General features: G+C 51.9%; 1 protein-coding gene across 2 annotated transcripts; it reads right to left on the bottom strand.

Annotated features, from left to right (window-relative positions):
• Window positions 1–21977: 21977 nt before the first annotated feature.
• Window positions 21978–86926, bottom strand: MGAT5B (alpha-1,6-mannosylglycoprotein 6-beta-N-acetylglucosaminyltransferase B). Of its 2 annotated transcripts, XM_027654560.1 has the most exons (18): window positions 86709–86926; window positions 80237–80349; window positions 62759–62903; window positions 51378–51490; window positions 50314–50387; window positions 48663–48833; window positions 47674–47838; window positions 46846–47015; window positions 37640–37771; window positions 36619–36752; window positions 35788–35918; window positions 35162–35167; window positions 33394–33549; window positions 32606–32752; window positions 30944–31060; window positions 24476–24550; window positions 23758–24032; window positions 21978–22600 (listed from the first exon to the last, which is right to left on the bottom strand). In XM_027654560.1, the coding sequence occupies exons 1-18, from the start codon at window positions 86774–86776 to the stop codon at window positions 22402–22404; spliced, it is 2391 nt and encodes a 796-aa protein (XP_027510361.1). In that variant the 5' UTR covers window positions 86777–86926; the 3' UTR covers window positions 21978–22401. The 2 variants fall into 2 exon arrangements, with proteins under 2 accessions (XP_027510361.1, XP_027510362.1); XM_027654561.1 differs by lacking the exon at window positions 35162–35167.
• Window positions 86927–105887: the final 18961 nt, after the last annotated feature.

Here is a 105887-nt window from a genome sequence, read left to right as displayed (position 1 = left end):
ACGTTCAATCCCTAGCCGGGGCGCTGTGGGTCTGTACTCGCTACTCCATTATCTTTATTAAGGTGGCCCTGCCTCTCTTTGTGTTCAACACACCGAATTCTTTTCTATGAGATAATATAACCCACCAGACCTGGTGTGCAGAAAACTGCTGATAACAACACGAGGCCATTTATTTTGTGTGGGATTGTTAAAGTGAAAACCCCAGCCAGGCAGTGGTGGGCAATTACTGTCGGCTCTGACCTGCAAATGGGGAAAAATTCCCCTTCCTGGGAAGGAGAAAGAGAAATTATGGACTGGACTCTGTGCTGTGGGAAGGCAAATAATAGTAATAATTTCTGTGTCTAGAAAGATTAGGGGCTGAAGTGCTCCCTGCCTGCTCTGCTACCTTGGGTTTCCACCTTTATTTTTGGAGTGTTTCTAGTTTTAGAGCAATTTCTCTTTACCTTAAGCACACTTCTTTATTAAAAATCAAGTTTATTGTTGAGATGTAACCTACAGTAATTTTAGTAGCTTGTATAAAAACACGAAGCAGCACATGGTTACTGTCAGCTCTATAAAGAAGCTCTAAAATCACTGAAGTTTTAGTGGATCAAGGCATGGATTCAGCACCAACCAGCATTATCACCCTCTGAAACTGCAGGCAAAATAAAAGCCTCTCTGCAAAATAAATACCTTCTGCATCAACATTTCCCACTAATTTAGTCATTGCAAAGCCAAGGAACTTGGGATGAGGAAAAATGGAAAAGCTCATTTGCCCTTTCCTGCCTGTGAATAAAACCAAAGTAATATATTAATTTTCAGCCCATAAAGAATATGAAAATTGGGACCAAAGCACTCAGCTCCCTCCTAGTGCTTATCTTTTTAGGAAATCAGTTTTAAATGCGTGCTCAGATAAGCTAATTTTTTCATCTGTAGCTAGCACATTTTAAATAGTTCTATTTAACTAATAAAACCCATGCTTGATGCTGTTTTTGGGCATCTTAAATTGAAAACCAATTTCCATCCAAATAGACCATGGCACACATTGTGAGTCCAAAATTAATAATCATCTCATAAAAAAGAAATGCATCATTCCCTATATTATAACATAATAAAATGCAAACACAAAGAATTGCTATAAATGTGCATTAAGCTACATAATTGCCAGAGTAACCTCACACACATAAAGTGTTTTCTTCTGTTTAGCAAAATAGAAGAGCTGTGGAAGAATAAAACCTGCAGGTTGCAGGTTACTGACAAAGAAGAATCAAGTTAAGAAGGTAAATAAAACCTACAAATGAGAAACAAGATTAAAGTGGATCATTCAAACCAAGCTTTCTGCTCTGCTAATTTAAATTATCATTGAAATAAGTGGCTGAAATAAGTCATCTCTGAAGTCTTCAGCTTTAAACTCCTTCCCTCCCTTGGGAAGGGTCGGGGAAGCGTGGGAGGCAGCTCTGGCACTCCAAGGGATGCAGTGGGAAGTGGTGGGACATGGTGGGACAGTGGCAGGGGACCTGCCAGGTCTTACCCACCCTGTGGCTCTCAGGATGGTGCTGAGCTCCCATGGATTAAAAACCCTAATTACAAGTGCCAAGAGTGGGCTAAAAAAATCTAAGTTACAAGTGCCAAGAGCTGCCCAGGATCATTCAATCCTTCCCAGTCCTGACTCCATCCAATGCCACATGCTTGGAAAGAGACTTATCCCAGAGTTGTTCCTGAGTGTACACATCAAAGAAAGAAAACTGGGATTTGAGGAGAGTCAGGGGTACTAGGAAAGAAGCAGGGTGATGGTTGATGCTCCATTTTGATGCACAACCCACAATGTTCAGGAAACGATGGATGACGCAGAGCCACAGAGTGGAGACATGGGATCCTGACTCCCTGCAGCCAGCAAATCCGTCCCTTCCCAAGGTTTTTATGGGTAGGACATGCAAGTTTCATAGGAACCCACCACCTGTGGGTTTCCCACCGCTGTGGAGCAGCGAGGGCTCCACACTCCTCCATGACAGGCTCCCATGGTCCTTCCCCGCTGCTCTCGGGGAAGCGTCGTCCTTTTGGAGCAGACGGAGAGATGTCTGAAGAGAGGCTTTGGGATTTTAGCAGGACCTGGGGCAGCCCAGAGGGCATGCAGGGACATGGTGGGACACCTTCCCACTGGCTATGGCAGCATTCTGGGAAGACACTGAGGAAAAAATCCAATTCCTTCCTGGTATGTCTGGCTTTGACTCTCTTCCAAAGCACACCCCCACTCCCGAGCAAGCCAGAGCATCTTTCTTTCATATGAAAGAGAGAAACTCAGCAAGATGTAGCAATAATCTGTTTTTTTCTATTCCAGTGCTCAGCAAGGAGCCTCTGGGGATTGCAGGGAGGGAAAGGGACCTCAAAATAGCGTCAGACACTCTGCAGTTGGAGAAGCTTTCCGGAACAAAGCATAACCTGAAATAGAGCAAACATTCCCCTTCCCTAATCCCATTCCAAGGAAAGGACTCGGGTGTGAGCAGCATGACATGCCCTGTGTTTTGGCTTCGTTGGGAATAGCTACCAGCATCTGCTTGGAAGAGGCAGGAGGCTTCAGAGGGGCATCTACAACCATCAGCCAGCGGTGAGACCCCAGGGCTGGGCCTCCCTGGTCACATCTGCCTCAGAAGCTGGGGTCCCTTCAGCTCCCCTACCCATATCTTACCCATCCTTGTGTCTTGGCATCAATTGCTCCACTCAAGAAGTGCACTGGCAGAGTGAGCTTGTCACCCAGGGCTCCCTCTGAGCCCTCCCAGAGAAAGAGATGCTAAATATGCCACTGCCTCCTCTGGGAGAAGTACCCACATGCCAACAGCCATGCTGGCTCCAGGAGCTGAGCATCTGCTGGTTTAACACTTGGACTCAATGATCTTAGAGGTCTTTTCCAACCCTTCTCCCCATCATCCTCCTGCCCCCAGAAAAGAGAGGAGATGCCTCAAGCCAGCACAGGGAAAGGTGCCCTGTGGCCAGGGCTGTGGATGGGACTACAGAAGGACAGGGAAAGTCTAATCCCTTCCACTGGAACACACAAGAGGAAATCTGGTTTCTGGGAGTGGTGAGAACCTTGGAAAGGGCTCAGTCCCAGGAGGGAGCAGCCCCCACCCCACAGCTGCTTCCCTGCTCAAGAAGGTGGCAGCAGGGAAGAGCTGCTGCAGATTTTGGTGCCTGCCTGGCTTGAGCTCTGGCCACGTCCCAGCTCAGCAATTTCTCAGCTCTTACCATTGCCTTGTTAAACCAAACTGGGCAGCAGCTGAAAGCAAAAACAAAAACACCAGCACCAGATATCCCAGTTTGCAGTACCTTGTTTGCAGTACGAAGCACAAGCTCAAGTCTTCCTTTGTCTTGCCAAAAAAGAAGTGCTAAGGTAAAGCACAGGCCTTGTGGTGCCAGGAGGTATAAATTGGCACCTGTTAGCCATCCTCACAATAACCTGAACTTGTTTGACATAACAAGGTGATTAAATCAGCATGAGAAATTCTGCTTCTTGAAGCCAAGAGGACACTGTGAGATAAAATGCATTTCAAATCTCAATTAGGGGAAGGATGGAGAAAGGTTTGAGGAGGGGGATGCCTGCTTGGGCTTCATGGAGCTTGCTGTGCCATGCCAGCAGTGTGGGGCTGGGGGAGAACAGAGGGGTGCATCACCCAACAGCCTCCTTCCTTAGTGCTCTGAGGGCCAGGAAAACACAGAGGTTGCCTAATACACCTGATTCCTCCCATTTTTCAGCCCCCTCCCTCATCCTCATTGGAGTGTGCCAGGACACTGCTGCTCTGGGTGCCAACTCTAGTCAGTGACCTGCCACCATCTCCCACACCAACTTCCCACGTGTTTTCCTGCTGCCACACTCTTGCTGTAGGAGCTGGATGTGTTAAAGCTGGTGTGAGCACTGAGGGGATGGGCTCTGTTAGCAAAGAGAGACTTGGCAAAGAGTTTGCTTTTGCTTCACCAGGTAGGGGAAAACAAGCAAGAAAGATGCTGCATAGCACATAGGTCTGGCAGGAAGCGGAGGAAGTGTGCCAGGGTGGTGGGGAGCACCCAAGCAGCATCCCAGGTTGGAGCAGGAGAGCATCTCCACCCCACAATGCACAGGAGGATCAGCCAAGTATGAACACGTGGGTGAGAGCTCCAGTAATCGACATTCTGCCAACACCAGCTGACCCAGGAGCTCCCCAAGATCCTGGGGGACCTCCCAGACCCCCCAGCCCCGTGCTGCTTTGGGAGACCTTCAGGGACCTGTAGAGTTCCACTGAGCCATCCACCTCCATGGCCCGTGCAGACATTTCCAGCAGATGCTCAATGACCTTCAGAGGGCTGGCTCTGCTTGGCCAGCTCTCGTCTCCGATGATTTGGTGCCTCTCCAGTTCCTGTCATGCAAATGGAGAGATGGCAAATCTTTGGCCAGCAGTAATTCACAGCCAGGCAGCGCAGGGACTGAAGATAATGAAGGTTTTTTGAGATCCAACAGTCCCTAAACACTTTCAGGTGCTGCCTTTGCCTTTCTGTCTCCAGGCTTCGGGGACAAATAATTCCTTACAATCTGTGTTCCCGGACCCTTTTGCCTGAACTCTGGAGAAGGATTTCAGTTAGGTCAGGCACAGCGTATGGCCATTTGTCATAAAATTATTTTCATTCATTTATCTCCATTCTGCCTTTTCAAGTCCTTTCCTTGCGTGCTACTTCGGCCAAATTCCCAATTCCCTGAATTTATTATCACTATAAAATGGTTGCCTGCTCCCCAGCATGACCTAGACACGCACCCCACTGCGATGCTTTAGAGGCCTTTGTCTGTTGCTATGGCAACTGGAAAAGGAGGCAAGCACTGCAGCCAGCACTGGGATGGATCCTGCATGGATGCTGACATCCCTTCCTGGCAGCAAGGAGGCCAAAAGAACGTGGGGGGATACGCAATGCTGGAATGAGCAGGGCAGGAACATGTTTTCCTGGTGTTTTCTGTCCTCTGGTTACCTCACAGCAGCTCTGTGCTTGGTCCATGCATGGCCAGGAGAATGTGACTCCAATGGGATGCTGGATGGGACTTTGTTTGTCCAGAGGGCACAGCTTGAAGCTGGGGTGGGATGGGGACAACAGGCACAGGAAACTAGTCCCCCACAGTGACATCCAGCTGGGTGGCACAAAATCCTGTGCCCTGCTGGGCTGGTCACTCTGGTTTCAGCTCTGTTTTTCTTCCAAGTGAAACACCTCACACAAACCCACTCTCCAAACCAGCCAGCTTAGCCCCAAAAATCTTCTGCAAAACTTCCTGCCTTTAACCTGTTGATAGACACTCATGCCTTCCCTTTCATTTACTGATGTTATTCTCTTCTAATTCTTTATTAATCAATTCCCACATCAGCCACTCCATCAGTTTGCCCGGGATCGAAGTGGAGCTGACAAGCCTGTAATTATCCAGGTCGTCTCATTTATCCTTTTTAAACACTGGCAGGGATCTCACCTGGGAAATCAGTGGAGCAGATTCAGCTCTTGCTTTTGACACAGACACGATTTTGTTTTTCTTCCTGTGATGTGTCCCAGCCCTCAAGCTGGGGATCCTGTGGGAGCTGCCTAACCAGCACTTTGCACAGAGCCATGGGCACCATCACTGCCTCCTGTACCATCCCAGCTTTCATTTAAAACTGAGAGAACAGCAGGGAAGAGCCCCCCATCCTCTCTGCAGCGCAGGGACTGGTCCCATTGCTGCTCACAGAGCAAGAGCTGAGCTCCAGGAATGGAAGCCCTCAGTTGTCACACATTATACAGTGTATTTCCTGAGCATTCCCTGCTCTGTGGTCCATTAGCTGCCCCCTCACACAGCAGGATGCTTTCCCCCATTTCCCAGTTGGAACAAAAACTGTTCAAAACTAAAGCAAATAGAAAAAAAAAACCAGGGGGGAAATTGGATTATTTCCTTCTGGAAATAAGCAAAGGGGGATACAGATTCCCCCAGCCTGGATGTTCCTGGCCTGATGTGGCTCAGGGTGGCAGTGCACATGAGAATTCCCACAGCTGGGAATGGTTGTGGGGCTCAGCCCTGAGGGGAAGGGGATGGGCAGGACCCCCCTGTGCCCCCTTCCCTTCCCTTCCCTTCCCTTCCCTTCCCTTCCCTTCCCTTCCCCAGAAAGGCTCATGGCTGCTCTTTGGCCAAGGCTGAGCTTTCCTTGGTCGATCAAAATACCGTGGAGCTACAACAGCCTCAGAAAAAAATGAGCAAAAGAGCATTTGCAGGCAGCAAACATCCATGTTGGGGCTCCTCCAGCATGTAACTTACAGCCACCTATAAAAGCTACGTGCAGCATGTCTTCTGAGGCCAAAAGACACTGGAAAAAAGCAAAGGGAGATGGGGAAAAGAAGCAATACTGTGGAGATCCACCCCAGCTGCATGCAGGGAAGGCAGCAAGTTCAAAGGCAGCCGTCGCCTCTGATCCAGCTCCCCTTGCTTCCAGTTTTACACTTAGGAAGGATGCTGCTCATTCAGGCAGTGCCTTGAGCCCCGTGGGCTCCTGCTGCAGATGGTGCAAAGCACTGGAGAGATGGTTGGGAAGCAGCTTCTCCTCTGTCGGCGGTGGCGTGGCCATGACACGCCGGCAGGAGGGACGGGCAGAGAAGCCTTTGCTCGCTGCCATCTGGCAGCAGGAGCCCAGGGAGCCGGGGCAGGAGGTGAAGAGGAAAGCAGTTTTCCTGTTTACTCGCCTGTAGGAAGGAGGATGAGGTTAAATTGGGACCACGTGCTGGTTTGTCAGCCTGGCAGGGGGCACAGAACCACGCTGGTGACCTCTGCTCACCGTTACCAGAGCTGCTCCCTGAGGGCAGGTGAAAATACAGGGTTCTTTGGTGCTGGGATGCACAGGGAACTAGAGCAGACATCACCAGACTTCATCCAATGTTTATTAAAACCCCTCTGGGAAGCAGCTTTATACCAAAGGATTTGTGTGGGATTGCTGCTCAGCAGCAGAAAGGTTTGTTATGAGCTGAGGCGCTGCGGGGGGATAGCAGGGGATGAAAAACCATGGCATTTTAATGCCCAAGGCTGGCCAGGGCTCCCTGGCATTTCCCTCTCACTGCTGCTTTGTAATCCTGGTTTGTGCTTCCCACCCTCCCAGAGGGTCCCAAGAGCACAGAGCCAAAGGGCAGCTGGCTGTGTGGAGGAGGTGATCCCTCTGTTCTACAGGGACTGCTCAGCACCACTGCAAGGAGAAAGCAACAACAAACCCCACAGCAGCGTGTTCCAGCTGGGAAAGCTTGCAAAAAGGCAACAGCCTCCAAGCAAGTGTTTGCGTGTGAGTGCAGAGCAAGTGTCTGCACAGCCCTCGCAGAGGAAGCTCAGCAGTGCTCCAAAGAGGCTGAAATTTGGGTCAAGGAGGGGATCAAGACAACTGCCTGCCTTCACTCCACCTGAAAACGTGTTTGCAGGGTCCTTGGGCACGGGGAGGGACCCTTGCTCCAGGGCAGCTTGGGGGACATCACGGAGACTGCTCCCACCCAGCACATGGAGCTCTGGATGCACAGACCCAGGGATCCCACCCTGAGCTGGCAGGTGAGTGGCACTGTTCCAGCACTGTCAGCAACACAGAGCAACAGGACATTCCCCAGCAACACTTCTGAACACAACTTTTCTGCCCATGCTCAGGCTACCTCATTTTCACCTCTCCCGGTCACGAGCTCCTCTGCTCCTTTCCAGCTGACCCTATTTGCTGCCTGTCCCATCCTGTGGTGGCAGAGCAGTGGGATACATCTCTCTTCAGGAGCACAAGGGGATGTCCGGAGGCAGTGTGGACACCAGAGAGGAAGGAATCCCACTGGGACCCTCCTGCCTCCATGGCCATGGCAGAGCCCTCAGCAGGGGAGGCAGTGCAGGACCACGGGCTGTATGGCCTGAGCCAGGAGCCACGATCCAACCTCACACCTCAGTTTGGAGAACCCCCACCCACACACCAAACACTCTCTGAGCATGGCAGCCAGCACTTCCACGTATCCCTATTTTGGGCATGACAAACCCCATGACATTACACAGGGGGTGCCCGCTGCTGCCTGGAAAGCTTTTAAAAAGCTTTGTTCAATACACATGTGGTTGTTAAAAAGCCTGGCATCGATTCTCCTCGCACATCCCCACCAGCCCATCCCTGCCTGACCTCCCAAACCTGCTGCTTCTCCAGTGCCTGGATCCCTTTGTGTGGCAGCAGTTTATGTAATGCACTCAACACAATGAAGTTGTGCAGAAGGACTCGCAGAAACGCCTTCTGAGCACACCTAAAGCTGCTTGTTCACCACACAAGAGGTGCAGAGCACAAACTGCTCCCGGGGATGTTACAGCTGCGTGTGCTGTGTGTGCACAGGCCCCAGCAAACTTCTCAGGAATTCAGTAGTGCCCAGGATTTAATAGCTGAGGGGATGAAGCCGTGAAAAATAAATGGGCTTTGTTTGGGAGCTTCCCGCCACTTGTGGAAAACAAAGTGGTTTCAAGCACTGCAGCTTTGAAGCTGGGTATTTTTAAAATGAAAAAGCGAAGGAGATTTCCAACTGACATCTGAGTGGCGAGATGAGCTTGTTTGGGAATTGTTGGGGAAGGAGCCAGAGGCTTTAGAAATGATTGTCCCTTCTTCTCTGCCATTGTGACAAACTGAAAGAGCCTTTATCCTCATGGGGTCTGCCTCTCACACCCCTGCACTGGGCTTGGGTGGGACATGACCTCCATAAACCTCACCTCTCCGAGGTGATGAGGGGACATTTTGTGCAGGAGCAGAGATGTGTGTGTGTGCTGTGGGGTGAGCATCACCCTGCTCACCTCACACCAAGTTTTGGGGCAGGATGAAGAGCCTCGACCCACAGCAGGCAGCTGCTCACCTCTGGAAATACAGCCCAGCAGCTGGAGGAAGCATTTCCCTTATTTACAGCAACTTCCCAGGACCTCAGGTCTGAAATGAAAGTGGTCGCTTTTTGAGAAGCTATTTAGTCCTCCGCAGAGAAACAACACTGTTTCCATAAATTCCAGCCATGTCAAAGGCAGCAGGATCAGGGAATATGCCTTGACCATGAATCCATCAATCTCTTCAGGAAAAAATCAATTTTTATGTGCTCGTAGCTGTGGGGATTATTGTTGACCTTGTGCGGTCATAAATAGAAGGCACTTTCAGCAAAGTCCCTGCTTTCATCTGGCTTATTTTTCCCTTTCTCTCTCCTCACCTCCCCATTTTTGGAAGGTAACTGCCCACTTTGCACCTGCCTACAGCAGCCTCCTTTGGAAATATCCATGCATCTTCATTTGCTGAAGGCAGAATCATATCATAGAATCACAGAATGGTTTGGGTTGGAAGGGACCTTAGAGATCATCTTGTTCCCTGCCATGGGCAGGGACACCCTTCACTATCCCACATTGCTCCAAGCCCCATCCAGCCTGGCCTTGAACACTTCCAGGGATGGGGCAGCCACAGCTTCTCTGGGCAACCTGTGCCAGTAGCTCATCCTCCTCACCGAGAATTTGTTCCTAATATTCCATCTAACCCTGTGCTCTGTTAGTGTGAAGCCATCACCTTTTGTCCTGCCACTCCATGCTCTTGTCAGAAGTCCCCTTGGTGCTTCTGGGCTCCATCTCCTGCCAAGAAACTCAGATTCTCATGAGCAGGGCATGGAAGGTGGATGAGCAACACACAGAGCCCTGGCAGCCTGGGGTGCACCCAAGGCCATCACCACCCTTCTCTAACATGTTCCTACAGCTGTGCTTTTTTTCCCCATGCACCTGCAGACTTCCTGTCTCCAAGTCAAGCTGGGCTGTTTAGTTGGGAGCTGGAGAAATTGCTCCAATAGCTCTCCCCACCTCCATCCAGCCTGTGCAGCTGTAGGACTCTGGGATGAGCAGCCAAATTAATTCACAATCATCATTAACTCTTGAAAAGAGGGACAACTGTGGTGAGCCAAGCAAGTGGCCAGCACAGGTCCATCAGCTGGGAGCACAGTGCCAGCCAGCCCTCCTTGTTCTCTGGAAACACAGCACAGGGTTGCCTTTTCCTTCTTCTCTAGAACCCAACTAATTAACTAAATAAACAAGGAAGCAGCAATTAACCTGGCACTGGCCTCTCCATCACCCTGCTAACAATCCTCTCTTAAATGAAAGCTTACAGCTCTCGCTGCCACTCCAGGCAGCTCCAGGGCACAAGATCACCAATGATTTTTCACCCTCTACTCCCTTCCACCTGCACCCCACATCAGCCTGAGCTTCCCAAAAAAAGGACAGGCTGTTCTGCAAGGTGGCTGGGACAGGGTGCTGCGGTCAGACCTGGGGTATTCCATACTTCATTCACATGAGGACACACTGCAGCCTCTCCTCAGAGTATCTCACTTCATTCCTGGGAGCATCACAGCAGCTTTACAGCTCTGGGATGAGCTGTGAGGCTGGATCCTGTTTTCCCACAAAGCATCACGCCCATACAGATCCCACAGGAATGAGGCAAGGCACAGGTTCTGTGAAACTACTAAGGGGAAAAAAATAATATATATTTTACAGACCCATCTCCTGCACCGACAGGCAGCTCTTTGAAAGCCTCAGTGCCTTGTAAAATCTGCGTTAGTTTTGTGAGATTATTTTGAAGGAGTGGAAAATCATTTTGACAACATCAAACTACTCTGTTTTGGCCTTTTTTTTTTCCCCCTCTGAGTAAAGTGCCTTGGAATGACTTTTTGTCTTTATAATCTACTGGAGTTAAATCAAAGTTAGACCTAAATAAAACGCCCCAGATGATTGGTGACAGAGCTGTGAACTCCCTCTGTGGAGCCGGCGGGTCTCTCACCCAGACCAACCCTGCCACAACTTATTAACTGAGGCAGTTAAATCACCCCTTCCCTCACCAATGCCCCTTTAAGCCAAATTCCCTTCTATTCCCAGTCCAGCAGACATCACCCTGAGAAACAGAGACCAGGGAGTTGTGTTCCTATCAATGAACCACTGATGCCCTATTTATGGGATGGGAATGAGAAAAGATTTGCATTACAGAAGAGGAGCACCCCCAGCATGGGGCTGAAACTGGTTTATACCCTGCCCTTAGCACAGGCTGGGGGCACTGCCCTGTGCCCCAAGGGATGTTTCTGCTGCCCCACCACAGGCAGAAGTCCCCCACATTACCAGCACATGCAGGGGAGACCCATTTGGGGACTTAAGTCTGTGTGACAGCAACGTCACAGCAGAAATGCCCTGGGCATCACCACGCCAGGATTCACCTGCTTCAGCAGAAATCTCATCTTGTTCAGCATCATCTCCTCCCCTTATCCCACCACTCCTATTCCAGGGGTGACTGACCACCATTCCCTGCTGTGACCTTCCCCAAATACAGCCTGAACAGAGCAAGATGAGACTCTGATGAGAGTGGTGGCAAAGGAGATAAGAAGCCCATCCCATGGGCAGCAGATCACCCCAGACCTCTCAAGGGCTACAGCAGCCCCTTCTGCATGAGGACCTGCTCCCACACCAGGGTGCTCAGGGGCTCCCAGGGCCACCCACCCCGGCCCCCTCCCTGTACAGCTCATCAGGCTCCGTGGTGCGAGGACAGCAGATGATAATTTCATTTCCCTTGCAAATGACTCCACGTTCCTTCCCCACCCCCAGCACCTCATCAGCAGAGCCATCATCCCCACCTTACTCCCCCCACCAGCCCTCACCTCCTCCACTCACTTCAGCTCATTCCCCCAGCCCTGACAAACAACCATTTCACTTCCATCTCGCCAGGAGCCCTCACTCTCACTGTGTTCTTACCATCCCACAGGTTTATTTACTGATGAAGCTATGACAGTTGACTATTAACATTAACAAGAATGACCTGGTTTTCTAGAAAACATGGTTCTCTGAGACCTCATCTGATGCCAGCCCCTGAAGTCCATCACCATAGGGATACGCTGCTCAGGACAGGATGAGGGGACAGGCTGGTGCCTATGAGAAGGGGCTTTGTGGATGTGGGAAAAGAACTTAGGTCTCAGATGTGGGTGGAGAACCCCAACAGGGTCCATCTAAACATGACAGTCCACTGAGCCCCCATGCCCTTGCTCTCCTCCATCAAGGCTTTCCCAACCCCATTGCTACCCTGTGCAGGGAGGGGGTCCAACATCAGCCAGCCCAAATCCACAAGCTTTTCCAACACACCAACAGTTTTGCTCTATTTAAACAGCCCTGGGAGCTCCCTGGGTCTCAACAGACCATACTCCAGCAAAGGTGCTTTATAACTACACTGTGCCTGAGCAGAGTAATTAAAAGCCTGAAACCTTCCCAGGGAACACAGTTCAGGCTGCAGAGAACTGCAGAAAACACAGACTTGGAGCTCTAGAGTCCCCTCTCAGCCAGGGGATGGGTGCAGGTGCTGGGTGGGGGGCACAAGGGGGCAATCACAGGGTCATACCACCTCCTGGGTTACCTCCTGTCTCAGCTTCCCCACTGTGGTTAATGCACAGACTCCAGTGGCATCACTCAGACCCCAGCAGTCACTGACCTTCCAGAGAGCTCTCCCACAGCTGGGATCCTGCACTGTCCAGGCTGGAAATCCTGCAGGGATTAGAGAAAATGCCATTTAGGGGGGGCAGTCCTTCTGCACCCCAGACCTCTCCTCTCCCTGACCCAGCCCAGTTTATTGGTGTCCCCCCCACACACACACCTCTGCCCTGGCTTCTAAAGTGCCCAGTCATCCCTGGATAGCCCTGAGGCACCAATGATGGGCTTCATCCTACCCCCAGCCTTCCTCCCTGCAAAGCAGCTGGGTACCAGCCCTGCTAGGAAAAGCCAAGACAGCCAGCAGGATCCAGCCCCACTTCCATTAATTTCTGTTGAATAATTAAACCCCATGAAGTTAATACTTTCTGCTTAAAAAACACCAATTCCAGTGTTTGTAATTACTGTTTTATTGAAGCATTAAAAATTAAAGGGCATCCTGAGGTTGCAGTTAGCATGAGAGCTGAGTTTGGCCCCAGCAAGGGGAAACTGAGCTCTTGGGCACCAGCCCAGCACTTGGGGAGGAGGGGGGGGGCACAACCCTTCAATCTACAGAAGGAACTACCCCCCAAACCTTTTGGTCCTGGCCACAAGCCCTGCCCAGCTCAGCCTGGCCCCTGAGACCCAGGAGACCCCTGAGAGCCCCCAAACCATCACCCGTGTTGCTGCCAACACCACCCCACCCCTCCCCACAGGGCACAGGGGTGGGGATATCAACTCACCGAGGAGCCTCAGGGCCCCCAACAGTCCCTCCTCCTGCAGCCAAGCTCCAGGACATCCCAGATAACCCCCCCACCTGCAGCAGCACAGCCCAAATCTAACCTCTAACAACCCTTCGTAGGCTTCAAGTGCTCCCACCCTCCCTGTTCCATGGGGTTGGCTCACTAGAGACCAGGTTGGCCCCAGACTACTGTGTCCAGACTGCTGGGAATAGGGAACAAGGGCAGAAAATGCTTTTAGGACCACAGCTGTGAGGAACCTTCATCTTCTCTCCCAGGTCTCAGGTGCTCCCATCCCTTTGCCATGATTGATCCCATCGCAGGTGGAGGTAGTCAGTGTTGGAATTCACTGCCAGAGCATTCTCTGGCCCAGCAGAGCATGTCTGGGGTGGGAGGATGTCCTACTTTGGGGCAGCTTTTCATTCCCTGGAGTAAGGGGACACAGCCAGTGTCACATCTGACCTGGCTTCAGCAGCCCTGGCAGCTTCAGAGCAGAAAATAATGACTGGAAATGTCTGTGAGTGTTTTTGTGCTCATAAAATAGGCAGGTGGGCGGTTGGAGAATTACCAGCTCGTTCGAGGTGCTCATCACCTGCACATGGAGGATCCCTCTGCCAGCTGCTGGTGGGGAGATGCTGCTGAATGTGGGGGAAAGGTGTGGAGGGGACACAGAGTTGCTGCTTCCGTGCTGTGGGTGTTGGGCAGGTGACCCTCAGACCCTGCCAGCCACCTATGCCAGTCAGGCCCGTGCCAAAGGTGGAAGGGCCAGAAGCATCCTGGGGTGTTTAAAACTGCTGTGAGGCACAGTGAACATGGCCCATGGGAAGGGTGACAAAAGCCACCTCGGTCCCCACTGGGGACACCTCCTTCTTGCAAAGGAGAGGCTCAGCCCAGAGGTGATGAGGCCTCTCCCATTTTCCCAAAGTTGTGATTTAGGAAGCAAAACAAACACAAAACCCAAACAAGATGCTTTACTGGGTGGGGAGGAAGAATTGATCAGTGCTATTCACATCACCTCACTGCTGTCAAGCCAAGAGCATTCCCCATCCCTCCTGCTGCTCCTGCTGGCCCCTCATCCCAGTCCTGTTTTTCCCTGTCTACCTCTGTATAACTTCTCTTGGGAAATGTGTCTCGTGCTGCAATTCCACCCTCAGCTGCTTTAGTGTTCGTGTTTCTGCTCAGTTCACAGCCCTGAGTGTTGGCAGGTTGTGTGGCCGAGAGCCAGAAACACCCATCAGCTCTTCCCCCACCTGCCCACACTATTCCAGCTTGGGCTGCTCGGTTTGGGGATGTGTTACTCCAGTTTGGCCCTTGATAGCCCATTTGGGGGATGAGGTGGGGCTCAACCCTGCTCTGGAGCATCCAGCTGTCCCAGCCATCCCATGCCACACGGATCACCAACCCCACAACCTGGGTACCAGCCTGGTGGGATGCCCCCATAGACTCCCAAACTGGTTTCTATGGCAGCCAGTTTCCAACTCTCTCATCAGTCTCCATGGCAATGTCTTCTCCCTCCCCATCCGGGGTGGTGGGGTGCTGCTCAGGGGTTCCACAGCAGCTCCCCCCTGTTTGAGGGCATCCCCCCAGTCCCCAGCAGCTTGCCCAGTTTCCCCAAGCAGTTCTGCCAGCAAACCAGTACAACCAGTGCAGCTCGCTCCCCCTGCACAGACAGCACCCGTGGGTGAGCAGCCAGATGAGGCACCAGCTCTCTGCAAACTCAACCAGAATCCCACTTTCTTCCCTCTGCCCACCCTCACCCCACCCCTGCTGGTTTCCCACTGCTGTACTGGGGCTGCCTGGCAGGTACTTGGCGCTCTCCCAAACCGAGGGTTGTTAAACCATCCCCCGGTAGCAGAGGGAGACGAGCTTTGTAAAAAAAAATGACGCAGGGCAGATGCAGATTAATTTTAATTTGCCGTCCTGCTGACGGTTCTGAGCTCGTCACCGATACGGGACTAAAAATACCACCGGGGGCCTGGGGTTTTTTATTTCTCGTGTTCGACAACACTCATAACAAAAACACCCAACGGAAATAGCAGCCACAAAGCCCATGGGGCCCCTCGTGGGAGGTGGAGAAGCGGGAGATGGGCAGGTGTGAAGGCACCGGCTGTGCCGGGGCGGCCCGGAGGAGGAGGATGCCAACAGCCTCGCCCTCCCTCTGCAGCAGAACAGGCTTTCATGGAAGATAACCCCGGGATCTGCGGAGCACAACTTCTCTGTGGCTTTGGATAATGCTGAGCCAAATGTAAGAAGCATAATCCCGTATTTTCTGCGCTGCTAAATATTGGCAGTGGTGATTTTGCCAGGGAGTTTGTCCTCTCTGGGGTGTTTAATAGAGCTTTGCCCGACTGCTTTGATGCATCCTGGACACTGGGAATCCAATATTCCCTCTGGGGCCATGCTGGGAGCCAGCTCTTGGGGCGAAGCCTGTCCAAGAGTTCATCTTTCAGCCCCCTGGCCAGTCCTCAGTAGGGCAGGAAAGGCCCCACAGCCAAACTGGCACTGGCAGCACCTTTCCCAGTGCCCAGGTGGGGGGGTCACAGCTTCTGGGCGTGATTCTCATCCCATGGTTCCAGAAGCAAATTCCCCAAGGTAACAGCCCCGATGGAAGCTTCCAGGAGCAGAAGAGGGTGCAGGAAAGAGGTGTTGGGGCTCTGCTGGGTGGGCTTTAGGGAGCAGGAGAGGAAGCAGGGACAATTTGGAGCCAGGGCTGGACATAGTCCTGAGCTGCCACTGGAACCATGGGGTTCAGAGCCCAGTGGCACCAGTAGGACAACAAATGTGATCAAGAGTGGAGCAGGAGGAAAGGGCTGCTCCATATTCCTGCTGACACCAACCTGTCACGGGAGGACGCTGCTTAGTTAATGTGCTCAGGAAAAGAAGAACAAGCAGATGTTTTCAGGCTCTTTTTAGCATAAAACAGCAGTGGAGAAGTCCACGAAATTTCCCTGCAGTTTAGTTTTCTGGTAGGAGACCCCTCAAACAGGAGCACCAGCAGCCAAATTCGCAGTGTTCTTGGAAAAGTGGTGATGATGCCATCCAGGCACAGGGGGTCACTGGGTCACACAGTGGTGTCCCCTCACCTGTCCCCCATCCTGGGGAGCAGCATGCTGGGGGGACCAGACTCACTCCAACCCCCCCCAGCCTGTGTCCAGGTGGCAGCTCCAGTGTCAGGGACACATCACTCCACGTCCTCCCCTTCTATAACACAGTTAAGACAGATAGTGCAGTTATGGCTTGGAGGGAAAGATGATTAACTATTATAATCCCAATTACAGCTTCTAATTGGGATTAATTTGTTGAGTTAATTAAGTGTGGAAATCTGTTGCCTCCCACATTTCTTTTATGAACTTCTTGCTCCCAAGCCCAGTTCCTGCCTGGCCACACCTGGGCACAGCTGGAAGGGCAGAGGACTGTCACTGCTGTGTGATGACACACAGATTGCAGTGGCACTGCCAGTGCCAGTGCCAGCCAGCTGGGCTCCACTTCAGCACCCAGTCACCACTCCTGGTTTGACCCAGATGCAGAGATGGCAAAGTGTGGGGACAGGAACCAAGGGGGCTTAGACCTCACGGCCAAACGTGAATGAGTCTTTGCAAGAGGGACAGAAATGTTGCAAGAGCTTGGGGACAGCCAAAGAACATCTTCCTCGCAGCTGCACTGGAGCTGATGCACCAAGGGGCTGGTGATGGAGAGAAGCTGTGGCTGCCCCATCCCTAGAAACATTCAAGGCCAGGTTGGACAGAGCTTGGAGCAACCTGGTCTGGTGGAAGGTGTCCCTGCCCAAGACTAGATGAGCTTTAAGGATCCCTTCCAACGCAAACCACTCCATGATTCTCTGATTCACAATTGCCTCAGCATTGCATGGCCAGGCTCGCTGTGTTCCCCTGAGCCACACGGATGGATCATACCCCTGCTCCCACTGCTGCACAGCCAGGCAGCTGGCAGAGCTGCTGGTACTTCCTATTATTTTTCTCAACACTCTCCTGAAAATTAATTAATTCAATTAATTGATTAAATAAACACTCCTCCACGCTCGGCGGCGCTGAGCCAGCTGTGCATGATGTCAGGCTGCAAGAACATCACCCATTCCCAGGTTGACTTTCCAGGTCCTGGTCTCAGTGACAGGAAATTGGGGGACTTTGGGAAGGAATTGGGGCTGGTGAGTGAGGGGTTGCAATGCAACCTTCAGCAAAAAGCTGCACACAAACCTCTGAAGTGGCTGCATTTCCATGCAGGTTGCGAAGCTTTCCCTTGTTTCTTAGTGATGCTGTGAGATGCTTTGAATCCTTAGATAAAAGGAACTAAATTAGGACAGATCATTATTTCCTGTTTTCTGGTTTATATTTAGAGGAAAAGCTGATACCTCTGGCAGCTCGTTCTAACACTGAAATCAAACCTCTGTCCTGCTTCTAACTGGTCTCTCTACAAGGATCCGAGTTCCAGAGGGTGAGAAGTGGTGGGAGCCCTCTGAGAGATGGTGAGGAGGTGGGCTGAACACCCCACCAGCCCCTTTCCTCCAGCATTCCATAGCCAGCACCCAGGTGTCGGGAATGGGCACTTTATTAATCTGTTTTTGCCCTCCTGAGGTCCTTTGCAAGTGGCATCTGTGCCAAGGGGTTCTGGGTAGAGGCCAAGCCCCATAGAGGCACCTAATCCCCCCAGAACACTGTACCCTCTCCCCATCCTCCCAAGCTTTAATTTCCCCCCCTTTCCAGAAGACCTGGATGCTGAGGGCTGGATCCTGGTTCAGCTTCCACACTCCCTGGCCTGGGGGATGTCCCATCCTGTCCCCCCGCCCCAGGCACTGGTGGGAGAAGCTGCACCCTCAGCAGTTCAGCTCTGGTTTGTGGATGGCTCATTGGTATTTCCCTGCCTGCCTGAGGAATAATATTGAATGGGCCTTATCTCTCCCGAGAAAATATCGATCCAGAGTTTTAATGGTTTTCCACTAACGAGCCACAATGAGTGTCACTGGGCACCACTGATAAAAAAGGGAATGCTCAGCCCCACAGCTCTGAAAGGGAGTTTCACCCCCAATCCAAGACTCTGCTACCAGACAAAACAACAACAACAAAAAAAAAAGAAGTGAAAAGAAAAAAAAAGGCAAAAGATTTTACTGCTCTTTTCACTCTGTCTGAGGACAGATTTTCAATTCTGGCTTCACCAAAGGGAGGAAGAGATGAGGGAAAGGGACAGGAGATTAAAGGCATTAGTTTATTTTGGGAAGTCTTTCTAAAGGGGGAAAAATAATATTAAAAAAAAAAAAAAAAAGGAAAAAAGTGTGACACCAGAGAGACAGGACTCAATTAAAGCAAGACCTTGAAATACATGAGCCAGCAGTCCCGACCACGGGTCCATCAGACTTTCCTGTCAGGCAGCAGGCTTTGGCTCCGGGAGGCTGTGTGGCAGCTAGATCCATCACCTGGGGAAATAACCGCCGGTGCTTACATCTTCAGCAGCTCCTTGATCTACCGATAAACCCGTTAGGGGAAATAAATGGGTTTCTCCTGCCTGGACTGTCCACACCGGGGATGCGATTCGCCATTTCACCCGGCTGCTGATAAGCAGAGGATCAGGAGGGAAAAGCCACTTTAACGATTTCCTAATAAAGCCCCAGATAAGAGCCGAGCAGCGCTATTACCTCCCCCGGCTGTGATTTACAGCCCAGATTGCTGCTCCGGGCTGACTCCGCAGGGGGAGGATGCCGGTGGAGGGAGAGGGGCTCAACTGGCAGCAGCTGTGAAGGGACACCCACCCTCCCACCAGACCTCCCTGCTCCACTGGCAAGGGAAGGGTTTGATGCCATCAACATTAAAAACAGGAGAAAAAAACCCCAAAACAACCAACTCCAGAAAGAAAGTTCTGAGTGGAATTACTAAGAAGAGCGAGGCTCAGAAACAAAAATTGCCCCTGGCTCCATTTCTAGGTAAGGAAAATGGATTTCCAGAACAATATCATTCTTTTGACACGCCTGTCCTGGTTTCACAGCTGCCAGAAAACAGGTTAGGAAAAAAAACCCTGCAAATCTTTAGGAGGGTCTGCTGCCTGGATGCCACCAGAGATGCTATCAAAAGGTCCAACCCACACCCCAAGGAGACCCCAGGGGCTCCCCACGCACTGGCTGTTCAACAAACTGTCCCATCCACCAGCACTGGAGGGTGCAGCCCTCATTTGATTTTTAATTGTTTGGGTTTATTTGTAGCTTTGACACTTATTTCCCCCTTTTTCCTCCCCTCCCAGCTGGGGATTTATTCCTTGCAATTAGATGTGGGAATTAGAATTGCTTTCAAATAGCAGTTACTCTGCTTCCCTTTAAGTTTCTTTCATGCTCCTACTTAATAAATTGTGAATTTAATGTTTGTATCCTCAGGTCTCCCTTCCAAATGGAAATGTGTCCTGGCCACAGAGACCAGGGCAAGTGCTGGAGACCTCCTTGGGCAAGAGCTTGGGAAGGCAGTGGGATGCTCCAGTGATTGCTCAGGCACAGCCAGGGCCAGAAACAGGAGGAGAAAAGTATTTCCAGGGGACAAACTCCCTGGAAATTACCCAATAATGCCCCAGAGCCCTGACACACCTACCCCCACATAACATTTGGTGGCAATTCTGGACCCAAAGCTGATGTTATCACCCAGCACTGGCATTCCCAAAACAGCCCAGCCTCCACCTTGCCCCTACATGGGATTTTACAGACCAAGGCTCCCAGGTGGGGCTCCACGTGGGATGAGGCAGGAGGGGCTGCCCCCAGCACCCACACTCCAGTCCCTGTGACATCCAGAATCCATGAGCCATCACTGACAGACCAACAAGAGAGGCTTTTCCCCAGGAGAAGGTGCCCAGGACTCGGTGCCCACTGATGGGGCAGAGACACGACAAGCAATCCCAAAGCTTTACTGAGCCCCATCACCCAAATTTACAGGCTGACTTGAGATCCAACAAGGTTCCAGACAGATCATTATTTCCCATGGCAGCGGCGAAGGTGAACCAGCCGCCTTTTACTTCAGCTTGGAGAAAAATGCTCCTGCCAGGGGATAATTGGGACTCTCTGCGGTGGGAGGCAGTGCTGGGCTGCCGAAAGGTGAAGGCTATTTTAAAGGCAGCTGAGCAGAAACGGTGGAAAAATCTACCAGAGGAGCTCATGTGTAACAGGCGCTGCCTCCAGAGGCATCCCGAGCCTCTTGGTCTTTAAAACTTGCTTAGATCCCCTATAAAACCAGGTTTTATTTGGTCTTTACAACCCTGGGAGGCGAATTGCTGGTGGCTCCTGCTGGCAAAGCCCCCCAGGCTGGCTCCTGCCCACCCAGCACTCGCAGCAGGAGGGGTGGGTGCTGCAGGACTCTGCCAGGGGATGCTTTGAGGCTGAGATGAAAGGTGCCTGGAAAGGTGCTGTTGCTCAGCTCTGCTAAGAGAGGTTTGCGCTGCTTTTATTTAGACACACTCTGGCTGCAAGACACAGAAATTACTTAATCAATCCTTCCCCCTGGCTGGCGTCACAGGCAGGATGGAGGCTGCCCACGCAGTTTGGAGCTGAGGATGATAAACTGCTCTGGGATAATGGCAGTGTCTCCACCTCCTGCCTCACCCAGCACAGGATTTGGGCCAGGCTTGCAGGCTCAGATGGTGGGATGCCCAGAGGACACGAGCACTCTGTGGTGTCACCCTTCCCCGAGGACAGAGCAGAGAGATGGTGAGGGGAGTGGGGCTCTGCCTGATGCTGTAGCACAGCTGAAGGAATGGGATTTTCTCCCAAAACCTGCCACGGAGAGGACAGGCTGGAGGTGCCAGGGCTGCCTGGCCCAGCTCTAGCGAGCAGCTGGGTCACACGGGAAGACCTTGTGCACTCATCCGTACCACTGCTCTCCATCAGCCACCATGAGCCACGGGGGACAATCCTGCCAGGGCCTGGGACCCTGCAGTGACAGTGCCAGGACACGGTGCCACCCCACCAGCCTCTCTCCCCAGCTGGGCCAGGAGCTCTCCCATGCAGGGAAGGGATGGGAGGGAGTTTCCAGCCCATAACTTTCGTGCCACTTGTTTTACAGGATGCAGAAGTCTCACCATGGAACACTTCCACATAACAGGAGGGCTGAGCAGCAACCTTAACAGCGACACCCCGCTCTGTTAAGCAACCCTACAAAAACAAACCAGGTCACCCCAGGCAGCACCAACCTAGGCAGGGGATGTGCTGGGAGGGGAAATGTTGGCAGCAGGGAAACCCCCCCCAAAGTGAGATGAATGGCAGTAAGGAAAGCTGAAGAAGTGAAGACAACGCATGGAAGATGATCACTTGGAGTTTCCTGTGGTGGCAACATCTGGAGCACACAGTCATGATGTTGCTTTTGCAGCTGCTGAGCTGCTCCCTCTCCCCTTGGTTGCTGCCCACTGGTAATTCCTTTTGGCTGCTGCAGAACATCCTCCTCCCTGCCTGCTCATTCAAACCTCAAGCAGCCCCTATGCCCCCTCCACCACCTCCAGTCATCCCTGGAGGGGTGTACAGCATTGTGCATGGGTGAAGAGCAGCCTGAGGGGCTGGGGGACTCACTTTGGGCACCTCTGCCCCACTGGGAACACTATCCCAGGAATCAGCATCCTTCCCAGGAGCCCATCCCACCCCTCGCTCCCCAGGGACAGCCTGGGAGCCACCCAGAGCCCCCTGGTTCCTCCTGGGGACACCATGTCCATCCAACCCATCTGCTCTCCTCGGGCTTTGTCCTTCCCCAGCTCCACATCCACGAGGCACCAGCAACCCTCCCGTGCCCCCCCAACCCAGCTCTGCCCAAGAACTCCCACAGAAGGGCTGGGTGTTGCTTCCCCTTTAATTTACCACTTGTCAGGGGGAGGGTTAAAAAAAAAAAATCAATAAATAAAACAATTCAGGATGCTTGAAGAGGATGAAAACCCTGAAACTGCAGTCTGCTGGTGGCTTGTCCCATTGCCAGAGGGAGGGGGAGGATGTCCCCAGCCCCTCTCTCTCCCCACCACCCCATCCCAGCGCCACCAGGTCCAGGTGGGTTCGGATGCGGTCGGACGATGCTCCTCGGGAAGAAAAATGAAACCGAAGTTCAGGACATGGTCATTCACAGTTGGCTGGTGGATGAAACAACCCCCAGAGTCAGACAGCCCCGGGAGGGACCCGTCCCACCTCCTCAGCCGCCGCAGAGCTTCGAGAAAAAGCCACTCGGTGCACGTCACGCGTCACAAACGCGGTGGGGTCACCCCCCATCACAAGCAGTCCCTGCACAGAGCCACTTGTCCTTGCTGGAAGTCACGGCAGGGGCAGAGGCGCCGGTACTTGGTGTTGTAGCCGGCGCAGCTGAAGAGCAGAGGCTCCTTCTGGAGGTAGCACTCGTGGACGTTCTCGGCCACCGCGGGGTACAGATGGTTCATCTCGTACTCGGTGCTGTCGCAGGTGATGCTGAGCCTGGGAGCGAGGACAAAGGAGGGTCAGTTCAGTGAGGAGCCTGCCTGGGGGTTCACTGAAGGGGTTTTGTCCTTCCCAGGGACGTTCCTTGGCAAAGCGTGGGGGCAGATCTTTGCTGATCTATGCTTGGCACACCCCTTGGCTAAACTGAGTGCTTGTCACCAGCCCAACACACTCCGCAGGAAGGGATGAGCCTTGCAGCTCAACCCTGCAGCCCAGACATCACCCCAACCCTTGCGTGGGCAATGGGTGGCTCAGGATCACCCATAAAAACCCACAGAAATCTTAGGAGTTGGACTCACTGATCTTTGTGGTTCCCTTCCAACTCAGGATATTCTACGATTCTTTTATAGCCCCTCGCTGACCAACAGGTCAGTCCACTCTCCATGGACACCTCCTACAGCAGCTAACATTCCCTGGAATGGACATGAACTCAATGGATGCCCACATGTGCCCTGCTAGCTGGGATTAGCCAGAAAACTGGGCTGGGCATCAGCAAATGCCCCGTGGAGCAGCAAAAATGCCCAGTGCAGACCTCAACATCCCCCCACTCCCAGATGCAGATGGAGCAGCAGCGCTGGCATCGCCCTCCCACCAACCCCTCTCAACTGATCAGTCCCTGAGCCAGCTCATTTTAAGTTCTGGAGGAGGACAAGGAGGGGAGAGAGTGAAACCCAAGCCCCAGCTCTAATTTATCATATAAAACTGTCAGTGGGACGCGCAGCGCCTGCCTGACCAGTGTGACAGCACCAGCAAGGCTCGCATTTTAATTGCCCACAGAGCAGCACGGAGCCCGGTGGCAGATTTATACTCTATTAAAACTTTACCGCTGTGTGTTCAAAATGCAGTTTTACAGAGAGACACATTAAAAATGAGAGAAGGGCACAGAGCACGGCAGAGAGCACAGAGGAGGGGGACAGGAACAGGGTGGGAGAGAGGCAGAACTGTGCCTGGAAAGGCTGTCCCTGGAAAGGCGGTCGTTGCATGAAGCTGGACTGGCAATTCCCTGCCTGCATTGCCTTGGGCACGAAGGCACCTCAATGGGATTTCATTAGGGGGCACATGAGGAAAATGGGTGGTGGGGACGGAGGGAGCAAAGGGAACGCTGTCTGGCTGTTGGCCCCTTCCCCAAATTCACTGAGAAGGTCACAACTCACTGGAGAAACACCTCCTCCTTGTTGAGGAACCTGAAGAAGGTGGGCTCGCAGACCAGCCCGTGCCGCCGGCACGTCTCGGTGCACGTGTGCCGGGACTCTGACACCCACACCTGCAGGGAGCCCACGGGGGGCCAGGCCTTGGGGTCCTGGCTGGCCCTGGGCGACCACACCAGGTGAGTGGCGTTGGGGGACAGCACCAGCGGGCTCGGAGGGCTTTGCATAGCAGGACTCTTGGTCTTGGGAGGCAGAGGAGGAGACGACGTGGTGCAGAAATCCTAGCGGGAGAGAAGACAATGGGTCAGCGAGCTGAGGGACAGGGAGAGATGTTAAGGAAGGGGAAGGGAGCCTGCTGGCAAGACAGGAGGACACTTGGGATGATGAGTTTGCTCATCAGGTTGAGGTCACCTGCGTGCATAGATGGCATCTCCTGCTGTGGAGGACAAACACATCAATCACCTCTTCTCCCAGTGCTGCCTTATTCTCTGCAGCAGAAAGGCCTTGACCCAGGCCCAGCACCACCAGGGATCCTCCACCAACCCCCAGCATCTTTGGTTCACAACAAACCTCCCCCAGCCCCATCTCCTGGGTGCTTTCTGCAATTAGGGCACTGGCTGCACAATGCCCATGGGAGGGCAGGGATGTTCCCCAGGGAGAAGAGGGAAGGTTGGCCATGAGAACAGAGATGGTTCCCCAGCAAGGACAGGGATTCTCCCCCAACCTGGTGCTGAATGTAGGCGTGGATCCGCTCCAGCATCCCCTCGCAGGTGTACTCGTAAGGCAGGTAAGGGTCCACCTGTGAAGGGGAAGAGCAGAGCACAGGCAGCAAGCAGGGACAGCCTTGCCCTGCCCCTGAGCCCAGTGGCCCAGCATAGCAGTGCCCTGGGCATGGCTCTCCCACCCACTGAAGCCCACGGCTCATGTCTGTCCACCAAAGCGAGCAGGGAAGAATCCTAGGGCTGGAAAAACCTCACAAGCCACAAAGCACAAGAGAAAGAGGGAGAAGGAGTACTTTGGGTTCAGCCTGTGTAGTGGTGAAAATGAAATCACTCTGTTCCGTTTTAGTCTCCCTTTTCTCCACTTTAGGTAGGTTATAAAATCATATCAAATCAAATCAGTTTCCATGCTATAGGTCACGTTGAACTTAAGTATGAACTGTTTCAGCCCAAGAAACACTCAGCACTGGGGGGCAAGGGGGAAGGAATTTTAAAATACTGGGGAGTAGGTAGGACTGGTAAAGATGCCAAGTTAATCCAGAGCAACAGTGATCCCCGTGATGCCTCAGGTCTGTTTTAGCATCCTCTGTTCCTCTGACCTCAACAGGGCTCAGCCTGCTCAGAGAGAAAAGCCCTGGTGCTCCAACCCACAAAATGGCCAGGGAAAAGCCCAGGGCTGGGACTGGCTGTGAACAACACCTGGAAAAACATCTCTCTTTTCCTACTGCCACGCTGCTGAGGGTTTGCTGCCCAGCACTGGTGGCTGTCATGGGGTGGAAGCCGGATCTCTGTCAGTCCCTGCTGGCACAGGCTGGGATGGGGCAGGGAGGCAGCAGCCGGCTGCACACTGGGATGGAGCAAACATTGATGCCCACGTGGATGTCGGTGCTGTCACTGCACCTCCACGTTGATAAATGCTATTTACAGAGTCAGCAGTGCTTAAACCACGGAGTATTTTTAGTGTGGGTTACGAAACGCTGCTGGTCTTCAGGAGACTCTGCCCGCACGCACTTCCCAACATCTCCCTGTCCTGAGAGTCACCCTTGGATCCTGGCATGGCAAATGCCCTTCTCATCCCCCAAACGAGCATGTCCCTGGCACTGCAGTGGCACAGGCTCCAGGAGGAGCAGGCAGGGGCAGGCAGCCGTGCTCACTGCCCTCAGCAGGGCTGATACATGGCCATTGTCCCAAGGTCCAGAGTGATTTTCCCCCCGGGAAGAGCATTGCCACAAGGGCTGTGTCACTGATGCCCTGCTTCCCTCTGGAACAAATTAATTTTTAAGAAATTTTCTGCCCTGGGAAGACGTATTTTGCCACACTCCCTTATTTTTCCAGAGATGTTACATGAGCCGGAGGATGTTGGGGCATGGAAGGAGCTGGTCCTGTGACCCCCTTTCCTCTGCTATCTCTGCAAAAGGATTCATGCAAAAGGATTATAAGCAAAACCAGCCCAAAGATAATTAATCCAGAAAACACTGCTGCTTCTATTTTCTGAGCTCTGCACCTCCAAAATAGCTATTTCCTTTTGAAGTACCTGTCAAACCCAAGCTCAAAGGCTCAGTCTGCTGAGAACCCTCTAAGCATCTCCCTGCCATAAATATCCCACCTGAGATCTCAGCCATGCTGGAAATCACAGCTGCTCTGCCTAATTACAGATGTGCATGCTAATCAGAGCTGACACAGTGACAGGCACCAATCCTGCCTCCGAATTCCTGATGGGCTCTCAGTTAACTGGGGCAGAGTCTTCAAAAAAAAAAGAAACAGCCAAAGCAGAACTGCCCATCTCAGTTGCACAGAACCAGGCTGGGGGCTCGATGCTGCCTGGCACAAATTTGGGGGAGACAAACCACCCCTTGCTCAGCATCACCAGTGCTCAGTCTCATCCCTGCACTGCCTTCATGGCTGCAGTACTGGGGGGCTTTTCCCAGGACCCCGTTTTGCCAAGCATAGAGCTGATAAAACTCCAAAAATCAGCCTAATTCCCCCAAAACACCACTGTGGTACCCAGTGGGATGCAGAACATGACTGCAGGATGGAGGCAGAAAACCTCCTTGCGCCTGCAGAGGTGATGCTCCACGTGCAATCACATCTGCCCACAGACTCCCATGGCCCTGTGGGGTACAAGGACATCAGGAGGCTGTGGGCAGAGCCCTCTGCAGCCCCTGCTCCTCCAACCTCTCTCCCCCTCAGGGGGTCCCCCAAAGCCTCTCACTCCCCCCTACTCCCCTCTCCCAGTCTTGTTAGGATTCAGCTCGTGCATCCAGGGCTGATAGAAAATGCCAATTTTGAGAAGATAATTGTTTAATTAAAATCTGACGGGCTTGGCCTCCTCTTGACAGCCACATCCTTAATGGCATTCCCTGTGTTGCGAGCTCAGGATGTCCCCAGAGCCCTGGGAAGAGAGGGATTCAGAGGTGGAGACCACTGCCTGGCAGAGCAATGCACAGGATGCCATGGGAGAGAGTGGAGGGGTTGGTGAAGATGGACTTTGCCACCCTTTCCCCCAGGTGAGGAACACAGAGTCAGAACTTTCCAGCCCCAGCACTCTCCATCAGCCAAACAGGGAGTTACTGGTGTCCCGGGGGGATACCACCACGAGAGCCCCGGTTTTCTAGCCCCCAGCAGGAAGAGAGCAGTAAGTCTGTCTCACTCAAAAGGAAAAGGGGGAAAAAAAAATCCAAACGTCATCAGACAAATAAGTAGAAAAATAATGCAATTCTCTGCTGGCACGTAACAGCAGGCTGGAACATTTTAACCAGCTATTTTCACTGTGATGTTTAATGCACTGCTCTTTCAGGCATAGTCTGAAATGTATAATTTTCCATTATAGTCCTGTATGTTTGACTTTAATATAATGAAGCCTTCTCCCTTCACTACACCAGAATATTGGGTCTATTAAATTGCTTGTGCGAGGACTGTTTTTGACAATGGAAAAAGCTGAAGGCCCAGAAAATGGTGGTGCTTGCAAACCTCTCTCCTTCTCCAGCCTGCAACCCCTGGATAATGGCCATGATCCATCACTGGAACAACCTCCCAGCATCACCTTTCCCAGGGGGACACAACTTGTCTCTTTGCCCCATGTCACTGTGCCAGGATTTGATCTCTGACACAGAGGGGTTTGGTGCTTCCACAGTTTCAATTTTCCTTATAAATAGATCAGGGATGCGAGCCACCAGGGAAACCTAGAACTGCTCCAAGTGGGATGAAAGGCAGAGGCACAGCTTGCCAAAAGCCTTCCCCAGCAGTTGCAGGGTGACCCTGAACGGGTGCCACCTCCGAAAGGACAAGAGAGGGGAGTACAAGGGCTTTTCTGGGGGGAAAAAAACCACATATTGCAAACCCAAGCCACGTCCAAGCCGTGATTCAGCTCCCTCTCCAGAAGGAAGAAGTTTTTTTCAGGCAAAACTAGGTTGGTGAAGGATTCCAGCTGCATCCTAACTGCTCTGTTTGCACAAACACACCACGGGAAGCTCTGCCAGCCTGGCAGGAGCTGGGGCAGGGATGGAGCTGTGGGATGGCACATCCCACCCCGAGCTGCAGCCCTGGGTGTCAGCAGTATAAAGTGGGGTGCTGTACAGCCCTGCCAGCAGTGACCTGGCTGCAGAGCCACAGGCAGCCTGGGGCAGCCTCAGGTAACACCAAAATATTGCTGAGCATCAGCAAATCCCCCCCCAGAACCAAGCCAAGAGCTTGTTGTCAGCTTGACTGTATCAGAATTACCGCCAGGTTCATGAAATCAGCTCCCAAAGCGGTTCCCAGCACTCAGCATCCTGGTTCCCACTCCCTGGCACTCTGGTTCCCAGCACCCAACACAAATACCACCAGGAAAAGCTGATGGAAGAGCATCTCACAGTTTCCCACAACATCCCATACCCCCAAAAATGTTTTCCTGAGTTTTGGCTTGGAAGATGCAAAACCACAGCTGTGGGATAAGTGATTTTTTCAGACATGCAACAACAAAAAAATACTAAATAAAATCAATTTCAGGTCAGTTTTCAGTTTCCAGTGTTTCCACCCATCAAGGAGGGGAAAAAAATGTTGTGTTTCAGGTTCAATCTGTCTGAGTTGGTGAAGCAAAGGGAAATGCATCATTTTGGATACGAGCATTCCTTTCAATAAATTGGCAGGGTATTTCCAAACAAAGGCAGGTAGATGGGAAACAAAACCATAGTATTTCATTCCAGTAATTTTGAAATGAAATGTTTTGACAGAAAAAAAAATAAATTGATGGTGGTTATTCTGAAACACAGACAAATTTGTTAGATATAGTCCAATAACAAAACCCCAGAGGAACAAAACCTTCAGGGGGGGGAATAAGGAATCAGTAAAATAATTTCTCCAAGTTCCAGTACCTGGTTGGGAACAACAACACTAAACTGTCCAGGCACCAGCTTTCTGCTATTCCTCCTGCTAATGCCCTTGTTTTCAATTCCTGCTGTAACAAACAGCATTTTAAAAACAAGATACCCAGGGATTCCTGGAGCCAAAGCCTATAACAAGGCTTTTAAACCTGTAAGGTAGGTCAATTTTAAAGCTTAATTGCCTTGACAGCATCTCTAATAAAGCAGACCTTCCTATTTAAGAGATAAAAAGGGGGGGGAGGGGGGGAGAAAAGGTTGCTGTAAGTTATTCACACTCACTCCCTGCTCTGCTTTGGGAGGATTTATAAAATGTCTTTAGAAACCCCAGAGAGGTGAGTTGTGGGATTAACTTCTTGGAGGGAAGGAATCACTCCCCTCCACAGTGACTGTGTGTCACAATGCAAGGGGGATGTCAGCAACTGGATTTATTCGTTTGAGGTAAATTTAGGACTTCAACCTTCAGCTGTTGATGGTAATTCCAGGATCTGGGATGCTTTGTGGGAAGGGACTGAGAGGTGGGGCTCCTTGGTCCAAGAGTGGGAATGGGGAGAAGAGCTGGGACAGGAGCTTGTCTTTGGGCTAAAGAGGGATGGGCATGGCATGTTCTGGCGAGGGCCTGGTGATGGACACAGTGGGTCCCCACACCAGCTCTTCCCATCACACCACCAAATTTCTAGTTCCTTTATTTTTTAACCAGACATTATCATTAGGCACCTAAATGACCTGGCGCGCATCCAGCCGACATCGCAGCGCAGCTGCTCAGGAGCCAGCACAGCCCTTTTCCCCCCCTCTCCCTAATTCTCCAGTCATTCTTTAATTATTTTAATAGCATGGCAGCACCAGGCTTCACTATTTTCTTTCTTCTTTTCTGGAAAGGCTGAAAATCTCCTTCCCTCTCCCCAAAACAGCTCTCGGCCGCCCGCTCACAGCGCTGCCTTTGCTTCGGGGCCGTCTCCAGCCCAGATGGTGGAGGGTCAAGCACTGACAGCTGGCCCAGCAGCACAGCAGCAGGGATGTAATTATTTTTAATTTAATTCTAATCGAGATACGGGGATGAATGCGCAAAACAACAACTGTTTTCTTAAGTTAGGTTTGTTCTGTCTTTGCAAATCCACAGAGAAAACGAGCGCGAGGTGAAGAGCTGCAGCAACCGCCTGTGATGAGGTGAGAGGCCATCAGGCTGATGGCATGGCCACAGCAGCTGAATGTAGCCCCCAAACTGTCACAGACACCCACCTCTGCAGCCTCCAATGCAGGGAAAAGTTTGGATGTCACCTCTCTGACCAGCATCGCCCCTGTCCCCCCCCCAGCCCACCCAGCACTGTGAATCCTGAGCCCCCACAGCCCCACGCAGAGCCCTGGTTTCACAGCACATAATGTCCTCACGAGGGGAGGGCTCATCCCAGGAGAAGCAAATTGCAAGCAAAATGGCTATCAGCACTTTTCTCCCCTGCAGGAAAATTGACTTTAATAATTTGGACAACTTGAAAGGCTCCTGCCACAGGCCAGGAGGTAAATATTCATGAGGGAGCGTTTCCAGAGCGGGCGCAGCGGGAGTGCTGCCTTCCCCGAGGGTCCTCATGTCCCCCCCTTCCCTACATCCCTTCATCCTTCACAGAGGCAACTCATGAAGTTATTCCTACTGATTTGCTCCATCTGAACGCTAATGATCAACAGTGAAATGGGGGACTGGCAGGCACAGGGGTCTGCAGCTCTCTGGATACTTGCAGGGAGATGCTTTCTGGGTTTTTCTTTGAATCACACCAGATCCCAGCACCACTGCATATCTCCAGTAATCCCAGCCTCCTGCTCCCAAACCTCATCTGCCTTATTTCAGCTTCCCCTTGCTCCAGCTCTGCCCAGAGGGTCCCTCAAAGGCACAGCTCTGCCCCAGGGAATTGCCAACGATACTCGGTACCAAAGCAAAGTGGGAGTACGTGTCCCTCTGAGGCTGCAGGAGAGGAGGATTTCTGCCTTGCACGTGCAAATAATTCCAAAGGAGAAGCAAGGAAGAAAAAGTAATTAATGCCTGAGAGGGAGAGCCAGGCAGCAGCAACTGCTGTCCAAACCCAGCAGCAGGGAGATCACCCCAACACCCACCCTGAGCCGTACCTGGGTCCTCATGATGGTTTTGACAGCAGCTTCAAACTCCTCAGAGTTATTGTAGTCAACAGTCCACACATGTGGCTTCCCAATGAAGTCTTCAGCATATGGGTGTTGGGAGGACACCTAAAACACAGCAGTGTCAGCAGGATTTTGCAATCCCTACTGGAACAGCTGCTCTGTCCCATTCACAGCCGTGATGGCAGAGGAGCAGCAGGCTCAGGCATGGACACAACAAGTTTTAATTCCTTGTACACAGGGAGGTGCTGGAAAAAGGTTTCCTTTGAACCTAGCTGCCCCCTGTCCTCAGGCTGATGTGCTAAAATTCCCCACAACACTGAAATCCCTCCACAGCCCTGAATATCTCCATAATACAAGCACAATTTAACTCTGACCTGAGCCATATGTGGGTCTGGATGGCAAAAACAGACCAAAGCAGGAAAGGTGTGTGAAGGCACCATGTCTCCCAGGTTTGCCAGCTCCAGAAACAAGGCAGAGGGAAAATCCATCGCCACTGAAGGCTGGGAAAGTCTAGCACTGGGAGAAAGCAGTGCTGGAAGCTGCATTGCCCTGATGCCACAGGCAGCCCCCACACTGGTAACCCCACAGCCACCCACACAGGTGACTTTTGGGGATCTACCTCTTTTGTTTCAGCCCCACGTGGCTGTGAGGCAGCCAGAGCCCTGATCTCCTCTGGGAAGGGAAGAGAGAGGTTGCTGATCAGAGGAGGTATTTTGGGGGCACCATGAAATATGGCAGAGGGGCCTGAACCCCTGGCAGCTGGAGGAGGAGAGCAGGGCATACTCTGTGTTTTATTCTCCAGCTTTCTGTCCTTTCTTATTTCATTCCCAACAGATTGATCTCCTCCTTCCCCTCTGGCACACAAACACCCTGAGGCATTTCACAGCCCTCACCCCCGCCTGCCATCCCAGCTCCAGGCTGAAGCACAACCACAGCACCCACTGGGATGGGTGATAACACCAGCAGCTAATTCAGGGGGTTCACAGGGCAGACATGGGGGGCCAGGACAGCCCAATGCCCCCCACCCCATGATGGTGCTGCCAAGCAGGGCTGTGGCAGGGCTGAGGTGCCTGGTCCCCCAGCTCATTCCCTGAGCACTGCACTGCTTTATCCACTTTATTAATAATAAAAGAGGCAATTTTCTCAAGCTTTTAACTTTTAAAGAGTTCCTGCTCTACTTAAATTGAATTCTCAGGGATGAGCAAGCCTGGGAGGGATTTCATACCCCTGCAAAAACATGGAGGTCTTGCTGTCCCTCCATGTGGACAAAGGGATGAACAGGGGAGCATTGCCCTGGTTTGGGAGCAGGGTGTAGGGTGTGCGTGGATCTGCACTGGTGGGGAAGGAGCTGGGGTTTGTGGTCTGCAGAAGGCTCCTGCACCACCTTCTCCTTGGAAACCCCAAAACCACAGCAGAGCCCCTTGCATCCAAGAGCTCTAGATGGAGATGATGCAATGACAGGAGAGGGCACCCAACCTGCAAGGTATCCACACGTGTGCGTGTGGAGGAAATCTCTCCCAAAAAAAACAAAACAAAAAAGAATCTCAGTTTAGCAACTGCTCTTCCCCAGGCTGGCCCAAACCCTGGTGCAAACGGGGTGGGCTCCATCCATCCATCCCATCCCATCCACTCTCCCGCTGCCACACTTGCCTCTCTGGACGTCGGCTTCCCGCGGAAGAACTCGTGGTTGAGGGAGCTGTGCGGGGGGTTGAACCGCGCCTGCAGGAAAACGCAGCCGTTGGCGATGGCCTCCAGCGGGGCAGGACCCTCGTAGGGGAACCCAAAGCCAATGAAGAGCTGCAAGGGAGAAAAACCACGTGCTGGTGAGTGCATGTGCCCAGCCCCATAGGGAAGTCTCCCAAGTAACCCACCAGCATCCCTCTCTGCTGCCCTGCTCCTGCACACCAAGCCTCTACGGGAGTTCAACACCCCACAGATCAAATGTGCTCAAAACTCCCCCTGCTCTACAGCTTAGCTGTACACGGGCCATGGGGTGTCCAGGAGCTGCAAGTTCCCCCATGGTGGTCACAACCACCACACTGCCTCTGCATGGAGCAATATTCCTTTGCCAAAGCTGTTTGGGCTGGTGAATCAAGAATATTTCCCCCAGGCACCAGCTGAAGGCGACCGGGATGTGCCCACACCCACACATTCCTTCTGAGAATCCCATTTATTTTTATCACAGCTATATGGTGGGGGGAAAAAAAAACAAACCCAACACCCCATTTAGCAATAAATGAATTAATCGGGAAACTTTGTGCTCCACCCGCGGACAGTCTGCAAGGAGAAGCCCATCAGACACATCTTGATCTGGAAGGATACGTTCTGCTCGGTTCCTGGCTAATTATCCTGGCTGAGAGGCTCACAGCTAATTATCCCAGCTACAAGGCTGGAAGGCAGGTAATGAGGGGCAGGGTCCTGGGATGACTCTCCCCCACCTTGGCCTTCCTCAGCAGCTGCTGGAACTCGTGCTGTGGGAGCAGCCCGTGGTTCTTCACAAACGCCGGGACCTCGGGCGGCCGCTGTGTCTCGTAATAAACGGTGCCATGGATCTCCATGTACTTGTTGAGAATGGCCAGGAACTTCTCCTTGCCCTGGGGAGGAAGGCAGAGGTGTGAACTGCACCAGAAGATGGGCCTGACCTATTCCACCAGGGTTGTGGGGGGAGATTTAGCTCTCACACTGTTGTTCCAGAGCACCTGCAATGCTTCAGGTAAACCCACAGCACTGCAAAATCCATACCCTCCCCTCCTCATTCCTTGTAAACACATGCTGGCCCCCCCCACACTCCCAGAGAGCCAGGACGACTGTAGGATCCATCACCCTGAACATCAGCACCTCGAGCTCCTGCCTTCCCTGCTGCCTCCAAGGGCAACTTCCACTCTGGAGCTGCTGAATTAAAGACTTCAGCAGATTCAGAGGGAAGTTTGCAAAGACCAGACCTTGCTAATAGCCTCTTATTCCAAGTAACGAGTCCCCAGGATTTTCTTGCTCAGGTTTAATCCTGTTTCACTACCTGGAAAATGAAGGGGGTCATCAATTCTCTTTTTTTGGAGGCTTTCCTGCTTTTGCTCTGCAAAGCAACCTTTCCCTTTAGCAATTTCTCTACTGCAGAACTTTTTCTGGTTGAAAAAAACCACAAAGGGACCAACCACCCTTTGGACACTGCCTTTTCAGCTTGTTCCAGTGCTGCAATGGGCCCCGAAAGAGCAGAGACTGGGAGGGAATAAGGAGTTATAAATGGGGAATTTGGGAAAACTGGGTATATTGCTTTAAAGCCTCCCTGAACACCGTATTTCTGCCCTCAGCCAGGTATCCCTGGACTTCTCCAAGGCTAAAACCAAGCCTTTCTCACCTTATTAAAACTTCAGCTCCTATTGCAAGCCGGAGGCGAGAAGTTCAGAGGGGTAGGAAATGAGAAATATAGGAAAGGCAGGTTTACTGTAATGTTTCTAAATGTCAAAAACATCCTGCTCTGCAAGACAGCGTTTGGTCCAAGGCTGGTAAATGACTCCAGAAGATGGAGGTGTTCTTTGCCTTCCTAGACCACAAAATCACTCAAAATAAGGAAAAATCCCTCCATCCCCTTTTTTTATTCCATGGGGCAGCACAAGATGTGAAGCAAAGCCCAGGCAGCCTGGCCTCAAGGAACAGCCACCAGCAAGGACCAGCCTCAGCCCCTTCACAGAGTAATAAATGACTCCAAATATGCAGTTTTGTGGAAACTGATGTTGTTTGTGAATTCTGACTAAAAGGAGCAAATGCTTGCAGCACCCAGGGTGGAGGGAAATGTCCATTCTGAGGTTTTAACTCTCTTTAGTGCCTTCCTAAATTAACCTAACTGAGCTCAAATGCGACTTCTGGATAGGAAAATGCGGGGGAATGGCAGAAAAATAAGATAAGATATTACAGTTTCCCTAAAATGAGATTTAGTGGGTTTCAGCAGGTCTTTTAGGGAGACAGCAAAGAGGAGACGGTGTGGCTGGATCCTGGCCCACCGCAGGCTTCCCTGCTAATTAGCGGCTGCTAATCAGGGAAGATGGGGAAAGGGAGGAGATACAGCCCCCACTGCATCAACCCACATCAATCCTGGCACCTCCAGAGGACCAAGCCCACGTCAAGGCAAAGTCGACTCTGGCAAAACCTTTTCTCTCCCGAGAAGACACTCAGAGGTAAAGCCCAGCAGCAGCTGGTGAGGTACAGTACCTGCAACTGCAGCAGCCCCAGGTGGTGCATGAAGGGGAAAAATAGAAATAAATCAAGAGACAGTGAGAATTAGCTCCTTTTTAAAGCCTTAGAAGGAAAAGAAGCTTGCTAGCTCTGGGTAAGACGGGGGGAGCACACACAGCCCCTGTAGGAGATGCAGGGGGGATGTTTTGGGGGTGCTGTGGGTGCTGTCCCCATACAGTCACCCGCCCTCTCCCCCAGGTGTTGCAGACACAGGCACACGGAGGGAGCACAATCCCTTTTCACAGGGTACTTGAAAGCAGAGACAAACCATCCCCATCATAGCACAGCAATCATTGCAATTAATTAACGGCAATCATTGTAATTAATTACATAAAATCATTGATTTGAAATCCTCAGCCTCAGCAGCCTGCTGGGAGCAAGCATCACCCCGAGCAGAGAGCAGGGAATGGTGTCTCACCAGCCTCTCCCTGTTTGCTCAGAGGCACTGGATGTGTCACATCACTCCTGTAGGAATGGGACAAGGATGGTCCTCTACAAACACACTGAGAAAAGCCAGAGGCTGCTGCTGTTGCTGCCTCCGAGCTGTTCCTACAGCTACCCCTGCCTGCCTGGGCTCTCCCCACCACCCCAAGGACACCCACCTTCCAGATGCTGGCCTCCTTCCCGTACACCACTGCCATGCTGCTCACTTTGTTGGACTTGATGAGCTGCCTCTCTGTCTGGTTGAGCTCCTCTGACACGAAGCCCATGAAGGAGTTGTCGGGGGTGTGAGCTGTGGGCACCAAGGGGAGAAGACACGCGGCTGGACAGATGCTCTTTGGCACCTCCCGGGGTTGAGGATGCAGCCACACTGCAGCACGGGAATGGGATGAGCCCGGCTCCAGAGCCTTGCTGGAGCTTGGAGGAAAAATGGCATGAATCCCCATCCAAGCAGCTCATGAAATCCAGGCTTCAGAAGCCACTCAAGTGGCTCTTTACAAAGTGAGGCATTTCTAAGGCTGCCAAAGGGGCTTTATCCAGCCAGAAAAAAGCAACACTTGATTAATCCAGCAGCCAGCAGGTCACTGGGCTCCTTTCAGACAAGCACATCTCCTGACTATGCCACAGGCAAATCCAGACCACTGAGCTGTCTCTCACCTTTAGCATCCCAGCTGAAATCAAACCAGGCTTTGCAACCAAAACCACCCCACGCTTCCCTTCCCTGGAGCTGGAAGCTGCTGGCTGTGCCCTGACTGTGCTGGAGCCAGCAACCCATCATGGTGGAAGGAGCCTGGTCTCTCTCCTCGAATCATTTCTGTAGCCCAAGAGGTGGCCAAGCAGACCTGGGAGCTCCTTGCAGACACGAGGAAGCAGGAGCAGAGCCAGGGGGGACAGCACTGCCCGTGCATCACCAGCTGGAGGAGGTCAGACCTGCCTCTGTGGTACCTGTGAGACCCCCAAACCACCCCGCCATGCCCCTGTGCCCCACTCACGGAACATGGTCATGAACTGGGTGGGCTGGAGGTTCCAGTAGCCCCAGTTGGTGCGGTAGCCGCGCAGCGTCGCGTACTCCTCGTGGTTGTACGCCGGCTCCGTCCCAAAGGTGTCGATGACCCGGACGCGGCACCTGGGAGAGCAAACGGGACCCCGGGACCTCACCGTGAGAGAGTCCCAACTTCCAGGGATACCTGGTGTCCCCAGGCAGCTCGTCCCTTGTCTGCACCCCAGAGCATCACCAACAGCCCTCCCCAACCCACTGCTCCTTCCTGCGAGGAGCAATTTCGCCTGGCAGGACTCTCCACTCCCCGGCAGTTGTGAGAACGATGAATCTCCTGAAGACTTATTAATGCTTTTCCCAATATCCTGGGAATGCTGAGGCAGGCATTACCAGCACAAGACTGAGGAGAGAAGGGGAACAACAAGCAAGGGAAGAGCAAAACAAGCTGAATGCGAGAGCAAATGCATTTATAATAAAAGCAATAACGCAGCTTGTCATTTTTCTCTCTAATAAAATTGTGTAGGATAGTGGAAGAGATGGGAAAAAAACATAATAAATAGCAGGACTATCAGCACTAAATTAAATCGCATATTTTCCTGGCTGGTGATGTACCAGGGGACGATGACATTTGTCTTGATGCTGAAGGAGGAATGGACAGGGGTCCTTACAAATCCACAAGGCTTACACTTCCCTCCGAGGTGTGCCCACCCCTGGCTGCAGGCACGGAACTGGAAGCACACACACCCCCCAGGCACATGCAGGAGCTGGTCTCTTCCCAGTTCAGTCTCTTTTAATGAGGTTTTATCTTAAACACGTGAGGCTCTGGAGTGAGCAGAATGCCTCGTGCCACGGCAGCAGGGGACACAGCAAGGCACCAGCCAGGCAAAAATCAAAGGTAAAATCAAAGGGTCTGGGGTTCCTTGGATGGGAAGGGCTATCCCTCGAGGTCATTACCATTAGTCTTTGCTTGCTAATTAATGAAATGGAGAATAAGAACAGGCAGAGGCCTTGCTTACCTGTATTTCTTAAAGGAGAGCCCCATGTGCTGCTTCATCTGTTGAAGTCCATGGTAGTCAGTGTAAATCAGGTCGAAAGGCAAAGGACTGGTCAAGGGGCAGTTTCCCCGTCCTGGAGGCACCCCTAAGTGACTGGGGAGAAGCAGGAGGGATCAGGGCCCAGCACCATGAAAGCCCCGAAACACAAACGCTCATTTTCCTGCCAAGCATTGAACAGGAGCCACCAACCAGCTCCCTCTTTGATGGAGGGGGATGCAGATGGTTCTCCTCTCCCCAGTTTTCATTATCTGGGCCAAAGACCTGGGGAGTCCTGGTCCCTCCCCATCTTTGCACCTGCTCCAGCTGAGTTCCTGCTCTTCCCACACAGACTGTGAGGCTTCTGCACAGCAATCCCAGACAGGGCTCATCACCATCTCAGTCACCACACATACTCCCTTGGATGTCTCTTGTTGAAGACACCAGATTTCATTTGGTTTCATTGCAACCACATCAGTGACAGACTTGTAAAACCACATCTTTCCTCTCCTCTCTGCCTGTGAGGCTCCCAGCTTAGCCTAAAATTCCCTAACAGTTCCTTACAACAGCCATACTCAGCCCCTCTTCCCTCCTCCAGTGGATGAAAACCCAGATAAACTCGACTGCAAGCTCTTTATCAAGACCATCAGTTACCTCGCTGCCAGGGTGAGATGTGATTAATCCAGCAAGATACAAGGCTGGTAAACCTGTGGTGTGTCTCCTTCCATTTTCAATTACCTCTCTGAACCGATGAATCCCTCTCTCCAAAGCTGTTCCACTAAGTCTACCACTGATGTCAGACTGGCAGCCCATCTGCTTGTCTGGACCACGTTTCCTCCTTCTCAGAAAAAAACCTGTGACACCTTCCAGCTTCAGCAGGTTTCTCAAAAACCCTAGTTACATGTACTTGTGATTTCCAAGTGCCAGTTTGCTCAGAAATACAAATGCTTCGCTCCTCAGTTTTAAAGCTCTATAATTTTTTTCCTCCTAAAGACAATAATTCCTCACCCTCATAACCCCACAAACACCCAAAAAGCAACAGCAACACCCTCATGGAAAACCAAACCACTGAGCTGGTCTGGTCCACTCAGGCTGTCTCACTCTCACCACGCAGTTGTCCCATTTCGTTCTCAGTCCTTCCAGCAGGGCTGAGGAATTCCTGTTTTATTTTGCAAGTCTGAGCTCAGACACTGTGAAATCTCACCCTTCACTCCTGCCTGCCAAGACGTCTGTCTTTGTTTTCTTCTGGGCTCTTCATTTACTCCTAGCACCTATTTGGAGATGGGAATTTATCCCAGCCATGCCTGTACGTATTTTTACTTCTTTTAGGAATAAAAGTTCTGGCTAGGTCTTAAACTCCCAGGCTTTGAATCTTTCCCTCTTATGTGAGCTCTCTTACTTAAGTTTCTTGTAATTTCTCTGCATTTTCCCTTCTGAACATGAGAATCCTCTTTCCAGCCCTACCTGGGTTTTATTTGTTGCTCAGCTGAAGCTCAAATGAACCCACAGCCCAAGGGTCCATCCTCTGATGAGCACTTCCATAAAGTCCTCATCCCTTCCCTAGCCCTTCAGCATTTAATCTATCAAGTCCATGGCTGCTTCCAGAGGAAATCAATGGCTCTTCCACCTGGGGAACAGCCAAGGCATACAGTTATCACAAGCATTTGCTCTCCAGTCTCTCACACTCTTCACCAATATCAGAAGGCGTCACAGGGAGCCAGAAGTGGGTTGGCCAGAAGAGATACTAACGAAGGGCTCTTGGTCTGCTCCTGGCTGTATCTCCCTCTTCTTCTGAACCTGATCTAGTGGAAGATGCCTCTGTTCATTGCAGAGTATTGGACCAGAAGACCTTTAAAAAGTCCCTTCCAATTCAAACTACTCCATGATTCTACATGGCTTGCAAGCCCTTGAGCGCTGAGCACCAAGATCCTTCTTCCAGCCCCATCCCAACCTCAGATCGGTGAAGGGTCATCCCAAACTTCTGACCATGACACCCAGAAAGTGTGTAAATGTGGAATAACAAAGCCAGGAAAAACCCAGCATTTCAATTTGAGGTGAAGAGCTGCTTTTGCAGCTGCTTCATTGCTCTTGTCACAAGGAATATCAGCGTCAGCTCAGGGCAGCCCAGCCAGGGCGGCCGCAGGGGGAACAAGTCACAGTTTTGTCACTTTTATGCACAATTTTACACGACAGGACTGATTGGGAAGATGGCAGGAATAGAAAGGCTCTCACCTCCCACAGCCACCTCGCTACGATAAATAGGGCAATGAGGAGACAACCCTCCTGGGGAGGCTGAAGGGGAATTTTTAAGCCAGTAAAAAAACCCCAAGATTTTATAGAGGTGCAATTCTAAACATTAGATTTGCTCACGCACATGCTGCTTTTTCCTCAGTCATCAGCCAAACAATGATTTACACCAACATGGCAACTGAGGCAAAGCAACTCAGCCAATCTCTAAATCTCGTATTTAAGTGAAAATCCCTAAACCATCACATTTTCCTTGCAGCATACCCCATCCTCCAGCTGGTACATGTCACACAAGCCACTGCATTACAAAATAATCTCTAATTTAAGAAAGCCCTAACCAAGCTTCATGAGGGGCTGTGGGAGACAGCAATTAGCATAATTAATTCTGAAGCCTCCAAAAAACTTTCCACCAATTAGGTGGAGCAGGTCTGGCTCCCCCAGCTCCTTTCCTCACTGCAATCTGCCACACATCCCCTCCTCTCCAGGTGCTCGGGACTTGCCACATCCATCTATACTCCCAGTGCCTTGACTGCATGGTAGGAATAGCTCTAAAAGCAGGACCAGTGTCTTTGAGCAGAGTATCTCTCCATTTACCCCCCTTATCCTCCCTAAACACTTTATAACCACTGATTTTAATATTCCAGTCATGCAAATCCAGGCTGCACCTCTGAGATGGCGGAGGGGGGATTTTTTTTTTCCTTCCTCCTTATTTAAACATTTTTTATTCAAGCTTTCATCATTTGCCAGTTAAGTCAACTAATTTTCTACTAAACCCAATTTCACTCATGGTTGGAGTGCAATTTCCCTGATTTTTCCTCGTGCCATGTACTATTAATGGCGCTTGAAATTACGCAAATAAAATTGATGAGCGCAAATGCCGCTTCCTCAGCCGGCGCAGCCCAGAGACCTGTTTTTGGAAGTCACTTGATCCCAGCTCCTGGAGAAACCTCCCCTCCCAGACCAGCCAAGGGTAGTGACCAGCCCATGCCCGTGTTCAGCACCTCCAGAGCCCCAGATGGTGATCCAGTGGCTTGTCCCATCCCGACATCCCGAATTAGTGCATCGCTCCTCTTTGGGAGGGCGCAGCCGAAGCAGCTTCAATCCAGTGGATGCAAGAGCCAAGCTCGCCTCTCTGCCAGCTGCCTCCACCAGCTGTGCCTACTCCAGAATAAATCTACAGCAGCTTCTTGTCCTGCTATTTTCCTCTTATAGGTGCTTTAATCAAACCAGGGGACCGTTCCCTCCCCGGGTGCGGTGCAGGCGCTCAGAAATCAGATGACTGCGGGTTTATCTTTACATCCCATTGACCTATTTTCAAATTAACCCAACATTTCTTTCACGCTTTATCACTCCTGGTGCTGCAAAGTCCAGCACTAAATGGATCTCATGGGCATCTCCTGGCAGCCTGGGCCAATATCCTGTATTATATTTAATTGCATCTCCTCTGCCCACATCTGCTGCCATCAGCAAGACAGAGGGGGGAATGGAGGAGAGCTCCTGTCCTCACTGCTCACTCACCTTCTCCATGTCTGCAAAAGCCCAGCAGGCACAGGGCTGTTATCCAGGGGTGAAAGGTGCCAGAGCTGAGCCTGTGCAGCTCATGGGGGTCTGTGACAATCCCATCACAACCAATTTAAAGCGCAAACCTAAGCCCACAAGATGAACATCCTACTGCCTGCCCTCTGCTCCCAGCTCTTCCCCCTGCTAGAATGAACACTTGCTAGAAGCAAGGACTTTGAAGCTATTTCAGCATGATTTTTAAGGCACCTGCAATGGTTTCACTTTTGCAAGGTGTGTCTGGACTGTTTCTCTGGCCCATCATTGATCTTGTATGACACAGCCCTACCCATCCCAGGGGGTTAGTTCAGCAATCCATTGCTTTATTTCCAAGGCCTGGAGATGCACAGGAAGGTGCCAGAGCAAACTTTTTTTTTTCTGGTCAGAGATTGAGCAAATAATGAAGTAACTTCCCAGGAAAGGAGAAATAAATACTTGGGCTCCTTCAGAGAACAGCAGAAACCGAACACAGATGCTCGTGGTGCCTGGGCAGATCCTGTGACAGACAGGCTGTCTCCTGCTGTCCCAGCTGCTCCAGAGCTAAAAAAAAGCAAGAAATTCTTCCCTGTGAGGGTGGTGAGGCACTGGCACAAGTTTCCCAGAGAAGCTGTGGCTGGCCAGTTCCTGGAAGTGTCAAGGACAGGTTGGATTGGGCTGGGGGCAACCTGGTCTAGAGGAAGGTGTCCCTGCCCATGGCAGGAGGGTGGAACAAGTTGAGCTTCAAGGTCCCTTCCAGCCCACCAGATATATCTGCTGGAAACATGTCCTGATTAAATTACAGACTGGAGAAGCCAAGGAAGCTCAAACACACACAGTGTTGTGTCCACCGCCCGTGTAACCTCTCGGTTCAGTCTTCATCATCTCTGTCTTTGCAAGGGGTTGCAGCTGTCGAGCACTCACAATCGTGAGCATCATTTCAGCTCCCCCTGAGCCCTGTAACCAAAAATCCAGCCTCTCCAAAGCCCACAACAGCCCTTATACAGCCATGTCCCAGCAAGGACATCAATGCCTGGTCAGGAAAAGAACGACCCAGTAGCCCCATCGGCTTCCAGAAACACTCGCTCTCAAGTACCAGGAGCTAAAGGCTGAAGGTTCCTGCCCACTGGTGCAGAGCTGATGAATCCCACAGCCATGCCATGCAGCTCCATCAGGATCACATGCAACTGGTCACTTCTGGCTGTTTTCACAAGCAATTCATGTCTCTCCCACACAATGGCAGGACTGTGTTTGCCAGCTGGCGAGGGGAGGTGAGGCCGGGAGCCCGGCCACAGTACAGGTTTTCATGTGAACAGATGCAAGACAGAAAGATGGCTTTTATCTGCCAGGAAATAATTAGAAATGTATTTGTCTGGACATCGTGTTTCCATCTGAATGGCTCTTTCCGCAGCGTGAACACACCTCGGTGAATGTGGAGAGCACAGGAAAATGGGAGCTCTAACTGTGGGCTGGGTGGAGTGGTGGCAGCAGGAGCTGAGCCTTGTACCACCATGGTACCAGTCCTAATGCAGCCCACACACACCACCCCACCACAGGGAGGGTGTGTGGCTTGTCATCCAAGCCACACACTGACCACAGCTACTGCTGGGCAGGGAAAAGGCTGCCAGCACAGGATACAAGCACATGCTGAAAACCAAGTGTCTTGCCAGGGAAGGTATTAGTAGTTCAGAACTAGAGACAGGAGCAATTAAGCTCCGGGAACACTTTGTAAAGCCCTGACCCCACGAGGCATCAAATCCCATTTTCTTCGACTTTCTGTCCTGCCGTATGAGCAGTTAATTTCAAGGGGACCATCGCAAAAAGCACCTTTCAGCGTCATTGAGATCAGCACTCCTGTAGTTCCAGCAGTACCACAGCCCCAAGCCTCTCCTTCAGCCCTGCAAAAGCAGCTGGAGATGCCAAGATGTCCATTGCCATGACCTGAGGATGGGGGTAGGAGTTGGAGGTCCCAGCACCGCCTGTAGTGCTCCCTCTCCTGGGGGCAAAGGCTGAGCACATCCTTCATGCCTGACCCCATGGCACGGGTGCTCCAGAGGAAAAGCCTCAGCTTATTGCAGTTTTTGTGCCGGCACAGCCATTGCTCCAAAGTGCTGCTTGTAATTTTCCAACATCTACTCATGAGCTGCCTCATTATCAACCCAGCTCAGGGCTTTCAGGCACTTCCCACTCCTCCCCTACCAAGCAGCACACACGAACACCGGCCTGGATTCTCACCTCCCTGAAAGCACTTCTGAGCTACCAACACAAGACAAGGTGTCTTCAGAAAGAATAAAGTGTCTGCATTCAGATTTTGGATGTTTCTTCCTGCCCTGCTTCAAGACAGGGCTCAAAATGCTGCTGGCTCCCAACCCAGCACAAATCTCAGATGGAAAACAGCTCCTGGCTCCCTGTTCCAGCTCAACGGTTTGCTTTCCTCCCAGGGAGCTGCACGTGGAGTCACAGAATGGTTTGGGTTGGAAGGGACCAGATAAACCTGTGCTTCACCCCTTGCCTCTCAAGACACACCAGAAGCACCTCATAAATTCACTGAGAAATGCAAAAGAGGACAAATGCCTGAACTTAGTTCAACTACAGGAGAAAAATTGGCCCCTGGTAGGACATAGCAGCAGAATTCACAGATCTTTAAGGTCCAGTCACACTCACAGCCTGTTTTCATCCCCAGTCCTCCATCACCAGCTTTTTTGACCAGGGCCTTATTTCTCCTCCTCGTTTGCCCAATCCTGAGCATTCCAGACCCAATCCTGACCACCCCCTCCAGGCACTGCTGCATTGCAATCAATACAGATGCTAATAATGAACAGCTCTCAGATAACCACTGAAGTGTATGCAGGCAAAACCTTCCAGCGATCCCTTGCCAATGATCAATACTCACAGAAAAATCAGCTCAGAAATTTGAACAGACGAAAAAACAAACCAGCAGAGAGGTTAATCCATGCTGAATAATTTATGAGTGCCAGTGAAGGCTGTGCTGGGCCAGAGCAGCTACAGCTCCCAGGCATGAAAGGAGCAGGAGTTGCCAAAGAAAAAATACACAGAAAGTGGATTCAACACTGCACATTTCTGGAGCAAAATATCCCTGAACCCATCCCAACACTGGTGCCTGTGCTGCTACAAGCTCAGCAAGAGACACTTGGGATGGGAGAGGACAAATTCAGCCCCAGTCTACAGCAAGGTAAAACTCCAGCCACGAGCATCAAACAACCCCTGCCAAAAGCTGTGGCTACAGGTAAAGTCCCCTCCAGGTTTTAACAAAGAGCCCAAGATTAACTATTAGCATGACTCAGGATTAATTACACTTGTTCTACTAAGCCTCCCACTCGATCCTGGTCAGGCAAAAGCTTTTCCCAACACTCCTTAGAGCCACCAGCCCGAGAGCAGGGACATTGCTGAGAGATCTGCAGGCACTGAGCAGGATTGCTGGCACCACTCAGTCCCCCCTTGGGCAGAACTTGTGCCCCCCTTCTGACACCCATCTCTTGGTGGGCTGCAGGAGGGTCCCAGTGAGTGCTGGGCCCAGTCTGGGACAGAGGGGACCTGGCTACAGCCCCAGATCCTGCCTCCACTGGCCCCAGCCCCCCAAATGCTTGACATGGGTGTCCAGCATTTAAAATGTCATCAAAGCCAGGCACAGGACACACTCTTGGGGAGGTGGGGACAGCATCTATCACTGGGACACAGAGAAGGACAAAATGCGCAGTCCCGGCCCAGCTCCCTCACTTCCCATCTCAGCTACAAAGGGGAAGAGACAGAGTTGCCGCTCCCAGGCATCCCAGGGGACACATCCAAATCCACGTCAGAAGAGATCTCACCACTGCCAACTGACGTTGAAGCTCCCACGCTTCTGAGAAAGGCAAAATACTACAGGCAGCAACGCAGCTCTCCAGTCACTCACAGAGGGAAACGGACGCTGCAAAACCCCCTGTAAGACTCACCAGCTCCTTCCCCTCCTTCAACAACAACCATGAGGCTCTTCATTAAAAAACGCAAGCAAGAACCACACAGCAACAACACAACCCTCCCAGCCATTCACTTCTTTCATCCCTGAGTGCACGGGTGTTATTTAGCACATCAGCTGAGCTCAGCACACCTCGCGGATCGCTGTGACACGTGCACGCCTCTTTGAGGAGCTGCTGCCTCTTGCATCAGGACCAGGATTATTTTTTGAGTTAATTAGTCGGGAGCTAATTCCGTTCATTAATTCTGAATGCCACAGGGGCTGGGTTGGGGGGTTTTTTTGTGCTGTTTTTTCTCCAGGATTGTTGGGTTTTTTCACTCCCTTTTCAGCACGGCTCATTATGTGGCCAATGCTGGCTTAGCATGTCCCAGAGCCTGGCCAGTCCCTGAGGCAGCTTCAGGCTCTTCTTGATTTATAACCCATCTAATTTGTATTTCCTCTGGCACTCGCCCTCCACTCAGGATGGCAAGGAAACCTTGTGAGGCTACAAGAGGCAGTAGTGTCAGCCTGGTAATAACAAAACTGCATCAGCAGAGAGGAACGTGGCACGTGGTTAGCTTCGCCCTCTTACTTTTTCCATCTAATATTGGTCCCTCTTGGAGACTCTCACCCTGCATCGCCCCATATCCCACATCACAAAAAGCCCATCCCTCTCTGGGAAGTGCCTCCAGAAGCAGCAAATTCCCCTGCAGGTACCCAAACCACCCCCAGCACCTTCTGAGGAGGGACTCCCCAGGGCTGCCACCCACCTGCAAGGGATGCAGGTTCTATTTGGCAGCCACACCAGCTGCTTGCCTTGTGGCAGAGCAGGAAGGGAGGGAGGGGAAAAAAAGAAAGAAAGGAAGGAAGGAAGGAAGAGAGCACAGTCACTGCTCTAACAACACCAGCAAAGCCATGGGGGTTGAGTGCAGCCACGTACAGTGGGAAGAGCCAGCAACTGCAGGACACCTGCACCCTGCAGCCACAGGGCCACCAGCCCCACAGAGAGTATCCCTGGGGAATGATAGGCGACAGGGAGCCTTTCCCATGCCCAGCTCCAGGCAGGTGTCAGGGGACAGGATGCCAGGAAGGCAGCACACAGGATGCTGCGTGCTGGCAGCAGGGGATCATTCCACTCAGATCCAGTGCCAGGACCACAGTGCCTGCCCGAGGCATGTCCACAGCAGCCCCATGCAAAGCATCACTTTACACCAGTCCTTCCCACTTTCCTGAGATGCAGAAAGGATGGGATCAATTCCATGATGCTGGTGGTCTGCACCCACCCAACACCTGCACCAGTACAGCACCAGCCTGGCCTGAGATGCAGGTCAGGGAAAAGCCACATGCAACCTGTTCTGACCTTGTGCTTTCACATCAGACCTTGAAGCAACCCACACACATGCAGGGGGCAGACCCTCTTAGGGGGGCCCAAGCACCCACAGAACCCAGCACCCACCTCTGCAGCTCCTTCAGGGAGACTGTGACTCTCAGGTTGTGTCCCAGGAGGAAGAGGGCAGCCAGGATGTCAGCCCACTGCACCATCTCGCCCAGCGGGCCCCCCTTTAGCACCCGTGGGCTGAAAACATCCCCCGACTCCTCCGTCAGGAAGCCAATATGGATCAAGATCTGGAGAGACAAGGAGAGGGGTCAGCACTGGGGAAAGGGACAATTTGGGTTTTCCAATCCAAAACAACTTATGGTCCCTGAGTCCCTCCAGGTCCTTCACACACTGTAATTACACAGTGAAATCAGAGAGGAATGAAGGCAAGTGAAATGTGTCCAATTAGCAAAGACCAAATGGTCAGAGTTTGCCAGCTCGCCCTGTCTGGTGCTCTGTGTCCTGGGACCACACTCACACTCCTGATTACATCACAGGCTGAACCACAGACTGGAGGGAGATCTCCCAACACAGAGGGACCGAAGGGAAGGGCACCACAGATACACCAACGGCAGGGCCAGCAACCTCAGCATGTCCTCAGAGGAGACGTGCCAGACTCCTGCCCCCTGCTGATGGCTGGCTGCCAGCTGGACATTTTCTCCCATCCACCAGGACCCAACTCCAAAATCCACCCCATTGTTCAGCAACACCAGTCCTGCCACATCCTGAATTCATGTGGAGCCACATCCACGGGCAACAGACCGACCCCGCAGGCCCACGTGCTTCCATAAATGAATTTTCCTTCCAGCTCATTCACAGCCCAGCTGTCTCCACTTCTCCGTGCTCCCAAGGGCCCAGCTTTCCCATCTCCACACCACGAGCCCCCGCTGTGCCATTTGCTCGTACGTGTTTCTGGTCCCTTTGCCGCCCCTTCAGCTTCTGCTCGAGGCGCCGGGCCGCCCGCAGCCACTGCTGGGCCAAGTGCCGGATCCTCTTCTTCATGAAGCTCAGGGACTCCTTGCCCGTGCCAATCAGCTCCAGGAGGTGAGCCAGGTCACTCCGGAAAGCTGCCTAGGAAAGGAACACGCTCTGCACTGTGAGTGTAGGGAAAGCGGCCACGAGAGGAGCCCCCGGGCTGCCCCAGGGGCTGCGGGAGGTCTGTCCATCGCAGCTCAGGTGCTGTGGGTCCTTCCTGCATGGACAGCACTCCCCAGAGCCACCACAGCTCCTCCACTTCATGCAGCAAAACCCAGAGGTCTCACTGCACCCAGAGCATCTCATAATATCCCAGATTCCTCAGTAAAGGCATGGACATGTTGGGGTGGGTGTAGAGGACAAAAAATTATCAGAGGGATGAAGCATCTCTGCTATGAGGACAAGCTGAGAGAGTTGGGGTTGTTCAGTCTAGAGAAGAGAAGGGTCCAGGAAGACCTTCTTGAGCCTTTTCAATACTTAAAGGGGGCTTATAAGAAAGATGGGGACAGACTTTTTAGCAGGGCCTATTGTGACAGGACAAGGGGTGGTGGCTTTAAACTAAATGAGGGTCAATTCAGACCAAATTTAAGGAAGAAATTTTTTACAATGAAGGTGATAAAACACTGGCACGAGTTTCCCAGAGAGGTGGTACATGTCCCATCCCTGGAAACATTCAAGGCCAAGTTGGATGGGGCTTGGAGCAACCTGGCCTAGTGGAAAGTGTCCCTGCCCATGGCAGGGGGTTGGACTAGACGACCTTTAAAGGTCCCATCCAACCCAAACCATCCCATCATCCTGTGAAAATCCACAAGAGGTATCACGGCCCTGCTGACACTGCTGCTCTGGGAACATCTATTTCCAGCTGATGACTCCCCCCAGACCCTCCCAGAGTGGTAGAACACAGGCTGTCCCCACCTTACCTGCACCGGGGGCTGCGGTGGGGGTGAAGGTGCAGCCGCCGTCCTGTTTCTCCAGGGCAGGGGAGGGCAGAACCACTCGACCTCGCTGAGGTAGATGAGGAACGAGCACTCGGTGCCGTCCACGCCAAAAAACGCATAGCAGGGGTCAGAGGTCCACCTGGCCCTCATCCACTGCAAGGGAGCAAAGAAACACATGGGGCTCGTGCTCTGGCCAGGAGGGGATGTGGCAGCCCTGCCAGCTGCCCCTGCTATGGGAAACCTCTGTTCTCCATCCCCTTTACCTGGGAGATGGAAATGAAGGGCAGAGGGTGGACAAAGGGCTGCAAACCCAGCACCTGTGTCTCAGTGTCAGTGTTGACCCCCCCGGTGCCTCCAAGGCACACAGGGCAGAGGAACAGCCAGAAAGGTTTCCTGGGAGCTCCGTGGATTTCTAGCACTGATTCCAGCACCAACACACTCCTTCCCTGGGGGCACAGCCATTAAACCCCAGGAAATGATACACCACAGGGATTTCTTCCCGCTAGCTTGGCTGGGGAGCAAGGGGAGCTGCTGATTTCATTGCCCTGGGCACAGCGGGGCACGGAGACAGATCTGCTGCAGTCCCCAAGGATGATTTCACATGGAGGAGAAGAACCAGAGACCAGAGCAGCGATTTATCATCCCCCACAACAGCTCTTGCCAGCCCTTTCCTAATTCAACTACAAAAACAAATCTACTCAGAGACAGGTCGCTGCGCCCAATATGTAAAGCACAGCAATCACCAGGAGAGGAGATGGGATTACAGCCTTCCACAATTACATTACATTCTGAATTTACTGAAATTGTGGAAGGAGAGGATGCCTAGCACCAGGGGAAGAGAAAAATACAGCCCCCTCCCATATAATTTTCATATACCCTTCAACACCTTTTCAGGAAGACTCAGCCCTGCAGAAGGCTGAGCTTGAAGTAGGAGGTTGGGAAGGGGAGGGAAAAGGGAGATGCTTTTAATTAGTTCATGTAAATATGCTCTCTGACAAAGCCATCATGGTCTGGGCCAAATGCCAGGCTGCATTCAGGTGTAAAGAGTAGGTTGGGTCAGGCAGGACATCCTACTTGAGATGGAGGTCCCGGCCACCTGAATGAGATGCTGCTCTGTGCAGTGCTGAGGTTATTCTCCAGACACCAGGGAACGCTCCAGGTATTTAGAGACAATGTGACAGTGCTTCCTCCTCGCTGTGCTTCTGGCCTCAAACACAGAAACTCCAGGCAGGGAGGGCTGCAGGTAAAGGTGGTCTCACAGAGATGATTCTGCTGCTGCCTGAACACCTCTGGGTACTGTGGCCTCAGTGGTTTGTATGACTCAAACTAAAGGAACAAGCCTTATTATTAGGGGAAAATAGTTACATTTCTGTATCAAAAGCTCCCAGAGAAGATTGGACACCTTCCTTGTGTCTTCTCCTTTATACCACAGCCCTGCTTTGCTTTCCACATCTTTGGTTCTGCTCCTCCTCCTGCACCTTTCCCATACTAAAGCAACCAGTTTTATTCTGGAAACCCTAACCCCTTCCCACTGTCCTTCCCAGTGTAACCCCAGGGGTTGTTGCTTTGTGCCCCTCCCAGCAGTTTCCATCACAGGTCAAGACCCTCTCCCAGACACAGATCCTCAACTCACCTCCACCTTCCCAGCACAGTCAGGGTACTTGGGGTCCCTGGGCACCTCACACTGGTCCCTCCTGCCTTCCATCACTGCAGAGAGAAAAACTGGGCATGGGGAGAGCCGGGATGTGCCGGGGGGCAGACAGAAATGCTGTGAGGGGAGGGGAGGGAATGGGATGGGTCTGGCAGCCCCCAAGCATGTTAATCAGCACCACAGCTGCCAGCCCCATCCCACTGAGTGGAGCAGGACACCAAGATATAGGGAGGAAACAGAGGAAATTCACCCTGCTTCCATGCTGAGAGGGTGTCCCCCTTTCCTAAATCTCAGCAGGTCCATTTACAGCACCTCCCTGCTGCCCTCAGCCTGGCCCAGACCCCAGGTCCCACCTATCCTGTAAGCAGGATCTAAGGATGCATTCAACAGCCTTTATGCTGTAAACTTGCAACAAAAATTGTTGCAACAAAAATTCTTTCCTGCTGAGCTGTTGAAAGAAGACTCAGATCCCAGAATCAGCTCTAGAAAAAGGCAGAAAGTGGCTAAAAAGGTAATAGGATCTTTCCTCCCTCTGTGGTTGGGTTAATAAAAGCCCCCACCCCTCCTACAAGCCCCTCCTTTGCCCATAACTGAAAAGGCTTGAGGTGGAAGAAGCAATGGAAAGATCTTCCACCTAAACCCCAGGAACCATGCAGCCACGTGGAGAAACATCTGGAGAACCCAGCTGCCCTCCCAGCAGTGCCAGAGTGGGATGGGAATGTCTCTTCTGGTGCCGAGTCCCATCAGTCCCTGGGAGTTTTGATCCAAACCACCACATTTTTCTGCCCAGGTGTTTGTGCTGGCACCGCTCCTCATCTTTAATTTTGCATTTAATTCCCTGGCATTTCTACCTGACAGCCATTCAGATTTGTCACCACTCCTCCCCCCTGCAGGCACGAGTTTCCCAAGGAAGGTAAACCTCAGATATCCACATCCATTCCTGGCATTTCTACCAAATTTTTCATGATAGGCTTGGCTGGATCTTCTTGTTGCAGCAGCAAAACACATAAGAGGTTTGGAGCATGGGGAGCCCCAGGGACACTCACCTTTCCCGTTGAGGAGGCTGTTCCGGAGAATCTGATCGACTTTTATTGCGATGTCCGAGACGTTCTGAGCTATAGCCTGGATCCTCTCCATCAACCCTGCTGCTGGCTGGAACCTGGGGAGGAAACCAAACTGACCCTGAAAACTTAAGGTCTCACAGCGGTGACACTCAGAGCAAAATTCAAGCCCTTGGAAGCTGCCAGCAGGTTGAACTTAGCTCCAGGATGCAACATGGGAACTGCTGGTCCAGCATATAACAGGCAAAGAAGTCACTCTGCCTTCCAAGAGGTTTGATTTAAAATGTATGCAAATCAGCATTTATATATAATTGTGCCATTCTTCACAGCGTGCTGATAAACACGGATGTGCCCGTGCATTTTATGTGGGGAAATATTAAACAGACTGGGATAAAAAAAAAAATTGTTTTTCATATTTCAGATGCGCTGTGTTTGAAAACCCTCTGCTGAGATTATTGGCTTTGCAGTGCACGTAGGAAGCTGTGCTGGGAAAAAAAGAAAGGAGAAAAAGAATGAAAGTACAGAGAAGAGAAGGTAAAACCGAGGAGGGCTGAGGAAGCTCGTGGGCCTGGACCAGACTGATGCAAAACACAGGGTTTTTTGCATGGATGTCCTGGGTCAGCCCATCCACCAAAGGTGGGGGTCAGTTTTTTCTCCCAGGTAACAAGAACTAGGACAGGAGGAAGCAGCCTCAAGTTGCACCAGGGGAGATTTAGAATGGATATCAGGAAAAATCTCTTCACTGGAAGCGTGGTCAGGCATTGGAACAGGCTGCTGAGGAAGTGGTGGAATCACCATCCATGGAAGTGTCCCAAAAACATGCAGATGTTCTTAGGGACATAGTTTAATAGTGAGCTTGGTAGTGCTGGATTAATGGTTGAACTTGATAGTATTAGAGGTCTTTTCCAACCTTAATGATTCCATGATTCAGGTGAGTGGATTTCCAGGAGCCCATCACGGAGCAATGGCAAGGGCAGGGACAGGGTGCCAGGGCAGCACTGCAGGAGCTGGGGCTGAGCTGAGGATCACAGCCCAAGCAAATCCCACAGACACCTTCCCACCAAGGCTTGTGATCAGATTCCACCAGTCTGAACAGCTGCACATGCCTCTATGGAATTAAACCTGGCAGTCAATACTGTCCTGGGTAAACAGCCCCATTAAACTCATCCACATAACACACCGTGTAGACTGAACTGACAGAGCTCTGTAAAGAGGCTGGGTGTCAATTAAAACCTGGTGCAACATGTAAAAGGGCAAAGAGAACTCAATCCATCAGCAGTGGTGTCCTGCCAGGTTTGACAAGGAGTGAGCTCTCCTGCCACTTCCATCACAAACAGCCACCACGTCTCAACAAGCGTGGTTATCACAGTAAATAATTTCCCCTCCTGCAGCATTTGGGTCGTAAGTTTTCCCTCCTGCTGCCGCCGAGATCATTATAATACAAGGAAATGTCATATGCAGTGAGCAAAAACCAAAAGGGCTACCTTGAATGCTCGTGGCACAAAAAAATATGTGCTGATGTCAGGTCCTCCGTGGTGGAGTTTTATGTTTGTTCTCCAGCAGATCAGTGAACCCGAAGGCTGGGATTTAAAGTACCTCTGTCCTCAAGGCTAAAAAAATCCTGGTTTTATGAACCGACACTGCTTCGGTTGTTGATTTAAAGTCCATTTGCCAGCAGTGAGCAGCCCACATTTTTCCTTCTGGCGTGGTTTACGACCATCAATATTCAGGCTGCACAACTCCACTGGGAGCCACCCATCTCGGGCTTTTAAGAAATAATAATTAAATGCAGAGGACACCATTGCCCCCGAGTCACTTCCAACCTTTGCAGAGAATAAACCCCAGGTATCCGGCTGTAACCACTGCAGCAGGGAGGTTGCTCCTGAGGCCCTGGGAAAAAATGGGCACAAAAATAACCTGTGATAAGCTGTGCTTGTCAGCACAGCTCTGAGGAGACAAAATTATCCGGCTCTGAGAGCAGTGTGGTACAGGTAGGCCTGAAAGCTTGCAAAACCCCCATTTCTGCAACCCTTTTCCCACCAGCAAACTGCTGTCAGACCCTGCAAGTGATGCAAAGGCACTTGGTAAACAGCTGGGAAGGGCAATTTAGGAGCAAACGTTGCATGGATGCAGTGAATTTAGAGCCAGTGAGCCCAAACTCCTGCTTCCAACAGGAGAGGGATGTTGGCTTGGTGAAGAAGATGCTCCCCAGGTTTCTCCAACACTCACAGCAACAAGAGGGTATGACCATGGGCACAGCAGCACTGCTCCCACACTTCAGAGCACCCAGATTAGCCCACAATCCAGCTTCTGCCTCTTCACAGAAGCTATCCCAATTCTAACTTGTGTCCAAACCTGCTCCCCAACACCCAAGTAATTAGGTGAATCTCAAAAGCCAATAGCAACCTTGGTCTTTACCTCCTCTCTGATGACCTCCAGCACCCACAAACATGCTCAAACAAAAATCAGGATCATTATCCTAAATAAAAGGCTTCCTTCCAGGCTCAGCCTCACAGCCAGACAGTTCTGGTGCTGGTTTCCAGCGGGTGATGGATCTGGCCCAGCAGCTATGACAGCTTGCCCAGCTCTTGTAAAGCTACAGCTGCTGCCCAAACACAAAGATTTCACCTCAGAGCCCTTAGATGTAAAATGTATGTCTGAGCATCACAGTTGGCACCTCCAGTTCTCCCAAACAAGATGGTTGCTTTGCATGGGCTCTGCAGGGCTTTCCCCAAAAAACACAGAGGGTTGCTGCACAGTGAGTCTAAAAAAGTCCACCATGGCTCCTGGCATGTAATTAAAGAAGATGGAAAAAGGCATAAGGTAGAAAATGTCCCTTCAAAATCTCCCAGCACTTGCACGCTCATCACCCTTACTTGCCAAACTTGCTTTCTCCAAATCCCTTTGACTTTGAGAGAGGGATTTCGTGGTTGGGGTGAAGAGCTCCCACGTCAGGAGCACTGACAGGCCTCGTGTTTGTACCTGCTGGGTAACAAGGCCATCACTCGAGCAACAAATTTCGTGTAACGTAGTAAGGAGGTGACAAGCAGGTTAAGCATAAGTTACATCACCCATGAGCACAGGGATCTGTCACAAGGACAAGGAAATGAGACATTTAAAGCAAAATCTCAAACGTAAAAGGGTTTTCCTGTGCCTCGTAGGAATCTGATGCCATGTTCTTAGTAACTGGAGACACTGGAAAGGACAAGAAAAGTAGTTTATTCTTCTCAGTCAGAGCTAAGCAGAGGGGGAATATCCCAGCAGGTGCTTCCATCCAACAATGGCCAGCGGAAAGAACTCCTCACTTCCAGCACCACCACTGCCCAGGGAGCAGATTTTTTTGCTTTTTTCCCCCCCTCCTGCTCTTTAAATTTTTCCACAGCGACACTTTAAATGCCACCGAAACGCGCTGGCGCTGTGCCAGCTGCTGAAACTACACTAAATTACCACGGCTTTTCTAGAACAATTTTTAACCTGGGACCTTAAAACCGTTTACCACAGCAAATACAGTACTTTTACTCCTAACCATCAATATTGATTTCGTCTTTATTATTTTCAGATTTATATTTCCCCGCGTTGATTAAGATTCAGATCACGCTGTGCCTTATAATGCTCTGTATACAGTATTCATCTCGTTTCAAAAACTGCTATTAAGATGTATCTTTCCCCAATGGCAGATCATTTGCCATATAATATAGCCGGAGGTTGAGTTTTCCTCCACTTTTTTATGCATTAATTTGGTTGCCTTCACTTTGTCTCTTGTCCCCAACCCTACAGCACCAGCTCAGATTGAGCCTGTTTATCCCCTTACAAGCCACTGTATTTTTATTGCCTTTTATAAAAGTGGCATTATGAAAAGATGAATCTCTTTCTATTTGTGTGTTGTCTTCATAATACAAGCCCTAAACATATTTGCTTGCTCATCCGATATTTCTTGCTATTAACTGGTGAAAACCACGGCTTTGGGAAGACCAATACAGATGGAGAAAAGCAGATGTTCTGAAGATAATACGTCGACAAATTCAACATTCACACAGAGCAGTTTACCAAAGGATTTCAACTTGCTCATTACAAGGCCTGAACTGCCATTTGCCTCCCTAAATGTGTTAAAGTTTTTTGCCCAAAGCAGAGCAGAAAGTGGCAGGGGAGGGTGCCCAGGGCTGGTGCTGAGCTCTCACTGCTTCCCTGGCTCTGAGGACACAAATCACCCACTGATATCCAACCCCACTGTTCAGGACAGGGAGCTGAAATCCCTGAGGCAGCTCTGATGGAAAACCCCTCCCAGCTGTGGAAAAAGGGCCTTTCCCATCTTCCTGGCTCCTTTAGCTTTTGAGGCATTGCTCGTTAAAACAGCTGGGATACCTCCCAGAGAAATGAACCCCAAGGGCATCTCCAGCCCTGAGGGCTCAGGCTCCTCTGCCCATCCATTCATCCATCCAGATGGGATGAGCTCAGACTCATCCAACAGCCTGTGGGGGACAAGCCAAGGAAAGGTCACAGGGGAGTGGGGAAAAGCCCTCACACAAGTGCTGGATAACTAGAAGAAGTAATTTAAATCTCCAAGAAGATGGAGAAATTAGGAGCTTTGTTCCCCTGAACTAAAAGAATCCAAGTAAATCTCATCAATGCAGGAAGCAAAACTTTTTGGGTAGATCCATGCCCTTGTGTACATCTCCACATCTTCTCTGAGGTGGTTTGCATCCTAAAGCCCAGGGGCCAGGGCTGCCCATGTTGGAGAGAGCAGGACACAGACACGGGGGGTTACTGGGTGGCTGATGCCTGAAAATTTGGGTCACAGTCCCCTGATACCAATGACCCAAGGAAGGGTGTGGCGAGAGAGGCAGCAGTGGCTGGGCAGGTGCCCTGCTCAGGAGGCTCTGCTGTGTGGTCTGTGTCTTTTGGACTTGTAATCCTGGTTTTAATCCTCATCACTCCGGTCCTGGAGCTATTTCCCTAAGTTTGGATAAACAGCCCTGCCTTGGTTTGAGCTGGTGGTCCACATGGGGAGGGCAGCACCTGCTTCCCTACTCCGCTTGGGAAAGGCTCAGACCCCCAGGGAGCAGAGCAAAAGCCCAAAGCCATGGTTGCCATCAGCCTGGTAGAAATTTATAGTAATGTTAGGGGAAGAAAAGTGGTGGGGCTGAGGCACAGGACTCACTGCTTTCCCCCTCACTGGAGTGGGCTCTGCCAGGTTGCTCAGATCCTCGGTGCCTTTCCTGACATCAAATGAGGACAGGGATGCAGCCCCTGGCTTTGCAACCTCCCCAAGAGCCACATATCTGTATCACTGAGAACTGGGTTTAGTCTTCACAGGCAGCTCCAGCCAGTCAACTGGATGAAAAATTAAAAGTGAAATTAAAATATTTGTAAAAAGTCAGAGAACAGAGTTTGCTTCCAGTGTAATTTCTGGGGTCTCTGTATAATGCAATGTTTTCCAGCTCAAGGTTGAGTTAAACAGCTCAATTTCCCCTCTACAAACACCTGAAAAAGGACCTGAGTTCACTCTGGCCATGTTTGTGCTCACAGGGAAAATATCCCAGAGAACGTGATTTGGGATGGGAGCGTTCCTTGGAAACTTATTTAAAGCGAATACCAGATGATGCATAGGCAGAGCCCTGCCTGAACTGCTCCAATACCAAGTTCCATAATAAATCACTTAATAAATACCAGAGCGTTTAACTCACTGAAGTACTTCCATTTATTTTCATTTCAGTTGATTGTGGTGGGTGATGTTTCTCACACAAATACTTCCATAGAGAACCAGACCAGAGCTAACCTAAAGCCCACAGCTGCACACCCCAGGGGAGGACACTGACATTTTAGTGAGCTGGCAATAAATTCCATGAAAAAAAATGATGAAAACCAACTTTCCAAGCAAACCCTGCAGCTCACCAACACAGGGAGAAATTGCCAGCAAAGTATAACCAACATAATTAGCTAAAATATTTTATGAATGTCACAAAGTGATCACAGATCCTTCCCAAGCAGAACACGAAGCTGAAGCCACAAGCCCAAATCTTCATTTTCCTCCTGACTCCCAGAGCAGAACCAAACTGAGCCACATGCCTGGACAGCAGCAGGTTTATTGATGGGAATACAAGGGATCATGAAAAGGAGGGTTATGGGATTGTCACTTTGTTGGGACATAAATAAGACGTATTTATCTACAGGCTTGAGTAGCCTGATGTAGGCTGTGAGAAACTACCTCCAGTGAGCTGGGAAGGCATTGCCAGCCTCACAGCCTTGACTAAAAGGGACCTGCCCGAAAGTTAGACCAAACCCACCAGTTTTGATCACTATCCCTGGGGCAGGAGATCCCCTGGGCAAGACACAGCCCTCAGCCTCACATCTCCTTTGCCAGCTTCTTCATGGTCACGCTCTGTTTAATTTTAGCAGGGTTATTTTGGCAGGCTGTGTTTCCACTGTCAGCACTGCAGCCTCCCCAGACACCCCTCTCCATCATGTCCATGCCCCCTAGCTGGGACACCCCCAAGCCCATCCCTCTGGAGAGGGCTGCTTGCTCCCAGCTGCTCTGAAATCAGGGGCACCTGGTGGAGGGTTAACGGGATCTGGTTTTCCTTGTAGGGTAAAGCAGACACAGCCTGGGAAAAGGCACATTGGTGCCACACTCCTCCCCACCCCACATCACCAGACCCTCAGCACTATCCTGATGGGACTGGGGCCCAGGGCTGTCCCTGTACAAGCCACCTGAGACACCACAACCAACTGCTCTTTGCCTCCAGGTGTTAATGCATCAAGAAGCCTCATTTGCAAGCCCTGTGATAAAGCAGCCCCTGGTGTGTCAATGCTTTGGCATGGAAAGACACAACAAGCAAAGCCTATCACAGAATTAGGATCAGCAAATCGAGCTGGAAGTGCTGGTGGAGGCACAATCCTGGGAGCAGGAAGGGTGTGAGTGACCTGGGCACCTATTCCCTCACTGTGCTGGTGATGCCCATCACCCTCTGGCTGTGGGGCTTTTCCATGAGGCCACAGCCCCTCGGGAAAGGTGGGAGCACATGGATGAACCCTGATTCCCATGCTAATGGCACACAGCCACCTCTCCCCTCTGCCTTAGAGAGAAAAGCAATTTATCTCAGCTGCCCAGGCATGAATTTCCCCACGTATGTCCTCTCCTGATTCTGATGGGTACCCCAGACCCTAAGCAACCCCCAGAGCTGCTCCCACCTCCTCCAAGCTAACACTGAAACCATCCAGGACCAGGCTGGAGTCTCCCTCAGGAGTTGGAAAGAACAACTCACATGCTCTGTCAGGATGAAATAGGTTGTGGAACCTGTGAGGAAAGCAAGTGCCAGGGAGGATAGTTCCTGTCTCTTGAGGCACCCCTGATGCTGCCCCTGTAGCTAAGCTCTGCTCAGCAGAACAAATACCCAGCAAAGCTGGACTTTCATCACAGGACAGGTCTTACTTCTCCCATAGGCTGCTCCAAACAGCTTTCACACTCTGTAGCACCACCTCCCCTTGCCAATGCCCTCACTGAGCCCCACAGTGTGCTGAAAAGATGGGGAGAAGATGCACAGAGAGGTCTCAGATCACCCCAGGCTCACCTGGGTAGGCAGGGATCATGGCATTTGGCAGTGATTTCACTCCAGCCAGCTTACCAATGGCAACAATTCAGGAATTAATAGAGCCAAGCTGGCAGGATGTAGGAACATCATCCATTTAGTGTCATATTGCAAGACTTTTAATTACTGGGGGAATATGGAGTCATGTAATGATTACAAGAACAAATACTTAAAGTGTGTGGAAATTAACTGAGCCTTGGCAGTAATTAAGCTTGAAGATTAATCAGTCGTTAGCAAATAACACCCTTTGCAGGCTAACCAGTACATGGGGAAGAGAGATGACCAGGGATGGCAACGCTGCAGATCTCAGCCTCTCCCTCTGCCACATCCTTGTGGGATGAGGTGGGCAGGCACAGCCCAACTCTTGGAAAAGGGCTTCTCTGAGCCCCAAAACTGTCAGGTTATGGTTCCAGCTTGGCTCAGCCGCTTCAGACCCCCTGCTCACCTTCCTCCCTCCCAAACACCTTCCATCGAGAGATCAACACTTCCACTGCAAACTAATATCTCCCTTGCCCAGTAAACAGCTCTCCAGGAGGCTTCCATAAGTACTCCTAATTTCCTTCCCCTCTGATGATTTACGACTGTTGTATTCAATTAACAGCAGTATTGATTTTTCTGCAGCTGACTGGCAGGCTGCTCACCCTCGTTAGGGAATCCATCGCTTCCCTTCCCAGCACGGGCAGGGTGCAGGCAGGATGCAGGCAGCAGGAAGCACAGGCAGGGCTGGAGAAGGGATCCAGCCAACACCTGGGGTTCACAGGTGCAGCCCGTGTCCTTATCCCAGTGTGACATCCCACAGAACCCCAGAGCAGCTCTTCTAAGGAGGATGTTGGACATTTGGGTTTTCCAAGAGTTTTATCTGAAGCATTTCAAGAGGCTGACAGGCACCTGTGTGGTACTCAGTCAGACAGTCCCCACGGAGCAAAAAAACTCTTGGAGAGACATTCAGCCACATGAAGCTGCCTGCCCTGGCAGCTGGCAGGCTTTCCAAGGCAGGTCATTAATTCCACCCTGTATATTTAAATTCCTCCTGGCTCTTTCCAAGAGGTAAAGCCACCCCAGTGGGGACTGGAGTGGCACAGCACTCACAGACTACTCCACAAAGCCCACCAAAGCCTTCACCTCCTTCCTCTCAGCCAGGGCTCTGCAAAACCAAGCCCTTCTGCTTTTGTTGGAGATCCAGCACTAAGCAGGAGAGCGGTTTGTAGAAACAAGAATTAATCCACTTTTGGGCAAGTGGAACCACAAAGCCCCCGCTGGCGGCTTTGCTGAGAGGGAAGGACACCAAGGCGGCCCCCACACAAACCAGAGACGCTTTGAAGACTAAAATCCCTTTGAAATTAGCACCCTTTAATTGTATTATCTTCTGCTGACAGCTTCAAGTAGCTCACTGGTGATCAAAGAGACAGAGAGAGGGAGGGAGGGAGAGAAACCCTGGGTGGAATCCTGGGGTCCCAATGAGGAACAGCACCCGGGCACCCCCGCGGGGCTGAGCTGGGCCCAGGAGGCACTGCTCAGTCCCAGGGTGGTTGGAGGTGCCCATTCCTCCTCAGCACAGGGGGTCTCCAGGTTACCCCCAAAGGAACAGGGACCTCAGCACCACCATTCCACAGGGTCTCAGCCCAGGTTTTGCACAAGATGTTATTTGATTCCCCCTGGGATGCTCCACTCAGCTCTGGAGAGCATCCAGCAGGGTCAGCATGGAGCCAGGCTCTGCTCAGAGCAGGGTGGCAGACAGGGTGTATTGCCTCTACACCCTTTCAGCTGCCTCATGTACCCTGCAAAGGGAAGCAGGAACTGGGACAAGCCAAGAAAGGACACTAAGGATGAGGGAGCACGAGCAGCAGCAGAGATGGAACCGCTCAAACCCAGCAAAGCTGCAACACTTCCAACACATCTCCTCTGAGCACAGACCAACCCAGGGCTGCAGGGAAGGAGGGGAGCGCTTGGGAAAGGCTTCACAGGTGTTTGCAAACGCTGCCAGTGCTTTACAGACTGTCACAGCAAGAACCCACCCACAAGGAACCCCACCTCAGTTGTTGCTTCACCTGGAGATGCTCTGCCCCATGACCAGAACCTGATCCTCAAGAGGCCACGGGAGAAAAAGGAGAGGTGACAGATCTGTTTGGATGCAGGATCAAGTGAAGGGATTTGAATTCAATTGATTTATAAGAAGCAAAAGGTGATTTATAAAGAGCAAAAGGTGATAAACTGATTTCTGATTTTTTATTCCTGAAAACTAAGACGTGCTAATCTCTACTGCTCAGGCCAATCTGACCACACACACAAAACTCAAGGCTGTTTTGATGTGGGTCCATAAGCTCCCACCCTCTCTAGTCTCCCCAAGTGATAGCCTTGGAGTCCCCAGCCACATGGCAGATCTGAAACACCAAATCCCCATTGCCAGCAACTGTTGCCAGTCCACAGAAACACTTTCAAGTTTATCTTTTGGCTGCTGATGTACAGAAATTACCACCACCTGAAGTTACTGCTTCTTTTAACACAAGATCGGCCAAGAAAAACATTAAATGTTAGCAGGCACCTCGCAGTGGCTGGCTGTAATAGCCCTGGCCATTCCTCTCCAGGATTACTGGTGATCTTGTACACTTGGGTACCAGCCAGACTCGTAACAACAAAATCCCCAGCGCCTGCCATTACCAAGGTAAATCATGTTTTTTTCGGTGGCTGAAATGACGCTACATAAAAGGCAAGACCAGGCTCTCCACGGCTGCCTGTGCAGCTCTAACTCAGGTGTGCAGGCAGTATGGCAGAGCTCAGCCCCTAATCACAGGCTCACTTACTCTATTTTCCACTACAGGCGCAAAAGAGACTCGTTAGGAAAGCGAGGGAGAGAAACGGAGATGGTGATGGGGAAAGGGAGGCACGGGAAGCCCCGCGGACTGTGGAGCACGGAGATGGCAGGAGTGGAGGTGGGAATGCCAGGTGGGAGCCATCGGGATGCACCACAGCTCCTGCACTGGTGGCAAGTAACAGGGGGCAGCAGTGACCATTGCATGTCACACCCCTGCCATCCACGCCCCATGTGCCACCCGTGACTTTGCCTGAACAAAACCCACGCTGGCGCCTTTTCCACACTGCAGTTTGTCCCACCTCAGTTTTTTCATTTCTGCTCCACCGCCCTTCCAGTCACCATCTTTGCAGGTCTCGGTATGACACTCAAATTAGTATCAATAAATGTTTAAAGGCCCCCAAAGCGCAGGGAAGTGACTCTTTAGCAAACCAGCATGTCACGACGGGAAGGTCTGATGGCATCTCTCAAGCTGCCGGCCGAGGTGTGCATCATGGGGAGCCAGAGCACCATTATATGCCCTTTTGCACATTTTAAGCCTGGCTCAACTCCAAGGCTAAACATCTCAGCCCTGGATTTCAAGTAACAATCAGTTCCACAGCTGCCTGAGGAGTACGGGCACAAAGAAAGTGTCCCAAGCTCGCTCTGGATTTAATGACAGAGGGAACACAGCCCATGTACCAGCTGCTGCTCCAGCCCTCAGCGAGTCCCACCTTCAGCTCCACCACAGCACAGCACCCTCCCACGCTGCAACACCAGCAGTCAGGACAGATGCTTCAAGAAACCTCAAAAAAATTCACAGTAAATTCAGAAATCCCAAAGGAAAAGGGTTCCAGAAGTGGCAAACAACAAGACTACACAAGATCTGTCCAAGCCCCTTGTCCTGGCGGGCTCTACCCTCCCCACACAACAGCTCAGCACACCAGGGTGTTTTGCTCCACAGGGTCTGCATGGGGCATCAGCCAACTGACCTGTCCAGAGGGAATCGTGCTTCATCCCCTTTGTGGAAGTCAGTGCTGTTCTCCAGCCTGGCCAGGATGTCCATCCTCTTCATCAGCATCTCCAGCATGTCGCTCATCCTCCGCAGCACCCCCCGGGACTCCAGCGCACCCATCACTGCAGGCACACAAAGAGCAAGTGAGGCACAGTCACGACTCAGCTCTGCTGTGTCCCACCCAGAAAATCCCCCTCCCCACGGCTTCAGCCCCAGAGCTGCCCGTGGTCTTGTGCTCCCCAGCTCGGTGGTGTATGAACCACACCAGTGCTCTGCTGTCCCCAGTATCCCCTCCCCAGCTCTGCCAACAGATGCATAGTCCATCATCCTGCCCAAGCAGGGTGAATCCCTGTCTGTGCCCAAATCCAGCTGGGCTGCTCCAGCTCCTGAGAGCCAGCAGTTATACCAGCCCCAGATCCAGCCTCCTCACCTGCCTCTCCGGGTATGAACTCCTGAATTATACAGACTGTCCCGAGGGGTTATGAGAAAGTAACTTTATTCCCAAGCACTAACCAAACAGCCCTTAATTTTTCACTTCTACTTTTCACTCTCCAAGACCCACCTAGCCCAACATCCTGCCTTTGACAGCAGCCTGCAGGGGATGCTTAAGGAAAAACATGGGAAGCTGAGCAAATAGGTGGTCATCCCCCAACACATCCTCACAGCAGCACCGGATTTTCCTGTTACAGAGAAGAATTTATTTCCTACCCAAATCTGCTGTGGGGTGGGTGGTCCAGCACTGGAAATAGCTCTGTCTCCAATGCTGCATCTCAGCAAACCCCCCCCCAAGCAGGGCAGGCCCCCAATTCCCAGCCCTATTTCACACTCTGGGTCCTATGGGTTTGTACAGCACTGACCTGCTGCTGCACTGAAAGCACTGGGGATGCACAGGAGCCCCTGGCTCCCAGTTTGATTTTGCCATCTAGTGACAGGCAGCCTGAGCCTGGAGCTAGGGAACAGAAAATAAAGCTCCTGTTTCATCTCAGAGCGGCTCATTTCACGTTGGTAATAACTTAATCAGTGCATAATCCCCTGAACCTCTCCCGTTCAGCTTATCTCCACCGTGCCACTCACGTGTGCTTTTCAAGAGGCAGCACATATTTAATTTAGGGAGCAGCAGGAGCCGGGCGGGCGGCGCTGGGAAGGTGAGCGCCTGCTGGACACCCTGGGTGGCTATCGGGTGACTACCAGCACTTAGGAACACCTCCTGCATCCCCAAACAGAGGCACAACCAGCCCTGCAAAGGCAGAGTGTGGCTGTGCCTGGCGCATCCCCGGGATCCCCCACCCTGGCACAGCCCCCTGCACCCAGCTCAGGTGGTGGGATGGGCATCCCAGTGGCATTGTGTGCCCTGGCACGGGTTTCTCCTCACCACAGGAGCTGACTCAAGCTGCTGAGAACGTCAAATAGCACAAAGGCTTGAATGCAAGGCCTGGATGGTTTGGGTTTGGGACGAGAGCAGTGTATGGCTGTTTTGGGATGGAGCTGCTGCAGAGCCACAGCCCCGGCTCCATCCCCACTCTCCCAGTAATTCTCCCACTGACTCCAGCTCCAGATGCTGTGGTGCTGGAGGCAGGGGTTGGTTTCCAGCTCTGATGGAAGAAGGCTGCACTGGCACTGCAGCTGAACCGGGGGCTCCAGCACCCGCACAGCCCGGCTCTCACCCCGGCAGGCGCCGGGAAAGCGTCCGATCACCGGATCACCGCAGCTGTGCCGCTGTCCGAGCATGGCACATGAACACAGGGTTAGGAGCCAACCCTTAACCCCTCCAAGAAGCTGACACCGGGCCAGCCAGACCTCGCCAAGGGCTGTCTCCCACGCTTGGCTGAGATTATCAGCGACACATTATTTTTCCTGACGCTATCTAACAAAATGGAAGAAACATTGAGAGCAAAAGCAATCCCTCAAAAAAGAAAAAAAAAACAAAAAAACACCACTACTATTCATGGAGACCAAAACAGGCTCTTCCCCAAACATCCCTGCAGTCCTGTGGCTTCTACTTGAACTGGTGGGTGCCCAGACCTCCCTGGGGGGTTCTGGGAATGCAGGAGCCACTCTGGTTCATCCCACCAGGAAGGTCTCCCAGTCCCCTGGGTGAGATACAAGTCACAGCCTGTCCCACTGAACAGCAGCAGCAGTAATGAACTTGCAATTAAAAGATGCTATGGGGGGGAAAATGTGGAAACTTGGAGACCTTGGAGCTCCATTTTGACAGAAGCCACCCCAAACATAGCTGAGCAAATCAGGCAAAGGCACAGCCAAGGAAAATAGAAAAACTCCAAGATGGGCTCAGGTCAGAAAATCCACATTATTTATTTGCCCATAGACTGAACCTACTCCAGTGACATTCCTCCCACAGCCAGGCTCTGTTCAGAACCCTCTGCCCATCCAAGGACTGACTACCCCCCAAATGGGGATTTCCACTCGGAATTTGCTCCTGCTCTGACATGCCAGCATGGCCAGCATGCCAGAGCTGAGACCCTGAACTCAGTTTTTGAGTAAGATGGAGATTGCTCATCCTTCTTGGATTCTCCTGTGCCAGTGGGTGAAGCTGGAGGTCAGGAAAGGGACCTGACACAGCCCCTACAGCTGGCCAGAAAGGCTGAAACCATGACATCAGGTTTCCATGGACAGAGCAGTACCCCTGGCACAAGGATTTGGATCCCAGCTTGTTTGGGGGGGTCAGGCTGTGATGGTTTGCTGGAGGACACAAGGATCATACCTGGGAAGGCAACGGAGATGACCAAGAGCTGCTTCTGTAGCTCACACTGAGCTGTCACCCCAATCCATAGCCAGGCTGCATTTTGTGAATTACAGAGGCTTGTTTAGTGGTGCAGCTCATTTGAATTTTAAATGGTACTCTAAAAGCCTGGGCAGAGCTGGTCCCTGCAGGAAGAGACCTGGGGGGTCCAGAGGGGTTTGGGACGGGTCCCAGGAGCCTCTCCAGCCCTGCCAAGGGAGCCCAATGCTGACCTGGGCAGGGGGACAGGGAAACTGAGGCACAGAGCTCATGTTTCTAGCAGGCAGCAGTGAACTGATGTCTCTGCCAGGCACCCCAGGGTGCTCAGTGCCAAGTTCCCACTGCCCAGACTAAGCTCCCCAGGGATCACCAGGGGATGGAGATTTCCTTCTGCTCAGGCCACATCCACACTCTCCAGGCAATCCAGGCAAGGATGCCTGCTCCGAGTCCTCACCACAGAAGCACAGCTAAGAAGACAGTTCTGCTCCCAAATCACTAATGAGGAAGAAGGATATTCCCACTGGGGAAGAAAACCATTTCCCCTCGGATCCCAGAGAAGCCAGCAGCAAGTGGAGCCGCAAGCTCCAGCCCCACAGCTGAGCCCCTGCCACCAGCCTCGCCCCCCCCAGCGCTCCCACTGCCTTCCCTGAGATTTCCCTGAGATTTCCCCTCATGTCACTGCCACCATCCAGTTTCCCAGCTGGTTTCCAGCGATTCCAGGATGCTTCTCAACAGCAAAGCTCTGAGCTTTGCTGTCAACACTGAGACGAGATATTCCTTCTCCAATAAAGAAATAATAAAAAAAAAAAAACACAAAAAAACTAAGTAAAAATATTAATTAAAAAAAAAAAAATTCCCAGCCTTCCCTGCGTTATCTTTCAGGGCACCCTGCCAGAAAAGCAGAGCTGTGACAGGGCACAGCTCCCCCCAGCCCTCCCCCGGCACTCAGAGGTGAAGTCGAAGCTTTCCCTCATCAACACCTCTCTCTTTCTGTTCCTGGTTTTTGTTGTTGTTGTTGTTGTTCCAGCAGCTTAAGGAGGCTAACAACGACCTGACATTTTTGGCAATGATTATTACATCTCTTGGAAAGTGTGTCTCATTAAAAGCTAAAGAAAGGAAGAAAAGTGCTGAAGCGACCCTTTTAAAAATGCAAGAGCCAGGATTAATTTGTTAACCTGAAGCAGAGAGCCAGACATCTGCCAAAGGGCTGCTCAGCTGCCTGAGCCATCGATGGGGATTCAGAGGATGGAAGCAAGCCCAGCCAGGACCCCCAGCTTCTCCCTGAAGCCAGTGATGAAAATGCCCAAAAGAGAGTTACAAACAGCACTGCAGGCAGCCAGGATAAACCCAAACCTGACTCAACAGCATGAAACCCCGGTAAAATAGTCCTGCAAACCACTTCCTTCAACCAAGCTGCTAATTACTAAGGAAAAAATATTCTAATTTCCCTTGATAATCAGCAGTGATGGGAAAGAAAGTACAAGCAAACCCGATCGACAGATTAATTGGAGTTTGCTAAAGTGTGACAGGGTTTTGACAGTTTTCTGAGTGGCAGCCACGCTTTCAAGGCAATCACTGAACTGACAGAGGTTTTCATAGCAGCACTAGGAAATAATGATTGCAATCAATCATATCTTACCGGATTTCATGAGACATGCTGGTAAACACAGCAGAGGGAGGAGAATTATTTATGGTGCTTCAGAAGAGCATACAGCTAAGTAATTGGATGAAATCAGGGGAAAAAAGGAAAGCATCCCCTAAGGGTGATGTCTCCTGGAAAAACGAGTAGTATCTCTGTGAAACCAGCGGAATAGTCAACAGCCAATATGCTCAAATTTGGATGGGTTGAAACCCAAGGGAATTCACTAATGATGCACTTCTCTTTAAAATACCTTCTTGGAGTGAACACAGCTGTGGGCAGGCATCACCCCCCCCGCCACTACCTGCCACTGGAACCTCCAGGAACAGGAGCCAGGCCGAGTGTGTGGGGGAGTTTTGCTGCATGTGCCGACCTGAACGCGAGGGTGAAGTTCAGTGCCAGATGCCTCCAGGATTCAATGACCCTCGTGGGTCCCTTCCAACTCATAGAATCACTCAGTGATTCTACCACTGCAGGGGCAGGGAGCAGCTGAGAAAGCACCATTTCATGGAGCATCTCTGGCACAGGGACTCCCTGCTGGACAGCCCAGCGCAGGGCTGGGACCGGTGGGGATAATGTGAAGTGACACTGGCAAAGTCCAGGTTGTGCTACAGAGGAAGGAACAAATGGGAAGGAGTTTCCTGTCTGAGACACTGTGATTTGGGATCCTGAGCATCCTCCCCACACCATCCCCCCCCACTGCTCACACTGGGAAGCCATCTCCACAAGCAGGGATGGAGCGTGTAGGATGTCACCCTGTCATACAGGTTTACGTGGTGCTCATGGATGCTTGGGCTGAGGTATTCAAAAGGAGCTAAAACCCCTCAGGAGAACAAAAATGGCACTTTGGGGGCACGTTCCCTTTAGCCACTTGGACTGATTCACAACTCCTTGCCCTGCCCTGATGGCAGCTCCCTGTCCCTGGGTCACTCAGCCCCATCCTGCTCCAGGGAGGCTCACAATGCTCAGCATCAGCTTCACGCTGAGAAGATGGAAAAGAACAAGATTTCCACCCAAATCCAAGTCATTTCAAGGACAGCAAAAGCCTCCCTTACCCATCACTGGCGTACTGCAGGGAGACCAAGGCACAGCCTTGACCCACATCTCCACAGACCCATGTGAACAGCACCCAAAGCATCTCCCTGACATTTAAAATGCAATTCCACGCTGTATCCCCGCTGTCCATATAATGGCTGGTTTGCTGTTGGTTCCCTCCCTTCTCAGACAATCAGGCACATCCCTGCCTGGCCATCTCCAAATGCTCTGGTCCAAGAAGGGAATTTGCTCAGAGGTGGTCAGATGTTACTCACGTCCATTGAAAATACCAGCTGAATTCATTTCCATCTAAAGCATCGTTTGCTTGGCTTTGGTTTCCTCCTTTAAAGAACAACTCCAGGTTACTTAACCCCCTCAAAAGGACAATATTATCTTGAAGGATTTATTGGAGAAGAAACTGGAGGATCCCCGACATGGTGCAGCCAGGCCCAGACCTCACTGCCCAGCTCCTCAGGGGGTGGTACCCAGGGCTGTTCCCAGCCCATCCTCCCATGAGGGCACCCACCCCAGCACGTTCCCAGGGAGCAAAGTTCCAGCCTTTCAATTCTCTGCCCCTCTCATGTTCCCCTATTTACTTTCACTATTGATTTCGATTCAAGCAGATTAAAAGACCGAACAGCCAACTAGCCAAGGGCTAACCCTGACACATAATCCATTACAATCACAGCCCAGAGACCCAGCACTAACTGGAAGCAAGAAAGCCCAAGGCCAGGCTCAGGCTGGCAGTGATGGACACCTTCCATTTCCATCCCTTAGGGGAAGCTGCTCCAGGGATGGGTGAGGTCCCACTGGGTGGTTGTACCCCTCAAGGGGCTCCCAGCCAGTTACTGCCACCACATCTGCCCACATCCACCCACCACATCTGCAAATCCACCCACATCTGCCATTAAACTGCTATAGATTTATTAATTTATGCAGAGAAAATACAGGCCTGCTTAGCCAGTGCCCCAACAGAAAAAAGCACCAGGAGCTGCCACATTTCTGGAGGCACACACAAAGCAGTTTGGGGGGCTACCACGGAAGCAGACACTTTGGCACAGCTCCAGCTGCACCATGGACCTGCTGCTACAGCCCCCCCACACACCAGCAGTGCCTGGGGTCCACAGAGGGGTGACCAATGTGCCACAGAAGTTCCCTGGCTGAAAGCGAGACCCAGCCGTGCTGTGGCACACATGGTGCCCAAAGCAGCACCACCAGCAGGTGGGAAATGACCCTGTTTGGTCCCATAAATCTCTCCTGGAGGCATCCTGTCACCCCTACAGCCTGGCACTGCTCTGCCCACCTCGCCTGGGGACTGTCACATCCTCGGGCTCCGTTATCCTGCACTGCCAACAGCTTCACGAGCAGCGAGCTGTACCTCCCTTCCCCTCCCACAGGGCAAGCAAGTGGCTAAAGGGAACATGCCCCCAGAGTGCTGTTTTTATGCTCCTGAGGGGTTTTAGCTCCTTTTGAAAGCCTCAGCCTCTCCCACCCCAGCACGCTGCAGGTTCTCCCCACAGGGTGATGCCGCCCAGGAGGACGATACCTCACAAGGTCTCATGGAGGAGGTTGGTTAGAGGAAACCACAGAGAGGTCCTGAACACACCTCAGGCTCCACCCAAGGTCCTACCAGCCTTCTTCAAGCCTGCACAGAGTGTGGAGAGGGGTGCCAGCCCGGTGTTCCTGTACCAACCCTGCTGGGTCTGGGGTCTCGTTCCTCCCTCGGGGCAGCCCTTCAGCTGTGGGACCCCAAGCTGAGCCTGCAGAAGGGGCTCCTGATGCTTCTCTACCCCAACCAGCTCCCATTGTTCCCACATCTGAAAGGAAACGCCTGTAGGAGCAGCCTGCAGCTCTATCTCCACCCAAACACTTTCTCTCCCTATTTCCATACAAATAAGAAAAGGCACAAAGCCGAGCAATACAAACAGACACTTAAACTCCCAGCCAGGAGCGTTTCATTGCTGCAAAGGAGAGCACAGGGCTGTTTCCCCCAGCTTTTACTACTTCTTACCTCCCCATACACATCAGAGACCTGGTGTTTCCTCTGGGACATGGGGACAGTCCACAGGACCATCTCCTCCTCTCCCCAGCAGCCCCAGGAGATGGGCTGGAGGAGTTGAGGAAGAGGAGATGAATACACATAACCCCAGCATAAGCTGCAGTTCAGCTTTCATTTAATGGTTGGGGTTTTTTTAGCCCATTTTTTTCTTCCTTTTCATCCCCCTCTAACTTTCTCTTTTTAAAAAGTAGCAGCAGGGAATTTTTAGTTTCTTCTCTATTGCCAGCCAGCACTATTTTAAATTGCATTTTAAGCTTTTCTGCAGTGCTTCAAACACCTCACACTGCAGGACAGGTTTCCAAATTACAAGATTAACATCGATTTTAAATTGCTTCCTAAAACACAAGGGCTCCAGAGCAGGGATGGATCAAGGGCAGCTGCTGGAGCAAATCCCAGGGGACACAGAAGCTCCTGGGCACAGCTGGACCCCACATTGGATGCTGTTGGCACAGCAGAGGCAAAACCAGACCCCAGTTTTGCAGTTGGGACTCCCAATTCCAGCTGAGGAGCAGCACACACTGGTCCCACAGGACAGGGACCAACTTTCATTTGGGTTCTTGGTCTTTATGACAGAGGCTTCTCTACAAGGGCATTGGCACTAACTCAACTCCTCCTCCTCCTAACAGCCCTCGTTGCTGATCCAGAGAAAACTGTACTGTCGAGAGCCAGTGCCTCAAGAATTGCACGAAAGGAAGGATTTGAACCAGCATTTGCACACCCCAAAAGCAGCCAGAGGAAGGTTTCAGGATGCTCAGCACCAGCAACACTCCTCCAGCTCTGCACATCCAGCACTCGAGCCCACAGCCACATTTACAGCTGTCCCGAAAACCTTCTGCTTCAGAAACAGCAGAACTCACTCATTTAACATTTCCAAAATGATTACCATTTCTCCTTCGGCCAAAAATATCGGCCAAACAGCGCTGGGCATCCTGCCACCCTGCTTCCAGGGGCTAATAGATCATCCCCTTCCTCCAAACCCATCAATCTCCATGGAGCCCAGTGGCTGGATCCTTCTGGCAGCAGCGGAGTGGGGCAGGAGCCCCAAGCAGACCCTGCAGGATGAGCCTCAGCTAATCTCTGCTCGAGCTGAACCGAGCCCTGGACTCCCATTTAAGCCAGAGAAACAAATAAATCAATGGGAAAACCCAGCTTTTACAGAGGCTGCTATGGTTCCCACTGTGCTAGTTTTATTTTCTGAAGTACCTGCTGCCTCCCAGGCTCCAGATGAATTTTGATTTAGGAGTGAAAAGGGGTAATAAAAGCATAAAGAGCCATTAACATTCCTCCTGGCCATGGTGGGGTGTTGGCTCATCATGCATTGATGAAAATGCCATTTGACTTCCTTATGAGCTATAGAAAATCAATTAATTGATTTAATCATTCCCTGGGAGTCGTTGCTTACAGAGATAAAAGAGTGCCAGGGCAGCAGGATGCTGTTCCTGCCTCCTCCGATGTGGGGACAGCAGGGAAGGGGTCAGTGCACATCCCTGCACGGAGGTCTTCACCTCTGCTCCCCCAGACTCAGGAATTTACACTCCCATCTTCTCATAGGTTTGGTGGCATAATTTTTTTCTTCTCTTTAAGACTGCAGGCATCAAATTCTGAGCAGTAATTCTACCAAATAGCCACTTCTTCGGTAAGAGAAATGTTCAGAGAGTGGATTCAGTCTTAACCACTGAAACAGCAGGCCTGACACTTCTTTTTACCCCCCCTCAATATGCATTTTCCTCCCACAGAAGTGGGCAGTAACCCCCAGTGTAATGTGGAACCCTGTAGATGCCTTTACTTTCCTTATTTTAACAGCACTCATTTCCCTGCCTGCAACAGTAATTTAATAAGAGCAGTGAAGTTCTACACTTCCACTTGTAACTCCCTTTCCAAGCGTGGGTTGGGGATGGGAGCACAGTGAACGTTCTGATGGGGGACATCAGCAGAAGCAGAAGAGGACACATGCTTTTTATCAACCCCCACTTTCTCCACCCAAACAAAACAATGGTCTGCTCTCAAAAAAATGCAGGTTAAGGACATCCCTGTGTTGGCCATGGGGGTGCAACCCCAGCACAGTGGAGACAGTGGCACTCACAGGTGCTGTGTTACCCACTTGAGAGAGCTCTTGGAGCAACCAAGCATCCAGCAGGAGGTGGCAAAAGGCAATGCTTGAGGCAGAGAGCCCTCACTCTGCATCTGGGTTCTCCATTAATCCCCTTCTCCCCAGCAGTACTTGGACAACAAGGAAGGTGGAGAACAGCCTCAAGCGGTGAGAGCTGCCAGAGTTACCCCCACTTCCCCAGGAAAAATCAAAAGCCCATCACCCCCCAGCACAGCTTCTCACCAAGGAGATCCTCCCAGAACCAACCACCTCCACTTGGCACCAACCAGCCAACTTCTCACAGCATCAGCTGGCTGCTCCAGCCTCCAAGGCAGCTTAGAGTGGCTTTGGAAGGGATGGATGCAGCAAGGCTGGAAATGAGCCCCAGGTACTGAAGAGCTGCCCAGTACACTCCTCCCCATGGGTTCCCCCTGGCTGGCACCCACAGGAGACTCTAATCAAGCTCTGGATACAGTAGGAGAAAAATGAAGCATTGGGGACATGCAGGATCTGCATGTCCCAGCTGGTGCCAAGGAGGTGACACGCACCCACTGACCCACACCCTCTCCATAGGGACCTGGGAAAATGGCCTGGATAACACCCCACAGGCACTGTAGGAAGAGGTGAGCAGAGAGGGAAAACCCCTGCTGCCTTCAGAGAGAGTTCTGCACAAGCAAATTCTGGATTCAGATCCTGAGAGAAGCCTCATCCCCCTGCCTGGACCAGCATCCAGCACCATCCGGCGAGACACGCTCCAGCTTCCACTGATCCTGACAAGCTGCTTACAAGCCGCTGCAGTTACCCAGGGCTGATCAGCAGACAACATCAAAACACGACACAAGCAGCCCGGGAGAGGGTTATAACTCACTCAGGGAGAAACTGGGAATAATTAGCACTGGATTTGCTGAGCAGAGTCTGCCCAGCTCCCTCCCTCCTCTGCCTGCGCCCCCCGTCACTGTCACTTGCTTACACGAGTCTTCACAACTGGTTCTCCTGTCACCTTCGCTGTGCATTAAAGGCAGCAAGACAAATTTATAACTCACATGGCTTTTTGAAAGCAAAGGGAACACGAGCATCCCTGGAATTCCACATATGTGCACCATGTCTCAAGGAAGGAGCAGTCGGAGCCCTCGCTCCTGGGTGCTCTCTCCACCCAGGTCAGGTAAGAAAAGGGATTCTCAAAGCCACAAAGCAACTTTTGGGTATTTTGCCCCACTCAAGCTCCTGCCAGAAGAAGTATGTGCTCTGGAGAGAAGCAGAGTGGGATCTGTCACAGGTGGCAGTGACCCAAGTTTGCAAATGGGTCCTGAAATTACCTTTCCCAAGAGAGAGGGAACTGGGATGGGAGGGTGAACACATTTGTGTTTTGCTTTAAAGCTCCTTCAGGCTGAGCAGCATCTCACTGCAGCCAGCATAGAGCCCAACAAAGTTGTCCCCTCCTCTGCTGTCATCCCTCATGATGAGAGGATACACAGCAGGTCAGGATCATGAACACAGACCTCCTCCTCCTCCTCTTCCTCCTCTCCCACAGTCTCGCACAGTCTCGCACAGCTGACTGTGAGGGAGGAGAAGGAGTTTTTCAAGCTCACTCCAAGCATTGGCAAATGCAAGCTTGACCTTTCTGCATCTTCTGTGAGAACAAATGGCAATATTACCTGGGCATGCTAACCCAGCTGGGATGCTGCTGGAGCAGAAGGAAAAGCAGCAGAGACAGGAGCAGGAGCAAAAGACCTCTCTGAGGAGATCATGTAGGTTCTCTCTCTCTTTCTATTTGGCCTCTTTGCTTCACTCCTCGGGGAGCAATTCAAGGGATTGAAATAACACCAGATCCTGTTGCTTCACAGTCCTACAGCTCTGAAAAAGTGAAGATGCCCTACAAAATCCTGAGCAACTTCCAACATTAGCTTCTGCAGCACAATTCCCACCCCTCCACCAACATCCCTGCTCTGGAGAGAAACAAAAGGCACAAACAACAAAGCACTCAGCTGTGCTGCACAGCCCTGAACCATCTCCCTCTCACCTCTTCCGTGCTCCCTGATGGAAGAAATCGCTTCAGGCAGGTGAGATTCCAGGAACTGGAGCAAGCATCAGCTGCAGGAGAGGCAGAGCACTCCAGCAGCTGGAATACAGGAGGGGAGCTGGGTTTGGGGAGAACAGGGCAGGATTTCTGCCAGGTGATGTTAAACACCATTTCCAGCACAACATGCCTTGGCTGCTGTCTCTGGACCTCCCTTGATAGCCCAACATGGCAAACCAGAGCCACTCTGACACCCCAGGGAAGCTGCAGTGCTCAGTTTCCCCCACATTCTGCATGCAGGACAAGACACCCCAAGCCAGTAAGGGGGGCTTCCCTAGTAGGCTTTCTCTACAACTTTCCCAGATTTTTTTTTTATTCCCTAATAAACGAATACAAATGATCAAGTCTCAGAGGTTTTTGCAGCAGAAGTTGTTCTCAGCAGTTGTTCTCTGCTGCACTGGCCACCTCCAGACAGATTCCAGGTCAAGTCACCTTTGCCCTGCTGCAGAAAGTCACAGTGGTGTAGGACTGGGAAACCCCCTGTCCCAGTCCACAAGCTGTTTATTATCCCATCAGGGTCCATATCCTGCAGCCCCAAGAAGAACAAACCCCAAAAGACATCTTGGCAACCTAGGAAAACGTGCAACAGCCTTGCAGAGGATGTGCTTCACCCCTGCTTTCTTGTATTTTCCAGTTTATGCTCTAAAATCAGCTCTCCACCACCCCTGCCCTTCCTTCATCCCATCCCCACCAATCCCTTTTCCAAGGCAGTTGAGGAAACACAATGTAGGAGCCCAGCTGTGGTCACTGACAGGAAAACAGCAGGAGATGCTGCTGGGAAGCTCGTTTTGGGGTGGAAAAGGGCAGGTGCTGAGCTCTCAAGCTGAGAAGCAGGAAACACTTGAAAACAGGTTAAAAAGACAGTAAACACACAACTCCAGTCGCTCAGCAAACCACCACTTCCCAAAGGCATCGGGATTCAAGGACCTCAGCATGAGAACTGCTCCTGCAGTTCTCACAGACCCCAAACACCTCCATCTATATGAACCACTCAAAGCCCTTGTACCAAAGCACCACCAAGGTCAGCTGAAATCAAACCAGACCCCTCTGGCAAGAATCAGAAGCCCAGCAGGAGGGCAGAGCTCAACTCCAGCTGATCCGGGATATCAGGACCCGTCCTACACATCCCCTGGGTCTGCAGCAAATCCCTCCAGCACCTCATACCCAACAGGAACCAACAGCAAGAGGAATCCAGAGGCTTTTGATTTTTTGAACAAGCTACAGCCGTTCCAGGCACTCTTCCAGCCACATCTAATGGTGTTTTAACACTTAATAACCTGTTTTCCTCTGCTAATCCCCTGCAGCAGCAAACTCCACCACCAGGATGTATATCCCTAGCAAACCCAGCCTGGGGGACCACTGCCAAACCCCTCCTGGCTCCACTGCCAGCACCAGGATTGCAGATTCTGGTACTTTTTCAGGATCAGCCCCCTGCCCCTTAACTCTGGCAGTAAAACAACCCCAAGAAAGATGCTTGGGAAAAAAAAGAAACACCGAACATCTTAAATTCTAAAGAGCAGGAGAGAAGAGGACACAAACAACTCAATCTCGTGAGTCTAGAGCCCTTCCCGAAACATCTCCCACGTTCAAAATTTATAGACCTATCTGTTCCCTTTTTTATCTACATCTTTGTTTGCAGAACAAATTCTCTCGGTGGCCATTTCAAAACAAAGGAACCTTTGTCTGTGTTTACTTGACAGCAGCGGATTAGGATAAAATAACTTGCATTTCAGAAGGCTTTTTTTTATTTATTGTCAAGATGCAAAGCCTCTGCTGCATCGAATCACCAAGCAGAGAATCCATCTGAGGAATGATTTCTGGCACACACTGAGAAACTTGGCTTTTGGAGACAACTGCCAAGAAAGGGATTCACATACAAAAATCAAATTTTAAATGGGATTAACTTTTGGACTGTGACATTATCCATTTCTCCTTTTCATGCTCCTGCCTCACATCTATCTTTATTTTGGTTATGATCAGCTGCTCGCACAGCTGAGAAGCCAAGAAAGCCCTTGGCAGGGCGGGGGTATTTTCATGTTTCCCCTTGGATTGCAATATCTGAGGTTCAGGGTTGGGCTGGTCAGGACACCCAGGGAGAAACAGGAACAGCCCCACCCTAAACTGGACTGTGAGCTTTAGCATTTACCCACAACACAAAGGATCTCTTGGATGCAAACGATTTTTAAGCAAGTGATTTTTTGACACCTCCTGATACTCTGCACCCACCCCAGCCCTGCAGGCACTGAAGCACAGGGGCAGCTTCCCCTGCACAGCATCAATGCTGAGCTTGGCAGGACATGTGGAAACAACAAGCAGCACAAACAGCCACAAAAGCTGGGATCAGCCCCAGGAAGGACCACAGGACCTGACACTCACTAGCCAAAAGCCTACCCTGCTAAAGACACCAGCTCTGCTGGTAGAGCAGCCCACCTCAGAGTGCCTGGGAGAGGATGCTGCCAGCTTCCCTGCAACATCCAGCAGCTAATGAATAATGCTCAGAAGGGCCCATAAACCCTGTGCTTCGATGAGTCCAGGTGGAGCAGGGAACAGCAGCAAGGATCAGGCTCCTTCCCCACCAGCCCAGTCCCAAGAGATACTTAAGCCTGGGCATGGCAAATGTGAGGCCACACACCCAGAACTCCTCCAAAGCCATCAGCCCTGAACCTGTCCAGGTTTGTGGGAATATCAGCCTGATTCCCACCTCTCCTCACACCAAGGGCTGATCAGTCCAGCAAAATTAACCTGCTCCTCTGAGCTCACCCTCAGCCCAGCACTGTGCATCTAACAGCAGCAGTAACCACCAGGAATATTTCTTGGGTTTCCTTGGGATCCACAACACGTGTTAATTAAATGCCAGTTTGTTATTCAAACAGACCTTTTGAGACTTCACAGGGCTAATAAGCAGCATATCCACTTCTGTTCCCATCCCCCTGACTCTGACGTGCATTCCCACCCTCCTCCACGTGATCTCCGCACTCCCCCAGCCAGGAGGGACCTCTGGAGTCGCTTCCCTGACCTCCTGCTCCAAACAGAAGGGGTCAGACCTGCCCACAGCCTCACGTCAGCCAGAAATGTTCTCAGAGTCCCCAAGGATGGAGTTTCCCCAGCTTCCCGTGGGCTTTGACTCCCCATTTCCCAGTGCACCAGTAAGGCTGCCCAGTGCACATCATCCTTCCTGACTTTTTCCATGGGTGTGATAGTTGGCTTTTCCAGCCACCAGAGCCTCCCCCAACAGCCACCTTTCACAGGTGACAGAGAGGGGTCTGTAGTGACATTAGACAGCTCCTGCCTTGTGCATGTCCCGAGGTCTTGGTCCCGCTCTGCTCTGGGGGTTGCTCACCCCATGTAGCTGTTTGCAGGGAGCCCTGCTGGGCACAGCTACATCACCCTGTGGGACAGCCAGTCCCTATGTATCAGTGTCACAGGAAAGGCTGAACCCAGTGTCAGAGAGATAGAAAAAAACTTCTCAGGTTGCACCTGCCAAGTCCTGAGGACAAAGAATATAACTCTCCTCCAATCTGGCATCCTTCCTCCAGAGACAGGAGAGAGGATCCTTTGTGTTCAAAAACAGTGTGTGAGACCATGAATGAGCCATACCTCCCCCAATAAGAAACACAGCAACAGCCAAATGTGCAGCAATTTATCTGGAAGCAATACTTTGCTTGCCAAATCCACAGAATAAAGAAAAAAATTGGTTTGACACTGAATTTTTGAGCTTTCTAACAAAGCGGGACTTGCCTTAGCCAGTTAGAAACCTAAGAGACCAAAACCCTGAAAAATTAGAGGATCTAGATTATTATTTATTTCTTTTCTTCTTTAAATGAGACCAACCAGGCATTACCAGAAGCAACATTCAACCTGCACCACCTCAGAGCAAAGCAGCATCTCCCCTGACTAGCCAGGCTGGTGCTCACAGCCCTCAGCACAGCTGAAGGGGTTCAGTGCAAGGAAGAGAACCCATTTACACACCTTGATTTAAGCACCTGAAGCAGTAATTATGAAGAACTCAAAGGTGAGAGCCTGAAAAAGGAGGTTTCTTGTGATCCAGCTCCAGAACTGCACTGACATTGTACCCAGTGAAGAAGACACAGGCAAGGATGGAATCAGTGGACTCAAAGGTCTGGATTAAACTGATTACAAGAATAAAGATGGGAAAACTATTCTACTCCAAGGCATCCAGAGAGGGGATAAAGAGATTAATAATTGCCTTTTTGCCATCATTTCACCCCAACTTTAAGGTCCTCTGGGGTGACACCAGGTGCTTCTGCAGGTTTCTGGAAACCTTTGCTGCTCCTTGCAGCACAACCTGTGCCACCTCTCAGCTATGCTGGTCCCACAGTTAATCAGTCCCTCTTTGCCTTTCTTCTAGTTCTCTGCAAACTCCTTGGGGACACTGGAGCTCTCCTGGGACAGAGAGCAGCTGTAACAGTGACACCTTTGATTTCAAACTCAGCAATCTTTTCAAGACCCATCTCCTCAAAAGCCAGGTCTGGAGGAGGCAGTGGTCTGGGGGCTTCTGCCCACCCTCCTCATGTGCTGCTTTTCATCCTGAGAAGGAAGAAATCCCCTATATCCAGGTTCCACTCACCAGCTATCCCAGGAGTGTTCTTGGAGTGGGGACAGAGACATTAACACAGCACCACCTTCCTTAGAGGGTCAGGTACCTTGACTGTGCCAAGATATGCAGAAACAGCAAAAAGCACTGATCCTGCAACCTCCTCAGGCTGAGGTCACCAGGAAAACACCAGTCCCTTGGAGAAGGGGTTTAATAGAGCTGGTGATGGGATTAGGGGAGCAGAGGGGAAAGAACACCAGCCACCACTGATAGAGAGAACACAAACCAGCTGCCCATTCATCTCTCTGAAAGTCAGCTAAGCAGTTCAACAAGTACCATCCAACTTCTGCAAACCACCACTTTAGTCTTCTACTCCTGTAAGGAAGTAACTAGCACTTCCTCCAGCACCAAAAGGAAAGGATTTAATGTCGCAAAATCATATTCCAGGTGAGGCTGTGGAGCTCAGATCCCTCCATGCTTCTGGTACAGAGGAAGAGGACACCATGGTGGCCTGACCAAGCCCATCTCGCCCTGCTCAGCAGAGTTCAAGATGGGAATTTCCCTCTGTGCAGTTCAGTCGACTGGAATCACAGAGGAAAAGTTGGGGGAAGCTCAATTCCTGGCAGCAGTGTCCTCCCAGAGCAAGGGCAGGACATGACCCTCCCACCACAGAAGCTGTCTGCTGAGCTGACTTCATGTCTCGCCAAAAGAGGTGTTTTAAAAAATGTAACAGAACACACACTTGCTAAAAATCCAATTATTCTTTTCTGTGTTTCAGTACATCCACTAAACCACAAAGGCCTTTTTATTCTCCCTTCCCAAAGAAACAATTTCCACTCCCTGCAGACCAAAACTGCTCAAAACCACTGACCCCTCCGAGCACCTGAGCCAAATCCTCCACGTGTCAGACCAGGTGCAGCCCATGCAACCCACACTGCTGCCAGCTGAAGGTCTAATCCCACTGTTTCCCCATCCCTCTGCTGTGAGCCAGGGTCAGTACCCACACTCCAGTACTTGTCCCCACTGTGTCACACCTCTGGATGTGAACACAGACAGGTTTTAGACACATGACTGCAAAGTGCCCCACACTATGGCAAGAAGGGCCAACAGGACCCTGAACCATCCTGACGCTCCTGAAATGGGCCAGGAGGGACCTGTGGGAATGGAGGATCCAAGCACCATCCTCCTGCATCCTTGGCAGGATGGACATGGAGCACATGGAGCATCCCACGGGACAGGATGGACATGGAGCTGTTCTTACCTTCAGTCCGGATGGTGAAGGGTGAGTCCCCCAGGCGCTTGGCTGAGAACTGCCCTCCCAGAGAAGTCATCAGGAAGCACAGGGTAAAAAATCCAATGCCCAGCACGAAAATCCTGTGGGAGAGAAATTAGAGCTGGAGGTGTGATGAGGAACCAGCTCACTCCCGGGGCAGCTCCACCACCCTCCGCGCCTGGGGTAACCCCTCTGCAGGAGCCGCCCTGTTTTGGGGTGTATGGGACCATCCCAACTTCCCAACTGCTCCATCCCCATGGATCACTCCATTCAGCACAGGCAAGGAGCATCTCTGCAGCCCCAGTCCCACAAGAGTACACCAGCACCTCACCCCAACCACGGCCAGACCCACCCATGCTTCACAAGAGCCCCAGGGGTCTTCTGCCCAAACCCTGGCACTGAGCAGGCAGGTTCTGCCTGAGAACACCCTCTGAAATCCCTGCAGCCTGCTCTGATAGACAGGCCCTGAAGGGGGAGTGGAGGACTTGCATCTTCAGTGGGAAACCTGAGCCAGACCATGACTGCCAGACCAAGATGCTCCACTAGATCCAGCCCAACAACCTCGACCACAGGAACCACTACAATGAACAATACCCATGTTCCTCCTGGGAGAGTCCAGAGTAAAGAAAGGCCTTGTACCTTCCCTTCCTCCTACAGGATCTAAAAAAAAAAAACCAAACCCTTTTTTTTTTTTCTTTAAGTAAGACCTTTTGTTCCCCTGTAACTAGGCCACCAGCATTTGCCATTGTGTCTGGCACGACCTGTGCAGCACGGGCAGATGAGGAGGGACCTGCACTGGCAGCAGGGAGATGAGGAGGGACCTGCACTGGCAGCACACACATGACCTGGGACCATCCCATCACTGCTTTGTTCATCCAGACTGCCAGGAAAGCAGCTCCCACAGGGACACACCAGGCAGGATATCACCCTGCATGTCACTCCCATCCGAGCTCGTGGTCACCTCCAGCTGCACAAGAAGCAGGAGCCCTCAACACCGCTCCTGCTCAGGCCAAATTCAGGCCAGTAACTTTTTGGGGAGTGAAAAGGCTGATGGCAAGAGCTCTGTGCCAGCAGGAGGGTTATTGTGCACCAGGGAGCACAAAGCAGAGCACACTGTGCCAAGGGATGGATGCCTGGCCTCCTTCCACTGCTCAGAGATGCTGCCGTCATCTCCGAGACTCTGTGGAGGTGCAGGATCCTCCAAAGGACACACGGGAAAAGCCCTGGCAGAGCCACTGCCAGGTGCCATGTACAACAGCTTCCAGAGCCATGGTGTACCAGGGATCCCAGCAAACACAGGGAAAATTTTAAGAAGGTGAAGGAAAAAAGATATCTGCCAGGCAGCCTTGTGAAACAACAGGTTTGTCGTCTGATAAATAAATCATATGTGGAACAGGGAGCTGAGGAAGACCTTAGGGGTGGTGGTCACTTGACATTGCTTCCTCCCAGCATCCCTGAGCCAGAGAAAAGCAAACCATGGAGGACAGGAACCAGCAACTCTCCTCTACAAGCTCGCAGCATTATCCACAGGGCTCGGGAGCTGTGCACACAGACCCACAGCACAATCACTCAACACCCAAACCAGGCTTTTCCAGAGAACGGCTTGCAAAGGAGCCCCCCATCTAAGCATTGCTACATAGTTAAAAGGCAGAGGATCAGGAACCAGCCACCAACTCTGAGCTACAACGCACCAGCATGGCAATTATCTGCCGCTGAAAAGGGCTGGCAAATAAAGTGACCTCCTTCAAAGCCCTTGTTAGCGACAGGAGATGTTGTGAAGAGCTGAAGTACAGGGTCAAGCAGCTCAAGAAGGACTGGGCTTCCTCAGGGAGATCTACTGGAGGAGCTCCCAGGGCAGCTCCTTACTGTCCCAGAACAGCATTGCCAAGCTTTCCTTGCCTGGAAAGACTCCTGGGCAGGACATGGCACCCCCAGAGGACCCCATGAGCTCCCTACCTCCATCCCACCAGCTCGGATGCTGCTGTCGCACAGACAACGCACACAGTTGCAAGTTGCAGTGCAAGAACAAAGGGCTTCCTCTGCCTGCTCTGAGGAGGATCAGCCTTGCTCACAACAGACAGGCACCTGACCCTGGTCCATCCCCCTGCTCCCATGGACCAGCCCTGCCCCATCCCCAGCAGATCAGGGGCACCTGGCCACGGCTCTGGGGGAGCAGCACTCTGCAGCTCCCCACCCCCTTCTCACCTAACCAGGAGAAAAAGCAACACCCTGGGCTCATCAGCATTAACAAGCTCTGACAGCAGCACACTCAGCACCAGCACAAACACTCCCTGACAGCCAGGCCGGGAGATCTGACCCACCTGGGAGAGGGGATGCTCAAGGGCATCACTAAAACTGCCTGACACCCCTGTGCAGGCACTCCAGGAGTGAAGCAGCTCAGGTCCCTTTCATTTCTGAATGAGACTGTCCTGGAAGGGTGGAAAGCAGTTTAAACAAGCTACATTAAGTCTCTGCTAATCCTGATTCCCATCCCTGAAGGCCTGGCTACAGGCATGGCTGGAGTGCCCTACAAGCAGTAACTAGTGCAGCACAGCCATCCCCTCCCCAGCAGATGCTGATAAACCATCGAGCTGCAGCATCTGCACAGATGCCCACGGACCTCAGCCCTGATCCCAAAGCAGACTTCAGAGCAGGGTTTCCAGAGAGCCGTGGTCCAGCTCCAGCACGGAGGTGATTGTGGAGGCAGCAGAGCATCTCTGATGCTGCAAAGCAACGTGGTGTCCCATAAATAGCTTGGAGAGGGGGTGATCTGGGGACATTAGTGCATTCCCATTATCACACCCTGTTCTCAGCCACACAGCACAGTGCTGGGTCTGGAAAAGGCTCTCAGGAACACAGTGGAGGGGTTTGCAGCACTCAGCTTGGCTCTGGAGGGCTGAATTTGTCCTTAGAGAAGCAGAAGGGGGCCACTGTCTGCCATGGCACTTCCCTGGCAGGACAGGACAACAGCACAGTGGAGAAGAAACAAGCTGAAGGAGGTCAAAGCTCAGCAATGCCCTGTGACCGAGGGTCCTCCCTGGGAGCATATCATGGTACAAAACCCACCCAAGGCCCCCTCCTGCTGCCAGCTGCCCCCTCCCCCAAGGGACATTTTAACACAGCATCACCTGACTAAGTGCTCTGATCTGATCTTGTTCTTTGCTCTCACCCCTCCTACTGACAATATCTTCATCATTATGCAAGACCTTGTTTACGGTTTTTAATCTTCGTAATTATACTCTGGCAAGGAGTGATGGTTAAACACCAAGCAGAAAGAAAGAGGGGAAGGGAAGCATAAGAGGGAGAAAACAAAAAGGGGAAGGGAGGGAAAAGGTATAAAGGTGCTCTGTTATCTCACTAGGAAACAAAACCTTTTTCATTTTGACTGGATTACACAGAGAGTAGGGGAGATGCAAGATGCTTTCTCCGTAGGAAAGAAAAAAGGGAATAAGAGCCTAACTGGAATTGCTGTGTTTGGGAGAGAAGTGGATTGAGCCCAGCAGCAGTACTCCAGGGAGCATGGAGGGTGCAGAGGTGGGCTCTCAGCCTGAGGACTCCATCTCTTTTACTTCTGTTGATCTTCTCCAGATGATTAAAAATGCTTGGCCGAGCCTTATCTGAGCAGTCTCTATATGCAGAAAAAAACCATGAAGCAGGTAAAACATACCAGTCCCCAGATATTCCAAATTGTCCAAAGGCACTGGGTCCTCTGCCCCAAAATCAAGTCTGACTCCCTGAAGACTGTGGAGCTCCAATGAACAGTAACATCTATCCTGCATGCTGGCTTTGCCTGTCATCCCACATCACGTTTAATTCATCTCCCAGGCACAGTTCTGGTGCCAAGTCCCTCTCCACATCCTCCCCAAACTGAAATGTTCACAGTTCTGGGCTCTGGCTTGGTGCCAAAAGAGAAGGAAGCCAAATTCCCTGAGCCTTTAGTGAAAATTGGAAGTGATGCCCAGTCGTGGCAGATTCTGGCCCATGGAACTGAAAGCTGGACGTGACCAGGAGGGTCTGAGCGCTGAGTTGGGAGGCAGTGGAAGGAGGAAAGCCAGCAGCACCCAGCAGGTGACACTGGGACTGTGTCCACAGTGCTGCATCACCCTGCTGGGACCCACAGGAAGAATATTACACAGATGCACAGGGGAAAACAAGGGCTACGGAGAACAGGTAACATCTTTTATTAAACAAGTTTTCAACACCCAAGTCTCTTAAGCCCAGAGGCTGAGCCACCATTCCTACAAGCAGCAGCAGTCAAGTTAATAAAAGATGATCCTTCTCCTGCAAACCTTTTTTTGCTCAGAGCTCAACACCATCACAGCACTGCTGAACTGATGCTCAGCCGTGGGCATCGTCTTCCACAAAGGGGACCAGAGTGAACTCTCTCACTGATCAATGTTATATCACCAGCTTTGGTTTCCAGCTGGCAAACTTGCCTGGACTCCCCAAGTTCTACAAAACCAAGAGCTGGTCGAGCTGGACCAGGGCTCCACAGTGAATTCGTGACTAAATCCGGCACCACGAAACACGCACGGAGAGATGTGCTCTCTCTTCCCTTCCCCTTTGCTGCAGGAGCTCTTGCAGCTCAGGGCTTTGCACTGCTTTGCTAAGCATGTCTGGAGGATGGTTAATGAAATGTTTTGGTGCAAAGAATCAGGTTTCCTGTTCGCTGTTTGACGACAGCAGGGCTGCCAGGAGTCTACACCAGGCAGGGGATCACACCCCGGGATTCCCTGGAGCAGTGAGGCTTTGCCCAGCCAGCAACAAGGAACCGATTTACATCCCGATTGTCACAATCTACTCCCACTCCTGTAGGTGATCCACATCGGCTGAGAATGTGGGTGCTGATTTTAGGGCAAGGGGTGCTGATTTGTGCCAGGTTACTGCTGGAGTGGGGCAGTGCCAACACTTGCCCACGCTGGGCTGGGAGCAAGGTGACACAGGACTGTGGCATGGGGGATGGGGGGGGGGGTGGTGTCACACTCAGCATGACAGCAGCATGGAGGAGGTGCAGAGGTCCTGGACATTGTGGGACAGCAAAGAGATGGTCCTGAGAATTTCTCCTCTTACACAGAGAAAGCCTGATTTTTAACAAAGGCAACCCTGCTGGTTCCCATGGAACCGATACTGGTCTGTAATGGTTTGAGAGTAGAAGCTGACCCAGGGCACACAGACAGGATAGTGCAGGTCCTCCACACTGCTACAGATACCAGGGACCTTCCAGCCACCACAGAACTCTCATTCACACACATCCTCATCTCCAATGGGACCTTCTGATCACCTTGCGACACGCTCCCTGTGCTCCCCCATCCTGATTCCAGGTCTCTGCTGAAGATGAGTTCCCCTGCTCCAGGGGTGATGTCCAGGGGACAGGGATGCTTAGGCCAGTCTCTTCTTCATTATGGACTTCAAACCCAGTTAAGAAAGCAAACAGCCAAGTGAAGAGCCCCAGGCATGTGTGTCCTTCCCATCTCTCTCACAATCGTTCCCCATTCCACACTCAGAGCAAACCTGAGCCGTGGGGACCCTCACGCCTCTGCCACCACTTTCTGACATCCCCTTGGCCAAGCTCCCCAGTCCCAGGGCACTGCTGCGGGACCCAGCAGCAGGAATCCCTCCAGGCAAGCACTGCAGAGCCAGGCAGCTCCCGGGCACAGGCAGTCAGCACCTCCAGAGTGCAAAAGAGAGGCACAGCCTGTCCTCTCTGAAGCTCCGGGCGGTACCTGGGCTAAGGAAAAAGGCAGCGACCAGATCCCTCCAGTGATCCCAGACCTTCAAACACAGCGGGGAGCGCCGGCAACCGCTGGGCTGGGCTGACCCCACCTTGAGCTTCGTCCCACGGTACCAGCCCCTCTGTGGGTTTTTGGTGCCTCTCCCCATAGAAAAACCCAGCAGCTACCAGCGTCTCCCATGTGTCTCCAGCCTGGGAGTAACCCAAGAGCACCTACAGTGAAGCAAGAAAGCTGGAGAGCAAGGACTGGAGAGGGGAAGCGAATGCATGACGGCAAACACGAGGAGTTACACCAAGGGGAGAAAAGCAGTGGGTCGGTACGGGTGTGCTGGAGCCGGAGGGTTTCAGGTTTGGATATCGACCCCAACCCCGCTGCCCGTTCAGGGTGGGTTTCAAAATCTTCATCGGCAGGAGCAGGTTTAAACCAGAGGAACCGAAACCCCCCGAGCGCCAACATCTCTGAGAACGGTATCAAAGAAGCCAGCGGCGAACAGCCCGGTGATAACCCCAAAGACACCGGCGGGAGGGGGGAACCGGGGGCCGCCAGCCTGCGAGAGCTGCGGGACCCGCAGGCTGACCCGCGGGCAAACCCGCCTGGATCCCTGACATCCTCCTCTGTGCCCAACCCACACAAACACCCCCCGTCCAGCCGCAGCCCCCCAAGATCCGCCACCCGCAGGAGCCGGGCGAGGCGGGAGCAAGGGAGAGAAGGAAACACGCCAACTTTACCTAAAGGGTCTCAAGGTGACGAGGCATCTTCTGACCATTATCTTCCCATCCGCGTTGACTGTGATCATCGTTCAAAGTTGCGGGGAGCGGAGGGCGGCCCCCGCACCCCCCCGACACGCTCCGAGGGGCTCAGCGGGCGGAGCGCGGGGCTCCGCGGGGGCGCATGGCGGGGTGCGGGTGGGGGGCACCTCCCCGCCCGCCCTACCCCTGCCCCTGCCCGGGGCCGGCCGAGCCCATGGCCGGGCCGCTCCGCTCCGCGCAGCCCCGCGCAGCGGCTCCGCTCCGCCCCGCACCGCCCCGCACCGCCCCGCGGAGCCTCCGCCGGGCGCCGCGTGCCATCTAGCGGCAACCCGGCCCCGCGGAGGGGGTGCCCGGGCCGGGGGGTGCCCGGGGAGGGGGTGCGGCAGCCCCCCGAGGAGAGGGGATGGCGTTCTGGGGGGAGGATGGCCGGTTTTCGGCGGAGAGCGCGGCCGCATCCCGGTGCGGGTGACCCCCGGCGTGGGGACCTCGGGAGGTGGGGATTTGGCCCTTTTTGGCAAAATGGGGTAGGGGAGTCAACCCAGAAATGCCACTCCCGCGGGTCCTGTTTGCTTTTGGAGGCTTTAGGAGCGGGGCAAACCTCTTTTCTTAGGAATGGGGGTTCTGGACTCGCTCTGACAGCATCAGCCTGCGGCTTTGCAGCCCCATCACCCTCTTTTTCTTTCCGGGGGGCAACAATCACAGTCCATGATGTGGCTTCCCAAAGTCTCCAGACACTCCTGGTTGCTGCCAAAAGGACCAGGGTGGTGTCCTTGGGAAAGACAAAAGGGCCGTGAGAGCTGAGGCGGGAGGAGCAGCTGCTGAGCTCAGCAGAGGTGTTCCCAGCTCTCCCGTGAAAGGTGACAGGCACAAAAAGCCTCCCAAAGCTTGGGACTTAAAGGAGCCGAATGTGTCCAGAGCTTATAGAGACATCCCCCTCACCAGGGGTGAGGGAGGGGATGCAGCACCCCGGAGGGAGCACAGGATTGCAGAAAGCTGGGAGGAGGACACAGTTCCTGGTGTGTTCATCTGGCCACACTGCAGGACAGGACCAGGGGAAGGCTGTGGTCTGGGGGGGCTGTGGTGCCAACAGGGCCCTCTCATGCCATGCTGACCCCATGGCCGGCTGTCCCTCTCTGCCCACCACCACAAAGCACAGGCTGACACTGAGGGAAAGCTGCCCCTTTGCCTTCCCTATTGCAGACACTCTCCTCCCATGGTCTTTCCCAGCACTTCTCCATCCCTTCTTCCCAGGGCAAGAAATATTCCTCCAGCCCCACCTGCCTGGAATGGCTCAGCAATCTACCCCCCAAGTGCTGAGCAATTTCAACACCCTCCTGTCTCCAACAATCCCCTCCATGTAAACTAACCGTGGGTTCCTTTGCTTGTGCACAATCCCAGTGTTTTCCCATGAGGCTGATGAAGAGGAAGTGCTGCCGTCATGCTCTGATTTCCATAGGGATCCCAGGCACTCACACTGCTTCCTTCTCCCTGATGGAAACCAAGGGGGGCTTCAGTCATCAGGGCTCTGGGGAGCATGTGCTTCAACATCATCAGCCACAGCTGGAAATGTACCACGAAACAGCACTTTCTCCCCATGAAACAGCAATTTTTTTTCAAGCAGAAGTGAGAAGCAAAACCGTATTCTTTAGGGCTTCATAAATACAGAAGGATTTTTGTGTTCCCCCACAGGGAAGGAGTCATTGCCACACTGGGTGTGAGCAGGATAATAGTGGGCTGAGGCAGACAGGCTGAGGATTAGCAGGAAATGTGGCTCAGGAACAGCAGCCAGCCAAATCCAAACCCTCAGGTCAGCTCTCCCTGAGCTTCAATATGGGCAGCCCAAAATCTTGGCAAGGACACCCTTCTCTGAAGCCCATCCTGTGTGGACCTAATGGATGCAACCACTGCATGGACAGATCCAGCTGGTGTGCTCAGTCCTTGCTATTTTAGGTGCAGTTGGGAGCATCTGGCCTTCTCTGCTAAAACCATCTGGTTTTCTTCACCTGGTCATTGGGCAAGGAGAGGAGCAGCAGGCTGATGAAGGGCTGTGGGGATCCTGCCACCTCTGATCTCCTTGCTCATGACTGCTCCCCTGCTTTCCAGCTCCTGCTGCTCTGACAGGACACTGTTAGTCCCCATCTGAGCTGTAAATCACCTAAAACCTGGTGTTTCCTTACTTGCTGCCCTCAAGAGCCCAGCTCCAGCTGGCAGCAGGAGGCAGAGCCCTTCATTCTGAGATCAGCTCAGCTCAATGGGGCTGGAAACCTTCCAAATGCACATAAACACACTGCATGGAGTGGTCAATGGAGCAGCCAAATCTCTTCCTCTAGTGTGCCAGGAGCCAGCTGCACCTTCCCAAGAGGCTGGGAGGAAAAAATATCATCCCATCCCAGGGAATGCAGAGCAGGGGGCTACCAGAGTTCCAGCGTGGGATGAATTCTGTGGGGTGAGATCCCCCCACTCACCTCCTTAAGGATAATGCCAAGGTCCTTCTGTGCATCCCACAGGTTCTGGATCGTGCCAAGCAGCAGCTCTTCCCCGAGGCCAATTGCAGGAAAAGGCTGGGCTGGGGCAAGTACTGCACACAGATTTTTTAAGATTTAGGGGTGAGTGATATTGAGGGGGAGAAGGGACCATGGAGGAAATTGTGTCTCCCCATTCCTCCCTCCAGGGCTGATCCTGGGCTCGAAATGGCCCCTTGAGGGCTGTTTCTTGGGCAGCAGAAAGTGTGTCAGCTACCTGGGCTTCCTCCAGGTGCCTCCTGCAGCATCAGCCAGGAAACAATATTAAATAAAATAACATAACATAACAAAAAAAAAGGTAAAATACAGAAACATGCTCTTGGCAATCTCCGGGCACATCCTGGCAGGGTGCTGGGGCCAGCAGGGAGCAATGGCACTTGCAATGCTGGCCAGGGAGCCAGACAGAGTTACCTCTGCTGCTCCCAGCTCCTGCCAGAATCATCCATGCAGGATCCATCACCCATGGATGGGAATGTGGCATTTCCTGCACCCCCAGGGCCCTCGTCCCTGAGGAGAAGCGCTGCAGCAGACAGTCCTTTCCCTGTGCTGCTGCTCGAAACAAAAGCTTAATTAACTACCAGCTCACTGTCTGTTTAGAGGGATAAATCTAAAATCCAAGGATGGTAATAAAGCAGTGAATTATCTTCTTCAGCAGCTGAGAAGCAATGGCCCCAAAAATCAATATGCTGAAGTTATACTACACACACAAACACAACACACACACACATACACACACACACACACACACACACACACACACACACACACACGTTTGTTATTCCAAATTCAGCAGCAGCAGGGAATGGAGAGAACCAGCTCAGCAGCCAGCTGGTACAAAAGAAACCAGTGTTCCAGCAGTTAGAGCCCCTGCCCAGCCAGAGGTGGACCTGGAGCATCTCCAGTACGGGCTCCAGGCAGCCACTCCACAGCACTGCCTGTAACTGGGGCAGGCCAGAGTTCCAGCTCTGACCCCGGAGCACCCACTGGCAGCCAGGACTGACCTGCACCACTGGCCCAGCAGAAGACCTGGGGAAATTTTCCACTGATCTTGAGTAGCCGTGTTACCGTGAGTCCCAAAGCTCCCTAAGGCGACATCAAAGGTTTAGATCACCACAGCTGGAGAAAAGAGGTTATGAATGCAGGGTGGGCTGTAACCCATCAGAAATAAAGCTTAAAATACCATAGTCCTGCAAAGGGCACAGACAGACTCTCATCACTGCTCAACTGTGGGCACTTCCAGACAAACCACACTGACAGGATTTATGTTGGCTTTTGGTGACTGATGCCCATGTGCCAGGGCTCTAAAGTCATCCCAGGACCCTCCAGACACTCCCCACTCCAGCCTGGGACCCTTCTTCAGTGCTTTCCAAAGCCTGGGGGATGGATCTGCCCAAGTGTCTTCTTGGAGCCTCCTCTCAAGCCTCAAGATACTTGATCTTCGTGGATAAATAATGATCCCAGAGGGGGAGAATCACAGCAAACCACCAACTGTAATGTGCTACGACAAGCCACTTCCTTAAGTTCTCCTCGCACACAATCTTGCCCTTGAGGTAAGAGATATAATTTGATTGCAGGAGCTGCAATGCCCAAATGCTCTGGGCATAAGATCACTTAGTCACCACAACTTCTCTGTGCCCCTCGAGCGACGTTGCTGGGGACAAGGAGCTCTTTATTGATATAGAGCAACTTCTCTCCATCACTGGCTCACCCTCAATTACTGCATTCACTCCTCTGCCCATCTCTGTAGCAACCAGGCAGAAAAGCTCCAAGCCTGGTACTGACCTCCCTCACTGCTGAGCATCACCAACCACTTTTGGCTGTGCTGGGGGCTCCCACAGGCACTGGAGGGCTGGTACAGGCAGCCCTGCTCCATGCCTGCTTTCTGCCTGTTCCCAGGGGCAGCAAAACCAGCCCTAAATTCGCTCATAGGTTGGTGTTTGGAGAGCGCACTGAGCAAAGGGCAGGGAGGGGGTGGCAGTGTCCTGAAGCCACCTTTGCACCCCCATGCACGGGATAATCAGGAGCTCTCCAAGACTGCACAAAGGGACCAAGAAAAACCAGGAGGGACTGTGGCTGATGGGACATCTCCAGCAGCAAGCAGACCAATGGCCTTGCTGCTGCCAGAGCACTGAACCAGCAGGTAGTGAAGACTCCGGGCTTAGAGTCCCTGAGACTGCAGCCTCCAGAAGATGCTAAAAGGCAGTGATGAGAGGGCACTTGGCACTACACTGAGGAGTGTTTTACCCACTGTGAGGATCCCCAGGGCACTCCTCTGGTTCCTGGGGCTGTTTTCTGGTCCCTGGGGCTGTTCCCTAGTCCCCAGGGCTGTCTGCATGGCTGAGGTGTCAGCAGGGTGCAAGGTAACCCCAAGCAGAACTGATCTCTACCCCCTCCTTCCCTGGGACAGCAGCTGGGGGGGCAGTGGTGATGTACAGCACTTCTGCACTGCCTGAAGGTCAGAGCCAGCAGCATCCCCCGGGTACAGGGTTAGAGGCTGGTTGCAGCCCTCAGAAGCCAGGCTGGATTCTCTGAGCTCACCGGATTGTCCGTGGCACTTGGGGAGCAGGAGGAGTGTTCCAGCCCTCGGATCACCACGGATGCTGCAGCCCATGGTGCTGGCAGCACAGCACAGGACACACGGTTCCTGTGCTCAGGTACCTGCTGGAGGTGCACAGCCAGGTCAGGTGTCAAACATGGGACTCTACAGCTCCCATCAGCACAGGGCCATGTCAGCACAGCCTTCCATGGGGAATTTGGGAAGCTGTTACCCTTGCAAGCCTGTCAGCACTGTGAATCCTTAGCTTCCATTAGCTGCTAATTCACTTAGAGCAAAGGAAAATAATCGAGGTGAGGATCACTCCTCAGCTCCCAATGGGACGATGTGAGAGCAGCGAGGAAGCTGAATTTCCCTTTCTCTTCTTGGTTAAAGAAACTAATGCATTTTTCTTACCGTGTTAATTAAACCCACTGACCACCCTGGCTTCACCAAGAAGAAAACACAAAAGGTGAAAGGAGAGCCCGAACCAGCTTTATCAGTCAGAAAGGGCTCCTGGCTGCCCTGCTGCAAAGGGAGATGCTCAGAGGAAACAAGAGCAGCAATTAAAAATTAAAGAGAGAGGAAGATCTGTGCAGCAGAGAATGGAGATGCATTTGTATTGCTGCAGTGCATTAAGGGGGGGAACTCCTGACCCCCTCGGGGATAACAGCTCCCTCCGTGGGCAGCTCTGCCCAGCTCAGTCCAGGCAGGGAACAGGGAACAAAGAAGGGACCAAGCCCGGGGTAAAGGGCAGGGTGGGAGATGCTGAGCCATTCCTCCTGAAGGGAAGAGAGCATCCTTTCTCCCTCTGGGTGAGGTTATTTGAGGCAAACCCCCCAGCGAGCCCCCACAGGGAAGGGCAGTGGGAAAAAAATCAGGGAAGGAGTCAGCCCCGAGGGCTGGATCTGTCCCTTTGCCGGGCAGACTTCTCAGAGCTGCCAGTTCAGGTTTACCTCCCTCTCTGCCTCGCTGTCACACTCAGCTGAGCAGCAACTCCCAGCCTGGCGCAGTCCCAGGAGGACACTCCGTTGCTCAGCCATTGAATTAGCATCGAAAGGGCAAGAAAATGTGGCTGGAGGAGCCTCCCAGGCTCGTTACCACGTTATTCTGAGTTCCTGCAACTGCTTCCCCAGACCGGGAGTGTCCCAGTGCTCCCCTATCCACCCCACTGGATGGATTTATATCCCCCGTGTCCCTCAGCTGAACAAGCTCACTGACCTGGTGGCATCACCGTGAACGGTGTGGAGACGTGTTTGAGCTCAAGATGAAAAGTGCTGCACCACAGGGCTGGGAAGAAGGGAGAGGTTATAACCCCCCTGACAGGCTCCCACATGCACACGGGACACAGGACTCATATCAGCATCCCAAAGTGAGCCTGGCAGGACATTTATACCCCCTGCAACGTGTCTGGGAAGCACCAGAGCTGGGAGTCACCACAGTCAGCAGTGGGATGCTGGAGGAAGGCTTGCACCACCATTAGCCAAATTAGGAGGGAGAAGACATGTCAAGCTTCAGCTGTAATTAAAGAAAATCATGTCAGGGGTCAGAAGAGCAAGAACTCTCCAGGCTTTTAATTACTGCAGGAGAGTCGCCTCCATTGCATGGCACTCACAGCCCTTCCTGGTGGGGTCTGTAAGGAGTTTGCTGCCTCAGCCCCATGTGCAGGGTGTCCCTGAGCCCAGCAGCCACAGCCCAAGGGGAGCTGAGGGTCTGTGTGTCCCCCACCCCATCCCTTACATCCCATCAGAGGGGAGAGAAGTTGTCTCAGCTCCCCCCAGACTCTGGTGTACCCCAGGCAAAGCCCTTCTCCTACTGACACACAAGCAGACGATGGGAGCCACACATCTTCATCTCACGCTCCACAAACCCATCCTGCTCCTTCTCTTGGTCCTTGGCTAGCAAAGCTCCAGCTCTCCACCAGCGCTGCCTTGGCTGAGGGAATGCAGTGCTGGGATGCCCCATGGCAGCTCCCATTCCTCTCACCTTGGCTGTCCCCAGGGAAGGAGCCAGGGAGGGTATAGAGCCCACCTCGTTATAACTGAGAGGTGGCACAGACCAGCTGGCAGCCAGGGCTCTGTAGGCTCATTTTGCAGCCCCACCTCTGCCAAAGGACTTCAAAGATCACCCAGGAAATCATATATTGTCCTGACTTATCCAAATTCATGAAACAACAAATGGAAACCCTCCCAGCTACGGGTTGAGATCATGCAATTAGACTGTTAAAAAATAAACCTCTGAAACCCTCAGACATTCAAACCTGAGAGGCCAGATGAAGAAAAATGTTTGCTTTTCACATACAATAAGTGGAAATAATTTTAGATTTTTATTATTATTATTTTAGAAGGGAAATAAGCATATTTCAATCCAGTCAAGAGTGAAATTGAGTTTAACAACAAAGCAATTTCTATTAGTAGAGACCCAGGGAAAAAAAGTACAGATGAATAGGAAACTCACAAAGAAATGTGTCAGACAATGGTAGAATTAGGAATTCAAAGCAACTTTGCTTTACTGCTGATAATATAAGCACATAATGATCTACCTCACTGCTAATGTGCTCCCTTCCCATATAAACACTGTAAAACCACAACAGTGGAAAAGATTGGGATTTAATTCTGACCTCCATCCAGCAGGGAAGGGAAAGGGGTTTTGCAAAGGTGCTCTGCTGACATTAGGGCCCGTCCTCATCTCCTGGAGAGCACCTACTCGTCCCATCCTACCCTTCTTCACCTGCTCTGCTCACTGCTGATGCCCCTGGGGACAGGCAGTGTCCAGCTCTCTCACATCCCCCACCACCACTGGGCCAGGAGGGACCCTGAGGGTCCCCATCCCAGGGCACACCGTGTCACCAGGGGTTCTCCCCAGGATGACAAGGTGTCACTGCTCCTCATCTCGCATCATCTCCATTGCCAAGGATTGAGGTCCTTGGGTTAAAAATTTAAAGTCTGAGTAGTCTTAAGTAGCAAACCTTAAAGCAATTACGCTGCCCTAAATCTTTACTTGTTTTGGAGATTAATTTCTCATCTCCAGTGAGACAGCTTCGCTTGTTTCTCCTCAGCAGGATCTGAATAGGATTTGAGTATGGAGACAAAGGAATATTGATCACACCCTATAACGCTGAACAGAATTTTTTGTACCCTTTTCCTTCATTTTTCTTTTTTTTCTATTGTTCTTCTCCCACAGACAAGCCAATGAAGGTGAACTGCTGCAGGAGCTGAGGATGGAGCCACCAGGTGCTCTGTCACAGAGAAAGAGAGGAATGCAAAACTCAATTTTAAGTAAGTCCTGTTCCCTTTGAAATCAATTAGGTGACTCCCGAGGCCCTTGGATGAAAGGAGACAGACGGAGGCAATCAAGGGTAGAAGCACTTGAGTAAAAGAACAGTAAAAGCACAGAGCAATTCCCTAAAATGCTGCTGATCCATCAGCTAAGAGGGTCTGTGAAGGAAGACAGGATTTTTAACAGCTGATTTTATACCAACCCCTCTTCCCAGAGCATGGCTGGGACACGGGGCCCCAATAGGTGGGACAGCTGTGACACAGCACACGGTGGGTTTCCCTGGGGTCAGATCCAGCCATGGATTAGGGACACAAATGTGTCCATTAGGGACGAGACCTCAGCCAGCCTCAGAGGGCACTTGTCCCAGTCCTGCCCTTGCCTCAGGCTCAGCATCCCCCTGGAATGACAGGCATCCAAAAAGTGACACCACAAGGCATTCGTGTGATCCAGAGGGGCCCTGGCAGGGATGGAAAGTCAAACAAGAACAGGCAGTTCCTCAGGGCAGGAGGGTTTACGTTTTTACCTCTACATTTCCTTACTCAGGAGGGAAGAGCATGCTGCTGGCAGAGCTTGTTCCCACATTTACCCACATCAAAGCTGTCTTGGAGCCCTTCTCTTCTGAATTTCCAAAGTGAAGAGGAGAAAATCAGAATTAGCAAAATGAGGAGCAATCAGAGCTGCACTTGGCCTTCCTGAGGATTGATAAATCTCTTCCAACACCAGTAAATAACCAGACTTTGCTCCTTGCCTGGAGGAGGGAGCATCCCCCCTCCAAACACCTGCAATAAGACACTTGCAATTACTGCTTTGTCTCCTGGAAACTAGTAAATAATTCAAACAACTCTCTTTTTTTTCTTTCCTTTTGTTTTCCGTTTTAATTAATCCACCTAGAATTTTGTCCTCCAAACACAATCACAGCAGCCCAGGAACAGCAGGTAGAGAATCTCATTACCCAGCTTCCCAGCCATATCCTAGAGCCATTATTAATAGAGACTTCACCAAGTGAGGAATTAATAAAACCCAATGGCAAGGGGGAAGGGAAACACTTCTGGAGCACATCACCCTCTCTACCTCATCCCTGGGATGGGACCTCTGATGGTTAGAGGTGCCAGGGGGCTTAGGCAGAGCCAACATCCTGACTCCTTCAGCCCCCAGGTGCTTGGTCCTGCAGCCAAGTGTCACCCTTCTGTCAGTTCCTGTGGTCCAGGAGGAGATGCTGGGTTCAAAACGAGGTGAAGACATCAGGAGAGCCACCTCAGCACACACAGGTCACTGCACAGCCTCTTGCCCAGCCGCTGGCAGGAGGCAGAGTCCAAGCATGTGTTTTCACAGTGCTCTGTTAATCCTTCCTTTTTCTCCTTACACCAGTAGCAGCAACATCTTGGGAGCACTGCCTTGGCACCAGGAATTGCTTTCAAAGAGGGGGTGGCATTATGGAATTCAAACACACAGTCCCCTCCAAGTATCTGCAGTGGGAGGAGAGAGCAGGATCATGGCCCCCAGCACCCCAGTTTTGGGGGTCAAACCTTGTGTCCAGCTGATTTCAGGGGTTTGGATCCTGCCCCAGTGCTCAAACCCACACTCTCCCTGTGCTCATGGGTGTCCTGCAGCAAGCACAAATCCACCCACCCACTCATCCCTCCCTCCCTCCCTCCCTCCCTCCCTCCACAGATACTGAGCCCACTCTCTGGGTGACCCCACTGGGAGGCTGTTTCAGAAGAAGAAAACGTCTCCTCCTTGGATCACCCACTGTTCCAATGGGATTTTCCTTACACAAGGCGTTTCTGATAGGGCAACACTGACCACAGGACACAAGGGACACCCTTCTCCCGAGGGGTGCTGTACACACAGCACGTTCACATGAGGACCAGAGAGGAAAATGCCAGTACCTGGAGTCCCTTGCACAGAGACCAGGCAGGCAGCACACGCTTGTTCTGCACGTTTTTTTCCTATCTGGATGCTTTTCTCCTTGTTCCCTCAGACCCGGGAAGCGCCGTGCTGGGCGTGCAGGCTGCAGGGAGGTGCGATTTCACTTCGGCTCGGAGGCTTCCCTGCCTTGATCAGCTGCTCTTAGATAAACAGCAGTACATCAATAAGCAGCTCTAATTAGAGGTGTTAATAGCGCTGGGAGCTGGGGGAAAGCACATCGAGGCAGGAGGGAGAGCAGTGGGCAATCTGAGGAGAGCGAGGGGAGGAGCTGGGAGACCTGGGGTGCTCAGGACCTTCCCTTTCTGCTGCAGGGGGGGGGTTGCACACACCCCGCGGGTGGGACAATCAAGCTCCAGGAGCCCGCATGAAATTGCCGGGGAAATATCCCCCGTGCTGATTATCTTGAATAATTTATGCAGATGCTCTCGTGCATTCATATTTTATGGAAGTCTTGCAAAGCTGTGATCGTGGTTGTTCACAACTCACTCCCTTCCAGAAATCTCCATCGGTGGTGGGTGTGGGAAGCTGGAGGGCAAGTTACACCTCGGGGGCCTCAGCTCTCCATGGCACTAGGGACAGGGCATGGAGCTGCATCAGGGCAGCAACGTTCCTAAGGCTGAGTTGTGCTCCTCCATCCAGCATCCATCCCCCCAGTACCTCCAGGGGACAGGGAACAGGGAACACTGACTTCCACCATGACCCTGCTCCTGCACCCACCACCTCACAGCACTCTCCAGCCCTGATCTCGCAAAGAGAGTCAATGACCCCAGGGAGGGACTTGGGACAGGCTCAGCTCCCACAGCACCATCCCCTCTGTGGAGAAAGTTATCCCACAGGAATGCAGGAGCTGGTCCCAGGAGTCCTTCTGTCCCCTGATGGGTGGGATACAGGCTGGGGCAGAGAGGACGCTTGAGGTAGCCACTAGCTGGTGGTGGGCTGTGCATTCCTACCAGCTCCAGCACTTCCACTTTCCCAGTGGCTGTCTCCCTGGAAACTGGAGCAGAGGTGGGATGCAGGAAGGGACATTGCTTCCCTTTAGGGAAGGTGGGTGGACAAGCTGTGCAGGAATTCCTTCCAGCAAGGGGGTTGGATGAAAGACCATGGCTCCTCTGCTGCACAGCTCAAGGTGTGCCAGGCAGGATCCCTCCTTCCTGGTGCTCCCCAAGGCTGTGGAGGGACACGAGCCACCCACACACCTCCCCCTTGCTCCACATCTCTATCAGTTTTAGGGTCAGGAAGACTCAGTGCCTTGACTCAAAGCCACAGAGGGAAGGGATGATGGTCGCTGCAGGAAAGGCAAAGGACTGTGGGGAGCCAACAGAGCAGGAGGAGGAAGGTGGTGGACAGGGTGGAGGAGAAAAGATGGGAGTAAGGGGAAAATTGGAGGAAACCAAGAAGAGGTGCTCAGAGCATACTGGAGGAGGATGTGGCCACAGGGAAGCCTGCCAGCACCCAGCAGAGCAGAAAGTCAACGATATTAAAGATAAGACACTGGATATTTTCATTCCCTGCAATTCCCTCTCCTCAGAGGAGAGCGAGGATGTCTGAAACACAAGCAGAAATTAAACAAGAGGTGCCTCAGTCTGCTTGTTCAGCCTGTAAAAGGTTTGGGGAGCAGAACAGAGACATGGCTCAGAGGGGGCAGAAAGGACTGGCCCCTGTGTCACACACCACCACACTCTGGGTTTTGCTGTTTTCTTTCCCTTTGGGGACACCCAGGGAAGCTTTTGCTCAAGCCTGGCTGCCTCTGCCTGCAGCAACATCCATCCATTTCAATTAGAGAATCTTCCCTAAAAAGGGACCAGAAACCCCAACTTCTGTGAGGCAGAAAGGGAGGGACACAGACAAACAGCCTCTGCCACGCTTGGGCTGCTGCTCTGAGCCTCATTCATCATCTGCTGCCCCCACGGGCGTGTCCAGCTCACTGGGCAGGGGATGAGCAGCACCCCATCACTGGCAGGTTAATCAAGTTTGGCCTCTGCCAGCAGCATTCCACAGCCCAGGGAAGGAGCACACTGTGGATCCGAAGGCAAGGAGGCGCCTGGGGACTCACCCAGAACCGAATTTCCTCCAGGAGTTTGCATCAAGCTCAGTTAGAGCACCAGTGATTTATTAGGAGAGCTACTTCTGGGAGCAGCTATGAGCTATAAGGCTGTAGGACAGGAATCTGCTGCACCAGGGAGGGCTTGGGAGCAACACAGGGGGATTTCTGGAGCAAAAGCTGCTGGTTTGGCACTGGGTTTGTAGCACAGGGTCACCCTCGGGGCAGGAGAGCTGCAAAGGAGGCTACAAGCCCTGCTGCCAGCAAATTGAGAAACAGGAGGCAGGGAGACCACAGCTCAGCTCCAAACCTACAAATGAGCCTCTCTTTTTAATCTTTTCCATGGAAATGGCTTCTCCAGTTTTTGTCCAGAGCAGCCAATCAAACCCAAAGAGTTGCATCCGACTGCGAGGGCAAAAAGAAATCCAGGTCTATTAAAATTGATGAAAGACACCTTGACAGTGTCCCCTTAATGTAATTAAAAACGTATTTAAAGGCATGCCAAATGTTTACTAATTAAACGAGCACTTCATTCTGTAGTCATAATGAAAAAAGTAATTGGGATACCTTGAGCAAATCCTGGGTTTTTAAAGAAATAATTACTTTATAGAAAATTAGTTACTAAATTAAACCATTCTTTACCTGCTGTTACTTTGGCTCTTTTTCTCATTTTTGTGCAGTTGGATCCTGAAATTACCTGGGACAGATTTTTATCCTGGATAATGAGTATTTCAAGGGAAACAGGAAAAAAGAAGAAAAGTAGGAACTGCTAGTGGGTCCCCAAACGTTAATGTGTGGCTGGTGGGGAAAACACAGCAGGGTTGGAACAGACTGAAATGTGGGCACGTGGCTGCACACCTGGTGCTGTGCTGACAGGTCTCCATCACACCATCTCCAGCACAGCATCCCACTGCTGCTCCAGCACTGCCACCAAGGCACATGAGGGTCACCAGCTGGGGCACAAAGGTGGGTCAGCCCTCTGAGCCGACCTGCTGTGCTGTTCATGGAGTGTGCTCATCCCCTGAGGAGGAGGGAGGCGGTGGGTTTTCATCCTTGGAGATATCCAAAAGCCAACTGGAATAGACCTGGTCAGCCTGGTGGTCCTGCTTGAGCAGGGGGTTGGACCAGATGACATCCAGAGGTCCCTTCCACCCTCAGGCACTCTGGGATTCTTTGATGGCCAACCTGAGGAGCAGGAGAATAGGAAAAGGTGGTCCTGTAGGACCTGCAAATCTCAGCTTCACACTCAGGTGCCACCAAGAAGTCAGGTCACATCTTTGTGCCCTCCCTGCAAAATAGGGTCCTCAGCTTAGGCCATGAGTCCTTCCAAGGCAGGACTGTCCCCTTAGGGACCATCTGCAGACCTGACATGCTGGAGCCACACATCCCAGGGCTCCCAGACACTGACAATGTTCCAGCTCTGAACAGGTCTGAGGTCAACATGTTCAAGGCCAGGTTGGATGGGGCCCTGAACAGCCTGGTCTAGTGGAAGGTGTCCCTGTCCATGGCAGGGGTTTGGAACGAGATGATCTTTAAGGTCCTTTCCAAACCAAACCATTCTGTGATTCCATGATTCACACAGAGGGAGGGGGAGGGAAACCAAGCACTCCCACTCATGTCATTAATAAATACTCATCACAAGAGCTTCTCTCTGTCTCCTCCAGAGCAATCCTGGCCAAGACAGGGCTCTTATTTCCATACCAGAGCACACAGCACTCAATTTAACGTGGCTCTGTAAACCACTCAGTGCTTGCTTTTCAGCCAAGGTGTGTGTGCTTGCTTCATCCTGTCAGCTTTACCTGGCTCTTCTCGAGAGCAGACACAGACTCTGAACACAAACCCACTAATCTGAGATGACACCAGGCTGAATCCAGAGAGAGGCAGTGAAGGCACGTGGTGACCAAGCATCTGTGCAGGAGGCAGTGGGCGGCTGTGGCTCCCAGTTGTGGGGCTGCAGGGGCCTGTGATAGCAGATGGAGAGTCTGATTGCATTTGCTGATAATGGATTAGGAGGCTTTTCTTGGATCTCCACTTTCTCCTGCTTAGCCAGTTCCTTGAGGGGCTCTGCAGGGAGGTGTTACAGGAGATTTATTAACAAGATGAACTGCAATGCCAGGAAAAGTGACTCCTGAAAAATGCACTTTCCCTCTCACATGTGCACAAACTTAAACCCACCTCGTCTGAAAGCACTCAGCATCCTTCCTCCTCTCCTCAGGGAACTCCAGCAGATCAGCTCCTTCCCTCACAGCTGGCAGTTTCACCCATGCAATGGGAAACTGTTGCACTCCTTGCCCATCCAACTTCCCAAATGTCCTTATTTGCCAGCAACAGTAAATGTAAGCCCCTTAAAAGCAAAGCACCCATGTCAGGAGAACCTGGGAGTAGAAGTGGTGTGTCCCCAGCAGCACCACAGCCTTTCCCCAGGGCCAAACTCCTCTTGGCTGCTCTTACAACAGGGCACAGCCCCCAGCTCTTCCCAAGGCTGGGGAACAGGCAGCTCCTCCAATGATGTCCTGGTAAGGTGAAAGGCTGGTTTAAACACCCACAGGGAGGTACTGGAGAGCTGGATCTGACTGGCAGGCCATCTCTTGGCTCAGCTTCTGCAGAAGAGGTGGATGCAAGGAGCTTACCTCACAGACTCCAAAAAGAACTGAGTGCTTCCAGCAGCACCATCTGCTCCCAGCTGTCCTTCAGGCAGAGGGGACGTAGACACACACTGCCCTCCTGGGTGCAAGGCAGCTCATTTGGGCTTCCTGAAGCCAGGTGTCACATCTGGAAGCCCTACCTGGCCCCCAGTGTGCCCATATACAGCCCAAAGCAGGGCTGTTTCTGCAGGGATGGCTCCCAGCCCAGGGAAGAGCGAACTGAAGCGATGTGTTGCTGGCCAGCAAGTCTGAGTAATTCATTTTCACCTGCTTCCCCTTGGACCTGATCCACCAAGAACACTTCATGCTGCCCCAGATGTAGGCTGTTTTAGCAACAATCCCATCCTGCAGGTGAGGAAGTCAAGACCTGCCCTAAGGCACCTGTCTAAGGCCAGCAAAGGAGCCAGGATTAGAAATCCAAAGCTCAGCTCACTAGACTGCCTGACCTGTATCACACATGCACGTGGCCTGAGATGACACTGCTGAACCTTGGAGAGAGAGGTGACCACAGCTCCCTGCAAAGGAGGAGCTACAGGGGAAGGGGGGAGTGAGGAGAAATGAGATGCAGCAAAGGGGGAGGCAGACAAGAAGCAGGGAAAGTAAAGGAGAGAGAGGAAAGCAGGGAGCTAAGTGAGCACAGGGGTAGAGGAACAGGAGTCTCCCTGCTGTGTGGTTCATCTTATGCTTCACTACAAGTGAAATAAATTGCCTTTTTCTGAAAAGATGGATGCAGTGCACACCATCACTGTGCCTGGGAGCCTGACAGCACCTCAGAACCAATATCCAGGGTGAGCTGTGGGATTAACAAGTGCCAGATCAGAGCAGTTGTGCTGCCTTTTAGCAGCCTGATTGCTCCATGAGAATTAACCCCTTATCTTGTAACCCTGTCAGCCTCGGGAGTGGTGTCAGACTGTCTGGTCCCTGAATGCCATTGCAACACCCCAGTACAGATAATCCCCAGGGATACAGCCCAACAAGCCTTGGCTCTCCATCAGCACGTGGGATATTTGCAACAAATGAGGCCACGGCCAGAGGGCTGTGGTAAGTTACAGCCCAGGCTGCACAGGAGCTATTCTTGTGTCTGCCTTCAGACCCAAAGATGAAAAATGAATTCAGCAACTCAGCCACAATTCATCTCAGCTGGCTGAGCTCTGCCTTTGCAGCCAGAATTAAGCACGGGCACTACTTAGCCTGTCCAATTTCCTGTGTCTATGCTTCACCCAAGACCCTGGAAGAACAGAGCCATTAATTACAGGGGCTGGAATTGTCTCTCCTCCACATAAGAGGGAACCAAATGCAGGTCAGGAGCTGGATGTGCCCAACAGAGGAATGAACTGCTACAAGCCAGCCCAGCAGGGACGACATGAGTGCTGAGTGCTCAGCTAAACCCCAGCTAGGGCTGCCCCAGCTACAGGTCCTGCCTGGTGGGTGGAATACAATGCCTTGGGGAGGAGATGGTGCCACGCTCAGGACTTTATGGCCAGCTACAGCCAGTGAGAAGAGGTTTCTCCACTCCCCTCAGGCTCTTTGTAGCTGCTTATTCCCACCTACTCAGCTGCAGGTGCTTTGCAAAAGAGGTCAGGAGATCCCAGAGGTGCTGTGTCCGTGGTCAGCCAGCAGCCACAGGGACAGGATTAATTCCCACCTCCCAGCTGTGACACATCCCCAAAACAGGGCAGGTAGGTGGGATCTCACCTCCCGCATCCAAGCCCAGCACAGACCCTGTAACCCCTTTGCTCCAAGGCTGGCTGTGCCATCACACTGGAGAGTGAAGGGGCTATGGAGGTCCCACACAGCACTCGCCCCAGCCAGGCTTCTGATGATTCCCTTAACTGCAAAACCATCACAGGGTGCCTCCCATTCCACACAATATCCTCCGAGGGTAATACTCGGAGGCTCTTACCTTCCTGAACCAACAGGATGAAGCTGCCACAGCACAAAGAACAGAGGAATTTCCCAGGATGAGCCTCACCCTCAAATGCCCGACCAGAGCAGTATCCTGTCCACCAGCTGGCTGTGAATTTCCCACCACTGCCACATCATCTCCCCCTCCTTTCCTGTGTTCTTCTTACACTTCCCCCCCTCCAAGACTCCCTCCTCCCCAGCTACAAGCATTTGCTCCAAAATCCAGCCCTTCCCAGTGGAGAGGAGGTCAGCCCCACACCTCTCCCAGTTCCTCCCTTGATTTCCCTCTGGAGCTGACCCTGCAGCCATTCAAGCAGGGACAGTGGCTCCTGCTGACTCTCGGCTGGAGCAAGGAGTTACCTTTACACCTGGGTGCTGATGCAGCTGCACTTGCTGGTTTGCTCATCACAGGGGACCTGTCCCACCCCATCAGCAATTCCTGGTTTATGTCCTGTGACAGCAGAGCAATGGGGCTGCTCACATTTAGTGCCTCAAAGCAAACAACATCATTCCTTTCCTTTGGCTCTGTACAAAAGATGCTACAGAGGACTCAATTATAAACTAAAAAGGTGTTCCATCTGTGCTGCAGCACATCAAACAACTCCTTAATGAAGAACAGTTATAATTATTGACATGGGGGTAAACTGCAGAAACACCATCAGAGCAGCTCTTATTTGGGAGCAGCTCTAGCCCACATCCTGAACCACAAAGCATCATGTTCTGGCAGCTTCAGGCAGATGCAAGACACCCTTTGCAAACACACAGGACAACCTGCCCTCACTCAGGTCTCTTCCTGTTTTCTAGTACTTAGAAATTGGCTCAAATCCACCAGCACAAGGTCTGAGAGCCCTTCTGCTATTTCTGTGGTCATTAATTATGACAACTGGGTCTCTATCAGGGTTTTACAAGCTGGAAGTGCTGCAGGTACAACACCTAATTAACATTATGCTCTCGGTCTGCACGACCTCCCAGCCGAGCCACAGCTCTGCCAAAGGACTTGCTACAGAGAAGGAAGGCAGAGAAGGAAAAAGAAAGAAAGAAAATGATCTTGGCTCCCAGCCCAAGCCTTTGTCTTTTTAAGATGTGTTTCAAGAATCTGCTGGCTGGTGACCTCCTCGAGTTACAAGGGAGGCTGCTTGTCAAAAGCTGACCTGAGCTGGATTTAATTGAAAGCCAGTTGCTGGTGGTGGGAACAAGATCCAAAGGGCACTTTGGGGAGGCTCCGTGGAGAGCAGGAGAGGACGGAACAGGCGCCGGGCGAGCAGAGAGCACCCTCTGCAGCCACATCAAGGACAGCCAGAGCCTGGATGTGGAGAGGGTTTGGGTTGGAGAGCCCGGGGCTGTTTACAGCTACAAGCAGCTCCCTCAGGAAAGCAGTGCCGACCGGGGATTTGCAAACTGGATTAGCTGGGAGCAACCAGCAGCTAATCTCAGCTCCTCCACTGAGGCTGCCTGTTGCCTTAGGCTTTCCGCTTCGAAATTCTCCTGTTTTGCAATATTTATCTCCTGCATGAAGTTTTTTGGAGAGGAAGAATATATTAATAGGAGGAAAAACAAATAAAATATTCTACAGCAGTACTTCCCAGTAAAAAATATTGACCAGTTTCCACATCTAAGTATTATCGATATCCTAAGCCTTTAATTCCACCAGAAACAAAACAAGTACACTTGAGGGTTTCAGTCAGTGACTCAGGAGCATTATCATTCTTGCTAAATATGGCCCCTCAGGAAAATATTGACCACGAAACTGCACTTTCAGCTCTTTAGAACTAACCAGGGTATTCACACTCCTTTATTCCCCAGCCTAAGCACCTGCCACCTTAAGGCTTCATCACCATCTGAAAAGAAGTTTAATTTTTAATGGAGCAACATGACCTTTCATTCCCCTTAAAATGAAGTGACACATGTTCACACAGAGCAAAACCAAACCACACCACGACATACTGTGAGTTCAAAAGCCAGTGAAGAGACACAGAGAGCTCTTTCTGTGCTCTGCACAAGGCTGGCTCACAGGTTCATCTTCACAGACAAGCACAACCTGAGCTTTGCTGGTCCCTTGCTGCCTATCAACACATCATCATATTGAAACTCTCAGTTGCTTGAATATGAAAAATAATGCCCTGTTTTCCTTCTGCATATTTAATCACTCACCTCTGCTTCCCACCTGGCCACATGTTGCTACAGCCTTTGGCTCCCTCACAAGCTGAAATCATTGGCTTTGATCCTGCAGGGAATCCAGACCCACAGTGGGGATGAGCTGGTGTTGGAAAGCAAAGTGAGACCCATATAATGTGTATTTGTTCC

Source organism: Corapipo altera, unplaced genomic scaffold, assembly GCF_003945725.1.
Source record: "Corapipo altera isolate COAL_440 unplaced genomic scaffold, ASM394572v1 343, whole genome shotgun sequence".
Taxonomy (NCBI): domain Eukaryota; kingdom Metazoa; phylum Chordata; class Aves; order Passeriformes; family Pipridae; genus Corapipo; species Corapipo altera.
Note: the sequence above shows the minus strand (reverse complement) of the source record. Positions and strands in the feature narration are given on the sequence as shown.

What these genes read in the sequence shown, in the direction of transcription:
- MGAT5B (XM_027654560.1), bottom strand. Translation starts at nt 86,776, where the DNA reads ATGATCACAGTCAACGCGGATGGGAAGATAATGGTCAGAAGATGCCTC. An exon ending in CAGCCTCCTCAACGGGAAAG is followed by an intron (nt 50,388 to 51,377) that starts GTGAGTGTCCCT and finishes TTCTCTCTGCAG; the next exon opens with TGATGGAAGGCAGGAGGGAC. An exon ending in AAGGAGGAGGTGTTTCTCCA is followed by an intron (nt 22,601 to 23,757) that starts GTGAGTTGTGAC and finishes CCTCGCTCCCAG; the next exon opens with GCTCAGCATCACCTGCGACA.